Source organism: Rhipicephalus microplus, chromosome 1 (assembly GCF_043290135.1).
Source record: "Rhipicephalus microplus isolate Deutch F79 chromosome 1, USDA_Rmic, whole genome shotgun sequence".
NCBI classification, from domain to species: domain Eukaryota; kingdom Metazoa; phylum Arthropoda; class Arachnida; order Ixodida; family Ixodidae; genus Rhipicephalus; species Rhipicephalus microplus.
Window position 1 is genome coordinate 82899300 of NC_134700.1, and position 144179 is coordinate 83043478.

At 48.0% G+C, this 144179-nt stretch overlaps 2 protein-coding genes across 2 annotated transcripts; one reads left to right on the forward strand and one right to left on the reverse strand.

The window, feature by feature from the left end:
* Window positions 1–25921: 25921 nt before the first annotated feature.
* On the reverse strand, window positions 25922–79511 carry LOC142765480 (uncharacterized). Its single transcript, XM_075866528.1, has 5 exons — window positions 79430–79511; window positions 29393–30333; window positions 27787–28975; window positions 27178–27270; window positions 25922–26202 (listed from the first exon to the last, which is right to left on the reverse strand). Exons 1-5 carry the CDS (start codon window positions 79509–79511, stop codon window positions 25922–25924), a joined length of 2586 nt encoding a protein of 861 aa, XP_075722643.1.
* A 41910-nt stretch (window positions 79512–121421) lies between these two features.
* LOC142765486 (uncharacterized) lies at window positions 121422–121949 on the forward strand. Its single transcript, XM_075866537.1, has one exon. It carries the CDS (start codon window positions 121422–121424, stop codon window positions 121947–121949), a length of 528 nt encoding a protein of 175 aa, XP_075722652.1.
* The last annotated feature ends 22230 nt before the right edge of the window (window positions 121950–144179 follow it).

The following is a 144179-nucleotide window of genomic DNA, read 5'->3' on the forward strand; positions in this document are numbered from 1 at the left end:
CTATCCATAGAATATCTCAGCCATACTTTTTTATCCTCATACTCAACAGCCACATTTTCTTATAGATAAGTCTTGTTAACTTTTCACTGCATAAAATTATGATATAAGGGGGTTTATTGAATAAAACCAACTGCCTGGTTCAAGAGCCGTCAGTCACTGTCACGAGCTCAGCTCCTCGTCGTAGTCTTCTTTCAGGTGCTCCAACTAGATACTGTCTCTCTCCCTCTTTCCCACTACATTTGCCCCGGTGGTGAAGAGGAGCCATCGTGGTGACTCAACGCGAAGCAAGCACAAGGGGATCATAGTAAGGTTTTAAGCGGCTGATGTAGTCTGTCTCATGACCACGGCATCGTCTGTCCTCGGCAGGTGTGACTGGTTCGACGACGTAGTTGACCGGTGACGTGCATTGAATGATGCGGTACGGACCATTGTACTTAGGTGCAAACTTTCGGGAAAGGCCGGAGTACTGGAATGGAACCGAAAGCCATACAAATAAGCATACGGGGAAGCTGTGAGCAAGCTTGTCTTGGTCGAGTCGTTCTTTTTGGAGACCTTGTGCGACGGACGTAAATGAACGCGCTAATTAACGGCACTCTTCGGCACACTGAACAAGTTCGGAGGCTGGGCGGTATTCTGAAGCATCTGGGCGGTAAGTAAGTATCGTGTCAAGCGTAGAAGAGGGCTCACGTTCGCACAGTAGAAAAAAGGTGAAAACCCAGTAGTTGCTTGCGTGGCCGTATTATACGCATACGTCACGAAAGGGAGCACCAAGTCCTAATTATAATGGTCGGAGGATGTGTACATAGAGAGCAAATCACCGAGCGTGCGGTTAAAGCGCTCGGTCAAACCGTTTGTCTGTGGGTGATAGCTTGTAGTGGTGCGATGAATAATTTTGCACTCACTGAGAAGCTCCTGGACGACTTGCGATAGAAACGCACGCCCACGGTCGCTAAACAGCTGACATGGCACGCCATGGCGAAGGACAAAGCTACGCAAGATGAACTGAACAAGGCGACATCGCGAGCAGCAGCGGCTGGCAAAGCGGCGGTTTCAGCGTAACGGGTTAGGTGGTCAATGGCCACAATAATCCAGCAATTTCCCGCAGGAGTACAAGGTAGTGGGCCGTAGACGTCGATGCCAATTCTATCAAACGGCTGAGCTGGACACGGCAATGGTTGCGATTCGCCAGAGGCATGACAAGTTGTTTTCCATCGCTGACACTCAGTGCAGGAGCGTACGAACTTGCGAACGTACGAGTACATTCCACGCCAGAAAAATCGCTGACGAAGCCGGTCGTATGTTTTCAAAACGCCAGCGTGCGCGTTTTGACGGTCTGCGTGGAAGTACGCGCACAAGTTGAGCGCGAATGACGAGGTATAACAAGAAGCCATTTCCTACCATCCGGCTGATAGTTGCGACGGTACAACATGGAATCCCATATTGCATAATGGGGAATTTGCCGACGTAGTGCACGAGGTAGACGCTGGCGTGGTGTCACCGAAGACGAGGAGAGAACGTCGATGAGCGAGGCTATCCAAGGGTCCTTGCGTCGTTCCGAAGGCATGTCAGCGGTATCGATGTTGCCGATGGTAGCTTCGGCGAAGGAAACAGGTGCAACGGCTAAAGGAAGGGGCGAACGAGAAAGAGCATCTGCGTCGGTGTGCTTGCGAACCGAGCGGTAAATGACGTGAATATCAAATTCCTGTAAACGTAGCACCCAACGTCCAAGCCGGCCCGACGGATCCTTCAATGAAGCGAGCCAACAGAGAGAATGGTGATCTGTAACTACATCGAATCGGCGTCCATATAAGTAAGGACGAAATTTTTGTAATGCCCAAACGATGGCCAAACATTCCTTTTTGAAAACCGAGTATTTTTGCTGTGCCTTGGTTAGGGTGCGACTGGCATACGCAACTACATAGTCCGAGAAGCCAGGTTTGCGTTCAGCAAGGACAGCGCCAAGCCCTATGCCACTGGCATCCGTGTGCACCTCGGTTGGAGCAGTAAGGTCGAAGTGGCGTAAAATAGCTTGGGAAGTAAGGAGGTGGCGTAATGTTACAAAAGCATCATCGCATGCTGGCGACCAATCAGAGAGGTGTCCATCGCCAGAGATCAGCTGTGTCAGTGGTGTGATTATCGAAGCAAAGTTCTTCACAAAGCGGCAAAAGTACGAGCATAGTCCGACAAAGCTGCGATGTGCTTTCACAGTCGTAGGCTTCGGGAACTCTGTGAAAGCACGAAGCTTCTATGGGTCTGGGAGGACGCCCTGTTTTGAGACAACGTGACCAAGTATTGTGAGCTTCCACGCTCCAAAGTGGCACTTTTTGATGTTTAGTTAAAGGCCTGCGCTCGTGAAACAGCTCAAGACTTCGCTGAGATGTTGGAGATGGCTGTCGAAATCAGGGCAGAAAACAACGACATCATCCAAGTAGCATAGGCATGTCTTCCATTTTAGCCCACGCAAGACGCTATGCATCATCCTTTCGAATGTTTCTGGTGCATTACAAAGGCCGAAGGGCATTACATTAAATTTGTATAGCCCATCGGGCGTCACAAAAACAGTTTTTGGACAATCTGATGGTGCCATGGGGATCCGCCAATAACCGGACCGTAGGTCTAGTGATGAGAAGAATTCAGCGCCTTGCAAGCAGTCCAGGGCATCATCTATGCGCGGCAAAGGGTATACGTCTTTAATCGTGACTTTGTTTAAACAGCGGTAATCAATGCAAACGTGAATCGAGCCGTCTTTTTTCCTCACAAGTACCACAGGTGAAGACCAGGGACTGCTGGACGGCCGAATGACGCCACGTTGAAGCATTTCGGCCACTTTCTCGGTGAATACACGACGCTCAACAGGAGATGCACGGTAGGGACGCTGTCGCAGAGGCGCTTGGGAGCCGGTGTTAATGTGATGGACAACGGTGTGCGTTTGGCCTAAGGACGTCTGCTGGCAATCAAACGAGCCACGAAACTGTTGAAGAAGTTCTAGAAGTTTTTCGCGGGGTGGTTCTTCAAGTTCGCCATCAATTGAGGAGCCAAACAAATTTTTGTTTTCGTGGACAATTAAATGGGCAGATGGCGTCAATGCATTAAGCTGCAAATCACTTTCACCGTCAAGGTCGAAGATTGAGGAAACGTCTAAGTCTTGGAATGTTCCAATACATTCTCCGCGATGCAAGGTTGTGGGAGACGGCAAGGAATTTGTGACAAATAAATTGGTAGCGCCCGCCGTAATATGTAGAACTGCAAACGGCAACGCGAGGCTCTTGCGACTTTAGAATGTTTGGGAAGGCGTAAACAACACTACAGGCTTAGACACATCGGCACAAGATACGGGAACAAAGGATGCACTAGTCGGTGGTATGTCGATGTTGTCAGCGACAAACAGCTTGTTCAATGGAAATTCCGGAGACGAGACACACAACGCAGAGAAGGCCACTTCAGCACGAGCACAGTCGATAACCACATGATTACGAGACAGAAAATCCCAGCCGAGGATTACATCTTGAGAACACGCCTGTAGCAAAAGAAATTCAACGGTATACAAAACATCTTGGATGAGAACGCGGGCGGTAAAGGTAGCTGATGGTAGAATATAGTGAGCACTGGCAGTACGGAGAAACAACCCCTTTGGCGTCGTGGTAACCTTCCGAAGCAGGCGGCAAAGTTTTAAATCAATTACTGAAACGGCAGCACAAGTGTCCACAAGGGCAAAGCTACGGTAACCATCCACAAAAACGTCCATGAGGTTTGTCGGAGAAATGCGAGGACCTGATTCTTTCGACGACGACGCAGTTTGTGCCTCCGGGACTGCGGCATTTAGTTTTACGCGTCTCAAGGGCAGGGTCGACGGCGCATAGGTGACAGGGAGCGACGTCGGGGAGATGGAAATCGGTGACTGACTGAGGGAGGGCGGTCGGGTGAAGAGGATCTTTGTTGACGTGCCGTGTTGTTAAAGCGCCGAGAGTCGTGCGACGATCTTTGCATGTTGTCGCTCTGAGCGAGAGGGCGGCGGCGGCACAAACGAGCCACATGTCCTGCGTAACCGCAAGAATAGCAAATCGGGCGGTTGTCTGCGGTGCGCTATGGATGAGGAAACGCTGCAATCGGCCGTCTGAACGGAACAGGGATCGGTGAGGTAGCGTAAGTGGGCTGTCGAGGTGCTCTGGCTGCAACGACTTGCGCATACGTCAAGGGTGCGGCCTCCAGAGGTAATGAACGAGCGAAAGGCAAAGCTTCCGCTACCTCATCTTGTATGACGTGCCTTATGTCCGGGGCCAAAGGATGCGTTTGTGCTGGCTCGGGCACGTTCGATGAAATGGAGAGCTGCCGAGCGACCTCCTCACACACGAACTGCTTTATGCGAGCCAACATGTCGTTCTGGTTTCCGAGAGTCAAGGCCGCGATCGAATCACGTTGTTCCAGAGAGCGCCGTGTTTGGGCGCGTTGCTTGCGCAATTCGTCAAAACTCTGGCACAAGCTGACGAGTTCGGCATTGGTTTGTGGGTCCTTGGCTAACAACATTTGAAATGCGTCATCACATATGCCCTTGAGGATTTGTTTGATTTTGTCGGCTTCGAGCATCGCTGGGTTTACCCGCTTGCGCAAGTCAACAACGTCTTCAATGTAGCTGGTAAAGGTGTCTCCTGGCTGCTGAGCGCGCTCACGAAGTCATTGTTCTGTGCAGAGTTTTCGCACAGCAGCGCGGTTGAAGACTTGCGAAAAGGAGGTCTTGAATGAATCCCAGCTGGCAATGTTGGCTTCGTGATTGCGCAACCAGAGGCTAGCGACGCCGGACAAGTAAAAGCTTACATAGGTCAGCTTAGCCGCATCGTCACTACAATGATTCCCCACTACAATGATTATTGATGTAATGGACCCCTAGAAACTCTACTTAATTGCAGTTGGCACCCCAAATGAACTTACAATATGCTGTATGAAGGCCACTACTACAGCTCACGCTGTGACTGCTGTGTTTTCTAAACAAGGCTGGTGTTTTTCCTCTTGTACTCCTTTTCTCAGCACTGCAGGGGGCGCATATAACTGTCTGAAGTCATTTTTTACGTAGTGCACTCTTTTCAGTATAGCTGTTGCTGTCCTCCAAAACTAGTTTGTATTGAAAGACATATTGCTTCTCATTTAATTACACTGTTTTGTCTCCGATACTTGCGAAAGTTCCTCTTATGCAGCTCTTTTTGTAAATCCATGCAAGCATTAGTAAACAGGTGCTTTAATATCCTTCTTGTATCATTTAGAAGGGAATTGAAGGCCCAGAATTGTCTGACAACACATTCCGAAGGACCGAATGCAGACTGCAGGAAACAAAGAAGAAAGGATGTGTGGCAACCATGCACCTTAAAATGTTTGAAGATTTTCCTGATTTCAAAGCAAGTAAATATGCTTTTCTGTATTATTAGCAACCACTATTTCATCAGTACTTGATCCCCAAAAATAAATGTCACATTCCTACTCACTAGGAATTCAATTTGGAAACACCTAATTATCAATGTAAAAGAAATACAAATGCTCCTGAGGCCCGAATCTACTGAATGATACCAACAAGTAATCTTGTAAACATACTTAGTAAATACATTATTTGCTCAGAAAACACGTGCACTGTTGAAGAAAAATTCATCCAGGTTGGGTGTGAAAAGCTAGTTTCAACACTGTCAGTCTATCAGCACAGCTAGCTAAAAGACAGGCAAATTACAAGGGCAGATTGATAATTCAATGCACAGTTAAACTCAACATGGCATGAATGCAGTTATATATGTACGTAAGCAGCGAGTGGGTGCAACGTCTCATTGTGGTACACTATGAATATATATTCATTTGTAATGTGTTTTGGCTTACGTGATGCCATACATCTATTTCACAGTTCATTACCACTGAGACAACTTCTAAGCGGAAGCTGAATCAATTGAAGGCAGCTCAGCTGACGAGACTCTCCAAAGCCCTTTCTTCGAAACTACCTGTGCAGTTGGAGAAAATATTATTTTTCACCATGACCAGAATGCCCTTTCACTCGGAACATGATTTTTCAGGCATTATTAGCTTTGGCCAGACTGTTGATCTAAATGTTAGCCAAAGAATGAAGAATCTAGTGCATGAAGGCATTACATCAGTGCAAGAGGTTGAAAAATACAAGATATAATGTTCATCATGTGCTTTTTACTGGGAGAAAGCCTCCTCCCACAAGTTGTCGTGAATTTTACCCTACAAATAGAGACCTGGAGAACCACATTCAGCTCGCACATAAAGAAGAGAGGTGCAGTGATCTCGACCAAGAAAATGTCGTTCAGTTCACTGAGGAGCTTCAGAAACAGAGCCCGCGTGATCACTTCTTTGTGCATCCATACAAAGAAGGCTATAGTTCACCTTGCCGCGCCAATGAAGATGCTGAGAAATGAGTGTCTGTGCAATGTGGAAGCACCTTTATTTTCTGCAACCAGTCGTGCTTCATGAGTGAGCTTTTAGATAAATGGCTGCAGTGTAGTCCATACAAAGAAGGCTATAGTTCACCTTGCAGCGCCAATGAAGATGTTGAGAAATGAGTGTCTGTGCAATGTGGAATCACCTTTATTTTCTGCAACCAGTCGTGCTTCATGAGTGAGCTTTTAGATAAGTATGGCTGCAGTGTAGTCTGTTTAGATGCTACAAATGAAACTACCAGTTATGCCCTACCACTTTTTTTCTTGTAGTGATGACGCTAATGTCTTTCATGATAGTTGGTGCATTTTTGGTGAAATTTGAAACCACTGACTGAAAAAGTGAAGCTCGTCAAGTAATCAAGTCATGGAGCAAGAACCTGACCCCCGAATATTTCATAGTGGACTACTTTCAAGCAGAGATAGGTGCTATTAGGTGAATTTTTTTTCACGACGAAATTCAATTCTGCAACTTTCACCGTGAGCAAGCATGAGAGCGCTGGGTTCGTTACAAAGAAAATGGAGTAAAAAGTAGGAATCAGGTGCAGTCTCCTACACGGCATTTGGCCCATGCCACATGTGCTGAAGAATTCGAAGCTTCGTACAAGTCTCAGACAGTCAACAAAACCATTGATTTCCGGAATACATGATCACGCATTGGATGTTTGTATCAGATATGTAGGTGAAATTCCACCGGTAGCAATTGGCAGTTGTGCTTACCAAAAATAATGGCACAGAATCACAGAACAAGCTCCTGATGAAGTTTTACTTACATGGTGGACACGGCAGGAGGAGTTTGAATGGACTCATTACTGTTTTACTTACAGTTTTTCCCTCACCAACAGCAGAAGCTTGCCAGGATATTATTTTGTGGTGTGCATCATACAGGCGGTATCATGAACGTATCCCACAATATCTTCACAACAGGCCGCCAGCTGCGGTCAAGCACCTAAATAGCAGGCTTGAAACAGCACTCAGTTATTGCAAGGAATATGTATCCAGAACAGATAAACACAGTGCATTCAAAGTGAAGTACAGCGTCCCTGGTGTACGGCACACTGATGACTTTAACCATTCATATTGTGCGTGTCAAGACTTCGCACAGAGCAAGCTGCCGGGCAAGCATTTTTGTGCAATATTTAATCACAATGAGGACTTCAGATTTAATTCTTTCTCAAAAAGTTACAAATTGGGGCTACTTTTAACCACACATTCTAGTCAGGTGTCTACTGAAGCCGATTCTAGCAGCCAAATGCAAAGCTCAGAAATGCAAACAGACTACAGTCCTTGTGGGACCTTCCCCAAAAGAAGGTCACGTAACTTAGCCAAGCTGAAGCACTCCATTCGAGAGGCTGCAGAAAAAGTAAAAGGGCTGGTAGTATATTGCACAAATTAGAAAAAATTTGACAAGGCTCAATGGCACCTTCTTTTGTCCCAAAAGCTGCTACCAGAGTGTGCTAATACATCTGGTGGCATTGTATGGCGGGGCTTACCAACTAAAGTCTGCTCAGGAGAAAAGAGAGCTTCCGAGGTCATCATTTCGCCTTTCTGCTATTAAGAAAGCTAAACGCACTGTATTGGAACACTGGAAATCACGCGGCAGAGTGGGTGGTAAAGAGTGTAATGACGAAAACCGAAACTGGAACTCTCTCTGGCACAGACTCGCATGCTAGGAGGAAGAGGAGGAAGACGAAGCAGAATAAGAACAGCCGGCCTGCAGCAAAGGCGTTGTGTCTTATTTCTCTCGTCGTTACAATGGCGCAGTCGACGAAGAAGACGTCATACGTCCCGGCTTCGTCATCCAGGACGCCCGCCGACATGCAGATGCGGTAAGCGTCGCTTGGGGACGGCGTCAAGGCCTCCTCAGCAGCTGTTCACCTGCCGCCACTGCCACCACCGTTCGGGGATGGCGCCAAGGCCTCCTCGGCGGCTTTAGTATACCCATCACCGGTATTTCTTCATGAAAAGGGACACCGTCTACGCGTCCTTCGCCACGGATTGTGCCGTGAGCACAGGTCGACAAGTGAACCCTGCGGCACAAGCCACCTGTCCGTACCCTCGTGGATCATCGGCAGCGTGGTTCTCTCATCGTAAAAACGCTGTTCACGCTTCCTCGATCATGGAGCCGACAGCCCTCCTGCAGCCGGGAGCACCTGTGCCGCCATTCGGGGACGGCGTCCAGGCCTTCTCGATGGCTCCTGGGCAGGCTTGCCCCGGCCCCACCACGACAGTACATGGCCTGTCGTTGACCGGGAATGCCGTTCACGCTTCCCACTGCGACAACGTCCTGCTCAGTGCTTCATCGGCACCTCAGCCGCTCAGGGGTGCTGTTCAAGCTCCCTCGGCCGAGGGTACCACAGCAGTGAGTACGCTGATCGGGGAACACGTCCCCACTGGCTCCGCATGTGGGCCGCCCGAGAGTGCCACCGAGCTTTCGCGCACCATTGCGCGACTCCGCCTCGAGGTCGGCGCCCTGACAGCGTCGAGTGCTGCGATATTCCCTGCTGCCTTGCCGGGACTTCACATTATCGATGAGGCGTTGGCCGCGGCCGCCTCGCAAGACCATTCAACAACTTCCCCCGAGAGCCGCAGCAAGCTCCAGTATACTCTCGCGGCTCTTTCACACCAACTTGGCTGTGTGGCGTCGCTATTTTCTGGAGCTTCGCCTGCCGTGACACCACCACCGGCTGCCTCCGAGCTACCCGAGTTTCGCGGCTTCCAGGACGATGCCGTCGATTGGGTGGCTACCATCAATGCTCTCGGAGCTCGCAAGGGATGGAGCGACAATCAGAAGTGGTGCGTGGCCTTAGACCGCCTTCAAAATCCTGCTGCTGCGTGGCACAGGTACGAAGGCGTGCGGCAGCAGTCCTGGGCGGACTGGAGCGCCAAGCTCATTGCTGCGTTTGGAAGAATTGAGTCTGACCTCACTGCTACCTCTCATTCTACCCTCGCCACTACCGAGCAAGGGGCTATTGAGAAGCACAACGACGAGGCAGCTGCACCCTCTGCCAACCTGCCCTACCTCGGAGATCAACCTCACGAGGCGCCGCGCCCCCCTACAGCTGTGCCGCGTGCCCCCTCCCCGGACAGCTTCCCAGAGTACCCTGCGGCAATCATCGAGACAAGCTGGACGGTGTACTCCTCCGGGCAGATCTCTGACTCCGCGTCGACACCTGACACACAATTACCCTTGACCCAACTTAGGACCGCCTATAAAGCACAGAAGCCAGTGAGCCAGCCTCCAAGCTGGTCAGCCCCAAATGGCCTGGATCCATTGACCTGCTGCGTGACGACGGCGGCTCTTTCACAACCAGCCGGAGACCAAGCACACGTCACAACGGCCAGTTTGACCCATAGTAAGGAGCCGCACCATCCCCTGCCACCTTTGCCGTCATTGGCCGAGTGCGTGGACGCTCGTAACTTGCCAAATGCCGTCTCCCCTAACGAGCCACAAGTGCCTACTCCACCTGAGGAGGATGCCATCGAAGTCATTCCGGTGCAGTTCACGGTTGCTCCGGATGGCGAGGCAACTGGCCATGTCGACATGAACGCACGTGACGGATTGGCAAAAACCTCCACTTCGACCAGCAGTGCATCAGCGAAGACGCTAGAGCACGACTTGCGTCGCAAGTCTACGCGCAAAGTCTACACAGCGATGTCGCTGATATCTATCGATATAGCCCATCGTACCTTCCCTCGCTCTGAACAACGCAGGCGTCCCCGCTCAGTGTGGGCCGCAGTACTGCATACTGGTGTCCCTGCAATGTCATCCAAGCAGCGAAGGGGTAGTCATCGCGATGGTCCGCCACCAATGCGATCACTCCGCACCAGCCAGTATCACCTGCTGGGTTTACATTCTCCAGGTGACTACATTAACTTGCCGCGCGGACGCGACCTGCAACGACCACCTCGACACAGCCAGGGTCGTCCACCAGAGTACAGGACAGTTCCACAGGACAGCTCGAGGCGTGCACATGACAGACTACCACGGCACTCCCAGTGCCGCCCTCCAGAGAAAATTGCCCTTTGCGCGCTAGCAGTCATGGCCGAGTGTAATGACGAAAACCGAAACTGGAACTCTCTCTGGCACAGACTCGCATGCTAGGAGGAAGAGGAGGAAGACGAAGCAGAATAAGAACAGCCGGCCTGCAGCAAAGGCGTTGTGTCTTATTTCTCTCGTCGTTACAAAGTTGCTCCTTCATTATAAAATGGCTTTCGTGTGCACCTTCAGCTGTTTCATATTTTGTCAGAAAATACACCCACAGTGAGCAAGTAGAGGCAGATGCTGATTTCAATATTAAACTGCTGGACAAAATAACATGCTAATGGCCAAGTACTCATTACTGCGGGCTTGCAGCTCTATTCAAAGAATAATAGATGTAGGTGCAAAGGTTGGTCTTATTACACGCACCCTGTGTAGAATACATGAGCATGCATTGTATTGCAAACAATTGTACAGCCTAGCGTCTAATACTGAACTCTAAAAAAATGGAAGGAAAAGGTTAAATTTAGAAGGAGCCATAAAAAACACATTCATCCCAATCCTTAGACAACTGAAAGCATAGACATCTGAATAGCCTGAGAGTGAAGTACAGGAGGCACAGTCAGATATGATGCAGTGTAGTACTTCCATTTCACTTTAGTGGTATTTCCTTAAGACCTTGATGCCTCTGTCAGTCGATTTGCGTCACTACTACCCAGGATACATTTTTTTCTTTTTGCTTCTCTGTACATAAGTCAAAACCTTTGCTGTGTCAGTAACTTCAAGCCAGTGTCGCATTTTATTTTACATGATTGTTTGAGAAGTCCTTAAATAGTTGTGCACAAGCATATCCTTAAATAAATTACAGAAGCCAACAAGCATTTTTATGCAGAAAATGATGCGCTAGATAGAAAAAGACATCACAAAAAAGGAACAGTAAACAGATTTGTGCTCGATTTGCTTAAAGGGGCCCTGTGACACATTTGGGAGCACGTCATTTAGCACTGTAACGCGTGTAGCGTTGGTTACTGAGATGAATGCAACAAGAATTATCAATATTGGTGCACGGAAAGTAAAGTTATGAGTCCTCAAAGTTCAAAACTCGAGCAGACGACGACGAGAAGCGTTCTCTTTCGCCTTTTACTCATCTGTTCACGTGAAAGACCGCTTCCAATCACAGCGTCCGTCTCATAAAGACATACCGGAATCATCACTTCATGGGGGCCTTCACACAATACTTTGCTACTGCTCTTCTTGACGGTGTTTAGACGATGGCGTTCCAGACACTGCGATCAGACTCAACTCCGTCTTTAAGGTATAAGGCAAAATTACTTCTTTATTTAACTGCGTTCGGAAGCGCTCTGCTGTCACTTGAGCGTCCCCGCGTCCCTCGCTCGCGCTCTTCTTCTTTCTCGTTTCCTTGTCCCAGCCCAGAACGTGAAAATTATTCAACATTCCCGGCCGCGCAAAGTTAAACACATAGTTCCAGTGCGTACAGTCTCTGTATCGGCCTGATCACAAGGTGACCGCCTTGCAACTTGATCTTGCAAGAACGACTGAGACTGTCTGCACTTCGGTACACTTCCGTGACCCTAGCAAGCTTCCATAGCTGGCGTGGAGTGTTGTCCGCATGCACGAGAACGTGGCCCCTTGCTTCAATGCTGTATTTGATTTCGTGTCGGCAAAGTGTGCAGATCGTAATTGCAACAGGTATTCTTTTTGCCAACGCTTCCAAAAACTTCCAACCAGCAGCTTCCTGTAGTTGTGTCTGCGTATGGCGTCTGATCGTTTGGAATTACTGTTGACTTCGTCAGCGGTCGCATACGGTATAGAAGTCAATATTCGTCCAAGGAGAAGTTCGGCTGGCGTCAAAGTGCAAGGTTCTCCTGCATCTGCCTCGATGAAAGTCAGAGGCCTAGAGTTTACAACTGCTTCGACCTGACCTCCGCCAGCACTGTCGATATTTCTTCGTAGTTCTGACGAGCTTTGCCGATAATTTTTGGCAGCGGAAGCTTCACTGATCGTACAAGGCGCTCCCACCATCCACCCCACCAAGGAGCATTTGATGCTATAAACTTCCAGAAAATGCTGTTGGTGCTGAGTTTACCAGCGACGTCCTCTTCAGAGAACATTCGGTTTAGCCGCTTTATGTCTGCCGATGTCTTGTAAAAGCTTCGTGCGTTGTCAGAATAGATCACCCTAGGTAATCCTCTCCGAGCTGCAAATCGTCGTAGGCACAGCAGGAAAGCCTCGGATGTCATTTCCGAGACAAGCTCGAGATGCACGGCTCTAGATACGGCGCACGTAAAAAATGCAACGTAGCACTTCGTGTCCCCTTTCTCCGTGTGTGCATACAGAGGGCCCGTGAAGTCAACTCCTACAACTTCGAACGGGTTCGTTGGTGTCACTCGATGACTTGTTAACGGAGCAGTCTCAGCAGTTCCTGGGCCCGCACTGAAACGCTTGCATATATTGCAGCCATGCAGCACTCTTTTTACCAAAGAGCGAGCTCGACAAATCCAGTAGCGTTCCCGAAGCTGCGTAAGTGTATCTCTAACTCCTCCATGTAAGACTTGAAGATGGGCTCTGTTTGCCAAAAGTGTCGAAAAGTGGTGACTAGACGGCATTATGATTGGGTGCTTGACATCTTGTGTGGAATGCATGAGGGATAAACGGCCTCCAACCTGAAGAATTCCGTCTTTGTCTGTGTAAGGGCGTAGTTCAGCGATTCAAGATGTAGACTCGACTGGTTGGCTGTTGGTCAAAGTGGTGAGTTCTTCAAGAAAGCTTTGCTCTTGTGTACATCTTATCCAATACTGTTCAGCGTTCAGGATTTCTGTTGCCCCGAGATGTCCTGTATGATTACTTCTTTTTCTGCATCGGTTAGTAAATCTGAAAATCCACGCAGTGACTCTGAGTAGCTGTTGAAGCCTGTTGTACCGTTGAATATCAATTATCGGAACTGGGAAGCGTGTCATTAGTGCGACGTGGACTGTTGTAACTTCACCTTGGGTGGCTTCCGCTACGTCTAGTTCACAGAACTGTAGGGGCCATTCAGACATCGGTTTAGTTAGCCACTCGGGACCATGCCACCATTTCGAGCTGCACATCAGTCTTTCAAGCGTCGCGCCACGTGTGAGTAGGTCAGCCGGGTTGTCCGTTCCAGGACAGTATCTCCACTTTGATGGATCTGTAGTGCACCTAATTTCATTGACTCTGTTGGCTATGAACTGTTTCCACTTTTTGACGTCACCTTTTATCCATGACAACACAATGGCGGAATCTGTCCACATCGTGTAATCAACTTGAACATTCCTCAAAGCCCTTTTCACGTATGCCAACATTCTTGAGCTGATCAAGGCAGCCAGCAGCTTCAATCGCGGCAGCGTCGTCTCCTTAATGGGTGCTACACGGGACTTCGCAATCAACAGTATCGGCTTCTCAGGTCTTGATACGACGTATATCGCTGTTCCGTATGCCGCTGGACTGGCATCGCAGAAAACATGTACTTGAAGCACATTGGTCTTCCTTGCTCCGCCGCACAGATAGCGAGGAACGACGACGTCTTGCAGTTGCGGCAGCTGGATGACCCAATCATTTCATTCTTTTTGCAGGTCATTGGATAGGACTTCATCCCAGCCAATTCCTCGTATCCACAGTCTCTGAAACAATATTCGTATGGCAATAGTATATGGTCCTACAAATCCCAACGGGTCAAATATTCTTGATGCTGACTGCAAGACAAATCGTTTTGTACCCGTCTGTGCTGTCAAAAACCGGAGTAGGCTTTCAACCGTAAAGTTGAATTCATCCTTTGCAGGATTCCAAACCAAACGCAGGACCTTGACCGACGTCTCGTGAAGAAGGACCATCTCATTACTAGTAGATTCCACTGAATTTTCAAGCGTGCGCATCAAATTTGCTAAATTTGTTGTCCATTTTCGCAATGTCATGCCGGCAGATTTCATTATTGTGCGCGCTTTTCGGCATAGTTTAGCGGCTTCCTCTTCTATGTCGGCACCAGTGACTAAGTAATCCACGTAAAACTACTCGGCAAGAGTTTGCGCTGTTTGTGCCATGACAGCCGGTGTTCTTTTCACGTGGTATAGAGTAGTAGCTGTGAGCAAAAATGGGCTACATGTAGCTCCAAAAGGCACTCGTGTCATCCTCCACTCTTGCAGCTTGCTTTTGGATAAATCTCCTTCTGCAAACCAGAGAAAGCGGAAAGCATCTCTGTCGTCCTCCCGAAACGCAATTTGAAGGAATGCCTTTTCTATGTCCGCGATAACTGCCACCGGGTGCGTTCTGAAGCGTAGCAGAATTTGCACGAGGTCTTGGTATAAGTTGTCACCCTATTGAAGGCAGTCATTAAGGGACTTGCATCCTTTGGCATGTGACGAAGCGTCAAACACCACTCTCATTTTCGTCGTCAGTGCTTGTTCACGCATGACTTCCTTGTGCGGCATGTAATATAATTTCGTCATCTCTGCAGGTACGTCACTGACTACTTCGGCGTGTCCTGCCCTCAAGTACTCCTTTATGGTACGGTCATACGTTTCGAGCAGTCCTTTTCTGGAGTTGAGACGGTTGACAAGCTTGTCCAGTCGAGTAACGGCTACTTGCATGTTGCTTGCAAGCTCGAAATTATCCTTCCAAGGAAGGGTCACTTCATATCTTCCGTTTTTGAAGCTAATCGTTTGCCAAAATGCCTCATGGTGTCGCTCATTTCAGGTGGCTTGTTTATCCCGTCCGTAATTCCTATGTTTTCAAGTTCCCAAAAGGAGTGCATTATCTCGTCGGAATTGGTAGCTTGGGCTTTTAGCACGCACACCATCATTTGTGAAGTAGTTGGTCGGGACACCAAGTGCGATGTGCTTCCCTGGAAGGTCCATCCAAGCTTGGCATTCAGTGCCATCAATGATTCGCTGCCTTCGCACCGTGAAACTTCGCCGATCAACACTTTCCACATCTGATCGAACCCGATAAGTACGCTGATGCCACTCTTAGTTGTGATAGATGGATGTTGGAGCTCATCGGTAACATCGTTTCCCAGCTTCTTGAAAGACGCAACGAAGGTTACGTCCATTGCAGTCTCTGCGATGTCTTGGGCAGATGCTTGGGATCTCTATTGCAGTTAAGACTATTTCCGCGTCGGAAAACTGGCTTCGCAGTCGTAGTTCCACAAAGCGACGCCTCTTGGCCTCTTGGTTCGATGTATTTGCGAAAGTATTGAAGGCTATTCGAGTTGCTCCCACGCTTTTCAGCTTGAAGTGCTTGGACAGATCTTCAGTTACGAAAGTCCTCTGACTGCCACCATCAAAAACGCCTCGTATGTAGTGGCAGGTGTCATCATTCATGGTCCATGCTCTGAAAGTCTGAAGAAAAACGGAAGTGGTACAGTCTTCCTTGACGGTTCTTCTTCCAAGTGATGAACAGACTGTCGTAGTTTTTTCGTAGTTCTTCTTAGCATAGCCTGACTTTCGCGAACACCTATCGGGATCGCACATGCTTGTAGCGTGTCGAGCTTGGCATCTGGAGCAGGAAATCTTCTTTTTGCAGTCCCGTGCCCGATGTCCTTTGGTGGTGCAGCGGAAACACCTTTTGTAGTTGGAGAACAGTTCCTTCTTCTGTGTCAGTGACAAGTCAGCTGTGCATGCTTCCGATTCGTGATGGCTGGACGAGCAGAATACGCAGTAGTCCTTTTTTTCTCGTACCGAGTTGCTGCGAAGCACAGATGACGTCGGTTTCCCACGCCGAGAGTACGTCGGCTGACTGGCCACGGGGAGTGTTCCATGTTCTCGTCCTTTGGCATCCTTAAAATCACTCTTCTCCAGGCTTTCCGGCTCGATACACAGGAAGTTGAGCACACGGTCCAGTCCCATGGGTGTAGCTTCAGCTCTCGAGTCATATGCCAACTGGACGGCACATGATCGATGATACTGCACGACTATATCCCGTGGAAGAGCACGCAATAGGATGTCGCGGAGCATTGACGAAAATGACGACTTGTGCACACCCAAAGTCTGTAAGCCTCGGATATTCACGAGAACTTGGTCGTACAAGCTGCGTAGCGCTTTGGTGTCAGTCGATGAACGGACAAGGCTTAACATCCGTAGCTTGGCAAAATATTCTTGCTCCAGGCGCGTCTTGTGCCCAAATCGCTTCTGTAGCATTTTGATGGCGTCACTGTAGCAACTTTCCGTCGTCGGAAGGCCCGCAATTACTGATGCAGCGTCTCCTTTAAGATACAGTCGCAGGTAATGAAACTTCTCTGTGGCAGTGATGCGATTGTTACTATGAACAATTTAATAAAATTGTTCCCAAAATTCAGTCCACTTGCATAGGTCTCCAAACAAAGGAGCTATTGTCAGTTTAGGCAATTTAACTTCAGTTCTGTCTGATGGTGCTACGACTGTCTGGGCAACTGTTTCTTGAGTTCCGGTCGATGTCCTTAGCATGCGATCTTTCTTGCTGAGAACCTCAGCGAGAATGCGCGTAGCAACGTCCTCGTATTGTAAGACAGCGTTATACTCGACCTCGAACTCCTCGTCAGGTATATGCTGCTCAATCTCGTTGTTCAAGTTTTTAAGCTCTTCGTTATTAGCCTTCAGCCTCTCATATATGGAGTTGAGCTGGTCATAGGAGGCAGAGTAGTTAGCGAGGAGCTCACTTGCCTCGTTTATAATCCTCGTGTTCTGTGCTCGCCGCGACGTCCGCTTCTACTTCAGTCGCTCCATGCCGCTGCTGTTGACTGGTAGCCGCCCGTAGGGTCCTGGTTTTCAATCCCGGTTCTTCGGCACCAATGTTTAGACGACGGCGTTCCAGACACTGCGATCAGACTCAACTCCGTCTTTAAGGTATAAGGCAAAATTACTTGTTTATTTATCTGCGTTCGGAAGCGCTCTGCTGTCACTTGAGCGTCCCCGCGTCCCTCGCTCGCGCTCTTCTTCTTTCTCGTTTCCTTGTCCCAGCCCAGAACGTGAAAATTAATCAACAACGGCATTGTTAGCATGGTTACTACGAACCACGTGGATCGGGTAGCAGACTCTTCCGCAGTCCAACTGTGTAAGATTCACACATACGCTCTGGGCGGGGTCACTTCTCGGCTTGCTTCCAAAAGGCGTTCTACGACAATTCCAGCGTCCACCGCCTGTCAGATTTTTGGATTGCTGAAAGTGCGGCATGTGTTTCCATCATTAGTTGCTGCTGTACCATAGCCTGGTTCGCAGGCTAAATGTTGTGTTTTTTTGTTCGGAAAATACATCATTTAGAAAAAGAACAATTGCTTTCTGAGAAATTGTAAAAAAAGTTCTTTTTTCTGTTTTAACATTGAATCGTATGACCTAGCCACCAGCATATGAATATTGCACGCTATTTGCCGCGTCAAGCCTATAAAAAGCGAACGTGGTCTTTGTCGTCACGTCACATGACATGATGTCGCTTCCCATAGCGAAAATAGCCAATGTGTGTCACCTCAGTCGGAAATCAAAGTAGTTTGTCCCGTGAGGTAAATTTATAACTGCGTAGGTTTCGGCATTGCCATTTGAGGAACGATATTGGTGTGTTCCACAGCACCAGAAGAACCGATGAAAAATGCATGCTCCAATAGTGTTGCAGGGCCCCTTTAGGTGTTCCTTCTTTGTGGTGTCCTTTTCTAATTCAGCGCAATTTTTCCTGCATAGAATGAACCAACTAGTTCCACAGGACGTTTTGATCAGTGCCAAAATAAATATGTGCCACATCATGTTGTAACATGCAACAGTATGTTTTATAGTGCTACCAGCAGTCCAGTGAGTACACCTAAACATCGGTGTAGAACTAACCTTTCGGACATCACTATATTTGAAAAGGTTGAAGATATGATCCTTCTATTTGGATCCTTCTATTTGGCCTAGTATATGTAATTTTTGTATTGAACTGACAGGTCATTGTTGAGGGTGTGAAATCTTTGGTCTTTTGTGTATTATTTGGGTGTGCCCTGTATAGATGTTTTTATTGGTAGCATAGACTATAATGCCCCAACTGAAATACAAATTAACAATTGCAATTATTGAAATTTTATAAATTGCACCTTATAGACGACTTATCATTTCCTGCAAAAAATTTGCATAGACAAACTTTTCCTTCCTCCATGAAAATAAATTGAAGTACACAACGGCTGCGTCTTTCGTTACGACAGTTCAACATGTGGCAACAATGCCACAATGCGGTCTACCTAACTGCTCAATTTGAACACCCTTTCTTGAGATGTCTTTGTCGGAAACTTATAAGTGTGATAAGTTTTTTTAGAGTGACACGAAAAAACTAAAACTTTTCAGTGTCCTTGAACCACATGGTCTCCCCTTCTTGCATTTCACCTTGCAACAAATCTGGTGATCAGTGCTAATGCCAGGCAACTTTCGAGAGGAGCTGCCGAGATCAATCAGTACAGTGAGCACTAGGATATCAAATAGGTGTCAGCATTCATTCATCTGAAGCCATTACTTCATCGCCAAAGATACTACAACAATTGTTATTGCTTATGGTCTAAATTACCTTAATTTCTCCAAATACTTCTGAGTGTTTATTGATTATAAGTGCATTGGAAAACATTTAGGTGGCCGGTATAGGTAGCGTCGTTGTAGTGAAAGATTCAAGTATAATGTTGACAAATAGCTACAGCCCGATCAGGCACAAGTGACAGCTGCATTCTCGGTGAGATCAGGAGAAAAAGCACTGCTAAAACGCCTGTAGCATTTAGCAGTCATGATGCAAGGTGACTACCTGAATTTACGGTGCTTATTATTACATCTTGCTGCAGCAGAAATGCTATAGCACAGTTAACCATTGCAGGGACCCTTTATGTGCATCTCTTCGCAACCAACTAAGAAAACGTAATTGGTGCACTCCACTTCATTAATAGCCGAAAACGCGACACAATTATGCTATCACAAAGCAGTCACTCCATGAGCTTAGTGTACATTTGTTTGGAGGTCTTATATATAGTAACTGGCAATGCCTTATACAAACGAAGTATATATTAGCACACAAATTATGTGTGAATAGTGTTACATAAAACCATTTTACTGTTTGTGTCCACTGTGAAACTGCTTTGGTAGGTGGCCGTCCGTTGTAGATGCTGCGCAGAATGTAGTTGTACACATGTGTCAGTTTGCCCCTTCTTATTTGGTGAACATCTGAAAACACATGCTTGTAATAAAATAAAGTGTTCATGAACCACCATGTGCTTTTGTGTGAAATAAGTCTTACTGCTTTCGGCAGGGCTGTGTTCTAGTCAGGCTTAGGTTTCAGCATAATTGCTGTACTAGCCTTACCGTTGGGCCTAAGCGTGCTCACTGCACGGGAACTTAGTCTCCTATGCCCATCGTTATCTCGTTAGAGGTTGTGGCAACATCAAAAACATTGCTGTATTATAGAACATCATGAATTGCAAATGAGTACCAAGATTTTTTGTTGCTGTTGTCATAGAAATATTCGTGTTTAGCTAACGCCATTAAAGAGGCTTTATAAATGCTGTTCATATAGTCGAACTCTTATATAAGATACACTCAAATAAGAGACAAAGTGGCATAAGAGAAACCAGTGTGCCTAGTTTGAAATAAGGGTGATAAGAAAATTCGCATGATTCTTCAATCGCTTCCCAGTGCATGTCTCTTATACAGGTGCTCAACGAGTCCCATGGCCCGAATTAAGGGTGCCCTAGGGGCCTGCCCCACCCTTCTTGAAATTTGAATGGAGGGGTGTGTTCTTCCGAACATGAAAAATGAAAATACTGGTTTTAAAGGCCCTCAGCAGGCGGGCCACCCATTAAAATTTCTGGCAACGGGCCTGCATTCAATTGTACAAGCTCTTGCGTACATCATTATGAAATCTGCAGGTTGCCCCGTAATGCATGAAAGTGTCTCGACAAGCTTTTCACAGGAATGGAACTACCTCTTTACATCCGTATAGTATAAAAACACACAGGTGGGGAAAATGAACATGCGCTGCATGATGAACCATTTGTGTTCCGGCAAAAATACGTGAACTGTCGGGAACTTCTCTACAGCGAACTAGCTCGGGCTGACCTCTCTGCCTTCTAATAAATTCTCACTACTACTCTGAGGTGAAATGTTTCAGAGAACTGAGGGGTGTGGTGTTTGCGAAAGACGTAAGAAGCACCGGCAGCACCACCGTACGAAAAAGACCTTTATTGTACGCAACACATCGAATATATACATAAAAGACAGACGCGCCCCCTGGGGGTGAAAGAACACAAAGTAAAAACCGAAACTGAATATAACATACTCCCTCCCTTATATGTAGTGATTAGTTGTTAGTAAGTGTTAACAAGAACCACCTATGCATGCACTGTACATTTTACACGCTGTATACACATACATATTGTTGCGAATGTATTTACTACTTTAGAGTAGAAAAGTACTCCAGCAGTCAAGATGGCAGCCGTTGTGTATATCGAACAGCCCAAAACGTCGTCGTCTTCTTCTTCGCACCGCCCGCATAGCTGCATAGCCGCGAACCCGCAACATCGACCTCCGGCGGCGAAAAGCGCCGACCCGGCGCTTGTTAGCAGGTGTTGGACGAGATGTACGGCTTGAGGCGAGCGACGTGGACGATGTCGGAAGATGTGGAAGGTATCGAAGGGTTTAGAGGTGCTATTTCATAGGTAACATCAGTTACCTGCCGTAGCACACGATAAGGTCCGGAATACTTGGGTAGAAGCTTTTCAGCCAGACCAACATGTCGCGACGGAGTCCACAGAAGAACGAGGTCACCTGGACTAAAGTGGACGTCCCGATGGTGGCTGTCATAGCTACGTTTCTGACGGAGCTGCGAGTCCGAAAGGCGCTGGTGGGCAATCTGACGGGCTTTCTCCGCGGTGCTAATAGCGCGGCGAGCATATGCTGTGGACAGGTCGGTAGGGTTGGGTACAAGCGTGTCGAACGGCAATGTCGGGTCTCTTCCATACAAAAGGTAAAAGGGAGAATATCCAGCAGTGTCGTGGCGTGAGCTATTGTAAGCGAAAGTGACAAAGGGTAGCGCAATGTCCCAGTCACGATGATCCGTCGACACGTACATGGCGAGCATGTCAGTGAGTGTGCGATTCAGACGTTCTGTGAGGCCGTTTGTTTGAGGATGGTAGGCCGTCGTAAGCTTGTGCTTGGTTGCACAAGAACGAAGTAGATCGTCAATTACCTTAGATAAAAAGTAGCGACCGCGATCGGTGACCAGTTGACGAGGAGCACCATGATGTAAGATGACGTCTTGAATCAAAAAGTCGGCGACATCTGTAGCGCAGCTGCTTGGAAGAGGTCTCGTAATTGCGAAACGGGTCGAGTAATCTATGGCGACGGCGACCCACTTGTTACCGTCGGTAGAAAGAGGGAAAGGGCCCAGCAGGTCGAGGCCGACACGATAGAAAGGCTCGGCAGGTACGTCGATCGGTTGAAGGAGCCCGGCGGGGTGTACCGCTGGCCTTTTGCGGCGTTGGCACGACTCACAAGACCTAACATAACGTTGTACAGAACGGTAGAGGCCGGGCCAGAAAAAGCGTCGACGGACACGGTCGTACGTTCTGGCAACACCAAGGTGGCCAGCTGTTGGTACATCATGTAGTTGCTGAAGTACGGTCGAGTGCAAATGAGTGGGTATTACGAGTAGTAGTTCGTTTCCCACATGGTGCATGTTGCGGCGGTATAAAATGCCGTCTATGACAACGAACATGCGAAGCGAACTGTCTGTACAGCCTGTGTTCAGGCGGTCGATTAGCTCGCGTAGGGACGCGTCACGCCGTTGCTCACATCCCATGTTGCCGAAAGCAGAGAGCGAGGAAATACAGATGGACGCGTCGTCGGTTACTAGATCTGGAGCGTCAACGGGGTACCGAGAGAGGCAGTCGGCGTCTTGGTGTAAACGGCCAGACTTGTAAACCACTGTGTATGTGAATTCCTGGAGGCGCAGAGCCCAACGAGCAAGGCGCCCCGTTGGATCTTTGAGGGCTGAAAGCCAGCATAGAGCGTGATGGTCAGTGGTAACTGTGAAAGGCCGGCCATATAAATAGGGGCGGAATTTACCAACTGCCCATACAAGCGCCAGGCACTCGCGTTCCGTAATAGAGTAATTGCGTTCGGCAGGAGAAAGGAGCCGGCTGGCATACGCAAGAACTCGATCGTGACCGGATTGACGCTGGGCTAAAACCGCGCCAATACCGTAGCCACTAGCATCAGTGCGGACCTCGGTTGGAGCAGACGGGTCGAAGTGGGCGAGAATCGGTGGCGTGGTCAGAAGTGTTATGAGCTGGGAAAAGGCCGTGCCTTGATCAGGACCCCACTCAAATGGTACATCTTTCTTCAAAAGATCAGTGAGGGGGCGTGCGACCTCTGCGAAGTTTCTGACAAATCGTCGGAAATATGAGCATAGGCCCACAAAACTTCGAACGTCCTTGGCACAAGTCGGTACAGGAAAATCCAGGACAGCTCGGACTTTGTCGGGATCGGGGCGGATGCCGGAGGAGTCAACGAGATGCCCTAGAATAGTAACTTGGCGATGCCCAAAATGGCATTTCGAGGAATTAAGTTGGAGCCCAGCCTCTCGAAATACTGAAAGTATTGAGGAAAGGCGCTCGAGGTGAGACTTAAAGGTTGGGGCAAACACAATCACGTCGTCCAGATAACACAGGCAGATAGACCATTTAAAGCTGCGCAAAAGCGTGTCCATCATCCGCTCGAACGTTGCCGGCGCATTGCACAAGCCAAACGGCATTACCTTGAATTGGTAGAGACCGTCAGGCGTTACAAAGGCGGTCTTCTCCCGGTCGAGGTCGTCCACGGCGATCTGCCAGTAACCGGAGCGTAAGTCTATCGAAGAAAAATAGGTTGCGCCATGAAGGCAGTCCAGGGCATCATCAATACGAGGAAGCGGGTAGACATCCCTTTTGGTGACCTTGTTTAAATGCCGATAGTCCACGCAGAAACGCCAGGTATTGTCCTTCTTTTTAACTAAGACTACAGGGGACGCCCACGGACTCGATGAGGGCTCTATGATGCCTTTTGTGAGCATCTTATTCACCTCCTGTTGGATAACTTGGCGTTCTGATGGTGACACTCGATAGGGACGCCTGTGAATTGGAGCTGCATCACCGGTATTAATGCGATGTTTGACTTGCGATGTTTGACTTATGGGCCTACCGTCAAAGTCAAATATGTCCGAATAGCTCGTGAGAAGATCAGTGAGGTCTTTGACCTGAGACGGCAAGAGGTCTGAGGCAATCATCTTAGTTACATTGTTGAGCCGTGTAGATTTGGCTGCGTCGGTGCTATGCGGGTTCGGCGAGGCGACTGTGGCCAGTTCACGTGACACTGATGAGATCTGGCACTCGTGTGACGGTGAAAGAGTGGCGAGAACAATGCCTTGTGGTAGGATTTGAGGGCTGAGTCCGAAGTTCAGAAGAGGAAGGCACGTCTTGTTCGCTGTGACAGTTAATATGGTGTACGGGGAGGAAACGTTGCGGGCCAATAAAACACCGGGAGAGGGAAAGACCACGTAATCCCCATCCGGAACACTGGGATATGGTTCAACTGTGACACAAGTTAGGGCTTGGGGTGGGAGGCGAACAAACTCAGCGCACGAAAGCTTGTTCTGTACCATCTTCGACTCTTCGGTGGCCGCAGGCAAGTCAAGTTGCACGACGCCGGCTGAGCAGTCAATTACAGCGGAGTGGTCGGACAAAAAATCGAGTCCAAGGATGACGTCATGTGGACAGTGAGCGAGAACATGGAATAGAACGGACGTCTGGCGGTCGGCGAATCTCACACGCGCGGTGCACATTCCGAGCACAGCCGGGGTCGCTCCACTAGCGACACGTACAAATAGGGACTCTGGCGGCGTAAGGACCTTGTTTAATCGTGCACGGAGGTCAGAGCTCAGAATTGAAATATGTGCGCCGGTGTCAATAAGGGCAGTAACAGGAAGGCCATCCACTTCTACATCAAGCAGGTTCTTGTCCGTAGTCAAGGTCAGCAGAGGGTTTTCAGGTCGGGAGTCCAATGCAGCGTCACCTCCGGGAGCTGCATTGCTCAGTTTTCCGAAGAAGGGCGTCCACTAGGGTGGGGCGACGAATAGCGGCGGTGCTGAGGTGACCTGGAGCGACGGTCATGCGGGGACGGCGAACGGCTGGACCGGCGGACTGGTGTCGCAGGAGTGCCATTGTACGGTCCATCGTCACGAGCGCTGTACTGCAGGGGCCGGTGGTTGTCGTCACGTCGATAGCCAGGAAACGACCGAGGTGGATACGTGCGGAAACGACAGTAGCGGGAGATGTGTCCTACACCATGACAATGAAAACATATAGGCTTGTCGTCCTGTGTCCTCCACTGAGCAGGATCACGATAGCGGCGGAATCTTTCTGGTGCAGGAGAAGGCGCTATGGTACTGACCCGAGGTTCCGTCAACGAACACACAGGCTGCAGCCCAACGTTTGCCAGCTCCTCTCTCACGACCTGTTGGATCAACGAGATCGTTGGTCGATCATCAGATGGGCGGGTCAGAAAAGACGGAGACGCGGCCTCGATTTCTCTACGAACGATGCGAACCACACTTTCGTTGTTATGTGGTTGACTGCATGGCGGCTGAAGGTCCTCGCAAGATGACGTAGCGGCCGTGTTCGGAAGTCGCAAGAAATTCTTGGCGACCCGGCGACTCTTCAGCTCTTCGAATCGGCGGCACTCTTTGATGATGTCATCAATGGTGGAACAGTCTTTGGAAACCAGTATGTTAAAAGCATCATCTGCAATGCCTTTAAGTAAATGGCTTACTTTGCCTTCCTCGGACATGTTGGGGTCGGCACGATGGCAAAGGGCGAGAACGTCAAGGATGTAGGTGACATATGATTCGGTCGTAGTTTGTGCCCGACCAGAGAGTTCTTTAGAAGCGGCCCGCTGGCGTCCGACGGCCTTACCAAACAGGTCACGAAGCTTCTGTTTGCAAGTATCCCAGCTGGTTATGTCCGCTTCATGAGCCTCGAACCACGCGCCAGCTGTTCCGCAGAGATAGAAGCCAACGTTGGCGAGCATCATCGTAGGGTCCCACCGGTACACTGCTGCAAACCGCTCGAACTTCGGAATCCAGTCGTCAACGTCAACATGGTCGGTGCCGCAGAAGTTGCCAGGGTCGCGCGGTTGCGTCAATACGACCGGCTGTACAGGCTGCGCCGGAGTCGCGGCTGAAACAGGAGCGGCAGAATTGGTTTCTGTTGCCATGGTCGGGCAGTCGAGAACACGTCCGCTTCGAAGTTCCGTCTTGCGTCGTACCCAGCACCTCCACCAAAATGTTGCGAATGTATTTACTACTTTAGAGTAGAAAAGTACTCCAGCAGTCAAGATGGCAGCCGTTGTGTATATCGAACAGCCCAAAACGTCGTCGTCTTCTTCTTCGCACCGCCCGCATAGCTGCATAGCCGCGAACCCGCAACAATATTTACACTACATACACACTGTGCTATACACACAGGCAACTAGTGGGTCTGATAGTCCTTGAGCCAGACCGGTGGCCGGCGCTCTCGGGACGGCCGATGGGGATGCTGCACGGCCGGAGATGGTAATGAGCTTGTAGAGCTCTGTAGTACGCCAGGAGACCGCGATTGCGGCCCAGGAGAAGGCGGCTGCAGCATGGCAGGCTCCGGTACAGGCAGCTGCGGATCAGGAGCAGGCGACTGCGGTACGGCAGACTGCAGTACGCCAGGAGGCGGCGGCTGCGACCCGGGAGAAGGTGGCGGCGGCAGGGCAGGCTGCGGCCCTTGAACCGGAAGCTCTGACTTAGGTAGCTCCGAACGTTGGTATGGTGGACTCGTGCCCCTCTCAGGAACCCGGGAAAGCTTGGAGGCGTTTCATGTGCGGCCGTCTGCAAGTCGGAAAGAGGCAGGTCTCCTCTTCCCCAACACCTCAGTTGGCGAGGAAAAAGAGCGTTCCCCCTTGAAGCGAACGGACGACTTCTTGATACGAACGAAATCATCCACAGCTATCTTTGGCTCCTTAGCAGCTCTTTTGCGGTCTGTGTACTCCTTACTGCTTTGCTGTTGAAGCCGGACCCTTTGGCGCAGTCGCGCCAGTTCCTTTGCTGGGTCTTTTGCAAACGCTGGTGCCGAAAACCCTACAACATCCAATATGGTTGAGGGCATTCGCCCATGCAGCAGAACTGCTGGGGCAACTCCAGTGGTAGCCTGTGGAGTACAGCGGTAAATAGAGAGGTAGTCCGTAACTGCTTGTCGGATAGGTCTCCTTTCGAGGAGTGAAACCTGGATGAAGTTCTTCAGAGTTCGATTGAACCTCTCGACTTGCCCATTCGCCTGGGGGTAATATACAGACAAATGAGACAGCTTGATGGCTCGGTTTTGAAAAAAGGTTACAAATTCACGTGAAGTGAACTGCGGCCCATTGTCGCAAACAATCTCTTCCGGGTATCCTTCACGGGCAAAAACACTGGTTAAGAAGTCTTTCACGGTGCTTATGGCCACTTCGCTGCAGAAATATATCTCTGGCCATTCGGAATGGTAATCGACCAGTGTTATAGCAAATTGGCTATTGTGAGGTGCATGTTCCAATGGGCCAACAATGTCTAGGCCCAGTTTCTGCCATTGCCTTTCAGGCCAGTCAATAGGCTGCAATGGCGCTGCCGATGTTTTGGCAGACTAATCTGCCTCCAGGCAGATGTGACAGTTTTTCACGGCAGATTCAGCTTGCTTATCTATTCGTGGCCACCAGAATAGCTCACGAAGTCGCGCCTGTGTGCGCGTGATGCCCGGATGTGCCTCGTGGGCAACGGCGATGAACTGAGCCGTGAGTGAGGACGGAACAACGAGGCGTTCTGCGCGCAGTAGAAGGTCATCAACAACAGAAAGTTCTTAGCGCACAGAGTAGAAAGGTTTTGCTTCCTCTGGTATGGACTTTTGTGGTGGCCAAGAACCAAGCACGAAAGACTTGACCGTTTGCAGACAACCATCGTTGAGGACGGCTTGCTTGAATTCTTCCTTCGTCACGCAAGCCGACTAGACCAACGACACAATTTTTTCATCCTTGGCCAGCTGTGCCTGCGCGGCAGGAGCTGGCAGCCGAGAAAGAGAATCTGCCACCGTGTTTGTGGATCCCTTGCAATACTCGACAGTGAAATTGTAGCATAGGAGTCGCGCATTCCAGCGTGCGATTCGAAGTGGCCTTCTGCCACGTCCTTGCGAAGACAGCAACGATACCAACGCCTGATGGTCCGTTCGAATCTTGAAATGGCGACCCCAAAGGTAAGTGTGCCATCGTTCGCACGCCCAAATGCATGCCAACACTTCGCGTTCGCCGACCGAGTACTTTCTTTCCGCTGGTGACAAGGTACGAGACACGAAAGCCACTGTGCGGAGCTCATGGCCATTTTGCTGCTGCAGAACGGCTCCCAGCCCACAGTCAGAAGCGTCGGTCGACAGGATGACTGGAAGTGATGGATCGAACATGTGGAGAACTGTACTTGAAGAAAGCATTTCCTTGACCCTCCGGAAACTGCTGTCTGCTTCGGCTGACCAGATGAATGGCTCATTCTTGCGAAGCAGAACGCGCATAGGCTCGACCACCTGGGCCAAGCGGGGAACAAACTTGGAATAGTATTCTACAAGACCCAGGAATGAACGGAGGGCAGCAACATCTGTTGGCACTGGAGTGTTAACTACCGAGTCTACTTTCTTTGGAAGCGGCGAGATACCTTGTGCAGTGACCTTATGCCTTAGGAAAGAAAGTTCTGGAACGTCGAAGACCCATTTGTCGTTCAATTCCAGGCCTGCGAACTTGATTTTCTGCAAGACCTTTGTTAGGTTCAAAAGATGTTCTTCTGCACTTTTCCCAAAGACTATCACGTCATCAATGTAGAACAACACACCAGGGCAGCCATCCAGAATTGTGGCCATCATCTTCTGAAATGCCGCTGGGGCAGAAGCTAACCCAAAGCAAACTCTCTTGAACCGAAAAAGTCCTTCATGCGTGATGAAGGCTGTCAGGTCTCTGCTGTCAGGGTGCAAAAGAACCTGATGGTAGGCAGAAGCCAAGTCAAGTTTTGAGAAGTGTGTCGCGCCTACCAAGGCATGAAGGAGTTCCTCTGTATGAGGCAACGGGAAGCTGTCTGGTACAATAGCCTTGTTAGGCTCCCGAAGGTCAACACAAATTCTGATGGTGCCATCTTTCTTGTCAACGACAACAATTGGCGAAACCAATTCAGAAGCATCGATGCGTTCGATGATGTCAAGACTCAGCAACCTGTGAAGTTCATTTGACACTGGTTCCCGAAGTGAATATGGAAGACGGCGCAGCTTCAAAGATACCGGCTGAACGCCTTGCCGAATCTTGACACGATGCGTGAACCGCTTAGCAAGACCCAACTCGGGACTGAAAACTGAACCGAAGTCGTGTTCCAAGGCTGGCGGAAGGTTTGCTTGCCTGGGTTGCTCTATTGACTGCATCGGAATGTGACAAGGTGTCGGGTCATTAACACGCGGTGGCGGGGCAACGGACGTGTGCAGGCACTCAAGGGTGGAGCCCTGTATTCGAAGATTTAGGGCCTTAATGCCGTCAAGGCCTATCACACAAGTTCCTTGGCGAACGATGTAGAAAAGAAGTGGTGCAGAGCGCCCTTTAAACTGACCGTCTGCCTGGAAACAGCCTAGCACGGAAATTGGGCGCTTCGAATAGTCAAACAAAGTGACATGCGGAGCTGGGAGGAGCAAACCGCTTTGAAAATGTTGGTGAAATTCTTGCTCTGATAGAATTGAAACAGACGACCCTGAGTCAACAAGGAATGACAACTTGACATCCGCTACGCGTACTTGTATGTAAATTGCGCTGCGAGCGGGATGCTGCACAGTCAAAACTTTCTCAGAACTTCCCCCTGACAAAGCATCGTCATCGATGCCAACTTCACGAATCCTGCCTTGCATTTGACGCTTGCGGTTGCATACTTTCTGAAAGTTGCCTTTGATACCGCAAAACAAACACTTCTTTCCCTGCGCAGGGAACTGTGACGCTGATGCGCGGTGATTCCGCGAGCCGCATCGGAAACAGTGTGGTGAAATGGACCGGCTATCTCCGTCTCGCCGAGGGTGGCGGGGCCCCTGCGGCGCACGCGAACCGCTAGCGCTTGGAGAGTTTTGCTGAAAATGCGCTTTTGGCTGGAAATTGAATTTTCGCGAAGAATGCAAATACTGGGAACGACGCCATACAGAAACAGGCTCGACCGAAGCAGAAAATTCCTTCAGCTCTTCAGCTGCTTGCTCAAACTGAAGAGCGATCCGTACTGCGCTCTCGAACGAAAGGGAGGAACCCTCGAGCAGCAACCGTTCACGTACGCGATTGGAAACAACGCCGGCTACAAATCGGTCCCGCAGAGCATCATCTTGTGAAACAAATGAACAATGCGAAACGAGCTCCCGTAAAGCAGCAACAAAGTCATGAACGGACTCGCCTGCGTGTTGGCTGCGGCGGTGGAAACGATGATGCTCGACGACGACGTTACACGACGTGGAAAACTGCTGCCGTAAGGCGCTGAGTGCAGCCTCGTACTCGTCAGTAGCGCCCGCGGGAGGCTTCTCTTGTACTTCCGGTGCTGCGGCGCTTCCTGGTGCTGCGGCATTTGACCCTGCAGGTAAAGTCCGGTAAACACGCTGCCCTTCCGCCCCCAAACAATGCAGAAGAATGGGCTTGCGTCGCGCTGGTGGGAACTCAGCTGCTCCGGACGCTAGAAGGTAGACTGTTAAGGTCTGCTCCCACTCGTCCCATGGAAGTGACGGCCGGCCGGGCGTCGGGAGGAATGGCTGCGGCGGAGCAAGGCCGGAGAAACTCATGGCGGGGCGGACACGGACGACACTCGATGCTGAAGGTAGCTTGACGTGTTTATCCCATCCTCGTCGCCAATGTGGTGTTTGCGAAAGACGTAAGAAGCACCGGCAGCACCACCGTACAAAAAAGACCTTTATTGTACGCAACACATCGAATATATACATAAAAGACCGACGCGCCCCCTGGGGGTGAAAGAACACAAAGTAAAAACCGAAACTGAATATAACAAGGGGCTTAACTTCCTTGGTTGCAAACATGAAAGGGCACACACAACCCCACAGAATACCTGTCTCAAGTGGTGGTTTCAGTATGTGAACTAGTTTGTGACTACATGCCCATACCATTTTTAAAGATCACTGAATGCATGTAATACCTGCTGAAACTCGCTGAATGAGGGCAAGTATGTGACGTCAACTTCAGCAGCTGGCTTTTCTTTCTCAGCAGGGAATTATCCGTCCATTTGGACAGATGTTTCAGCAGCTGGCTTTTTTTAGCGGGAAAGATTCATTCATTAGAACAGGTGTTGAGCCACCGAGAGGCCTGAAACCTCTGGGAGCTGTGGCACTGAAGCAACAACGATTGAAGCTGCTACTGCAGCTCATGTGATGAAGCACCACACTGTGTCTGCGCTGCAGATTCTGTGGTGAAGGCAGCTGCTGTTTGTAAATTGGCAGAAACGAGCACCTTCAGGGTCATGTTCATCTGTGTAGCTGAGATGGTTATGAAACACTCAAATAAACAAAACTTCTTCCATTGGTGTCATGCCCAATCTTTCACCATCATGCATTGCCTCCTGCTAGTTTTCTTTGTTTAGGAGGAGCTGAGGTGTGAATCCTGTAACTGAACAGCTACTGTACAATTTACGCCTCATGCGTGCATTTTTAAATATTTAGGTCACCTTACCAACGGACCGGCATTCCACTGTCTTCCGAGTTGCCACTGTACTCGGGGTTACCTTGCGCACATTCTTTTGTGTGGTTGTCAAGATATGAGATGGTGAAAATAAACATATTATGTTACACCTGCACTTTTGATAAACTATATTTTATACATCGCACTGTCCTTGTGGTCATGTAGTATTAAAATCACTTCATATAATATAGCTTGTGTATGTTTTGTACAACAACAATACGCTTAGGAATATTATAATTCTGCTGGTTTTTATGATAACTTCCCTGGTGCCAAGTTATGTTTTAAAGAACACCAAATCTTTTCTCATCTGGGAGCTGAGAGCTCTGGAAATCAAGTTGCCTTATCCAGCATCAGCTAGTTGCACAGTGTGTGGCAGCATAAAAAGGTGTTACTGAGTTATCTTCCATAATATGCGCCAATGCTATTAAACAACTATAAATTCCACTTGAACGTTTATGGAGTGCCAATGTACACAAACAGAGCAAGACTAACTGGCTAGCAGCAGAAGGTACGAAGATTGTGCCACACTCTCCGACATTTTTCTGGGGCAGTGTTTGATGCTGAAAAGAGCAGCAATTTCTTTTACCACAGTCGGAATGGATGACAATGGTATTAAGGGTTGTCTTTGCATTTCCATTAACACATTTTAAGTGCAACAATTGCATATAGGTAGCATGAATTATTTTATGTGTGTGTACTAAAACATGTTGTCGAAAAATCTTGTGTAATACTCAAAGAGGCTGGACAGTTTATTGTATTGGTATAAAAACTACTTTGGCATTTTTTCACATCTCGGATTGAATAAGCACATTACTCTGCATGCAGTTCAACTAATTAGCAGTTCCTTTTTGGATGAGCTGCCAAGTTCTTGTTAGATGTGAAGCCAACATTTCATTGCACTGCTGTGATTTGGTATCATGCATTATGACGTAAACAGATGGAGTAGTGCAGTTATACAATTCTTTTGTTAATAGACACTGTGGTGCAAAAATTTCTCGGCTTCTTTGTTTTCCCGCATGATAAGCCACAACGTAAAGCTGCATGCTTATAATCGGCCCCGCAAGCAGCCATAAGCTTCTTGGATGAATTTTCCCAAGCACAGTCGAAGAATTAAACCACCCGTCAATCAGTACGCTTTCTATTGCAAGGCTGCTTTTACAAATACATAAAAGTGCACTCACACCAGCAAATAAATGAACAAATAAAACATATGAGCCACAGTTGAAGCCTAAGCATCAACGCACTTTAGACGCCGGCACTGCAAGACGGTTTGTTAGCGCGCCCTGCTATTGCTATTCGGCATGAATAAAACACGAGTAATCGGACCGTGGCCTATCAACGCCGTCAAACACGTGTTACACTATTGCGGGGCTTTCTTTGAGCTGATCATGTATAACATGAATGCCGCACATTTGAACCTGCATTTTACAGCTGGCCCTACGAAGTATCATCATCATCATCATCATCATCATCATCATCATCATCAGCCTGATTAAGTTCACTGCAGGACAAATGTCTCTCCCATGTTCCGCAAGTTAAGCCGGTCATGTGCTAGCTGCTGACAATTTATACCTGCAAACTTCTTCATCTCATCTGCCCACCTAACCTTCTGTCTCCCCCTAACCCGCTTCCCTTCTCTGGGAATCCAGTTAGTTACCCTTAATGACCAGCGGTTATCCTGTCTACGCGCTACATGCCCGGCCCATGTCCATTTCGTCTTCTTTATTTCAACTATGATATCCTTAACCCCCGTTTGTCCCCTAATCCCGTCTGCTCTCTTCTTATCTCTTAAGGTTACACCTACCATTTTTCTTTCCATTGCTCGCTGCGTCATCCTCAATTTAAGCTAAACCCTCTTTGTAAGTCTCCAGGTTTCTGCTCCGTAGCTAAGTACCGGCAAGATACAGATGTTATATACCTTCCTCTTGACGGATAGTGGCAATCTACCTGTCATAATTTGAGAGTGCTTGCCGAATGTGCTCCACCCCATTCTTATTCTTCTAGTTACTTCAATCTCGTGGTTAGGCTCTGCGGTTATTACCTGCCCTAAGTAGACATAGTCTTTTACAACTTCAAGTGCACTATTACCTATCTCGAAGCGCTGCTCCTTTCCGAGGTTGTTGTACATTACTTTCATTTTCTGCAGATTAATTTTAAGGCCCGCCTTTCTGCTCTCCTTGTCTAACTCCGTAATCATGAGTTGCAATTCGTCCCCTGAGTTACTCAGCAATGCAATGTCATCGGCGAAGCGCAATTTACTAAGGTATTCTCTATTAACTCTTATCCCTAACTGTTCCTATTCTAGGCTTCTAAAAACCTCCTGTAAGCACGCGGTAAATAGCATTGGGGAGATTGTGTCCCCCTGCCTTACACCCTTCTTGATTGGTATTCGGTTGCTTTCTTTATGAAGCACTATGGTAGCAGTTGATCCCCTGTAGATTTCTTCCAGAATGTTTATATATACTTCATCTACGCCCTCATTCCGCAGTGTCTGCATGATGGCTGATATTTCTACTGAATCAAACGCCTTCTCGTAATCTATGAAGGCTATGTATAGTGGTTGGTTATACTCTGAGCATTTCTCTATTACCTGATTGATAGTATGAATGTGGTCAATTGTTTAGTAGCCTGTTCGAAATCCTGCTTCTTCCTTTGGTTGATTGAATTCTAATGTTTTCTTTACTCTGTTAGCAATTACTATGAAGTATACCCTTGTACAAAAAGGCAGCCTTGCATTTTATAATCAGTTTTGGAAATCGCGAACCGGCGAAAGTCTTTCAGCGTGTATATAATTATTGTGAAGTGGGCCACATTACATTGAAGAGACACAGTCATTATAGTTAAAATTAACGTGGTTACAAAGTATTTTCTGAACGCACCCGTGCGAACCGCGCTTTCAGTGCGTGTCGCACGATCCGGATCGACCGTGAACTTACCTTTTTACCAGGAAGGAACAAAAACGGCAGTGCGTCAGATTTGAGGGGATGCCTCTTCACATCGCCGCACAAGCAAGGAATTGCGTTCGTAGTCTTTTAGCTTTAAGTGGCGACCTCATACGCGTAAATCCCGCCGCCGATCTTATAAGGGCAATCCGATGCACAGCAGCCACTCGGTGCGCCTGTTGTTCTTTCCCTGGCGCACAGTGTCGCCCCTTCACTTGTCACCAACCAACGAATTTGCAGTCCACATCGTGTCAAAGGTGATTCATGGTGTCGCCAGTGTATAGGTGTTCTGTGGTGCCACAACAACCGCGTGATGCCCACTCGTTGCGCCGCTCACATGGAGCGTGTTGGCACAAGGTGTGGGATCCAAGCAGACAACGTTCGCCCTGTGCCGGAAGTTCCGAAGCTTAGTTGTAAACTGCGATCGTCTTCTCTTTCTTTGTAAAAAAAATTAAGGAAATAAATCGTAATATGTTGTACAAATTACGAACAACGTTTGTTTCCTGTTTATTATAAAAAAATGCCTGTGCTGAATGTTCCACAGCCATTCTGATCGCCTGAAAACGATGACGTAAATAGGGCAGATCGTGTCGCTTCTTGTGTGGGTGGTTGAAAACGCGTTTGGCTGAGTCGCAGCGATCTGCAGCGATCTCTAGCGATTCGCCGCTTTAAATCTTTGCAATAAATTACACAGTTTATGCAGAGAGCTCAAATCGGTCTCTCAATTACCGTTGGGACTTGGTCTACCAGCCGAATGTGCTAGTAAAACCGCCAAAACTGTTTCAGGGTCTCTTGAACACACAACCCAATGATGCTCCCTCAAAAGCTGTTATGTCGCACCGAAATCTGCTGCCTTCAAAATATGCACCACATGTGATTTCCGACATACCACTCGGGACGATCCCTAAGCTGATCGTGCTACTTTAGATCCCAGCGTTAACAAAAAAGTTCAAAATACTCCCTGGTGGACTTAAACATTTCACTTTGTTGTATATTGACTATATGTACATACATACAGTGCACATTTTGCAGATGGCTCAGTCACGCAGAGCACCTCAGCAGAAGCTTTCACTGTGCCTCACATGGGAATCACTTAATACTTCAAAATAGCAAACCAAACATCCGATACTGTTGCTGAGCTGACCGGCGTCGGACAGGCTGCGTGCTACATTTTACTGCAGAGTCCAGCAAAATGGGCATTATTTTGCGACTCCAAGCCGGCACTTCAGCTAATTAGAAACTACATGAAGCAGGACACTGCACACAGTTCTCCGGTGTATGGCATAATGAATAAGTTGAATAAGACATATCAATCCAGACATACCATTGCATTGCAATGGATTCCCAGTCATTGTGGCATAACTGGCAATGAACAAGCTGATGTAAAAGCGAAAATGTAACACACTAACGACGAAGTGATAATTCACTTTTCCTGATATGACATCAACGCCTTGCTGTCTAAAAGTATGAAGACATCTATGCAACGACTGAGAAATGATGTGGATTATCGCCACGAGCACACTTATAGGCTTGACTCTTGTTGTTGTTTTTTTCGCCTTCCGTTACGAGTAAGGGGAAGCCAGGACACGCTGCTACGTATGCTGGGGCTGGGTGTTGCATACACGTGACGACGCTTATGCAAGACTGGGCAGGAGGAAAATCCTAAATTCAATTCTTGTCACATGCCAAATGTCACATGCCAATTCTTGCCACATGCCAATCACCTCCTGTGCGCTTAAGATATTGTCTTTCGACTGCGCAAGGAAGGCGCAGTTGAAAGACAATCTCTTAAGCGCCTCACATATTACCTAGGGTGCCAACCTTTTCCAAAAAAGAAGCCTTTGGGTGCCTGGGAACGTGTGGATCATGCCCTACGCAGCTTAAAACAGCCTGCTCACATTTCTAAGAAAGGCAGGTTTGGATTGCTATCTTTAAAACATCTACTAGAGTAGAGACCTGTGTACATGTCCTATACTCCGAACGAGATATTGAGCGTGGTGACTCGTCGTGCTATCTCATTATCACCCCTCATCATGGCCTCCTTTTTCTCTTTCTTTTCCTTACCCCCGTGAAGGGTAGCAGGCTAGAAACCCACTTTTCAAGCCAACCTTTTCTCCTTCTGCTGACTAAACACCTTCGTCTGCTTCTTCATTGTCACAAGACAATAAAAAATTGCACAAAATTCCTGGTTAGTGTGTAGCGAATGCCAGCTTATCCAAAGAATGACGAAGGATAGCGTAGTCAATGTTGAGCTACAACACAAAAATTATGATTATTTATGACGTAGTTTCATTTCTGACTGATTATGCTGTATAATAACTAAAGCCACACGAGCCCTTCTACAATGTTTAAGGGCAACATCACTGTAAACCACCTGTGAAACCTGCACTGTGTGAGCGGTGTGTGTGCTATGTGCAATGTGTATCTCCTCTTCCACGCTTTCTCTCTCTTTTTATCTCTAATTTCCCTCTCCCCCGTATAGGGCAGCTAACTGAACTTAGTCTAAGTTACCTCCCCACCTTTCTGATATTCTTTTTCTCTCTTGAGAAATGTTATTTGTTTCACATTTCTGCGAACATAACGTCAGATCTTGGAATCGATTCTGCGTCATGAATGAGAAAATTGTTAATGCGACGGAACTCAACGTTTGCTCAATATGACTTGTCTGGCTTTTTGACCAAAACAAGGAAAGAATCGTAAGGCGACTTCATCTGTTCGATTTTGCCCACCCTTAGCATATCGGCCACTTCTTTCTCGACGAATTTTTGAGGTAAAGGGATTTTGTTAAAGGGTATTGCGACGTAATCAAATCTTCAGTTGTCGTTAGTTTAAGACGACACTGTAACGAATTCGTATTTCCTGGGACATCTGAGAAAATATTCTGGTAGTTTTCAAAGAGATATTGCACTTCAACAAGTTGGTTTGAACTGAGAGCAACAGATTTCCGAATGCTCGCAATCCCGGAAGTCTCCACCGTGATACTTGGAAGGGCATTATCGGTCACGTCTTCTACCACAACGAACGATGGCACCTCTGCAGGTAAGTTCGGTAGGCGCTCCTGTTATTTTTTAGCATGTTTATATGAAGGAGTTTTTTTTTGCGCGTACGATGTCAATCTAGCAGTCAAAGTCGTTCCTCTGTGCTGTGACTTCAAAAGGTTCCTTCCAGTACATAGGAAGTTTGTTGTGGTTTGTTGGAAGAAGATCCAAGGCTCCATCACCCACCATGAGATGGCAGTGACGATTCTTTCTGTCGTAATACCTTTTTATGAAGACGCTGAACCTTTTCAAGTACTCTGAGCGCCACCTGTGAGGTTCGAGACAGGCGTTCTTTGAGTTCGAGGACGTAACCATACACAGTTAGGTATCCTCATCGATCTCGTCTTTAGTCCAGAGTTCTTTAGGTAATGTCAATGGACCCCGTACTTGCTGGCCGTATATTAGCTCGAAAGACAAAAAACCAAGACTTGGTTGTGGAACCTCTGTGTATGAAAACAGCAGAGGAGCTATGTATCAATCTCATGGCTTTGGTTTTTCCTGGCAAAGCTTACGGAGCATCTTTTTGATAGTTACGTTAAACTGTTACACCAATTCCTTGCACATGGGAAGGTACAGAGTCGAACTCAGTAGTTTGATCCGAAGTGTAGGCTGTTTACCTCTCTCGTTAACACCGAGGTAGAGCATGCCGCCTGATCACAGAAAATTTTTTTCGGAAATCCTACACGTGAGAGCATTTTTTCTCGCTCTTGGGCGACACTCGCTGAATCAACAGCCGGCAACGGTATCACGCTAAGACACCGAGTGGCAAAAGCCCCCAGAGTGACGATATACTTGTTACTTTTTTGGAAGGTTTAATAAATATAATAAAACGGCAAAATAAAAAAGAATGCGTAATTCTAGGGCTTATTTTAACGCCATAGAGAGCTAACAGTTTTTTTCTGGGTAAGCCACTCCAAAACATTACCGATAAAGTGGCGTCGAATGCAAGTTCTTGCGTTTCTTAGCTGCAGATCATCTGTAATGGTTTTCGTAAGCAGAAAAGAAAACTTAGCCTATCTTTATTGTGCCTTGATGCCCTCGCAAAGAAATTTGACAGCTCATCAGTACATCGGTTTTTTCTTTGCACAATGACAAACAGCGCTCACCAGCGAAAACACAGCAACAACTGCGGCACAGCGGCTTTTGCCTACCACGTGAAACCATACACTCGATGACAGCGCCACTGCATTTTCATGAAGTACGTCTGGAGGTATTCGTCTATGCGCTACCTTTGGGGCTTCGAAGAGAGCAAAATCGGTGAAACTCTCCAGAAACTGGCTCTTTTCGCCACCCAAGCAGCCAGGAAACCACGCTGGCCGGCGCGCAAAAATCAGTTCGAAACCGATTTTTCTGCCACGCGGAAGCGGATACGGATTCACTGCGCTAGATAAAACCACGTGATATACCTAGACGGCCACAGATTCAACATGGCGGAAAAGGCGTCGGCAGTGGCCCACATCGACTCAAGTTGCAAACTACCCATGCAGCACGACGATGCTCGACGTCTTCAACAAGGACGCCTTCATGGAGAGCTTGGTTTGGATTACTATCACTGAGAACTCTAGAATTTATAATGGAGAACTGCACTGGTAGATCCGGAGTGGCTGCCGAAATCCCGAAGTGAGCACTCATTTTGCGCCTTGCCAGATTTGCGAGTGGAATGTGAATGCCTCGCGTGATGTCACTCCGGAAGCTGTTTACGTAGAGGGTCTAACTTGCCTTAATAAAGCTAAGCTACCGCGCCTTCAAAAGAAAAAGAAAAAACACAGGGACATATTCACCCGCAAAGTATGTAAAAATGAGTAGTGATGCCTTCATCTGTTAACTACTCAGCCGCAGCCAGTAGCCGAGTGGCCACGCCGCAAGTCAAAATCAACAAGATCTGCAACACCTTCAGGCGCGAAACATTCGTTTACTTGTCGAAAAGCGTACCTACAAACTCATAACTATAAGTTACACGGAGTGCAAATGTTCCTACCCTAATTGAATGCGCTTCAACCGGGCATCTGACTGATATGTACTCCTTTTTTCTCATGAGTTCAATATAGTGTAAACAAGAGATATGCTCCTTTTTGCTGATAAGCTCAGCTTAGAGTAAACAACATTTTTTTTCATTAGGCTCCGTAGCTCAAAACTTTCCCACTAACTGACGCAGAGTGTCTGACATCTGTTTAGTAGATATAAATTGAAGGTTGACATATAGATCAAGCCTCTTGTGTACGACGGTCATATAGCTGATTATCACGTTTGTTTTCGAGTGATCTGTCGTAACGTGAACCGATTCGTATACATGGTGGTGCACCGGCCGTTATCGACTAACTTACTTCGGTTAGTTCTGTTTTTCTAGTGGCAAATTCTTACGCGCCTCATCAAACAGAGGAATTAACCACCAGCGACCCACGCCATCAACTACGAATGCTGCAAAACATTATTACGTGAAGACATCTCAGATCGATAAAATTTGTGACGGCATCGTGTCGTCATTCAGCGTGTGTCACATAATGGTGTCATTCCCTGACAGTCACTTTGCGTTACCTCCATGGACTAATCACAATGTTCGTGTAAAACCTGGTGACATGCACAAACCTTGCAGTGCCTTCGGTCATTGGGGCTGTGCAAAACCACATTAGGTACAGAAAGCTTTCGGAAGGGAGAAGAGGAGGGTCAAGGTATCGGATGAAGACAAATATGAACATGGCTTTGGACGTCCAGTCGTTTCAGGCGGATAGGATACCCTGTGTGTGTGTGTTTTTTTTCGTGTGTTTTACTTTCACGGTCATTTCTCCAAAATTTAGAGGAGTCATAAATCTTGAGAGTGGTGCTACTGATTATCAGGTTATCAAGCTCTGGTGGAGAATAATCATCAGACCACGCATCGTCAGAATTATTTCTGGCCGAACAAAGTGAACTCGTGCTCCAAACACCATATTGTCAGTACTAGTCTTCATGCCAGTCTTAAGCATGTCAATTTAGGAATGTCAATCTTACCAAGTGAACGAGACTCGAGAGTTATGCGAGTTAATTTTTACCTTTGGTACCACGACGTTCCGCTTTGCACAAAAATGCTTCAAACAGCAGACCACAGAACACTGTAATTTTAGCAAACCAATTGCATGAAGTAAAAGGAGTCACAGCTTTACCACAAAGGCGAAGCAATGAACGCAAACGCAGCACATTGGAAGGCCACGCGCAACATGGCCAGCAGATAGAAACGTGCCCCGCGTTTCTGACGCACAAATAACCTACGAAGCGTACTCTCACATGTTTGATGTCTTCAATGTAACGTCGTTGGAGACATCAAACATGTCATCTGTGAGTGTACGAAATACGCATCAGAGAGACAGCCTCTGAAGGTGGGCTTAAAATGCAATAGGACACAAATTTAGAGTTAAAAAACATTCTAAGCCCATGGCAGAACACCTCCAGTGCGTTAGACTCTACAAAAGCGCTACTGACATTCTTACGGGCCACAGGCTTGAACGGAACGTTGTAAATTGGGCAGTGCATGTGAGAGACTTTATGGGTTATGTGACTTTTATGCGTGTACGTAACTGTATGTGTTTTGTGTTTATCGCTGTCATCACATAGCAACTGGAGTAGCCTGTAAGGTGAAAAAACCAAGCAAACCTCTCCAGCTTCCCATAAATAATTCTCTCTCTCTCTCTCTCTCTCTCTCTCAGGTACAGTTGAACGCGATTAGCATCTCGGTTCTTACTTCGCTGTGTTTAAAAACGCGTTCTTTTTAGAAATGGAGTCTGTGCAATGATTTCAGTGACCTTTGTGGGCCTGGTAACTACAACATAATTGTTCCAGCGAAAGCCGAAGGCCAGCAAAGACATACGATCCTCCTCACCACGAGATAAGGGTATAGACGGTTTCGATGTTTGTAAACAAACTGGCTCACGCCAAGCGGCCTACGCCAGCAGACTTCCGGTGCAGCACTTCCGGCAATGCTTTTTCAGTAGTTCTGGCGGTGTTTTCGTGGTGTGTTTCAGTTTGCTGCTCTGTTATTTCTGGTGCATTCCTTAGAATGTGCTTGCAGCAACGTCTTGCGGCTACATGAAGGGGCTCGACGTATTCATGGCAGGTGCAGGCTACTATACTGTAGGTAACACTGCTCGCGTGGCTGATGGGTGCCGCGCAAAATATCCGTCGTGGCGTACCGATCAGCGCAGCTCCCTGCTCCGTGTTACCTCTGATTGTGGTCACGCCTACAAAAATAGTTAATGCATACACTGCAGGAGAACTTTGTCAGCGAACTTAATTTGGCTAGTTGGTTCTGTATGGGAATGATATGGATGCGCTTTGAAGATGCGGACCGGATATTGACAGCGCACACCTCCTTTTTTCCTGTCCGTGTCTTCAAAGCGCACCCACATTGTCGACATGCAGAAGAGTTGTTCGATTCATTGTGAAGTTGTTCAATTCAGCTTTTAGACTAGAACTGGAAACCTTCTTCCTGTTGAACCCCGAACATATTTGTGTTTCCATCTAAGCATACAACCTAAAAACAAAATGAACGCTTATTTCTGCGCTTGTGTCACATTAGGCACTTTTTAAAAAGATCAGCAGCGATCGGAATCGCTCGCGATCCGAAGTGTTCATGTGACTGAGAAATTATAAAATGTATTGATGTGATGACGTCAATGGCCGCTGCAGGTTCACACTAACTATTATCGTTTACTCACGAGTGAGCTATTCATTAACCAAACTTTCATGTTAAACCTACCTAAATTTACAGTCCATGTTCACATCCAAAATATACATTAGTTAGAATGCAGCGATGTTCATTAGTGACAAAAAGACAGGCGATGAGTCATTTTCTCGCACATATGAGAGACCACTCGCCAGCGTCGCTTTCAAAAAAGATCAAATGCTACGTCAATGAAACGTGAACACCGTGGCGTACGCTGTGTGGCAATTCTTGTTAAGCGCAAGTGCTTTGTGTTTTGTGTTGTTCCGAACAATGCACATAATTTATATCGCTCAATCTATAAAATAACACCTTTGCGATGCATTTTCTGCGTTAGCTTTCACGTTTTGCGGCCCATTTCATGCGTCAGTACAGTTATGCGCCACGGGTGTATAAGACAACAATGACTGCATGATGTGTTTCCAGTAACCGGGTGCCTTCGACTAGTCCAACGTCTGAGTATCGCCTCTGTGCCATCAGTCTGCGCTGATCTTTACATTGCCTTTGGTGAAGTGCAGAACAAACCTTTGCGCTCTTAGAGGGAATCCCGTTTTCTCGCGTGATCGCTACAATGCAGGCACTCTTTCTCTTGTCATCGGTCAGAAAACAGAACGTTTTGACTAGCATATAAAATAATTTAGGCACGTACACTTTATCTTCGCTTGACACAGCTGTGCTCAAGTTGCCAGCGCTTCAAGGAATAATTTCATTCGTATAAAAATTCGGAACACAACCAGCTGCGGCCTTCAACAAACACTAAAACCACGCAAACACAAGCAAAACCTGGAAGCTTCCAAGGGTGGTTTTCCGGTGAACGCACAATGTTGCTAGAGATCGGCAGGTTCCGGTGAAACCATCTATAGTGCCTTGAATATAGGCACTATAATAAGGGTGTGCGAGTGAGCGTCGACACCCTGCTCACCATGGGGCAAAGTGCGCGAGGGATATGAGAGCGCGCGCCGCCGCTTGGTGACGATGTGGCTACGCGCGCTCATTGCGCCATCTTGGTGGTAATGCTGAAAACACGATAGTCGTCCCCTCGCCCTACCGGATTGCCCGTCACCAGCAGTATGTAGTCGCTTGAACGTTGAAGAACGTGCTGCTTGGTGGCTCAGTGGTTAAAGCCTCGCACTGGTGAGACAGTCCGCTCTGGTGAGAGGGCTCGCGCAGGTGAGACAGTTTGGAACGCGTTCAGAACGGGCCGAACGGCTATCGAACATCGTACCGCATCATACGTTTTCCTGGTTATCTTTGCCATCTGCAGCTTATTCTATTTTACAGCGTGTTTACATTCGTCATTCAAAATGAAACCAAATTGGGTGCATTTGCTCATGATGGGTGCGCGCAGAATGCGTTCTTCGAATGGGCGCGTGAGTGTGCATGATTTCCATGACAAAACAGGTAAAAAATATGCAAAATTCCTGCTCCAGAGCTACCGAATGCGTTGCCTGGGTTGTGAGCCGCTACAGTATAGTGTTGAAACGATGCAATAATAAATCCTGTCCATATTACCGCAACGTTGGCTAATAGCGGCCAAAATATCGGGCGCGTAGCAGACGCCCGGCACTTCGGGGGTGTGGTTCTTTGGAAGAGACATGGCACAGTACTTTGTAGGGGTGGTGTAGGGAGTGATTATTATGCGAAGCACGAATGAGGAAAGTTGATATGTGGCTTTAAAATGAGCAAAATAATATGATCTGGACGTAAATTATGCGGCACATAACTTCCATGCCGTGATTATCATGTTTCGAAGTGTCATCTACCTTCATCGCCTACCAAATGTTTTTTATGAGAAGCTAGTGAAGTGGCCGTGAGCGCACAATCAGTGTAGCATGTAGTCATATTTACATGACACGCATACTGTTGCGAAGCGTGCCTCCGACGACGTTACAAAGGGCGCCACGAATCTCGCCGCTACAATCACTGTTTCGAAAGACGGCGACGCCAACACGGTCCCGAAGGCGCCACTGCTTCGAACTCCACCGGGAAGGTCACCAGCCGTTTGGTAGCGAAGGTTTCTCAGCTCGCGACTGCTTCTGCGCAGAGCTGATAGACGAGCGGACGAGACGACGGTGAGTTAAACAAGGTTTATGTACAGCCCATATACAGAGGCGTTACAAACTCGGCACTGGAGCCGACAGCTTAGAGACCCCAAGAGCCGAGCTCTCCTCTCTAACACATAGGTCTGCTCTCAAATAGGTCTGCTAACACATAGCTCAACTCTCTATCACATAGCTCTCTTCTCTGATACACAGCTCAACTCTCTATCACATAGCTCTCTTCTCTGACACACATGTCTGCTCTCCAACAAGTCTGCTGCTCGCGACGCACCGCAGGGCTTCTTTTATATGCACTGGTTGGATTCTTTGAATAACCAAATGTCGAACCAGAAGTGCCACTGGTCGTGAGGTCAGACTCCTCCAATGGGGTCGCCGCTGGGCCGCGTCATTCTTTTTCATCGAATCTGGAGAGGCTGCGCTGCAGGTGGCTGCACCCAAGGACGAGTGACGTCGCCAGGCATTGCGTCAGACCCGCCAGACAGGAAGGCGCCGGTTGCTTGCTCGACGGGCTCACTGGCTTAGGTGACTCACTGCACGTGCGCAGCAGAAAGGCGCCGTCACGTGATGACGCCGTTAAGTTGTTCATCGCGTCAGGCGGGCTCGCGTGCTGGCCTTGACACAGATTTCTTTTTTCCGAGGCATGGACGTTCGCTGCGGACTCGCAGGCATAACAGCACCCCCACCGCCAGACAATGCGCCGAAAAGACGAGCTGCTTCCACGTGGCTCAGATGTCAGGCGCGCTCGTTCGCCAGGTCCCTCCAGGTTTGCCTCCAGGGCCATGGGGAGAATGCAGCTCCAGACTCCATTCCGGGAACACATTCCATTCTTGAGGACGGATCCCAGCTCCACTGGCTTGTCGCCACAACTTGTCGACCAGCTTCGCTCGTCTCATCTGACGATCTTTGGTTTCAGCACTTGTCGATGGTTCTGCAACTTGTCAAGAACGGCGGTCCGACAGCAGACAACACAGGACACAAGCTAGTGCCCTCGGTCACCCGACAGAACACCAAAGAAAGTATAGTACAACATATACCTAGCTACGTGTCTATCGGAATATCGTTCCCTCTACATCAAGAGGCACATGTGGGACACAAGACTCTTAAAATGAGAACTCAAGTTTTTTACACGTACAACAACGAAACGAAATAGAATAGAGCATAAAATTGGCTCCTTGAGCTCATTCTGGACGAGAGCGCTCAGCTAAGGCCGTGATGAGGACAAAATTTTGCCCCGAATCACCAGCGAGAAACGAAAAGGTGGAGAAAGTACTAACCAAAACGCACCGCTCAATGCGTCTGCATTAGGGTTTAGCTTTTTTTTGTTAGCGAACGTCAAAATTGTGCTGTTGGAGCATCATGCTCCATCTCAGTAACCAGCCACTTTTAGGCGACGATACCTATGTGGTACTAAGGGCTGCTCGTACTTGCGACGTTGCACATCTGTGTAACTACAATAGGGGAGTCCAGATTTCTCATAAAAAGGAACATTCCTTCTCAGCTCCTTCTTCCGGACTTTACTTAACCTAGGCTCTAGGTTCAATTGCTCCCAGATTACCTCCGATCCCCTTTCGATTACATCACTAGAACTCCAAATTTCTGCTCCCTCTTCCTCTGATGCATTCAACAGCAGATTTACGGCCGCTTGACGTTGAACGTATGGTTTCCTCAAGTTACTTTGGTAAATTTTCTTCGGCCGCCTTCCTAATTTCACTTCATAATTCGTATCGGAAAGCTTCGATATTACTTTGGCGGGCCCTTCCCAATGAACCTCAAGCTTGTTCTTTTTGGACGGCTGCAGCAGCATTACCTGACTTCCTACTTCAAAAGCACGCTTCTTCGCCGATTTGTCGTAGTACTCCTTCGACAACACTTGTGCAGCTTTCATGTGGCTTTCCACTAGCGCTTTATTCGAGAGGTCCTCACGCTGCTCTCGAATGAGCGTTTCTCGATCAACCCTCGAAAGCTTACTCCTACTTTCCGCTACAGGCGAGAACGTTGCAGCCCTCTCGCTCTGATTCAATGGCGCCATGTCGTCTCCCACGGCTACGGAAACCGCGCCGGTCGCTTCGGCGACGGGCCGCTCGAGTGACTGCTCACATGACTCACGCGGAAAATTTCCTCTCTGAGGTTCCGTCGACCCGCCGACAAGGTCACTTGAGAGTTCACCGCATTGAACAAGATCAAGCTCCTGCGAAAGCTTCCGCACTTGCGATCGCGAGAGGGCCATGTACGCTAAGTTGGGGAAAAACAATTTACCTTGTTCTTTGAGAAGCTGCTCTGAGTTGTTAGAGAAAAGATAATAAAAATGATCGGGAAGCGCGGCTGACACAGCCGCTTCGTTGCGAAGCTTACCGTACGGGCCTTCACTGACAACCGTAGCGATTGGTAAGCAAGCACTCTGCTCCTCGGCGACTTGCATAATCCACGCGCATTCTCCTGTAAAGTCATCCGGAGACACCAATGAAGGATGGACAACGTCCATGGTTGCCACTGAGTCTCTAAGTGCTCGACACGTTTTCCCAATCACCCTAATTTCTTGGAGATACGGCTCTAACAACCACATGTTCTTTTCCGATTCTCAAATTGTTGCAAAAGCGAACTATTGCTTACAGTTTATCGCGATGTGCCCTTTCTTTTTGCAGTTGTAGCAGATTAGTGGCTTCCATGATTCAAACGCCCGTGTAGTATCAGTGCGTTGTTTAGGAACCTCATTCGATTTCTCCGCTTTCGTTTGCCCTTCCCCTACAGTGTCCTTCGTAAGAGACGGGTCCTTCTTGAAATTACGGTGCGGAGCGGGTTTCCGTTGATCAGGTTTCTTTGAAAAGCCGTCTTTCCTTTCATCTTTTTCAACGCACACTGCCCTGCTATGCAACTTTCGGCGAGTATGATACTCCTCAGCTAACTCTGCTGCCTTGTTTAGCTGTACTTCACCAAGTTTGTCCTGCAGCCAAAGTTTGACACCCTCCTCGATGCAGCCGTAGAATTGCTCCAATGCAACGCATTCCACCACTTTATCGCGGTCGTCATAAACACCTTCGCCCTTGAGCCATTCAATTAAATCGGCTTTAAGACGAAACTCGAACTCAACGTGTGACTCATTCCCCTTTTTAGCATACCGGAACCTTTGCCTGAAAGCCTCGGGTGACAACTTATAACATCTCAAGAGCACTTCCTTAACCACGTCATAGCTCTCAAACGCTTCCCTAGACAAGCAAGTTATCGCGTCGGACACTTCGCCGGGAAGAAGAGCTAACAGGTTCTGCGCCCAAAGAGACTGCTCCAAAGCATTTCGCTCACAGACGTGTTCAAACTTGACGAGATACTTCGCCATGTCCTCTCCTACTACGAACGGTGGCAATTAGTCCCGAATTCTATAACCGCTGACCTGAATAGTCGGAGAAGCTACGGGCGGCTGTGAACACTGTAAGATTGCCAATTCTATTCGTTTCAACTCGAGGTGCTCCTGTCTCTCGGCCTCCTCGCGCTCGCGACGTTCGCGCCTTTCAGCTTCTTCACGTTCGCGAACTTCTCACCTTTCAGCTTCTTCACGTTCGCGAGCTTCTCGCCTTTCAGCCTCCTCGTGGCGTGCTGTGATATCCTCCCAAGCCTCATCGACTTCCTTAACTGAAACTCCTTCATTCCTCATGATCTCAAGGATCACTTGCTTTCGTTTCGCACGGCCCAAAGTAATGCCGAGTTCCTCACAAATTTCGATGAGTTCCTTCACTTCAAGGTTCTCAATCGTTCACACTAGCCTCTTGCTGTTTGTGCTGTTTGCCCCTGTTAAGAATTTACTTACCGTACCCACTATAACTCAACTAGCAAGACGCGCAAGCAATTTTTAACACTCCCGTGTTTACACCCTCCGCATTACCTTTGGTTTCGAAGCGCTTCGACTTTGCTTGAAACGGTGAAAGCTCACTCTAATGCTTCACACAGCCCTTCTCTAAACTACAATAACCTGTGCTAGAGTACTCTGGGTAACTGAGGGGAAAACATCAGGCACTCACCGCATTGATGTCGGTGACGTCGGCCGATCCCGCAGCTGCCAACCACTCTTGCGAAGCGCGCCTCCGACGACGTTACGAAGGGCGCCACGAATCTCACCGCTACAACCACTGTTTCAAAAGACGGCGACGCCAACCTGGTCCCGAAGGCGCCACTGCTTCGAACTCTGACGGGAAGGTCACCAGCCGTTTGGTAGCGAAGGTTTCTCAGCTCGCGACTGCTTCTGCGCAGAGCTGATAGACGAGCGGACGAGACGACGGTGAGTTAAACAAGGCTTATGTACAGCATATATACAGACGCGTTACGAATTCGGCACTGGGACCGACAGCTTAGAGACCCGAAGAGCCGAGCTCTCCTCTCTAACACATAGGTCTGCTCTCAAATGGGTCTGCTAACACATAGCTCAACTCTCTATCACACAGCTCTCTTCTCTGACACACAGCTCAACTCTCTATCACATAGCTCTCTTCTCTGACATACATGTCTGCTCTCCAACAGATCTGCTGCTCGCGACGCGCCGCAGGGCTTCTTTTATATGCACCGGGTGGATTCTTTGAATAACCAAATGTCCAACCAGAAGCGCCGCTGGTCGTGAGGTCAGACTCCTCCAATGTGGTCACCGCGGGACCGCGTCATTCTTTCTCATCAAATCTGGAGAGGCTGCGCTGCAGGTGGCTGCACCCAAGGACGAGTGACGTCGCCAGGCATTGCAACAGACCCGCCAGACAGGAAGGCACCGGTTGCTTGCTCGACGGGCTCACTGGCTTAGGTGACTCACTGCACGTGCGCAGCAAAAAGGCGCCGTCACGGGATGACGCCGTTAAGTTGTTCATCGCGTCATGCGGGCTCGCGTGCTGGCCTTGACAGAGATTTCCTTTTTCCGAGGCACGGACGTTCGCTGCGGACTCGCAGGCATAACAATACCATGAATGTCATATTTTAACGTGTCATTTACCTTCATCGTTTATTCAAGTCACCTGGTGCCAAATTTAGTACATGTGGAGCTAGCAAAACAGCCGCGAGCACGCTATGAGCATAGCATGTAATCATGTATCACATGACACGCATATCATGATTATCATGCGTGGACGTGTCGTTTACTTTTGTCGTCCATTCACGTCAACTGATACCAAACTTGGTATATATGAAGCTAGCGAAACGACCGCGAGCGCACCATGAGCGAGGCTTGTAGCCACGACTAGTCATAACAAGAAAACCATGACATGCAAGTCATGATCTCTGTGACCTATGTTCGTTATACAGTCAAGTCATATCATAGCAGTTTTACAAAATGTCACATGAACGAAACCACCTCAAGAGTAGCAAGACCAGGAAATGTAAATCATGACGTTCAGGACACACATGTCGTGATTTTGATGCTATTACTAGCCAATTATTCTCGTCATACAGTCATGTTGTGCCATACCAGATTTGGTAATATTGCTACGTAGCTGACGTATCAGCGGGGAGAAGACGACAACGAGGAAGTGGTCTGTCGGTTGTGCGTGCTGCTTCCATCCTAATCGACGCCATACGCATCATTTTGAATACAGATTTTAAATAGACACACCTCGCGTCATTTTTACGTAACATCTTTGTGGTGGACGTGCTGGGTACTTCCCCGTCTTCATCACGAAGCTCCGCAACGGCCGCATCATCATAGGTCCAACCATGTCACAGGTTGAACAACCATCGTCTTCGCCACCTGCCCCTACCGTGACTTCTACATACGTCGTTCTACCTCCTGCTCGTGGTCCCGGTGTATTTTCCGGTCAGGATGACGTTGACGTCGACAAATGGATAAATTGGTACGAACGGGTGAGCGCAAGCTATAGGTGGGACCCGACTCTTATGGTTGCCAATGTGCTTTTTTACCTCGATGGCCCACCGCGAGTGTGGTTCGAGACGCACGAAGCGGAGATTACGAGCTGGCACTCCTTTAAAGAAAAAATCCGCGACCTTTTTGGCGACACCGTTGGGTGGCAGATCGCAGCGCGGAATCAACTGGCGGCCCGTGCACAGACGTCGACGGAGTCGTACGTCGCGTACATTCACGACGTCATCGCCCTATGCCGCCAGATTGACGAGCACATGAGTGAGTCGGAGAAAGTGGCCCATGTGCTGAAAGGCATAGCAGACGACGCATTTAATCTACTAGTTTACAACAACGTTGCCACCGTCGACGCCATCATTAAAGAGTGCCGGCGGTTCGAAGAAGCCAAGAGCCGCCGTATTACTCAGCGATTCACCCGGCTGCCCAACACGGCTGCGACCTCATCGTGTGAAGCCGCCCGCCAGTCCCCCACGTATGAAAACGTCACACACATTGTTCGTCGGGAAATCGAAGCCGCCTGTCCGGCTCCTCTTCGGCCACCCGTTTTCGCAACGCCCGCCTCTGACCAACAACAGCCGTCAGTGGCGTTAATACAAGCTGTGGTGAGGCAGGAGTTTGCGAACCTCGGACTTCCATCAGCATGTCCCCTGACTCGCCCTGAAGTCCCATCCTACTCCCGAGGACACGCTCGCCGTTCACCTCCAACAATGCCCTTCCGTAACCCTTCGGAATGGCGAACACCCGACGACCGGCCTATTTGTTTTTTCTGCCACCAGCCTGGGCACGTTTCTTGCTATTGCCGCCGACGTTGGTCAAACCAACCACGTCAGACTTTCTCTACCTCGGCGCTCATGCATCCGACGACCCCTCGACGTTCAGTCACCACACCCTTCAATTTCTATTCGTCGTCATCTTACGAGCCTTCCAATGACGCCCCTTTGCCCGGTCGCCGCTACCCTGACGCCCCTTCGTTCGGTCGCCGCAGCTGACGCTCCCCGTCGCCGCTACGTCGCCAATCCCGCTCGCCGCCACCTCGGCGCTTTTCCTCGGCAAGCTTCTCTGGACGACCGCAGCAAGAAAACTAGATATTGCAGCTTATAGAGGTAAAGCTGCAATACCAATGACGGCCGCAAATCCTCTACTGACGCTTCCCACGCACCATAGCCTGCTTGAAGTACAAGTCGACCATGTTCCTGTGACCACCCTCATTGACACAGGTGCGCACTTGTCTATTATGAGCGCTTCTCTACGCTGCCGCTTACAAAAGATTATGAAGCCATCTACGACGCAGGCAATACGTGTTGCCGATGGCGGTACTGTACCAGTAATCGGAATGTGCACTGCTCGTGTCAGCATTGCCGGTCGTCACGCCGTGGTCCTTTTTGCCGTGCTAGCCTGCTGCCCTCATGACCTCATACTTGGCCTTGATTTCCTTTCGGCACACTCGGCCTTAATTGACTGTTCGTCTGGCACCCTCAGCCTTGATCTACCAATCTTTGCCGACTACTCTGCAAAGCCCACCAGCTGCTTGAGGCCAACCACTTTCGTTCGCCTGCCAACTTGAGCCGTCACGTACGTTTCTTTGTCATCAACCCCTCCCGTTCCTGACGGTGATATCGTTACGCCAATTACTGACGTTCAGCTGACGCGCAGTGTTACTGTGCCCTATACCATCGCGACCATAGCGGGTAGCTGTGTGTTACTTCCACTCCTTAACTTTGGTTTCACCCCTCAAGTGTTGCTCTGCCAGATGTCTCTAGCCCAGCTAACTGCCATAACAGAGGACGATGTCAGTGTTGTCGCTGTATCTGCTCTTGATCGAAGCGCAGTCTCACGGTCACCCAGCTCAGACGATGGTATTTTTCGAAACATGATTGGATCGGAGCTGTCGCCTCACCAGGCCGACGCTCTCTGCCAAGTTTTGGCCTCATACAGTGACATTTGCGACACCGACGATCGTCCCTTGGCCATACTAAAATTGTCACTCACCGAATCAACACTGGTGACTCTGCGCCCATTCACCGTCGGCCGTACCGCGTGTCAGCGTCCGAGCGAGAAGTGATTCAGAAAGAAGTGGCCAAAATGCTGACGAAAAACGTAATCGAACCATCAACGAGCCCTTGGGCATCTCCCGTGGTATTAGTAAAAAAGAAAGACGGCTCATGGGGTTTCTGAGTTGATTATCGCCACCTCAACAAAATTACAAAAAAGACGTGTACCCCTACCACGCATTGACAATGCCCTCGATTGCCTCTATGGCGCCACCTTCTTTTCATCTCTCGACCTCCGATCTGGCTACTGGCAAATTGCTGTAGATGACATGGACCGAGAAAAGACCGCCTTCGTTACCCCTGACGGTCTTTACCAATTCAAGGTCATGCCATTCGGGCTCTGCAACGCTCCAGCGACCTTCGAGAGAATGATGGACACGCTCCTACAAGGATTTATATGCTCGACATGTTTGTGTTACCTGGACGACGTGATCATTTTCTCACCTACCTTTGCAACCCACCTTGAACGCCTTTCGACCATACTATCCATATTTCGACGGGCCGGCCTGCAGCCCAATTCCTCCAAGTGCCACTTTGGTCTTCGTCAGATTACCGAATTGGGTCACTGCCGGCGTACGGCCAGACCCGCCGAAAGTACGCGCTGTAACAAACTTCCCAGTCCCACGCTATGTCCAAGATGTTCGCAGTTTTGTGGGCCTCTGCTCCTACTTTCGCCGGTTCGTGAAAAACTTCGCAGCACTCGCACGGCCACTCACCGACCTTCTCAAACAAGACGTCCCATTTTGTTGGGGCCCTCCTCAAGCTGACGCCTTCTCTCAGCTGACCACCGCTCTAACGACACCTCTTATTCTTGCACATTTCGACCCCGATGCTCCTACAGAAGTGCGAACAGACGCGAGTGGTCACGGAATTGGTGCAGTTTTGACGCAAATTCAGTGGGGCAACGACCGTGTAATCGCGTACGCAAGCCGTCTGCTTTCTAAGTCTGAACGCAATTATTCTATAACAGAACGGGAATGTCTCGCTCTTGTTTGGGCGGTTTCGAAATTCCGTACTTACTTGTATGGCCACCCTTTCCGTGTCATCACAGATCATCACGCGCTGTGTTGGCTTTCTTCTCTGAAGGACCCCACTGGACGGCTTGGTCGTTGGGCATTACGCCTACAGAAGTATTCCTACTCGGTTGCTTATAAGTCTGGACGTCTCCATCTGGACGCCGATTGCCTATCTCGCTACCCTGTTGATCAGCCCGACGAACCAGACATCGAGCCAAGCCTCAGCGTCATGTCAATGTCCCAGTTTCTTCGGCTTGGTGATGAACAACGTCGTGATGCTTCTCTGCGACAACTTATTGACCGTCTCGAATCTGCTCCGAACGACACGTCACTTCGCATGTACGTCCTCCTGAATGGCATGCTGCACCGTCGTAGCCTCCAGCCAGATGGCCCTGAGCTCCTTCTTGTCGTGCCGAAAACTTTGCATTCAACCGTGCTGCACGAGTTTCGCCATGAACCAACTGCTGGTCATCTGGGTGTATCTCGGACGTACGACCGCGTGCGTCGCCGCTTCATTTGGCGCGGTCTCGCCCGGTCCGCTTGCCGTTAGGTGTCCTCCTGCGATAAACGTAGGAAGCGACCTACTGCGCCCCCGGCTGGACTTCTTAAACCGATCTCCATCCCAACCTAACCTTTCTTCCGTGTTGGTATAGATATTCTCGGTCCTTTTCCCGAGTCGAAATCGGGCAACAAGTGGGTCGCCGTTGCTATAGACTACGCGACTAGGTATGCCATCACTCGAGTGCTCCCCACCAGCACCGCTACTAACGTTACGGACTTTTTGCTCCACGACGTCATCCTACACCATGGCGCTCCTCGCCAATTACTCACCGATCGCGGCCGCGCATTTTTGTCCCGTGTAATCGACAATCTTCTGCGCTCTTCCTCAACGCACCACAAGCTGACCACTTCCTACCATCCCTAAACAAATGGCCTTACCAAATGGCTAAATCGGACCCTCACGGACATGCTCGCGATGTATGTGTCCTCCAACCACTATGACTGGGACCTGGCGCTGCCTCACGTGACCTTTGCGTACAATTCTTCGCGCCACGACACTACTAATTATTCACCCTTTTATTTGCTTTATGGCCGTGATCCGACGTTACCACTCGACACCCTACTTCCAACCACTACAACGCCGTCAACCGAATATGCACGCGACGCTATTGCTCGTGCCAACCACGCACGTCAGATCGCCCGCTCTAGACTTTCGGCTTCGCAAGCCACCCAGAAAGCCATCTACGACAGCCGGCATGCTGACGTTCACTTTTCACCTGGTTCTCTTGTTCTCCTGTGGTGCCCAGTTCGTCGAGTTGGCTTATCAGAGGAGTTATTGTCTCGCTACACGGGTCCTTACCGTATCATCCGCCAGGTAACCGACGTCACCTATGAGATCATTCCTGTATCTGAGACCATAAGCCTGCCTGCAACCACACCCAGTGATGTTGTGCACGTCAGCAGGCTGAAACCTTACCACCTGCCTACTGAAGACCGTAGTTAATGTGCACCGAGACGGCGCTTTTACCGCCGGGGGGGGGGGGGGTAATGTTACGTAGCTGACGTATCAGCGGGGAGAAGACGACAACGAGGAAGTGGTCTGTCGGTTGTGCGTGCTGCTTTCATCTTAATCGACGCCATACGCATCATTTTGAATATAGATTTTAAGTAGACGCATCTCGTGTCATTTTTACGTAACAATATTATTATTATTGAGAGGGGCAGGAGAGCTAAAAGTCGTCGGCGGATATATAGATAGGATAGATGAATCATACACATACATACACACATACATACATACATACATACATACATACATACATACATACATACATACATACATACATACATACATACATACATACATACATACATACATACATACATACATACATACATACATACATACATACATACATACATGCATACATACATACATACATACATACATACATACATACATACATACATACATACATACATACATACATACATACATACATACATACATACATACATACATACATACATACATACATACATACATACATACATACATACATACATACGCTCTAAATCGCCGAAGTTCGCTAGGAAATGTTTCGCATTTAAAAGAAGGAGATAGGAAAGTTGGGAGCCGGTCGAGAAAGTCCACTGGTCCCGAACTTCAGCACTTCCGCGCAGGAGTTCACTGCGAAAGGCCCTCACTCCTCCCATGTATCCGCGAATAACGCGGCATTTTGGGCACTCCCCTATTCTAGGTCACTCTACCAAAACTCTACTGACACCTCTCCTTCAGATTAGAGGTGTGCGCCGAGACGTCGGTTCACCGCCGCCATTAATGTGTTTTCTCGGCATGCCATTTATGTACGATTAAATTTTTCTAGTAAAGCTGCCTTTCTTCGGCAGTCTATTCTGTCACCAGTAAATCGGTGGTCCTTCCTTAACATTGCCCTCTAGCAAATGCATGGCAATAGGTTCGCCTGCTGGTTACAGTGAAATAAATGGACCAGAAAAACTTGTTCAGTGCTCCTACGACCCGCCGCGGTGGTCTAGTAGCTAGGGTACTCGGCTTCTGACCCGCAGGTCGCGGGATCGAATCCCGGCTCCGGCGGCTGCATTTCTGATGAAGGCGGAAATGTGGTAGGCCCGTGTGCTCAGATTCGGGTTCATGTTAAAGAACTCCAGGTGGTCGAAATTATCGGAGCCCTCCACTACAGCGTCTCTCATAATCATATGGTGGTTTTGGGACGTTAAATCCCACATATCAATCAATCAGTGCCCCTACACTGCAAAAAAATTACTCCGAGGTCGGAGTAAAACACTTGTCCTTTAGCGCCACCCCTCCCCCATTCGAAGGAATTTTCGCTAAAGACATCCAAAGAAAAATGTTTGCTGCGGCTCGCCGGAGGAATTGCGTGCTGAACCCGAAGTACTTTTAACATATATTTCACTGCGGCTTACCACAGCTATTGCATAGTTCCACCGGTCGGTTATTACTCGCGTTTTCCTCCGACTAGCCGGAGTAGATACGTGGCACCTCTGGAGAATTTTTCGTGGGTTTTTCACTTCGACTATCAGGAGCTTTTGTGGAGTATTTTACGAATGTTCTTACTTCGTCCGGACAGAATTTCAGTGAGGTGGATGAGTACTTCTTAAAGTGTATGCTCCGCTGTTTATTGTATGCCGATCGTTTGAGGCTTTGGTTAGAACAAGGAAGTCCCAATTCCCATGCAAGCACGGCAGAGTTACTGTCTATTCTTCTCCACAGAGCTCTAGCAGAGAAGATTCAAGAAAACACTTGAGTTCTTATTCTTTGATTTATTCAAAACCAGCTGCCATTTCTGGATTACCCAGCATTTGGGAAAAAGGGTCAAGAAAAAACAAGCATGCTAAAAGCGACCAAAACCAAAACCCAATAAAACATATCCCATGAAATCAACAGTGCTCAAGTTCGAAGCGCAGCGCTTCAAAATGAAGCTCGTAATGCTGCAAAACGATGCACAACAAACGAAGAGAGCGCGGCCACCGAGAACAACTCTTCAACTCTTCAACAGGCTTGCGCTACATGCTTCCTGCGTAATTTAGCAAAAAAAGTCATTATACAATTAGAACAGCAAATCATGTGAGAGGAACGAAAACTGAGAACACTGAAGTCATGGACGTTCAATAAATCTTACACAGTCTGTGAGTCTATGAGAAGAAACAACATTTAAAACTGACACACAATAAATATATATATATATATATATATATATATATATATATATATATATATATATATATATATATATATATATATTATAAGGGCGTTTATTGAATAAAACCAACTGCCTGGTTCAAGAGGCCTCAGTTACTATCACGAGCTCAGCTCTTCGTCGTAGTCGTCTTTCAGGTGCTCTAACTAGATACTGTCTCTCTCCCTCTTTCCCACTACATTTGCCCCGGTGGTGAAGAGGAGCCATCCTGGCGACTCAAGGCGAAGCAAGCACAAGGGGATCATAGTAAGGTTTTAAGCGGCTGATGTAGTCTGTCTCATGACCACGGCATCGTCTGTCCTCGGCAGGTATCACTGGTTCGACGACGTAGTTGACCGATGACGTGCATTGAATGATGCGGTACGAACCATTGTACTTGGGTGCAAACTTTCGGGAGAGGCCGGGGTACTGGAATTGAACCTAAAGCAAAACAAATAAGCCTACGGGGAAGCTGTGAGCAAGCTTGTCTTGGTCGAGTCGTTCTTTTTGGAGACCTTGTGCGACGGACGTAAATGAACGCGCTAATTGGCGGCACTCTTCGGCACACTGAACAAGTTCGGAGGCTGGGCGGTATTCTGAAGCATCTGGGTGGTAAGTAAGTATCGTGTCAAGCGTAGAAGAGGGCTCACGTTCGTACAGTAGAAAAAAGGTGAAAACCCAGTAGTTGCTTGCGTAGCCGTATTATACGCATACGTCACGAAAGGGAGCACCAAGTCCCAATTAGAATGGTCGGAGGATATGTACATAGAAAGCATATCACCGAGCGTGCAGTTAAAGCGTTCTGTCAAACCGTTTGTCTGTGGGTGATAGCTTGCAGTGGTGCGATGAATATTATTGCACTCACTGAGAAGCTCCTGGACGACTTGCGATAGAAACGCACGCCCACGGTCGCTAAGCAGCTCACGTGGCGCGCCATGGCGAAGGACAAAGCTACGCAAGATGAACAAGGCAACATCACGAGCAGCAGCGGCTGGCAAAGCAGCGGTTTCAGCGTAACGGGTTAGGTGGTCAACGGCCACAATAATCCAGAGATTTCCCGCACGGGTACAAGGTAGTGGGCCGAAAAGGTCGATGCCGATTCTATCAAACAGCCGAGCTGCAGACGGCAATGGTTGTAATTCGCCAGAGGCATTGTTTTCCGTCGCTGACACTCAGTGCAGGAGCGTATGTACTTGCGAACGTACGAGTACATTCCACGCCAGAAAAATTGCTGACGAAGCCGGTCGTATGTTTTCAAAACGCCAGCGTGCGCGTTTTGAGGCTCTGCGTGGAAGTACGCGCAAATGTTGGAGCGCAAATGGCGAGGTATAAAAAAAGCCATTTCCTCCCATACAGCTGATAGTTGCGACGGTACAACATGGCATCCCGTATTGCATAATGGGGAATTGGCCGACGTTGTGCACGAGGTAGACGCTGGCGTGGTGTCACCGAAGACGAGGAGAGAACGTCGACGAGCGAGGCTATCCAAAGGTCCTAGCGTTGTTCCGAAGGCATGTCGGCGGTATCGATGCTGCCGATGGTAGCTTCAGCGAAGGAAACAGGTGAAACGGCTGAAGAAAGGGGCGAACGAGAAAGAGCATCTGCGTCGGTGTGCTTGCGGCCTGAGCGGTAAATGACGTGAATATCAAATTCCTGTAAACGTAGTGCTCAACGTCCAAGCCGGCCCGAAGGATCCTTCAATGAAGCGAGCCAACAGAGTGAATGCTGATCTGTAACTACATCGAATGGGCGTCAAAGTAAGTAAGGACGAAATTTTTTTTAATGCCAAACAATGGCCAAATATTCCTTTCCAGAAACCGTGTATTTGTGCTCTGCCTTGGTTATGGTGCGACTGGCATACGCAACTACATACTCCGAGAAGCCAGGTTTGCGTTAAGCAAGGACACCGCCAAGCCCTATGCCACTGGCATCCGTGTGCACCTCGGTTGGAGCAGTAAGGTCGAAGTGGCGTAAAATGGGTGGTGAAGTAAGGAGATGGCGTAATGTTGCAAAAGCATCATCGCATGCTGGCGACCAATCATAGAGGTGTCCATCGCCAGAGATCAGCTGTGTCAGTGGTGCGATTATCGAAGCAAAGTTCTTCACAAAGCGGCGAAAGTAAGAGCATAGTCTGACAAAGCTGCGAAGTGCTTTCACAGTCGTAGGCTTCGGCAACTTAGAGGCAGCACGAAGCTTCTCTGGGTCTGGGAGGACGCCCTGTTTTGAGACAACGTGACCAAGTATTGTGAGCATCCACGCTCCAAAGTGGCACTTTTTGATGTTTAGTTGAAGGCCTGCGCTCGTGAAACAGCTCAAGACTTCGCTGAGATGTTGGAGATGGCTGTCGAAATCAGGGCAGAAAACAACGACATCATCCAAGTAGCATAGGCATGTCTTCCATTTTAGCCCACGCAAGACGCTATGCATCATCCTTTCGAATGTGTCTGGTGCATTACAAAGGCCGAAGGGCATTACATTAAATTTGTATAGCCCATCGGGCGTCACAAAAACAGTTTTTGGACAATCTGATGGTGCCATGGGGACCTGCCAATAACCGGACCGTAGGTCTAGTAATGAGAAGAATTCAGCGCCTTGAAAGCAGTCCAGGGCATCATCGATGCGCGGCAAAGGGTATACGTCTATAATCGTGACTTTGTTTAAACGGCGGTAATCGACGCAAAAGCGAATCAAGCCATCTTTTTTCCTCACGTGTACCACAGGTGAAGACCAGGGACTACTGGACGGCCGAATGACGCCACGTTGAAGCATTTCGGCCACTTGCTCGGTGATTACACGCCGCTCCACAGGAGATGCACGGTAGGGACGCTGTCGCAGAGGTGCTTGGGAGCCGGTGTTAATTTGATGCACAACGGTGTGCGTTCGGCTTAAGGACATCTGCTGGCAATTGAACGAGCCGCGAAACTGGTGGAGAAGTTCTAGAAGCTTTTCGCGGTGTGGTTTTTCAAGTTCGCCATCAATTGAGGGGCCGAACAATTCATTATTTTCGTGGACAATTAAATGGGCAGATGGCGTCAATGCATTAAGCTGCAAATCACTTTCACCATCAAGGGCGAAGATGGAGGAAACGTCTAAGTCTTGGAATGTTCCAATACATTCTCCGCGACGCAAGGTTGCGGGAGACGCCAAGGGATTTGTGACAAACAAAGTGGTAGCGCCCGCTGAATTATCTAGAACTGCAAACGGCGACACGAGGCTCTTGCGACTTTGAAATGTTTGGGAAGGCGTCAACAACACTGCAGGCTTAGACACATCGGCACAAGATACAGGAATAAAGGCTGCGCTAGTCGGTGGTATGTCGATGTCGTCAGCGACAAACAGCTTGTTCAACGGAAATTCCGGAGACGAGGCACACAACGCAGAGAAGGCCACTTCAGCACGAGCACAGTCGATAATCGCATGATTACGAGACAAAAAAATCCTAGCCGAGGATGACATTATGAGAACACGCCTGTAGCACAAGAAATTCAATGGTATACAAAACATTTTGGATGAGAACGCGGGCGGTACAAGCTGATGGTCGAATATGGTGAGCATTGGCAGTATGGAGGGACAACCCCTTTGGCGTCGTGGTAACCTTCCGAAGCAGGCGGCAAAGTTTTAAATCAATTACTGAAACGGCAGCACAAGTGTCCACAAGGGCAAAGCTACGGTAACCATCCACAAAAACGTCCATGAGGTTTGTCGGAGAAATGCGAGGACCTGATTCTTTCGACAACGACGCAGTTTGTGCCTCCGGGACTGCGGCATTTAGTTTTACGCGTCTCAAGGGCAGGGTCGACGGCGCATAGGTGACAGGGAGCGACGTCGGGGAGATGGAAATCGGTGACTGACTGAGGGAGGGCGGTCGGGTGAAGAGGATCTTTGTTGACGTGCCGTGTTGTTAAAGCGCCGAGAGTCGTGCGACGATCTTTGCATGTTGTCGCTCTGAGCGAGAGGGCGGCGGCGGCACAAACGAGCCACATGTCCTGCGTAACCGCAAGAATAGCAAATCGGGCGGTTGTCTGCGGTGCGCTATGGATGAGGAAACGCTGCAATCGGCCGTCTGAACGGAACAGGGATCGGTGAGGTAGCGTAAGTGGGCTGTCGAGGTGCTCTGGCTGCAACGACTTGCGCATACGTCAAGGGTGCGGCCTCCAGAGGTAATGAACGAGCGAAAGGCAAAGCTTCCGCTACCTCATCTTGTATGATGTGCCTTATGGCCGGGGCCAGATTATCTGGGGCCAAAGGATGCGTTTGTGCTGGCTCGGGCACGTTCGATGAAATGGAGAGCTGCCGAGCGACCTCCTCACACACTAACTGCTTTATGCGAGCCAACATGTCGTTCTGGTCTCCGAGAGTCAAGGCCGCGATGGAATCACGTTGTTCCAGAGAGCGCCGTGTTTGGGCGCGTTGCTTGCGCAATTCGTCAAAACTCTGGCACAAGCTGTAGAGTTCGGCAATGGTTTGTGGGTCCTTGGCTAACAACATTTGAAATGCGTCATCGCATATGTCCTTGAGGATTTGTTTGATTTCGTCGGCTTCGAGCATCGCTTGGTTTACCCGCTTGCACAAGTTAACAACGTCTTCAATGTAGCTGGTAAAGGTCTCTCCTAGCTGTTGAGCGCACTCACGAAGTCGTTGTTCTGCGCGGAGTTTTCGCACAGCAGGGCGGTCGAAGACTTGCGAAAAGGAGGCCTTGAATGAATTCCAGCTGGCAATGTCGGCTTCGTGATTGCGCAACCAGAGACTAGCGACGCCGGATAAGTGAAAGCTTACAAAGGTCAGCTTAGCCTCATCGTCCCACTCGTTCGCTGCGCTCGCCTTGTGGTAAGTAGCAAGCCACTCCTCACCGTCTTGGCCGTCAGTGCCGCTGAAGATCGGTGGGTCTCGCAGTGGCCACACGCCGGGACATGTAGATGCGGGAACTTGCGAGGTACCTTGGGTGGAAGGTTCTTCCGGCATTGCTGGCACTGCAGGTAAGGTGCGACTTCGTAGTTCCAGCTTCGAAGACTAGCCAGCACATCCACCAGATTATAAGGGGGTTTATTGAACAAAACCAACTGCCTGGTTCAAGAGGCGTCAGTCACTGTCACGAGCTCAGAACTTCGTCGTAGTCGTCTTTCAGGTGCTCCAACTAGATAATGTCTCTCTCCCTCTTCCCCACTACAATATATATATATATATATATATATATATATATATATATATATATATATATATATATATATATATATATATATATATATATATATATATATATATATGCTATAATGCCAAGGAAAGTATAGGGAAAGTTATTAGGCCAATTGTAATGTAAATGAGAAGAAAGAAAAGTGGGTGAAAAGATAACTTGCCATGGGCAGGATCCGAACCTGCAACCTTTGAATAACGAGTTCGATGCTCTACCACTAAGCTACCACGACAGCCATCCCCACAGCCACTTTATTGGGTATCGATGTCAATTTAAACGTGGGAGTGTCAATCAGCGCCACTAGTAGCCATGGCGGCGAGTGTGGTACACTCTTTATGAGCCTGTTTGGCGTCACGTAGCACATGAACTTATTACTCATTGGCAGCTTTTAAATTGACATAGATATCCAATAAAGTGGCTGGGGGATGGCTATCGTGGTAGCTCAGTGGTAGAGCATCAAACGCGTTTTTCGAAAGTCGCAGGTTTGAATCCTGCCCACGGAAAGTTATCTTTTCACCCACTTTTCTTTCTTCTCATTTACATTACAATTGGCCTAATAACTTGCCCTATACGTTCCTTGGCATTATTGTCTGTTAGATCTCATTATTATTGTGTGAAACACGAAAAACGAGCCCTTATGATACACTTGTTTACTTGTTTTCCTTAAATATATATATATATATTGTCACGGGGTCGTGACGCGGCCGAAGACAGGAAACTTCGTGTTGGTATTTAACTGTTTATTTGGGCGAACCTGTTCCCGGTAAAGGGAAAGTTTAATTACAGCAGCAGTCTTGCGCAGATAGCAGTCTCGGACTGATAGCGGCGAGCGCAGCGTCGGCCTTCGATCAACAACTGACAAGCGGCGAAGCGCGTCGGCATTTATACTCTTGCCGTCGAATGTTCTAGCGTTATCGCTGGCGGTGGCGTAGCTTCCAGAACAATCTGTACCGTTCGCACAGTGGGCGTGATCTTATCGAAATCATCTACTACAGTCCGGAACCTTCTAGAAAACTGCAGGCGCGGTTTGCGCTGAGAATCGTGTGGTGTTTTAGGACGATAACAAAAACTTGGGAAATGGAACGTGGCATTGCCCCCCTTTGAAAAAAAGGCATCGTCCCGATGCTTTAACTAAAGATGAAAGTACAATAATAATGCAAGAAAGTACAATGAATAAATTCCGATACAACAATAATACAAAAAAACACTGGTTCAGTTTGTTAACGCGCATGAAACGGCTTGAGGCGCGCGACATGTACGACTTCAGGTCGCGATCGGCGTCGTTGAGAGTTCGTGATGCCGTCGGGGACAACCTCGTAATCAAGTGGGCCGAGACGTCGAACCACCCTGTAAGGTCCGAAGTACCGTCGCAGAAGCTTTTCACTTAGACCACGTCGGCGTATCGGCGTCCACACCCAAACACGTTCACCGGGCTGGTATTCCACGAAGCGTCGTCGAAGGTTGTAACGGTGGCTGTCGGTCGTCTGTTGATTTTTGATACGGAGACGCGCAAGTTGTCGGGCTTCTTCGGCGCGTTGAAGGTACTCGCTCACATCGAGGTTTTCTTCGTCGGTGACGTTGGGTAACATGGCATCGAGCGTCGTTGCCGGGCTCCTTCCGTAGACCAATTTGTATGGAGATATCTGCGTCGTCTCCTGCACCGCCGTGTTGTATGCGAAGGTCACATACGGAAGAATGGCGTCCCACGTCTTGTGTTCGACATCGACGTACATTGACAGCATGTCGGCGATCGTCTTGTTAAGCCGCTCGGTGAGGCCGTTGGTCTGTGGGTGGTACGCTGTCGTCCGGCGGTGGTTTGTTTGGCTGTATGCCAAGATCGCTTGAGTTAAGTCGGCAGTGAATGCCGTTCCTCTGTCGGTGATAAGGACTTCCGGGGCGCCGTGACGTAGGACGATATTTTCGACGAAGAACTTAGCTACCTCAGATGCACTGCTTTTTGGCAGGGCTTTTGTCTCGGCGTAGCGGGTGAGGTAGTCGGTAGCTACCACGATCCACTTGTTTCCGAAAGCCGACGTCGGGAACGGCCCCAGTAGGTCCATACCAATCTGCTGGAAAGGTCGGCAAGCTGGATCAATTGGCTGCAGAAGTCCCGCTGTCCTTCTCGGCGGTGTCTTGCGTCGCTGACAGTCCCGGCATGTTCTCACATAACGAGTGACGTCGGTGGTAAGACGTGGCCAGTAGTACCTTTCTTGTATCCTCGCGAGCGTGCGAGAAACACCGAGGTGCCCTGCCGTCGGATCGTCGTGCAGGGCCTGCAGGAGTTCTGGTCGCAGAGCTGAAGGCACCACAAGGAGGTACTTAGCTCGAAGGGGTGAAAAGTTTTTCTTTTGTAGAAGACCGTTTCGTAGAAAGAACGACGCAAGTGCGCGCTTGAATACCTTCGGGACTTCGGCGGTCCGGCCTTCGAGGTATTCTATTAGGGCCTTAAGTTCCGGGTCGGCCCTCTGTCGCTCAGCGAAGTCGTCGGTAGTTATCGTTCCTAAGAAGTAGTCGTCATCCGGGTCGTCGGGTAGCGGTTGGTCTACAGGCGCACGAGAGAGACAGTCGGCGTCGGAGTGTTTTTTGCCGGACTTGTAAATGACAGTAATGTCATATTCTTGAAGTCTCAGGCTCCATCGTGCGAGGCGACCTGAAGGGTCCTTCAAGGTGGCTAGCCAACACAATGCGTGGTGATCGCTCACAACTTTGAAGGGCCTGCCGTAGAGGTAGGGGCGAAATTTTGACGTAGCCCAGATGATGGCGAGGCACTCCTTTTCTGTTGTGGAATAATTTGCTTCTGCTTTGGATAGCGATCGGCTGGCGTAACTAATAACCCTTTCAAGTCCGCCAGCCTTCTGCACAAGAACGGCGCCAAGACCTACGCTGCTTGCGTCAGTATGTATTTCTGTCTCGGCGAATTCGTCGAAATGGGCAAGTAACGGAGGCGTCTGGAGGTGATGTTTAAGCTCCTGGAAAGCGTGTTCCTGCGGCGTTTCCCACTTAAACTCCACGTCGGCCTTGGTAAGGTTAGTGAGAGGATCGGCGATGCGGGCGAAGTTTTTCACGAACCGCCTATAATAGGCACACAGGCCCAGAAATCGGCGCACGGCTTTCTTGTCAGTGGGCGGCGGGAAGTCGGCGATGGCGGCTGTTTTCCGTGGATCGGGATGAACTCCAGACTTGCTGATAACGTGCCCCAGAAACAAGAGCTCCTCATACGCGAATCTGCACTTTTCTGGCTTTGGTGTGAGTCCGGAAGTCTTGATGGCTTGAAGTACAGCTTCAAGGCGCCGAAGATGCTCGTCGAAACTCGAGGAAAACACGACGACGTCGTCCAAGTACACAAGGCAAGTCTGCCACTTCAATCCTGCCAGTACTGTATCCATAGCGCGTTGAAAGGTTGCAGGCGCTGAGCAAAGGCCGAAGGGCATCACCTTAAACTCGAAAAGGCCGTCCGGTGTTATAAACGCCGTCTTCTCTCGGTCTCTTTCGTCGACTTCAATTTGCCAATAGCCAGTCTTGAGGTCCATTGACGAAAAGTACTTGGCGTTATGGAGCCGATCAAGTGCGTCATCTATTCGTGGGAGAGGATACACGTCCTTTATTGTGATTTTGTTCAGGCGGCGATAATCGACGCAGAAACGTAGGGTCCCATCCTTTTTCTTCACTAACACCACGGGGGATGCCCATGGACTCTTGGACGGCTGGATAATGTCATCCCGCAGCATTTCATCAACTTGTCTCTTCATGGCCTCACGTTCTCGCGTCGAAACCCTGTACGGACTCTGACGGAGTGGTCTGGCATTTTCTTCGGTTAAGATGCGATGTTTCGTGATTGGGGTCTGCCGAATTTTCGATGACGACGAAAAGCAATCTTCGTATTGCAGGAGCAGGGCCTTGAGCTGTTCTTGCTTATCGTTCGGAAGTCTGGGATTGACGTCGAAAGCTATGGGAGGAGCTTGGTTCCTCTGAGCAAGTTCCGCAGAATCGGCGAGGGCGAAAGCACTAGTGGCTTCGACAATTTCCTCGATGTATGCGACCGTTGTTCCTTTGTTCACATGTTTGTACTCATTGCTGAAATTCGTGAGCATAACCGTTGCTTTGCCTCCCCGCAGCTCTGCAATTCCTCTTGCGACGCAAATATTTCGGGTGACCAACAGATGCTGACTGCCTTCAACGACGCCTTCCAAGTCAGGTGATTTAGGAGCGCCGACTGAAATAATGACGTTTGAGCGAGGTGGAATGGTGACTTGTTCTTCCAGCACATTCAAGACATGGCGTCCTGACGGCGTGCGCGGCGGTAGTGCTTCTTCTGTGGATAACGTTATCGACTTTGTTTTTAGGTTGATGACAGCACCATGGAGGCATAAGAAGTCCATGCCAAGGATGACATCTCTCGAGCAACGCTGTAGGACTACGAAGTCTGTAGGATAAATACGGCCGTTAATGGTGACTCTCGCTGTGCAAATTCCTGCAGGCGTTACGAGATGACCTCCGGCTGTGCGGATTTCAGGGCCTTTCCAAGCTGTCCTAACTTTCTTTAACTTCGCGGTGAACGACCCACTGATGACAGAATAGTCGGCTCCAGTATCGACGAGAGCGGTCACACTGTGGCCGTCGATAAGAACGTCGAGGTCGCTAGTTCGCCGTCTCGCATTACAGTTAGGGCGTGGCGTCGGGTCACGGCTGCGTCGGCTTGTTCCGCTGCTTCCCTGTTGCGTCGTCAGGCCACCTTCGGTAAGTGAGCTTTCGCCGTCAGGGGTTCGCCTGTTTGGCGTTGTGTTCGGAAAGCTCCGTCGCGGCGTCGTCGTCGTCGGAGGATCTTCGGTAGTTCGTCGCACGGCAACCGCACCTCCATCGGTTGCTGCCCTTAGTTTCCCGGATACGGGCTAGGAGACCGGCCCCGCGTTGGGCCAGAGTACTGCCGGAGGTGCGGTGACATGCGGCGGCTGGGCGACGGCGAACGGGAAGGACTTCGTGGTGTCCATTGAGTTCCTGCCAGGTAGTCGGCGATGTCACGTGGCCGATCTCCTGGCTGCGGACGCGGTGCATTGACGGCGAAGCCACGCAGTCCCATCTGTCGGTACTGGCAACGGCGGTATGTGTGCCCGGCCTCGCCGCAGTGGTAGCAGAGCGGGCGGTTGTCAGGTGCACGCCAAACGTCCGTTTTCCTCGGTGCACTGCGCTGGCCTGCTGGGGAACCGTAGGACGTCGGTGGTGGTGGTGGCGGCGGTGGCGTCTGGCGACGGAAGTGCGACGGGGCGGCGTTTTGGCGTGGACGGGGAGGAGCGTTGTGGCGCACTGCAGCGGCGTAGCTCATAGTTGCTGGCTCGGGCGGCGGTGTTTCGGGAATTCGAAGCGATTGCCGGACTTCTTCTCGCACGATGTCGGCGATCGAATCCACTTGAGGCTGCGCCGAAGGCAACAGTTTGCGCAGCTCTTTCCGCACGATCGCTCGGATCGTTTCCCGCAGGTCGTCGGAGTCACTGGCTTGAGCCGCAGCGCATTCTGGAGTCAGGCGACGATTATACTGTCTGGTGCGCATTTCCAGCGTTTTTTCGATGGTGGTCGCCTCGGATACAAATTCTTGGACGGTGTTCGGTGGATTCCTCATTAGTCCCGCGAAGAGCTCCTGTTTGACCCCTCGCATGAGGAAACGAACTTTCTTTTCCTCAGGCATTTCTGGGTCAGCGTGACGGAATAGGCGGGTCATCTCCTCTGTGAAAATTCCAACCTTTTCATTTGGTAGCTGAACCCGGGTCTCGAGTAGAGCAGCGGCCCTCTCTTTGCGAGCGACGCTCGCGAACGTTTGCAGAAATGCGCCGCAGAAGACATCCCACGTTCGGAGCGTGGACTCCCGATTCTCTAGCCAGGTCCTTGCGGTGTCTTCCAGGTAAAAGTACACACGTCGGAGCTTTTCTTCGTTGTCCCAGTGGTTGAGGGCGGCCACACGGTCGTATGTTTCTAGCCAGGTTTCCGGGTCTTCAAACGGTGAGCCATGGAACGTTGGCGGTTCCCTGGGTTGATAAATGACGATCGCGGGCTGGGACGCTCCGGTTGTCATTGTCGCTGCCGTCGAGGTCATGGTCTTGGTCTTCCGCACCTTGTCTGGTAGAAGGCCGTACTCCGGTGGGAGACCTTGCTGTCGGCGGCTCGTTCGCTGCTCTTGGTTGGCGTCGGTATCTTCTTCCCGACGGGGGCTGGGTTCACGGCTTGACGGGGGCGTCCGGTACATGAACGAAGCAGCACCTCCACCAGATGTCACGGGGTCGTGACGCGGCCGAAGACAGGAAACTTCGTGTTGGTATTTAACTGTTTATTTGGGCGAACCTGTTCCCGGTAAAGGGAAAGTCTAATTACAGCAGCAGTCTTGCGCAGATAGCAGTCTCGGACTGATAGCGGCGAGCGCAGTGTCGGCCTTCGATCAACAACTGACAAGCGGCGAAGCGCGTCGGCATTTATACTCTTGCCGTCGAATGTTCTAGCGTTATCGCTGGCGGTGGCGTAGCTTCCAGAACAATCTGTACCGTTCGCACAGTGGGCGTGATCTTATCGAAATGATCTACTACAGTCCGGAACCTTCTAGAAAACTGCAGGCGCGGTTTGCGCTGAGAATCGTGTGGTGTTTTGGGACGATAACAAAAACTTGGGAAATGGAACGTGGCAATATATATATGTATATATATATATATATATGGGATATGGCACAACGGGAGCGTTGTCATCAAGGATAAATATATTTATTTCCCAACAGTTTCGGGAGGGGACCTCCCTTCATCAGGGGAACTCATCCCCTGATGAAGGGAGGTCCCCTCCCGAAACTGTTGGGAAATTAATATATTTATCCTTGTTGACAACGCTCCCGTTGTGCCATATTCCATACCTTCACGAAGACTAACTGGCCCATTGAATTATTACTCCCACTATATATATATATATATATATATATATATATATATATATATATATATATATATATATATATATATATATATATATATATATATATATATATATATATATATATATTATATTTATATTTATATATATATATATATATATATATATATATATATATATATATGTATATATATATATATATATTATGGTTGCATGACGATCGAATCTATCTATATACTCCGTTTCAAATGGTATGCTTGAATAAATGGTGTGAAAAGTCGGTATTGAAAAAAAATGGGAGATCCCACATATCGTGGGAACCGATAATATGCGAAGCACGAATGAGAAATGTTGATATGTCACTTTAAAATCGGCAGAACGTTACCAGGTGGAGGCAAACTATGCTATACATGACTTCCGTGTCATCATTATCGTGTTTGCATGTGTCTTTAACCTTTGTCATCTATTCACGTCACGTGATACCAAACTTAGTATATGTGGAGCTAGCGAAACGGTCGCGAGCACGCTATGAGCGTGGTATGTTATCATGTTCTTACATGAGACGCGTGTCCATATTATCATGTTTGCATCAGTCATATATTTTGTCATGCATTGACGTCACGTAACACCAAATTTGGTATATGTGGAGCTAGCAAAACGGCCGCGAGCGCATCATGAATGACCCAATATCCTCCAATGTAGCGTTGACGCGCGCGCACGCTGGGCACAGCGACGCTTCGTAAGCAAAACGCGAGCACTCTATAGTCTGACGCCAGGCGTGACCAGCATCCGTCGGCACGGCCCGATGGCAACCAGCGTGAAATGTGACATGCAGCATTTCGCGCCGATGCGTCACCAAGACAACACTGCGTCTCCCTCTTTTCGTGACGAAACGACGCCGGACGCGCTGAAACGCGCCTGCGTCAAAGCAACGCAGCGCGGCGCGCGCATGCCAGTATAGCGGCGCCTGGCATGGCAACGCTGGTGTGACGCGACGAAATGAACGCCGGTGAGCACGCGCACCGCGTCACGTCAAAATATATTGGTGGCTTGACTGTGGCATGTAGTCATGTTCTCACATGACACGCATCTCACGATTATGATGTTGATACCAGTCACATACCTTCATCATTAATTGACGTCTCGTAATACACAATTTGGCATATGTGAACCTAGCAAAACGGCTGTGAGCGCATCATTAGTGTGGCCTGTAGTCATGTTGTTACATGAGACGCATGTCATGATTTTCATTTCGCTTGTGTTCGCCATGCAATATTTTCATACCATGCCAGTTTTGCAACGTGATATGTGAGCGAAACTTCCGCAAGAGGTGCAGGACCATGAAATGTAAATCATGGCATTCTTGGTATACATGTCATGACTTTCATGTTATCACTAGTCAAATATGTTTGACTAGTGATATGGTATGGCATACAGTCATGTTATGCCATACCAAGTTTGGTATTGATACCATTATTGAAACGGCTAGGAGAGCTAAATGACGTAGGCGGCTAGATAGATAGATAGATAGATAGATAGATAGATAGATAGATAGATAGATAGATAGATAGATAGATAGATAGATAGATAGATAGATAGATAGATAGATAGATAGATAGATAGATAGATAGATAGATAGATAGATAGATAGATAGATAGATAGATAGATAGATAGATAGATAGATAGATAGATAGATAGATAGATAGATAGATAGATAGATAGATAGATAGATAGATAGATAGATAGATACGCGCAAAGTAGCTGAAGTTCGCCAAGAAATGCTACGCATTCAAATATCGCCAGGCCTGCGCGAACGGCGCAGCACAGTCACAGGGAAAGCTAGAAGAGTGGTATTTAAGAGCTTTTCAAAACACTCATTGGGTAACTACTGCAAGCACACTTGCTTGATACCCACTAGGGATTATTTATAAAATTTTCGGTTAGTAAGCCGGCATTCGCTATGCTATTTTTCGTCATTCTTCTCAGAAGTGTGGTATCCGCTACACACTTACGAAGTATTTCGTGCCAATTGTTCATGCAGTGGCTGATGACAATGAGGAATTATGCCAAAAGTGGGTATGTGCCACTGGTAATATGTGATCAAAAACAAGCTTTTGTAATGATTTGGAGCATTGGATGACCCACTTGTTATGTTATTCGCATTGTGTGATGACTGGTCGTTTTTTCGCCGTTTTAAAATGCTTTATAATTATGTCGTATTACCACGATTGCTTTCCTGACATCGTCTGCCTTGGGCAAGTTTGCCAACAAGTCACAAGCATCGGCGTAGCTCATTGCACTTCTGGCGCTCGACTAGACCAGACGAGGGGTGGCTCGCTCCTTGCTTGGTGAACAAACGGCCGACGCTAACCGGGATGTAAGTGTTTCGTTTCCTCCACGGGACTACCGCTTTTTACTGGTGACTTTATCGACTGGAAAAGGCATGAATTTTTCTATTTTATCCACGGATACCCTTCGAAGAGGCTTTATCGCATCGGAGATTTTCGGAAACCTCTTCAAGAAGACGGCATGCTCAAGGCTGTCACAGAGAAAAAAGCGGGAGATCAACAGAAATGCGGTGGCCACCGTGGCTGTGACCTGCCGGAGGATAGCGCAGCGCCGACAAAGCATCCAAGGACGGAAGCTACCTTGTCAAACGAGAGGGCATCGACTGCAAGCACCAACGCCACGAGCGTCCGTTGCCCAATGCCGGTAGTCACAAAGGCAATGTCTCTGCAATGCAATCTGCAATGTCTCGATTGGCGTCCTCGTCGCCTGCGCGCGGCGAACGGCGCAGAAAGTGAGCGTTCTGGCCCTGAGCCTGGATGCTCACTGATGGTGTTAAGCTAATCGTGTAAGTCTGTTCACACTTGTTGAAAACGATGTGTCTAACTAAACTGATTCGCGTAGGCATGCTTAAGGTGGTGGTTCCCCTCCCTTCTTCTCGCAATAGTTCGAAAGATGACACCAAACGCACCATACAAGACACGCGCCAGGTAACGCACTTTTCTCACTTTTTGCTAGCGTGGATGAGTGCTCAACGTTGCCTAGCGCGTGTCTTGTATATCGCGCGAGGCGGCGGAAATCGGCCGATGAAAACCAAGCAGCACAAACGCAGACGGCACTTTCACCTACAATCCACCAACTGTGGCCGTCGTTTCAACGACACGACGAAAGGTGCCCCAGTGACAGCTGGCGTCGTTCACGAACCGGTGTCTATCACGAAAGTGTAAACAAACACACACGTACGCACGTACATACGCAAACGCACACTCTCTCTGTCTCTCTGACTCACTCATGTCCATGTAATAACGATTGAACATGACATCAACCAAACGTTTTGAAGCGTTTGAGTGCACTGGCATCACCGCTAACCTTCTTTTAAATTCGAAGCATTTCTTAGCGAACGTCAGCGACTTTGAGCGAATCTATCTATCTATCTATCTATCTATCTATGTATATATCTATCTATCTAACCAGCCGCCGACGACATTTAGCTCTCCGGACCGTTTCGATAATGGTATCGATACGAAACTTGGCAAGGCATAACATAACTGTACGAAGAAAATATTTCACTAGTCATAAACATGAAAATTAGGATATGTATGTCGTGAATGTCATGATTTACATTTCATGGTTCTGCAGCTCTTGCGGTGGTTTTGTTCACATGACTTGTTGCAAAACTGGTATGGTATGACATGATTGCATGGCGAACACAAGTGACAGACCGTAACGTGAAAATTATGACATGAATATCAAGTAAGTCATGACTACATGCCACGCTCATGATGTGCTCGCGGCCGTTTCACTAGCTTGGTATATACCGAATATGGTATTACGTGACGTTATTAGATGACGAAGGTATGTGACTCCTGAAAACATGATAATCATGAAATGCGTGTCATGTAACGACATGACTACATGTCACGCTCTAGACGCGCTTGCGGCCGTTTCGCTAGCGTCACATATACCAATTTCGGTACTACGGTAGGTGAATGAATGGAGAAGGTATGTGACTGGTGCAAACATGACAAATATGAGATGCGTGTCATGTAACAACATGATTACATGTCACGCTCATGATGCGCTGGCAGCCGTATTGCTAGCTTCCCTTATACCAAATTTGGTATTACGGAATGTGAATGGATAACGAAGGTATTAGACGTGGGCAAACACGATAAACATGAGATGCGTGTCATGTAACAATGGGACTACATGCTGCGCTCATGATGCGCTCGCGGCCATTTCACTAGCTTCACATGTACCAAATTCGGTATAACGTGACGAGAATGGCCAACATGGGTAAATGATATCCAAACATGATAATCACGACATGTGTGTCATGTAACAACATGACTACATGCCACACTCATTGATGCGCTCACGGCCGTTTCGCTATCTTCACATATGCCAAATTTGGTAATACGTGAAGTCAATGGATGACGAAGATATGTGACTGGTGCAAACATGATAATCATGAGATGCGTGTCATGTGAGAACATGTCTGGTGACATTGCCAGATGTTGACAGCGGAGGCACGGCTGTATCAGCGGTACGCTCGGAGGAGGCTGGGCTTACCGACAGGGCATCAGCTGTCGTTGGTGTCGAGTGCTGGGCGGGACGCTGCGTCGCGGAGGTGCAGGCGCGGCACCGCGCCGCTTTGTACTTTTGAAGGGGCCTGGAGGGCCAACCAGGGGTCAGACCGGGGCCCGGATGGCGTTGGCGTGTCCCGGAAGTCTTCTAGAAGGAATAGTGAGCTTGTCCAGACATGGGTATGGCCCGGTCACGGGCCAAGAACACGTGAAAGCGGAGCACTGTATGCAGCGAGCCAAACGAAATGGCGCCACTTGGTGGTCCCTCTTGTGTATGTACACACTCAGCATGGTACACTCGCTCTAGTGCATATTGCTTGCTCAAGTGCCCAGCTGTGCAAACAAATATTTCCTTCTAGTTGACTTTCCAAGCATATCGTAAGCTTTGCTGTTGAGATCAACACAATTAAGATTTCGGAAACACTTACTCAAAGAGCCGCCAAGTCACCTGTATGCAGTTGCGTCTTGATGAATCGACATCTTGTTGGTAGAAGCGCAAACCACGGGTCACTTGTTGACCCAACACTTGGTAGGCGTAGGGGACGCGCATCTTCTCCAAGTTGTTGGGATTGAGGTGTGCCTGGCGTATGCCATCTATCACGCGAAGTGTCACAATATTTCCATCCATCGCGTAAACGTCTTTGACAGCGTCCAAGGAGACCCGAAACATAAATCATAGGTAATTGAAACTCCTTCTATTGAAGTGACGGGGACGCTCCAATCATTTGGTAAAACCCAGAACCTTTTAAACATTATGAGGAAGTAATTTTATGGCTCTTCAATTTAATGAGGCGACAAATAAATACTATCAGGTCATCGTTATTGACAACAATCTAATCCTGCGTATGTGAAAATTTGCTAAGGGCTCTGACATGAAGCCTCCTCTAATGTCGCCCGGACATAAATAACCGTGTCCGCGCGAGGTAGCAATGACGGCGTAATTCACTATGCAAGCACGCGGTAACGAATGAAGTAACTGTGTGAGCAGGGACTGATCCAGCCACTCATAATACGGGAAGGGGGGGTCACATAAAGCAACACAAGAAAGGGGGGCATGGACATGAGTGTTTTTGTAATTGCTAGCAGAAAAACCTCTTCATTGCACAAATTCTGCCAATGTGTGCTCACAGTGCTTTCACTCATATGTCCTAATTGATGACATGAGGTGGGCTATTAGCACTAAATTGAGAGGGGGGAGGGCCGACAGAGATTTTTTTTGGGGGGGGGGGGCAATTGCTTCTACTTTCCCCAGCTCTGGATCCGCCTCTGAAGCAGATGCACAAGGTTGGAAGGAGATGGTTATTGCCATGACATCATGAAACCGACCATCGCCGCACGCTTCATACGGTACGTAAAAGCTCCAATACCGAGTCTAATACTCAATGCCTGTAGGTGGCGCACGGCTTCGTAAAATGAAAGCTAACGTGGTAAGAAGTGTAGACTTTTTCACTGATGGTTGCCTGGGCATTTTCATAGTCCCCTTTGTGGGCTGTTGTAACCTGTTGACTCCCCCCCCCCCCCCAAAAAAAGAAAAAAAGTGACTGCTGAGCTTGCGACGTCGGATTTCGTGCTCCCATGCAACAGCCCAGAAAAGACGGGATCCTCCTCTCCGTTAAAAATAAAAAAGTATGTATACGTTACAGTGTCGTAGCGTTAGCACGCATGCTCAAACAACTGACTGCCTCTACAAAAAAATCCTCTGGTAAATTAAATTCGTTAGTTGATTCTAGAACTTAAGAAGCGTTGAAAATCTTGTTTTGTGTATGTTCCGATCACGTTTCCCCGTTTATTTTCCCTAGCAGTAGTGTATGGGTTCTATCTTAAATTGACATTTACTCAATCAACCAACCGAACACGAGGTATACATTTCACGAAGAATTGTATCCCCATAACATCAACGCAAAAATGGTAGGAAAGCATTCGTGCCAATTCTATAACAAATACACAACAATAAAACAACAGACAAAAAAGAATAAAGGGGAGCTGCAATACCTACCAGATCGTCAGGAGTGTTGAAGTCGTGGAGGAACAAGTTGTTGCGAAGACACTTTATGAAATGCAGAAAGTCGGAAAGGAAGTGTACGTAGCGACAGCTGTCTTTAGGATGCCTTATTCTACACTGAATGTTTTGAGACCTTGCTTCAATTCCCAGTACCTTTCACATCTTCTGGTTCCTTGTTGTACCATCGCAAGTGACAAAGTCCACAAAAAGACCTGCATCTTCTGCAAGCAATACAGCCTCCACCAGAATTTTCGCAAGAAGCTCTCTTTTAACGTTTCCGTGTGTTGCGAACACTGCTAGGACTTGGGTCCACTTGCCTGTGAAAGGTGTAAACATAATCACAATGCCATGGTCCCATGGCTCACATCTATCTTTTAGTTTTAAATTGGTCTAGATCAAAGAAACCTTCAATAGTGGTGGCGGATTTGGCTGACAAAAGTTCGAATAGTTTCAATTCGTCAATTAGCAGCCCCCTGTGTCACTTAAAGACGGCTATCAACCTCATCTTTTTTTAGAGCACTCAGAACCCTTGTGCAGAAACCAGACCTGGTCTTGTACGAGTTCAGATATTTTCTCAACGTGTCTTCACTTAGTAGGACCACGGCCGGGCTAGAGAGGGAGCGGCGCACGCTTTCATACGGCCTCCGCTGCGGCGGCGAAAACAAAGGGCAGGAGTCTCGACGCACAGTTCCACCACTCTCCGCACGGGGGCTACGCGAACCAACCCTTGCCTGGCACTTGCGCGCTTGCATTTGCAGGCTGCTTTCGATGCGCGTGCGGGCTGTTTTCGCAGCGTTTGTGATTCTGTAATTTAACAGCAATCACATTGTCTTACTTTTTTTCGGTCTGAGGGAGGCTGTAGGCGTGAGTTTTCAGAAATGCATCGCAGTGCGCTGCATCTTGTTCAACATAGTAAAGTGAATTCAGTGTATATGCCTTGACCGGTACCGTGATGGTGTTCTGTTGTGTCCCGTACTGCAAATCACGTGCCGGGAAAACGCTGAAGGTTTCGTTCCACCAGTTCCCTGTGGATCAAGAACTGTGGCCAAAGTAGCAGCGGAACATTTCAAGGCAGAACCTCGTAATAAACGACAAGTCGCCATCGACTGTCGTATGCAGCAGGCACTTCCGTCAGGTCGATTACGCTCCTGACTGCAGGATAAGAAAGCTGCTTCCCGGAGCCGTGCCAACTGTCTTTGAAGATTATCCCGCATACTTTGCGCCAAGTGCGAAGAAGTCCCGGAAAGAACCAGCGTACGACAATCTTTGCCCCCTCGCAAACCAACTAAGCGGAAACGGGATGATCACATTATTCGACAAAATAGCAAACACCTGTTACGCACGCATGTTCTCGAAGTTCTACAGCTGCTCGTAGAACCGCGTCCGGACGTACCTCTGCTGAATTGCCCCGAAAGTGTTGACAATAGTTACCGAAGAGGGTCAGCAAGTTTGATTGCTGACAAATTATTCAGGATACTTTTAGTGAATCACTCCACTCGTGTCACCGACGACAATGAAAAGCGCATGAACTATACACAAAAGCCGTCGAAGAAGCACTTCTGACTGTGAAGCTTCTCCAGCTCGAACAACGTTTCTTTTGTGCAAGACTGTTTTGTCACGCTGAAGATGATTTTTTTCTGGGGCTCGAACTGGGAAACACCATTATTTATGTGTTCAAATGGTGCAATTCTTCTTTTTCCTGTTTACTTCAATGTATTGCAAACTATTTAGGGGTCCCCGCCGCGGTGGTCTAGTGGCTAAGGTACTCGGCTGCTGACCCGCAGGTCGCGGGTTCGATTCCCGGCTGTGGCGGCTGCATTTCCGATGGAGGCGGAGATATTGTAGGCCCGTGGGCTAAAATTTGGTTGCACGTTAAAGAAACCCAGGCGGTCGAAATTTCCGGAGCCCTCCACTACGGCGTCTCTCATAATCATACGGTGGTTTCGGGACGTTAAACCCCACATATCAATCAATCAACTCTTTAGGGGTAATTACCGAATGTTTACTTGCTAGCTTCTGACAAGCTCCTGTGCTGTTGTTCATATTACTGTAATATCTCTCTCCAAATAAACTCGTTTCCAGTTTGCGTGGTGCCTTTGATGACATTTGATAGGTTGATGACAACCTATGACAATTAGAGTACGCCGCTAAGTACTTCAACCTGCATATGAAACCGAAACATTGGAACTATCCAAGGCGAATCAATCGCGCTGCGCTGAGAGCAAAATTTTGCAGCAATTCTGTTTGTTGCACCCGATGGCGGGCACCCACGACAGCGGTGTACTTATTATTTCAGTTAAGAAAAGAGGGAAGGGGCAGGAAGGGCAGCATTAAAGACCAAAAAGTAGACAAAAATGTAACCACACAATAAAAAACGCCAAGGCTTGTAATTTATTCGCGATACACTAATAATTTAGGACGATTCCACGTTCTGTCAACTTTCGTAATTATTTCATAAATCTTTTAGAGAAATTGCAAAATGGCTCATGGTCACTTTGGGACTATATATCAAAGTCGCGTTTGGCTGGTGCGTGTAGTGATCGACACAAATAATCAGCCGAAGATCAGAAACCATTATTCGGTGATGGGCATGGAGTCTTCGTTTGGCTCTTCCTAGCTGGCCCCTTTTAACTTCCTTCTGCGTGCACCAGTAGTGGTGATTGTAGTGAAAAATAAAGAAAAGGAGAGCAGAACCCGCGCGTGGAGTGAAAGACTAGCGCGTTCGCATGGTTGGCCCGCAGCGTCAGCTCCTAGCAGCGGCCGCAGGCAGGAACTAGGCCTCTTGCGAAGGCCGTATGACAGCAGGCGCAGCTCTCTCTATAGCCTGGCCGTGGTAGTACTAAGCTTCTCGTGTATTTGTAAAGCTTTAGACTTTTCATCTTCATGAGTAGACCCTCTATTATCCAATTCTGAGTGAATTTTCATCCCCTGGTACTCGCTCGCTTGGGAGCACAGAGGAAATGTAGTGCTGCTTCTCTTTGCTTTGGAGGCATGTAACCAATACTTTCTTCAAAAGTGCCTTTTTTTACAGCCTTTTTCTGCTTCACCACATCTCTTAGTTTTGATTTCAAGTTTGACATCTGTACAAGCAGTCGACAATTTTGCTGTCTCCTGTTTTTTGTTTGGCGACAACTGGCTCACTTCGCAGAAGTGGCACCAGTAGCAGGAGTGGCACCAGTAGCAGCAGTTGTACGCATCACCTTGCATTTTTTTCTAATCAAGGACAGGCTTGCCTTGGCGCATGGTCGGCATTTTACACCTGCACAGTTAAAAAAAAGGTCTGACTGCATGTTAACGCACCACAGACAGACACATGCACATGCGTGCACACACAGATGCCTACCCACAAACACTTGCATTAACGCACGCGCACATATGCACACACACACTCTCATTCATCAAGCTTTCTCGATTTGAGAGGACTAATAGGAAGAACATTAACACACAGTAATGTTAACTTGTGATACATTTTCGTGATATCAATTATATACATGAAATGTAAACTTCTGCGATCTTTTTTTATACTTCTCTAAGGGAAACATCCCTGCCCGTTAGCAATTAAAACATGCAAATGAAAATAAGATGTACATAATAATGCAGTTTCGCTACTTATATTTTGGCAGCTCGTTCAAAATTATCATACATTTCATCAAACCACCCTTCTCCTATACGCTTTAGTTTAAGCTCAGTCCGTATCGGTGAAGTATATAGACCTTACTTACCTACGTCAGGTACCACACCTTCACAGCATCTGCTGTAAAATGCTTCTCTATCGCATCTGAAGTTCCGTCCACAGGCAAATGTCTTTAGTGGGCCATCATTAGGTTCATTTTTCCTTATGGCACCAGGGCATATAGAAGCTACGTTGATTTTGTTCATGTGTGCCTCTGCTTGAGATAGACCCCGCTTTTCGTCGTAAGGACTGCTGTTTAGATTTGTTCGGCAGAAGGGGCCGTCTCCTTCTTGTTTCAGACATATAACTTCGTCATGGGATATTTCTGAAGTCGGTATTAGTGTGGAGGTGACATAGAAGACACCATCAAAATACGAGAACATAAGGGCTGTCCATCTGGAGGTTGATGGCATCGTCAGAGTAAGAAGGGCTCATCTTCCTTCATTTGTGTTACCGCCTTGTGTCTCCGAATTGCAGTTCATCACGGCATGCGCTGCCGACTTCACTCACTTTTCATGCCTCTCTGTGAAGGCTCGCAGCGCTGGTGGACCTTTTTTCTCTTCGCACTTGGCCGTTGATGGCCTGGGGGCATCTCGTTTGGCCTGTTGAGGATTTGTCGTATCATGCGTCTCCTGGTCACCCCCGTCGGGACGATGTTGTCCGCTGAGTATAGCAGGCACTGCTCCAACTCAAGCTTTGACCGGTCACGGGGCAACCTGACTTCTCTGCCGCCTATAATGTGCACGAACTCTCGAAGCACATGTCGCGGCTCAAAATGTGCCTCGCAGACCACACTTGAACTTTTTATGTGCCTTCTTGGCAAGCGTAAGTTGTATTCCCATTTCTCTTTCTGGATCAGACATGTTGGAACGGCAAATAGTGAACACTTCGTGCCTTCAGTCAATCCTCTGTAGGGAACCCCGCAGCCGGGCCCACAGCAGTTGCCCTGCCGCGTTGGTTTCATTTGCCAAAAGGTGTAACAGGACGTGAGACCCTCAATTGTACAGAGAGGTCCACATTTCAAGTGGAACACGCGTGTCGTCTGCTCGGCTCCACCGCTGGCCCACTGCAGCAGCTAGGAAGTTTCGAGCACGAGCACTGTGGACGGCGCTTTTTTATCATCTGCCACAAAAATTAAAACACGTTCACCTGACTATTTCCGCACAAATCGTGATCGCCTTAATTAATGTTACACGCCAATAGCTTTCGTTTTCAGTGTCAGGAGGAACACGGAAAGCTCAGTCAGAACATCGCTGCTTTACCAGTATTCAAACCTCCCGATTTCCTGCTGGCCGAAGATCGTTTACTGCCAGTTTTGTTTTTTAATTCGAGCCAGCGGGCGGCGATCGCAGGCGAGTGAAAGCACGCAGTCTCTCTCTTATTCACTAAAATCTCGGAAGCCATTCTAAGTTTTTGTTGAATTTCGTGTGGCGGCGCTGCAAATAAATGCACTCTGTCAAGTTTTTTTCTTGTTTACTTTATGTTTCGCGTAATTTTTGTAGCAATGTGTACCAACTGAAGCCAGAATTTTAAAAAAGCCAATGAATACACCTGTGCAAGTAAAATTAAGAAAAAAATCCAACGTCGACAGTTGCGAATCGAACCTGCATCCTTTGAGAAGGAAGCAAGCATTCTATCCCTCGACTACTTCGGTGGAGCTGCACGCGCTTCTTAAAAAGATGAAATGTTGCAGAATACCGATCGTAGCGCCACACGTGGATTGACTCTATTTGAGCTTCACTTTTAAAGGGACACTAAAGCCAACCATTAAGTCGACGTTGATTGTTTAAATGCGGTTCAGAAACCTTGTAGTGTTACTTCCGTGCCAAAGAGGGGCCTATTTTGAAATAAAATCACGTTTCAATGATCCGCATTGACTTAACGCGCTTCAAATTACCCGCCTCAAGAAGTGGAGCGACCGGACCATCTCACGTCCCTGTTGCCGTGCACAACGTTGCCCGGCTTTACTGCGCTAGTAGCAGCAGACCGAAAGCAGTGGGAGCCACAGCAGCAACAATGGCAATTGATCAATTTCCCGCCATTGACTTCGAGATGGCAGACGCTTTTGTTTCAACTGCGTCCCGCTAGATGGTACTACCTGTCCCGTGTAACCACGCGAAAATGGCATTTTGGAGCTACTCGCACCATTTCCCATAGTAACGTCCGGCGGTTCTTTTTTCCATGAATCAAATAGAAACGAACGAGCAGCATTTTATTCCGTCTATAGATGCACGAAAGGTTCTTTATTTAGTGCAGCTAAATCAATTACTAGTGAATAAATGTAGGTGGTTCGTCTCATGTCACCGGGATCATTCTGAAATGTCCTACTGTGGCGCTTGTTTTGTTGTGCATTTACTTTAATTTCTTGATAAGTAGGGCATTGTTGTTTATTATAATGCCGTTTTAGATGTTGTCATACATTAATTGAGCTTTCCCTCTGACATAAATTGTTATTTGACTTTAGTGTCCTTTTAATGCATTGGTGTTGTGGCCGTTCCAGGCACTCCCCTTGTTCTAGTACACTCTACCCAACTTTTACCCACAGAGGAGGGGTACAGGCAAAAAACAAAAGAAAGACAAAATTATTGCGAACAAGGTTCAGTAAGCAGCTGAAAAGGAAGCGTAATACATCAGGGCTGTATTAATGGGTCTTTTTAAAATATATTGAGGCTTCTCGGAATTTCATTTACCAGATAATGGAGCAGAACATATTATTAGAAAATCGGGTGGTAGTTTTCTAAACATTGCTTTCTTGGATATCCAGGAGCTTCTCAAACGAGTGCGTGAACAGGCGAATACCCCCCCCCCCCCCAATAAAGAAAGTCTGCACACACGCTACACTCTTACTGGCCAATGTGTTATGCTTGTGTGCGAGTAAAACTTTTATTTACGCAGCATGTCCTCACTGGTTACTTCTGCTGTGGGGCAACTGTGTAAATATAATAAGAATTGATATTCCTGAGTAACTTTTTTTTTAGAGCGAAAGGTATTATCAGATCAGGACACAAACACACGCGACGCCATAGTTGCTCGCCACCGCCGCCACCCGTAACCAGTATCGAACGAAACAAAAAACCCTCGGTAAAAAAACATTATTGACATAATAAGATTTTAACCCGGTTCCACTACGTGCCAGACCAGTATCATACCATTGAGCCACACCACTGTTTTTTTTTTCTCTCGTGGTGTCTAATATAGTACTTCCGTAATAAATACAAAATCAAGGAAACAAAAGTACAACCAAGTGGCGACAATGAGCGCTCAAGTGTTGCTTATAAACACTCAATGGCTAACACAGTGTGAGTTTTCACATCAAAAGTTTTTGCGGTCCTGCATTCGTGTCTTCCACAAGCTATGCATACCCATCAGAAAAAACATAATATATGGCACTTTATCAGGCACTGCTGGTAAAAGATAGCGTATTGTGTGAAAAATTAATGAATGAACGTTTTCTGAGTGCTTGCTGAACGACATCCTAAAACAGTATCTTTGCAGCTGACAAAGCGATGTTCAATTGTTTCTGGCACATCACATAGACGGCGGTTAACAGACGTTTTCTTTTTAACCATGTGTTTACCGCCAATGTATCAGAGTGGAGTTTATATAGAAGAACGTTCTTGAATTCGGTGAAATATACAATTTGCGCACTCGCATCAACACATCGTGGCCTAGAAGATAGGAGTACAATGAGTGGTATGACGGAGGTATGACGGTATGAGTGGTATGACGGAGGTGCGAAGATCATACTTAGTCAATCCTCCCTCTCTAAGTGATTATGTAAAGGGAAGGAAAAGTGCCGCTCGTAACTGTACGTCTATCACTGGGATGACACCTTAACAGGTCGGCACAAGGGGAGTGGGGTGGGAATACAAGTGGATTGGAAGGGAAAAAAAGTAGAGTTTAAAAAAAGTTCGCATTTGATTCGTTTTCACCAGCGCGCGTCCGATTGATCACAACACACAACCATCCAGGAAGGCCACCACGAAGACCGGGAGCAGTAGATCCGCCGAGTTGGGAAAGGTGTGACGAGCCATGAGATGGGCTGCGGTCGCCAATGGGAGCAGACACGTCTCACATCGGCTCCGTCTTTTACGTTGTTCCACTGGGCATTTTCTCATGGTGCGACCATTTCCATCACACCATTCGATTCGTGATGTTGCCGAAAATTGACTTATAAGAAGTGACAAGGTGGGCGACGTTTTTTGACGTTATTGCCGGACCTCCCCGTTTACGTGCGGAGCGATCCATACCGAGGAGTAGGGCCCGTTAAGCGTAGCCGGCCCACGTTCCCCTCGGACATGACGGACTCCCGTATGGACGATGAGGCTTCCGAGGTATCCGAGAACGACGAGGAGGATTTCGGCGGGCAAGTTGCTGCCGTCCGACGATCCCGTGCTAAGAAGAGCAGCACAGCGGCCAACGCGATGCCATGCAACTCACAAGCGTCCAGTGGAGACGCCGCCACCAGCGGTGGCAGGAGAGCCGCAAACGCCACCGGCGCGTTCAAGAATCGTGTTGTCAAAGCCTCGAGGATGCCCCAGCTGCCCGAGGAGCATCCCAAGATTATAATCCGACCACGGGGAGGACTGAATTTGAGCAAAGTGAGCACCACGGTGATCGGAACTGCAGTGATTGAAACTTCCGGCCTGACAGCACAGCAAGCAAATGAAGACTTAGTGTGCCCCAACTTCACGCAAAATATCATCGTGGTTAGTACGTCTGAACCAGATAATGCAGCAAGGTATGTCAGAATCAAGTCCTTCAAGATCGTGGAAGCGGAATATGAAGTCAATGCGTACGAAACGGCTCCACACGCCACTTGCAAAGGTGTGATTAGACGAGTCGACATCAGGGACTCCCAGTCCGCCATAACGACAAATATCGTGCATGAGCGCAATACGCTAGCTTTGGCTGCAAAGCGTATCAAGACCGGGCTCAGTCACCGTCCTCTTCAGCGGACGGCGTGTGCCAAAGTTTGTGCATCACGGACCGACCTTGCTAAGATGCTACCTCTACAGGAAACAATTTGATGTGTGTTTCACTTGTGGTAGGGTAGGACACCACTCAGATGTGTGCCCAACGCTGGACTCTGTTCAGTGTCGAGCGTGTGGAGCCCTCAACCCGCCAGAGAACCACATCTGCACACCCACGTGCAAGGTTTGCGCCACCCCACCGGAGACAAAGCGGTTTCAAGTACCCTATGTGGTACGGGCCGCCGAAAGGAACGTGACCTAGTCGCGATCGGCCATGAAGGCGCCCATGGAGACGCCAAGCCTACACAAGAGCCCCAGAAACAGCTCACGCTCTCGGAGTTGCTCGTTATCCCGACGCCGCTCGCTACCCAGGAAGAACAGCCGCTCCAAGTCGAGAGGAGTGCTGGAGAGCTTAGAATTCGGAGTGCCTGGTGCCACGCCGGCTGCTGGGACCACTTGGGCCGATAAAGCAAAAAGTACCGTGACAGTCGCTGTTAGCATTGCTGCGCCAGCGGTGACTGACAGCAATGATGCCAGAATAGATCAATTAATTAGGGAGGTAAACTCTTTACGAAAGGCTAATGGAGAATCGACCTCAAAAATAAGACGCAGCCAGGCCCTGCAAGCATAGTTATAGTCAGGCCAGTAAGTAAAAATATTGAATCATGTGAGGGGAACTGCTCTCCTGCTCCTAAACAGAAAGCAGTTAGCCCCGAAAGTCATTCAGTTTTCTCAGTACTTACTGAACTGAAAGAGGTAATTAAAGAAATCAAAGAGACGACAGAAAGGACTAACTTTAGAGTGGACAAACTATGAAAATGGAGGTTGACGGCAGCAAAGAGATTCAAGAAACTTGAAATAAAAAATGACGACGACAAATTGTTGCCGTCAGACTCGGAAAGTCTAAATTCACTCTCTGTACCGTCAGGGAGTACTCCAAAAAGAACGATGGCGGTTAACAGCAAACTAAACTCATCGAATAATTATGGCTAGCACGCACAGCTTTCGTGTGTGGCAGTGGAATCGTCACGGATTTCTCAACAAAAAGGCATTGCTGCGCCAATTATTCAGGTGAATAGGGGACAAACCAAAAGTAATAATGATGCAGGAAACTTTATCGGACGAGGTCAAACTAACCGGCTACAAATCGGTATGTAGAAAAAACATTGCAGCAGAGGATTAGCAACGCTCGTTGACAGAAAGCTACCTTTTATCGAAAACGATACACCGCTAGGATCGACAAAAATTGAGTATACCTTAGTAGAAGTCGTACTTAAAGGCAGGGGGCAAGGGGCGCAGCCTCTTCTGCTTAAACATTTACAGCAGTTGCAGCGCCAGAACACAGAACTTCAGTACACTTTTCACCAAGGCACTCGCCATCGCCAAGAGCTCCTTGCTTATATTAGAAGGTGACTTGAATGCCCACTACCAGGCGTGGGGATATACTTAAAATTCAAAGAAAGGAATAGGGCTATGGGACCTCACCACAGATCTCGGACTGAGCCTGATCACCAATCCGGCTTTTCCCACCCGTTGTGGTACGTCCACGTGCGAGACTCTACACCAGACATCACTTTTGTGAAGAACTTAAACCAAGCTAGCTGGGAAAATTCAGGCACAGATCTAGGTAGCTACCACTATATCATACACATTAGTATAGGAATGCCGAAACAACAGACTAGAACCTTTCGGTGCACCGACTGGAACCTTTTTAGGAAAGCTAGAACAAAACAACTAGAGTTGGAACCCATAGAAACTGGCAGACAGTCCTTCCAGACCTGGATCAACCAGCTCGCAGAGGACCTGCAGGAGGCCACTAGAAATATTACGACGGAAGACAGCATTGAGACCATAAATAGTAAGCTCGCACATCTGATCGAGGCCAAGCAATCGATCCTGCAAAAATAGAAAACACAATGACTTAACCGAAAGCTCAGAAAAAAAGATAGCGTTGCTGAATAGACATATTGAGAGGCACTCAAAAACCCTCACAAAACAACAGTGGGATGAAGCTTGCAACTTGGCAGACGGTAGAGTCAAACGTGGGGGCAGTTGGAACCTCCTCAAATACCTATTGAACGAGAACGGAGCTAAGTCCAACGAGCGAACGGCCATTGCGAAACTACTACATCAGGCGAGCCAGTCCAGGACTCAAGAAGTAATCATGCAGGAGCTTGCGGAAAAATATCTCCCGCTGAAACAACCGGGGGATAGCGATGAACACATAGAGAACTCTGGGCCATCGTGCAAAGAAATGGGCCATGATTTCACTGAGGGTGAAGTGTTAGTTGCCCTCCATAGTTTTTTTAGCATATCGGCAGCCAGGCCCGACAGCATTACTCACAAATTGTTAATAAATCTGGACGATAACTCTATCATTTACTTGACGGATCACTTCACCGACTTATGGGAAAAAGGAGAATATCCGGAGGAACGGAAGCAAGCCAATACTATTCTCATACCCAAACCAGGTAAACCACTCAGCCTAGATAACATCTGTCCTATCTCACTTACGTCATGCCTAGGTAAAGCTATGGAACACATCATTCTCAACAGTCTCACGCGCTACGTCGAACAACATGACATACTCCCGTATAACATGATCGGTTTCCATCCCGGGCTGTCGACTCAGGACATCATGCCCCTGATCAAGCACCAGTTCATACAGGTTAGCGCAGTGCATACAAGAGCGCTCTTAGGTCTCGACGTCGAAAAAGCTTTTGACCGCATAGAGCATAAGGCCATCTTCGAGGTCCTATCCACGCTGGGTCTGGGCGAGAGGCTTTTCCGCATAGTCAAGTCGTTTCTTAGTGGTAGACAAGCAAGCCTCACACTAGGAGAACTAAAATCTAAGTTGGGGGCACTGGGCAACAGAGGCACCCCACGAGGAGCTGTGCTCTCACCCATGTTAAATAACTTAGCAATGACCAGAGTAGCGAGGGATTTGGAGCGGATAGAAGGTATACACTTCGCAATATATGCCGACGATATAACCATATGGAACCCAACAGAAACATAAGCCAAACGAAGACTAGACTTCAGGAGATTGTAGACATCGTGGAAAGCACTCTCGGCGAATCGGGGCTAAATTGTTCGGCGGCGAAGTCAGAACTTTTGGTTATAAAAAATCGAGGTAGGGGTCGAAGACCCAAGGGCTATCTATGTCCCAGGTGAGGAACCCAACATTATCTTGCGCTGTCAGGATGGAGTCGCGATCAAGCAGATCGAAAAAATTAAAGTTCTAGGTTTCTACATTAAAGCGGGAGGTAGCAACTTCACTGCCATTCAGCATATTTCCAAAAAAAACTGGCCAAGTACTCAGGCTTCTAAAGAGAATCACCAACCGACACAGGGGCCTTGGTGAGGACAGCGCTCTATGGCTACTACACGCCTTCGCTCTCTGTCACTTCACCTACGTGGCAGCTCTCCTCCAGTGGTCGCAGGCCGAGCTGAACAAGCTCAACACCATTCTCAGAAAGCTTGTCAAGGCTGCCTTAGGTATACCCAACAGTGCGTCGAACGAGAAACTCATAAGCTTAGGCGTGCACAATACTATGCAAAAAATGACTGAAGCGCAACAGATGGCACAGAAGAAAAGACTAACGAGGACACGTGTGGGTAGGCTGATACTCAGGGCAATCGGGTCAGTCCCCAATATATCGAAAAACCCGAAGGAGGTCGAGGTCAAACTGAATGCGAAGCTTAGAGACCTGATTACAACCACTCCCCTGCTGAGAAACATTCATCCGGAACACAATGTCAGCAGGCGAAGAGTGAGAGTGAAAGCTTTATTGAAAGAAATCGAACAGGTAGGACAAAAGGCGGCCGTCATGGACACAGCCTGGGTGAAAGGCCAAGAGGCCTACACGGCTGTGGTGTTCGTCAGCCAGGAAGAGGTATGGGATGCCCTGACTATACTCACTAATGATTCCAGGGTTGCAGAACAAGCCGCGATTGCTTTAGCTATCAAGAACAGAAAATGGTCACACGTCTATAGCGACTCCAAAGCAGCAATTACGAGCTTCGACAAGGGCTATGTCACTGGAACGGTGGTTAAACTTTCGAACAAAGTCGATTCTATCGATACGAAAATTCGATGGTTTTCTGCGCATATGGGACAAGTGGACGAAACTTGGGTCAACCTCAATGAGGTGACGAACGATCTGGCTCGAGGACTCGCTTGCCGAGCCGGCCAGACCCGATCCGACGCCCACTACCATTCCGGGGGCTATAACGATAATTTATTCACTTACAACAACACCACAAAAATTTTTTACTTGGGGCGTAGATAATTCCCACTGCCACACGCAACATTGAACAGGGCTCAGGCAGTCTTTCTACGTTTACTGCAAACCGGAACTTACCCACTCCGTATTTTCTACATAAAATTCTCCCTGACAGTGAAATTCAAGACAAGTGTGACGTGTGCGATGGCATCATTGGGATCAGACACATGCTAGCGGGCTGTCCCGTGACTCTCGCCAACCCCGAAGAACAATGGCTTTACTGGCAGACGATGGTGCAAAGTGCGTCTTATCAAAACCAACTACGGGCAGTTCAGATGGTCCACGATCACGCCACAAGGCTTAGCCTGACGGTACCGGCATGGACGCGGCCCACCTCGGTCTGAAAGGACCGGGCTTCAGGACACAAATAAAGTTTTGTGAATAAATGAATGACGAGCCGTGTAGGCGCGTTTGGTGACGGGAGAGTGCGAAGCGCTCACCATGGCTGGTAGCCGCTTCTCAGTAGAAATCAAGGCCCGTTGAACTAAAGGGGTCGATTTCGCTGGACCACGGTGCAATGAAAAAAAAACATAGACACACACGTCCGCGAAGTCAGAGGAGCTGGACGATCGCCGTGTCCACAAAGGAAGAAAAAAAAGGATGAAGACACAAACGTCCACGATGTCACAGGGCGTTCCACGAAGAACGCGATGAGCGCTCCAAGCTCGCGTTTGTAAACACTGGCATTCGTCCTTGGGAACAACAGTTCCTACTCGGTGAAAGTGGCAAGCCCCTGACGACGATACGCAGCGATGAGATGGCGGCGCTTATCGGTATAGGCACCGCACCGCAGAAGAACGTGCTCTAATGTCTCTGGCTGCGGGCAGCGGGAGCAGGACGGGCTTTTCTTACCCGATGGCCGATGCATTTTTTCCGCTGTCCTCGGCTGACCGATGCAGGAGCGGAGGAAGAAAGCATGCTCTCTCCTTCTCAATCTGATCGTCATACAGTACATTGCGCGATACTGTATACAGGTATTCTACACAAAAGCGAGCTTTAAGGAACTGAACTGCGAGGTAAACTTCCTGCTCGAATCCCCACAAACATGAGCATTCGGAGAAGTTTGATGAAACAGTTAGGTCTGGTAAGCAATCAACAAGTGTAACCTGTAAAAAGGAACAGAGAACAGGATAGGAATATGCCCGAAAAAATAAGAATCGTGACACTAATTGCCATAGATAAATGTGTTTTAATTTGAAACCACCCTCACTAAATGGCTTGAATATGCTGTCAAGATGCATGGGCTCAAAAGTCGAAGACCATATATGAAAGTAGCGAATATCCGATGAAAGCTTTGTAAATGAAGTCTTGCGCAATGGATAAGTTGCAATACATTGTAAAGCTTTGTTGTTAAGAAAATATTGCAAGCTTCAGCTCTCCCAAAGATTGAAAAAATACTTTAAAAGTATTTGCTCTTAAAATGTTTGTGCACTTAAAAATATTTGCAACATGTAGAACAATAGTATTGACCATGTACAAAGCTTTTCACATAGTTTGGTGCTTCGTCTGTACTTGTTTTCTTGAATATTTGTAATCTGTTTACATTTCTGTACGTTGTATCAAGCATTTACGTCACCTTAAATCCCAATGAAATCTCTTGTGTAGTTTTGTTCCTTTTCTTGAAAAATGTTTTTTGGATTTTGTGATTGCTTTATACAAATTGTATTCTGCTTGTATACTTTCTCCCGTTAGACCCCCTACTAGCCTGTGGCTATGGGTCTAATCAGTGTTGTGCATTTCATCAAATGTAATGAAAACAACCTCAATAAACTCTAAAAAAAAGCTGAGGGGGAACAAATGTCTGGGAGCAAATGCCCGAGCCTGTCGTTCAAGCTTAGGGACGCACTCCTTCCAATAATGCGCACTGAATCTACATGCATGCAATGGTACACCAAGGTATGTTGGAGGAGTTCTGTCCGATTAATCCCTGCAAAGTGTCGAAAATGTAGTGTCTACCATTGAAAAGTTTGGTAGTATCAGGAGCTCGTTTAAACGACTCTAAGAGTTTAGGACTGTGGTTTGGCTTGTAGAGTTGTCACACCAGTGCTTGGAACTCGTTTCTAAACTGGCCTTAGGCAGGCTTGATGTCGGGAGGGGGGGGAGGTATATTAAATAAACATAAGAGAAAAGTGAGCCCCGTAACTTTCTCTTAGGGGGAGGACACCTCAACAGTAGGTCAGGAGGAGTGAAGCAAAGGAAGGATTAAAAGAATAGCATTAAAAAGTAAAGAGATAGAGAGAGAGGAAGGAGAGAGCGAGGTGCAGGGATGGCGAACGACGGAAGTAAGAAGACAGGAAAGATTGACACGGTTGCAGGAGTCCAAGGACGAGACACCACTGGCGAGAGCTCTTGTCGGCGTCAGGATATTGCGTAGGGCAAGTCGAGTAGGTCAGAGCTACGCTGTCATCGGCGATCGGCGCCAGGAGATGACGTAGGGTCAGCCCAGTCCGCCAGAGCTACGCTGACGTCGGAGATCGCGAGGGCACAACCAGTCGGCATGAAATCCAATGAGCGAGTCCCTGATGTCGGGAAAGTAATCACGTTAATATCAGTAATAAAGTGTTTTATAACAAAGGAACAGCGAGGCGTCACACAATGTGAATTTTGTAACGACTGAGTCGTCCAATCCTCCAAGCCATCAGAAAACTTGGTCTCGATTACCTATTAACTGTGGCGCATACCCACTTCACGCATATTTCTTCATCCTCGTCAGCCACTGCATTAAACAATTGCACAAAATTTCCAACGAGTGTGTCGCAAATACCGCGTACGCTTCTTCAAAGAATGATGAAGGATAGCATAGTGAATGCTTGACTACTACACGAAATTTGTGATTAATTATGGCGCAATGAATACCGAGCAGCGCGCTTGTAGAATTCTAAAGTGTGTTTAGAGAAGATGCTGAAAGGCCGCTCTTGTAGTTTTCGCTGCGACTGTGCTGCGCGTTCCGTGCAGGCCTTGCGTTTTTTAACACGTTTAAAGCGCTAAGTGTCAAAGAAAAAATTAAAGCAGACGCCCAATAAAGTCGCTCCCACGTTCCCTCGCCTCCTAAGAATAATAAACACTTGCTTTAGTAGTTTTAACAAAACACACGGTCGCAAGTGCTCAGAGCATCATGACGCTACAAGGCAGGCACCGCCTCCTTCTGCCCTGAGCAATATGGCAGCCATGGCTTCGCTTATATGCAACGCGCCAACAGAAATAAAAAGTCAATAACAGGGCCGAACGACCATCCTGCCACCTGAATCAACAAGTTCACTTCAACACAGCATACTCTTTTTACGCACAGCAGCATCTCTTCTTAATGTGCAGACAGAAATATTACCGTGAAACACCCGAGGCTTCGAAACCTCCATGACCTACACGAACTCCTCCATGAATACAATCCAAGAGTGCTGTGTGTACACATTTAAAATGAACACACACAAACTTTCTACGTAACTATGTAGTCTTCCGAAAAGATAGCGATGATGTCATGCTATAACCCGGTGGTGTAGCTGTTATAGTTAGTCAATAGCATGGACGTAATTATCCCTTTAAACTTCACTCGAGGTGGAGGCTGTCCGAGCAGTTCTTCTAAACAAACTCGTCACCATCTGCTCTATGGACAATTGTTACGCCTGCGAGTCCACACCGTGTGTCAATGCCACTGCAAAGGCAATCTGTGTGAAGGCCAGCGGTCGAACCCGCCCTGACTTGATCAACTCAACGACGTCATCAAGCGGCGGTGCCGATCTGTCACGCAACGCGCAGTGAGCTCTCTCAGCCCATGAGCCCGTCGAAGCAGTCGGCGCCTTCCAGTCTGGTGAGTCTTACGCAATGCGTTGCGGCGTCACTCGTCCTTGGGTGCAACCACGCGCAGCGGCTCCGGATTTGATGAGCATGACGCGGCCCAGCGGCGGGCCCCATTGGAGGATTCTGACATCATGGCCAGCGGCGCTTCTGGTTGGACGTTGGTGACTCAAAGGATCCACCCGGTGCCCTGCGGCGCGTCGCCGGCAGTATACCTATGTGCCAGAAAAGCCTCCCGGTTGCTTCGAGCCTTTTTCGCTGCCGGCGTGGCCAGTGTTCGTGGCAACGGCGAGTTTCGTGGCGCCCTTCGTTACCTCATCGTCGGCGCGCTTCGTAACAGAGAGAGAAGCCGACGGATGCCTGCGGCAGAAGACATCTCGGCTCTTCGAGTCCCTAAGCTGTCGGCCCCAGTGCCGAATTTGTAACGCCTCTATTTCTATGCTGTAGAGAAACATTGCCTTAACTCGCCGTCGTATCGTCCGCTCGTCTATCAGCTCTGCGCAGAAACAGTCGCAAGCTGAGTAACACACGCTACCAAACAGTTGGTGACCTTGGTGGCGGAGTTCGGAGCAGTGGCGCCTTTGGGACCATGTTGGCGTCTCGCCTTCGTAACAGTGGTGGCAGCGGTGGAATCGGCCGGCGTCATTGACATCGATGCGGTGAGTGCCTGATGTTTTCCCCTCAGTTCACCAGACTACTCTAGCACAGGTAATAGTAGTTTAGAGAAGGGCTGTGTGAAGCACTGGTGAATGAGCTTTGATTGTTTCAAGCCAATTGAGAGCGCTTTGAAAGCAAAGTTAATGCGGAGGGTGTAAACACGGCAGTGTAAAAAATTGTTTGCGCGTCTTGCTAGCGGACTTATAGTGGGTACGGCAAGCAGACTCTTAACAGGGGCAAACAGCAAGAGGCTAGTGTGAACGATGGGTAACCTTAAACTGAAGGAACTCATCGAAATTTGTGAGGAACTCGGCATTACTAGGGCCGTGCGAAACGAAAGCAAGCGATCTTTGAGATCATGAAGCATGAAGGAGTGTCCGCTGAGGAAGTCGATGAGGCCTGGGTGGATATCAAAGCACACCGTGAGGAGGCTAAAAGGCGAGAAGTTCGCGAACACGAGCAAGCTGAAAGGCGAGAATGTCGCGAGCGTGAGGAGGCCCAGAGACAGGAGCACCTCGTGTTGAAACGAATAGAATTGGCAATACTACAGTGTTTGCAGGTGCCTAGCGTAGCTTCTGCGACAGTTCAGGTCAGCGGTTATAGAATTAGGGACCAACTGCCACCGTTCGTAGTAGGCGACGGCATGTCGAAGTATCTCGTCAAGTTTGAACACGTCTGTGAGCGAAATGCTTTGGAGCGGTCTCTTTGGGCGCAGAACCTGTTAGCTCTTCTTCCCGGTGAAGTTTCCGACGTGATAACGTGCTTGTCGAAGAAAGCGTTTGAGAGCTATGACGATGTTAAGGAAGTGCTTTCGAGACATTATAAGTTATCACCCGAGGCTTTCAGGCAAAGGTTCTAGTATGCTAATAAGGAAAATAAGTCACACATTGACTTCAAGTTTCGTCTTAAAGCCGATTTAATTGAATGGCTCAAGAGAGAAGGTGTTTATGACGATCGCTATTAAGTGGTAGAATGCATTGCATTGAATGCATTCTACCGCTGCATCGAGGAGGATGTCAAGCTTTGGCTGCAGGACAAGCTTGGCGAAGTACAGCTAAACAAGACAGCAGAGTTTGCTGAGACTATTACACTCACCGAAAGTTACATAGCAGGGCAGTGCGCGCTGAAAAGGATGAAAGAAAAAATTGACGGCAGATCCATGAGGTGAATGATGATGAGATTAGGCGAAGCTCCTGGAAGTAATCATCGGTTAAACCGTGACATTTCTTCCATTAATTCGCCCGAAATGAAAGGATTGATAAAATGTTTTATCAAACTTTCATTGTTGGTTTCCGTTGTCCTTTCATTATGACCACTTTGTGGTCGGTGAAATGTAAGCTAAGCGGTTCTTGCACCGGTTGCAGATGAAAGTTGGCAAACACGATGTCGATGCAGGTGCCTCTGATAGTGGTTAGGTTGGGGTTTTCGATGTCTTCAATGTTTGATGTCTTTAGTTTGATGTCTTCAATGGAAAGATTTGATTTTCGATGTCTTCAATGTTTGATGTCTCCAGTTTGATGTCTTCAATGGAAAGATTTGTTCAATGTTTCAAGGCGGGCGCGCAGAGATCTGCCCTGCGCGCCCGCCTTTCGGCCCTTATCCATACGAGCACACACCGAAGGCAACGAGCACCGTCAACTGCAAACCTGTATCGCGATATGGTTTTGATTATAAAACAATTGCTTTAGAAAACACCTGGCGTCTTTCGTTAAGCAGCTGGCGTCTTTTCGTTTTGCTTTAGAGACATCTGGCGTCTTTTCGTTTTGCTTTTAGAAAACGTCTGGCGTCTTTCGTTGGTTTTTTTCATCAATCAACGGCGTTTTCAACATTGATCACGGAGGTAAACAATGGTCCAACAACGCACAGAAGAAATTTCCCACCGGCACCACCTTGCAGGTCAAAGCGTAAGACTGGTTACATACGACGACGGGACGCGGGATGAACGGGTGCCGCTATAAGGAGCTTCGCCCCTAAAAGAGGGCTTTTCAAAGAAACCTGATCAACGGAAATCCACTGCGCACCGTAATTTCAGGAAGGAACCGTCTCTTACGAAGGACACTGTAGGGGAAGGGCCAACGGAAGTGGAGAAATCGAGTGAGGTTCCTAAACAACACACTGATACCACATGGGCGTTTGAATCACGGAAGCCGCTAATCTTCTACAACTGCAAAAAGGAAGGGGACATCGCGATAAACTGTAAGCAAAAGTTTGCTTTTGCAAGTATCTGAGAATAGGAAAAGAACATGCGGTTGTTAGAGCCGTATCTTCAAGAAATTAGTGTGAATGGGAAAACGTGTCGAGCACTTCGAAACTCAGCGGCAACTATAGACGTTGTCCATCCTTTGTTGGTGTCTCCGGATCACTTTACAGGAGAATGCGTGTGGATCAGACAAGTCGCCGAGCAGCGAGTGCTTGCTTACCAATCGATACGGTTGCAATTGAAGGCCCGTTCGGTAAGCTTCGCACCGAAGCGGATGTGTCTGCCACGCTTCCCGATCGTTTTCCTTACCTTTTTTCTAATAACTCAGAGCAGCTTCTCAAAGAGCAGGGTAAATCGTTCTTTTCCAACTTAGCGTACATGGCCCTCACGCGATCGCAAGTTCGGAAGCTTTCGCAGGAACTTGATCTTGTTCAATGTGGTAAAGCACCAAGTGCAAAAGCTGCTGATCTGTGTGACCTTGGCTGCGAGTCGACGGAACCTTAGACAGAAAATTCTCCGTGTGAGTCATTTGAGCAGTCACTCGAGCGGCCCATTGCCGAAGCTACTGGCGCCGTCTGTGTCAGTGGAGGAGACGATATGGCGCCATTGCGCCAGAGCGAGAGGGGTGCAAAGCTCTCGCCTGCAGCGGTAAGTTGGAGTGAGCTGTTGAGGGTTGATCGAGAAACACTCATTCGAGAGCAGTGTGAGGACCTCTCGATTAAACCGCTAATGGAAAGCGTAAACTTAGGAAAAAAGAAAAAGAATGTTTCCTTTTTTGAGAAGGCATGGCTCCTGTATCGGAACTGATAGGCTATCAGTTTATTGACAGCTATACCAGTCTATAGGTGTACCAGTCTATAGGTGTACCAGTCTATATGCGTACCCATGTATAGGTTTACCAGTGTGTAGGTGCACCAGTCTATAGGGGTACCAGTCAATAGGTGTACCAGCCTATAGGTGCACCAGTCTATTGGTGCACCACTATATAGGTGCCCCAATCTATTTAGCAGAAGCTCATAAGTGCATTGGTGCATGCTTAACCGACTGGTGGGTTGGCCACTGCATTAGAGCGAGCAGGACGGACAATAAAAGTGAACACAACAATCAGACAAATTTCTTTTATTTTATGCTTTATGAACTAATTCTTGGATTTCATGAGGTCGGTAATTTTGTTCGCAAGCGCCTTGTTCAAAATCTTCATGTTTCCGTTCACTTCTCCTATAGGCACCGAGTTCTTCAAATAATGGCTGAAGAAACCTGCATGATCAAAAACGAAGCATAGTATGGACACTTGTTTGGTGACAATTTCGTCGAACCAGAAGAGTAAATATGACAAAAAAATAAATACAAGTGCTATCACTGTCTTTCTTTCAAGTTTAATCATTTTGTTGATTCTTGCATAAAACTGCCCAACTCCAATAGGCAAAAATACGAGGCTTGAAGCCTTAGTAGTTACAACACAAGTTGGCAGTGAAACCTCGACTGAATTTACCGATATGCACAAGCATGTAGCCAATCAAATTCATAAATTTTGGGCAAACTGGAAAATTTTAGCTACCAGAAAGCACAGTGTAGTTTTCCTTGTCCAAGGGAGGTTTTGCTTCTCCTTTAGTGCGGTTGGAGGTTACACTAGTGACGGAGTACCCGACTAGGCCTGCCGTTGAAAAAATGGCCACAGCCGCCTCACGCACAAACCGAGTTTCACTTTTTGTGCTCATGCGATGGCTATAATCGCCCTCGGATACGGCGATTCTTCTGCCCCGTTGCACCTATAAAACAAATTGAAGATGATGTGTACGCTACATATTGTCAATACACATTCCCTCATTTCTGCAGACACACTTACACGCAGAGTTTTACAATACCTCTCCATTAGTGAGCACATAATTGACAATTTGCCCTGACATCTGTTCATTGTTCTCCCTCAAACTTGTGGAGACCACTCGTTGATCAAGAACTTCATTGCTGCCCCTGGTCATAGTGGCGGTGCGTGGCGGCTGCACGGTGGGAGTATGTGGCGGCCGCACGGCCACAGTTTATGGTGGCCGGACGGCGGCAGTACATAGTGGTTGCACGGTAGCAGTGCACGGTAGTGCCAAAGGCGCAGCTTCTTTTAAAGATGCCGGCCTGTGGCTGGAGCACTCGGAAAGCACCAGCTTTTTTTCTGTAATAAAAAAGCAGAGCATGCAGAAAAAAGAACGGTATCGCACCATCATTACAGTTGCATCCTAGGTCTGACTAAAAAGACTAGAGGGCGCAACCTAGTAAGGCCAAATAACATGACAAATATTGCCTGCAGAAGAGATACCATGTGAAAATACAATAATAGGCTGGGTGTTACGTTTCTAAGTCATGATGTGATTATCAGGACACCATAATTGAGGGCTTCGGAAACTTTGACCATGTGTTCTTTAACGTACACCATGCTGCAGCAGTATGGAAAAGCATACTTGCAAGTGATTAGAATGATGTGTACATCACTGGGAAGTTTGAGATATAAGCTTAGGTTCCAATCTGCTTTACAGCAAGACTACATGATTGATATAAGAAAACTGCAACGTAGTGATGTATACAACTGTAGCAACAGTGCATGACAATAATTTATAAGGAAATAACCAAACCTGTTTCGAAAACTTTGTTGCAAAGAGCCTTTTCAAGTATCCTAATGCGCTTCAATAGCTTGCCATTTTCAGCCCCGAGCAAACTGACATCTTCTTTGAGACGTTCTGCCTCCGTCTTTTCTTTGCCAGCATCACCAAACAGGAGGTCTCGATTCTTTTTTTTTTTTTAAGTGTTTGTCAGCAGCCTTCTTTTCCGTTGAACAGTAGCTTGATGTCGTGTTTCCTGCAAATGCATAGCCAACCCAAAATGCAGTAAAACATCGTTAATTGGAAGTCACTGGGACTGCGAAAAATCTTCGAATTAAGTGGGTTTTGGATTAACAGAACATACAATCAATGGGGTGCAAGGAACTTGCAATGCTTCAAAGCAATCAGGGCTGATCCTTTACTGAGCCGGCTAGCTTGCGGCTCCAAAGATTATTATTTTCCTGCAATGCCTGGTCCTAAACACGAAGGAATGGTGGGCTTTGTTGCTGCCACCAAAAAGAAGAAAAAAACGCCGGCGTGGTATAGAAAACTGCGTGCCTGCAGAAAACAATATGTGCTTCACTGCAATATAGAAATGGCAAGCGGGCAACAAGTCACCTAGTCCTCGCTGCGTCAGCAAGTCATAGATCCGACTATTCACCAATACTTCCTGGTAAAATAAATAATTGAGTGATGGCCAGTGTGTCGAAATTGGCGATATGTTTTGGCTGAAAAGCATGACCATTGAAGCTTTTGCGCTAGTTTTCGAAATAGGCATTGCAAGCGAAAACTCTGCCAGCAGTTGAAGTGGACAAATTGCTGGAGCAACCGGAATTTGTAGGCTCGTATACATCGCGAATTCCACCAAACTGCCCTTCATTAAATTTTTTTACATTCCCAGAAAGAATGGCTAACTGATAATGCGCTGAGGTTGCGAGAAACGTGCGACATGCTGCCCACGCGTCACTGCCACTGCTTTATTCCAGTGAAACACGTTTTTTTTTTCCCGCAGGTGCACGTTTTGGTTGACCACGAGACTGTTTTTTTTTTTCGCTGGAAGTAGCGATCGAGGCTGGAGTGCTGAATTCAGCTGTCACTCATTAGTATCGCTACGTGGCATTGCTTTTTGGCTCTTGAGAGCAGTTGTTTTCACCTGTTTGCGGCGAAATCAGGAATGGGCACGTACATGGCACCCAAAGTTATCCCAAAAACCGGAATAGGGCTGACTGCCCCTTCTAGTTATCCGTTCAGACTTACATTGTAAAATACAGGATCGCGGAAATATTTCAATTAAACGGGATTTCAAAATAACTTAGTTCAAATTAATTTTCACAGTTTATGGCTTGTTTTTATGTAAAAAAAAGGCGCACGCATTGTCGTGCATACCATCCTCACTAGCCAATGTTGTCTAAACCAGTCAATTGTTTGAAAAAAGTGGCAAAGCGGCACTCATACTTCGCTATAAGAATAACATAAGTAGCTTTTCGACATATTGCAAGTTTATCACCACCTGCAAGAGTAAATATGGCTGCATTGGTGCACGTGCGTATACATTAGAGCATCACTGCTTCGTGTGCGACACGGCAGGTCCGTATCAAAGCTGGCTCTCGGTAATAATCATGCTCCTAGGTATCCCATCGGCTGCACGTGAACGATTGAACCTACTTCTTCAAACGACAGATCCTCAACTTCATCTGAACTGCAGCTTTCAGACGAGTCACTGTCTGGTCTCTGAGGAATAGATGTTCGTTTTTCTGTAGTTTTTCGAGCATCGTCCTCGGTTTCTAAAAAAGAAAGATAAGTGGATAACTTCAGACTGACTGCTTCCTCCTCCTCTTTTTGAATGTAGAAAAGAAGAGGCACACTCACCGTAAAGCCTGATCACTTGAGCATGATAGTGGCCACAGTGCGTGTCATCTTCCCAGAAAACTTAGTACTACTTACGAGAATTGAAATCGCTTGTATCTTTAGGTTCTAGGTGCTTAAAAGAAGCGATTGGAACTATCCGCTCTTGATTATCGTCTCAGAAACGAACGAATGCAAACATGTCGTCGGCGTACACATGCGCTACAAAACAACACAAAACACAAACACACACACAAAACGTGCACTGCGATCACAATGACGATGGTGGTGTCCTCAGTGAGCCTTTTTAACTTCATTTAAACAAACTCTATGATCAAAACAAAGTTATCTTGAGTTAAAATAACTCAATTTACCTTTTAAAATTTAACACACGCCAGGAAATTGATTATTAATAATATACCTTATATTTTTATAATCACAGTAAATACTAATGTAAAACAAACAAGTAGTGTCGCCAGGTGTCGCTCGCATTGGCCCACGCCGCTAATGCGTTGTTTCATCGACATCACGGCCTTATGGCAGTCTCACCACAGAACACCTGGTCTCGCTGCATGTTTTATACGAGTTGACGGCACCGCGCGCACCGTCTTCAAGCCAAGGTAAGCAAGGTGTGAATGTGGAGCTTCTTTTAACGGTGTACCCTACCTCTGTCAATGCATCTTAGGCCCACCTAGATTGTTCATCGTGGCCTCAGTTTGCGTGGACACTATGATGCGCATTATTTGAAGTTCGCGTACAGCTTGACGAAAGATGGATTCAAGTCAACCCCAGCCTCCATCAAAAAAGAGGAAGCGCTATTTGGAGCCTGGATCACATTATGCCAGAAACCCCACAGTATGCATTTGTCGCCTCGCTCTAAAGCATCACTGTGTAAAAATGCTTACACCATAGTCTCACAATGCTTTTTCTTTTTCTCTTTTTCTCCTTTTTTTTTCTTCCCTTTCCTACGGTTTTATTATGCGAGCCTGTTTTCTTTATATTATTGTGCCACTAATCGCTCTTGTGTTGCACTTTTTATAATTAGTTGGTGTTTCCATTGTATCACAATTTGTGTTATGTTGTATTCAACTATTGTATATGCCCTCCTGCTATGATCCCTTTGGGATTGGCAGCATTTACAAATAAAATAAATAAATAAATATAGTACCGCGGACAACGAGCCCATATCAAAAAGCGGCCGAGGCGCTATCTGCCAGCGAGCCATGCTCTAGCAATAATGCTCCTCAAACTTCAGCTGGTAACTGGGGCTCTGGTGTAGCGACGCCCGACACACGAAGTCTCATTGATGCACATGGTGACAGCAATTAAAATACTGATCCCGACGACACCTACGGCTTCGAGGAAAGCTCGCTCTCATGTGATTCCGACAAAACCACAAATTCGGCTTGTGACGATGCAGGCATGAGCGACCGCCATGTCGATAGCGATCGTGAGCAGGATTAAGATGAGTTTTGCCGCTTTTTTTTTTTTGATGATCGCTTGCCGAACTCGGACGTAAACGTCAGAGAAGCAATGATTATCCTAATGGTGAACGCTACATTTGCGGGACTGAACAGGACCAATATGGAAAAACTAGTGGGGGTGATAAACCTTTTTTTTTGGGGGAAATCAAATTCTGCCAACGTCCAAGCACCTGCTCAGAAAAACATGGAAATTGTGGCTGGCTGGTACAGTCAAACGCCATTACTACTGTAAAGAATGTGGATCGATCGTACCCAATCCTAGTGAGAGGGACTTCGTGTGTCCACAGTACACAGCCTTTAATCCCTCAGAAAATCACTTTGCCAAGATTGATGCGAAAAAACAAATAGAGGTGCTCCTTTCTAGCAGCAGTGTTGCAAAAGGGCTGTTAGCTGCTCTACAAAAAAACAGTCACGTGATCATGAAACAGACCTCACCAACATAACTGATGACAAGTTGTACAAAAACCAGATGAAGGAAGCGTCATGGTCCGATTTGACAGTGACTTTCAACGTTGATGAAGCAAGGGCATTCAAGTGCAGCAAATCATCGTTAAGGCCCTTCCAGTGTGTTGTAAATGAACTCTCAGTAACACTGCGCTGGAGCAACATGCTACTTTGTGGCCTCTACTTTGGGAAGGTGCATCGGAAAATGGCACAATTTTTGGAGCTATTCATTGAAAACATCAGCAAAGTTGTGGCTATAAAGTGGGACTGCAATGGTCTCAAGTTATCATCCAAAGTCAGTGTTGTTTGCTGCTGCGTCAATGCGCCTGCATGGGCTGAAGTACTCAACATGAAGCAATTCAATGGGTATTACGACTGCAGCTTTTGTCACCACAAGGGTGTTTATATATCTGGTGAGTAACACATCTGTTCAAGCAAAAGTCCAGTTTAGTGTGCCAGAGCAAAAGTTTTCTAAGTTTCTCACATGCATATATTTCAATGCGTACAGTGAGTTCTCGCCTTTTGCTAATGATGAGCAACAGTGGTAAACTTTATGAAATCTACTAACAATCATTTTAGCACAGTAAGCATTCGAAACAAAGCATACTTTAACTACGCTTGTAATCTTATGTAAATATATAATCGTTTGATGAGCAATTGGACTAAAACATAAATGTAAATATACAGTCAAGCCCACATATATCGGCCCCACTTAAAACGAACTTTCGCTTAAAACTAACAATATCTGCGTGACCGTCAAAGTATACATTGGTTCAATGGCACACAATCGCACTTACAACGAACGCCTCCGAGCACCGCTGATCGGTTACAGCGAACAGAGTCGACGGTCTGCCGACTTCCCGGAAAACGAATTTCGACCACCCATCAGGCATCGGCGAGGTGCCCATACATTCTTTTTGTTAAACGCCGATTCTGCCTCCGCGCCCCTCTAGTTGCTGTTCTCCCCGACCACTTTTTGCTACGCACCCCTCTGTCCTTTGTCCCCCCGCTACTTTGAGCACCCCGCATCGCCAGACGAGGCCCGTGTTTTCACACTGCCACCAATCTTTCGAAGACAGGTCGGCCACATACCCTGTTTTTGAACGCTGGTACTGTAGTTGGAGTCACCGGCCTGGGGTGACCAGACCATTTGCCAACATCGTCGGCCACCGACTGTATCTGATAGTCTGTGTCTAGTGCACGCGCGTACGCTACCCCACCGACTCTGATAATATGCGATTCGTTGCGTATTTAGGACTTGTTCTCGCTCACTTCGCACTCGGCTCAGCATGCCTTCCGCGCGCGTGCGGTAGCGCGAAAACGGCTGTTAATTTGTGCGGAATGAATCGTGAAATATCGAAGTTCGTGAGGCCACGCAAACCCGCCGGCGCAACAAAACGATTTTTGACCACGGCCACCGATTCTTCGAACGCCGCTGCGCGCACCGAACGAGGCGGCCATGCTTTGGCTTCTGCGCGCGCTGGAACTCTTTTTCAAGTTTTTATACGCGCGAGTTTCGCGGATCTTTCAAGCAAGCTACCCAACCTGCCTCCTTCCCGTGTGCTTTGGTTTTCAAGGTCGCCCTCCCGCCACATCCTCCCCTCTCTTTATCGCATGGAGGAAGGAATCTTTCATTCCTCCGTGCTTTATCGCAACTCCTTGCCCTTCTCTCGCAAGTCTGCTCTCCGCTCTTGATCACAACCCCTTCGCCCGTCTTTACCGCTCCGCGACGCCCGCCTCGCTGGCTCGAATTAGTTTCGTTTTCCGCCTGCAAACGCGCCCAGAGCTGTTCCACGCATGTGCGCCTCTTGCTCGCTCTTGGTGTGCGTGTGTGGTCATCGTGGCCGACGGGAGGACTAGCACGCTTTTGGGGCCCCCCCACCAAAACGTCCAAAGTGTCACCGATTCGCTTGAGCGTAATCCGCGTGTTAGGTTCCGCGTTGGGGAGCGCTTGCTCATAGCTGTTGACCACCTGGCAGCCAACTTGCCGCTTCGGGTGTCCCGGTATTCAGCTGTGGAGAGGGTGATTATTTCGTGGGCGGCGGTGACGGCTACATGTGCGTGAAACTATTTTTGTGAGGCCGACTTCGTCGATCGTCGGGCCTGATGCCGAGGCTGAAGCTTCCAAACAAGACCACTGCGGTGGCGATTTGTGGCAGCGTGTCGTCGACTCCGACCTGGGAGAGCCGGTGGGACATCTGTTGCGATGATTTAATTACGGCCGATGATGATGCCGACACTGCGGAACCATGCACGGATTGGGGCATTTTGAATGAAGTACGTGGCGAGAGTGATTTGGAGGAATCAGATTGCGAGAACGACGAAGCTTTGCAGCCAACGCCTCATGCTGATTATGCCACGGGCCTCGGTTAACGAGCAGCCTGCCGTTTTAAATGAACTCGAGACCGCCCTTATCATTTCTGCTCTGAGTATCGTGGACTGTGTGTATCGCGATACAAACACGTGTATCGCGGACTTTTCGGGGCAAAAAAGTTTGTGTTTTCACTCGCAGCTTTTTTTAAACGCTGTGTTTCTTTACTACGAACTTCGGGATACACCGAACGGATGCCGCGTCACGCTCAGGTTCGTTCTAAGCGGCCTCGACTGTATATATTTTGTATGCTCACTATTGGGCAGCGCTTCTGACTTCTTGTACACTTTTGGCAAACAGTGTCATGTTACTACTTTCTTGAAAGGCGCATTTTATGTTTTCTTTATTTACAGGGTCACTGAAATATCCACTTTTGAAAGATGGCCACGAGCCAGAACCATGGACGGATGCTACCTTTCAAAGGGACATGGAGGTATCCCTGGAGTCGGGTGAACCATCGCATGGCATGAAAGGGTTTTCACCACTTGCCCGGCTGCCAGGGTTTGATTTGGTGTGGTCTGTGTGCCCCGATTCTATGCACAATGTGCTATAAGGCGTGGCCAAGCAACTTGCTGACATATGTTTTGGCTCGCCGGGCTCTTCATCCTATATCGGGCAGCCAGAAAATATACGCAAGTTGGACCACAGGCTCACTAATGTAAAGCCATCGCGGTGGTTCACGAGACTACCACGAAGCATTAAAGAAAGAGGCTTGCGGAAGGTAAGGAAATGGAGGTGGTGGGCTCTTTTCAATGCTGCCCCATGCCTGCATTGCATCTTGCCACGCCCATATCACAGTCACATGTTCCTGCTAGCATCATCGCTCAACCTTCTTCTGAAGGATAAAATCAGCAGAGATGAAGTCGGGGCAGCGATAGACAGACTGTCCGATTTCGCTCTGAATATGGAGCCTTTTTATGGCGCAGGTGCCATGTCGTTTATGGTGCATTCAGACGACAGACCGAATCTGGATTTGTCATGGACGTGGACGGCTAATCCGCCGAGAATCCGCCTGCAGGCGCATCCACACGGCGGACGGTGTCCTAGGAGAAAACAGCCAGATTACCCTCGGCAGCAGATTCGGCGCTCACTTGCGCCCACTGGCAGCAGACCGGTTTGAGAGTATTGAACATGGATGCCCGCAAGAAGCGACGCTTGGCTGCGATGTCTGTCGCGTTGTGACAAATGAACGAGGAGTGTTATCCTTTCAGGAGAAAAGGTAGTTGCTGGCAGAATGTTCTTTCAACACCATTGTTCCCTACTTGTAGAACTTCTGAACGCGTCTCCCATCCGTTCTTAGAAGCGGCACATCGCCGGTTGCAGGAGTTAGAATATTTGCCCACCATGACGGCTAAGAATCTCGCATGTCAAAACAACGGCGGCGACATTTCCCGAACCACCAAAGATCTGCGTATCTAATCACCTGAGAACAAAGTCCCCGGAAACTAAGTAAACCATGCTTAAGCGTAGATGATGCCGACCAGTCATGCAGCTAGCTGTCCGCGAGCCATGGAGGACATGCCGCGAGCAGACGAAAAGAGTACTGGTTGCCACCAATTTCGAGCTATTCCGCTGAAGTACCCACTTTCTTCCGCCAAAATCCCGATGTAAGAAATAGGTTGGGGTCATCCATCCGCGAGCCGCGCGGACGAGTCACGGACGAGGGGAATCGCTGCTGTGAGGTCACGTGACGCGCCGTCCGTCCCGCCACATCCGGATTCAGTCCGTCGTCTGAATGCACCATTAACGTGCACCAGCTACTCCACCTTTCGAAAAGTGTAGCAGAGCTGGGCCCACTGTGGTCCCACTCTGCATTTGTCTTTGAATCTGGCAATGACACCCTTCTGAAGCTAATTAGCAATGCTAATCATGTGCCATCACAAATTTTTGAACTCTTTGTGATGAAACTTCAGCTGAAGAAACTTGTAAACACCCTTCATCTTTCCACAGGGGTCAGAACAACCTGCCATCGCTTGATGACCACATCACCTTCAAGAATTGTGGACAAACGCCCCATGGGAAAGTGTGTTGTGTGTAACAAGGTGAAGGAGAGTGAAAGGAGTGCCTTTTTAGAAATATTATGCTATGTCCCGACACAACTGGTGAGGTTCCAGCGCATCATGGTGCATTGGGAACATCTAGAAACAAGTGACTATAGGTGCACAAAAAAACGAGAAATTGTTTTTTTTTTTCAAATGCAAAAATGGCATGTATTGCACACTGCTGCATGTCTATGAACTGCGAGACTCTATGTGTGTACTCATGTGTGTGTGACTTGCATCTGAACAATACAAAAACACTTCTCACATCAGTCTTTACACACAAACTGAAGAAAAGTTCTTCTTTCACCAGAATATCTGGTCAGAGTGTGCGTACAGATGAAAGTTGGTCGTGCTTGCTATGTTGGTGATGTACGAAACTTGTTCGAAAGAGATTGATTACCGTGGGTCAGTGACAAATGTAGTCAAACTTCAGTTCATTATGGTAGTGCAATGAAGAGCTGACTTTTCATAACCTTTGCCAATACAGTCGTACCCTGCTACAACGAACGTCACTTCAACAAAATTTCCGCTACAACGAAAAATTTATGGTTCCCCATCAGCAGTCCATAGGAGTCAATGCATATGTGTTGTCTCCAAAATGAACACTTTTCTTCCGTCCCGCTTCAACAAAATTTCACGACCCAGGTTCAGATATTTATTTCTATACAGGAAACCCAATCTTTAACATGTTGATGCATTTTAATAACCTGAAAATAGGTCGACGAAGTCTAAAACGCGTGTTTGCACCACAAAAACCGCCACTGTTAAGCAAGCATGAGCGTTGCCATTGCTCAATAGTGATGGCAATGCGACTGCCCTGCCATGTCCTGCTTTTGCCACTGGCTTGCTTTAGAGCTGCAGACAATCAGAAGCTGAAGCTCAGTCGCTCAGTTCATGGTTTCTTTCACGCACCTACTGGGTGCAAACGCGGAGTGCTGCCTTTTCCGATTCCAATGCTTATCATATTTTTCGCACTTTGCCAGTGTGGTACCTAGTCAGAGGGGCTGTTCATTCGTATTATCAACCAAATCAGCTAGCCACGAGTGATGTATGACAAGAATGGCATAGAATAAGGCAAAAGTCACCGCTCCATGATACCCTACCTCCATCTCAGTGTTGTCGGATACACTTCGACGGCGGACAGTTGCCGGTGTTAACGTGTTAATGCAACTGTTTGGTACGTTCACGAAAGCGGTTGTAAGCGTTGTTTCAGCATGGTTTTCACCATGGCCCCGCTATGCATTACTGTGAATCGCGTGATTGTGACACTGCTGGGATCGAATAGGAAACAGCGGACACTTTTTTTTTAATTTTAGGAATAAATGTTCCTTTGTTTTGCTAGCTCAGATCAGCTACATTTTTTTCCGTTTCAATAAAACTGAATCCTCACTTCAATGAAATATTTTCTGCACCCTATGAGTTGAGTTGCAGCAGGGTTCAACTGTAATATTCTCTTAATAACAACTTCTTTGTGTGGTTTGCAGCCAAATGTTATAACATTTATTAGTACATGCTTTTTTATGTTCATAACTTTTTGTATGGTTATATCCAAGTATTAAACAGGTCAAAAACACTCCTTAGGCATAGTGAAAAGACATCCTGTGGATAACAGATGCTCCTATAAACCCCTCGGTCAAACCTTGCAGCAGTGTGCAGCAAGGAGAGTTTAGAAGTTATGTACAAAGTTGTGAATTACTCAAGTGCCCTCTTTTCATAGAGATGTCTCTGCTCACTTTCTATGAACTTTCAGACCCCTGCTGTGTGTTGTAAAACAACAGATAACATAAATCAAAAGGGGTGTTTCAATCAGACGTGCTTCTTGCCATAGGGTGCTGCCATATGCTGACACCACTCTCCTTAATGTGCTAACATTGTGTAGTGAGTCGCACTCATGCATACGGGAACTGCAACAGGTAAAAGTGATCACATGCGCTCTAGGTCATGATGTGTACTTACTTAGCTATTTCTTATGTGCCATCCCTCCCTATTTAACTGCCAAGGCACATTGGAATGAGAGAAGAGACCACTTAAAATGCGCAGCAATCCCATGCAACTCGGGTCGCTTTGAAATTTTTGTGGCAGTTGATTAGTGAGGCGATGAACTTTGATATTAGGGTCATTTGATGATTACTTGGAAAAGTGGTTCATTTCCCTTTAAAGGATTTGATCCAGTATGGCTTAATGGCACTGGCATAGTGACTTGTCATTAAAGGCAAAGCACCATGTGGGGCAGTGAGGGATGGCTTGAGTTGTGAAAGTAAAAAAACTGCAGCTCCCAGACACTGGGGCTTTAACCTTCATACAGTTTTAAATAATTGTTGTGTCAGCATGCTCATTTCACACTAGCAAGCAATTGTGCCCTAATCATGAAGTTCGGTGTCTTGGCATGTTTACTGAACTTATAAGCTACAAATAAGAAAGTCATGTTTGTGTATTGTTGTGTAATAAGTTTTGTTTGTATTGCTGTGTGAGTTATGTTTTACAGAGTATATTTGTATGGCTGTGTGATAAGTTATGGTTTAATGTTCCTAAGACGCGTTCATTCATTGACTGACAGTATAAACTGTTGGTATCTGGCACTTGTCACGTACCCCTATTGTTTATTTGTACATGTAGAACAAGAAATGATCATCCAGCCTGAAACCTGCTTTGCATGACTAGGCCTCCTTGTGCTCATCTAGAGGAGGAGGAAACAAAAAAAAGGAGGAGGCAGGGAGGTTAACCATAAACACTTATGGCTGGCTACCCTATATGAGGAGTCAGGGGGAAATAGAACAACCAGAAATAGAATAGGAAAGAGAAAAAATCAAGAAAAGAGAAGAGATGCAATGAAATGATATGCTGTTTAACACCGCCATGGAGTATTAAACATCATTGTATGCATCCTAAACCTACCAGTGGCACTCTGGATGATGCATCATACAAGGGTCGCCAAGTTTTCAAAACAGCAAAAAAAACTAATAAGCAGCATGCGCAAAATGACCAATTGATTATATATATATATATATATATATATATATATATATATATATATATATATATATATATATATATATATATATATATATATATATATATATATATATATATATATAGTGGCAGTAATAAATCAATGGGCCAGTTAGTGTTCGTGAAGGTATGGGATATGGCACAACGGGAGCGTTGTCAACAAGGATAAATATATTTATTTCCCAACAGTTTCGGGAGGGGTCCTCCCTTCATCAGGGGATGAGTTATACTGGTTTCTCAAACAGACGCGAGCGCGAACAGCGTGAGGCATATTTTATTTTCAACTTTAGAACATTAGTAGCCGGCATCAACGAGGACCCCGGAAAACTCAACTGCCTCCGAGAAGTAAGCCAGGAGGAAATTGGTGACGAAGATTGATAGCTGGAGACCATGCTTTTCTCTGACTGACTCGTACGTGTACACTGTCCTTTCTTGTTTTTTGTTTTCCTTTTTTTCTTTGTTTTTTTTTCTTCCTTTTTTCCTTTTTCCACATGCACATACAAAGTGTTTACGTTCGCCTACCACTTGATGACCATTGAAGGGAAACGGACGAAGATTAAAGTTAAAGAGCCGACCGACCCAATGAGGGGAAACCCTTCCTTTACGCACGCCGCACGCCGACAGACCCATTACGGGGAACGCACGCCGTCACGACCCATTCTTTACGCACGCCGTCACGGACCCTCCCGGCCCCGCTGCGACAATCTTGGGTGGCCCGACACACGTCCAGAACTGAACAGCACGTGATAAGAACCGTATGGAGACGTACACGGACAGTTGGTTTCGTTTTCGGTGTTGACAGTGGTTCTTCCTCTTTTTTACTTTCTTTCTTTTCCTTCTTTTTCTTTTTCGTCTTTTTTCTCCCCCCTTTTTTGTTTTTTGTGTTTTTTATTTTTTTGTTTTTTTAGTTCCCTCTCACTCTCGCAAACATCTTTCAAGGTGAGAGGGACGCGGCAGCAACGACGTTTGGAAGTTCATGTCAGTATAACTCATCCCCTGATGAAGGGAGGACCCCTCCCGAAACTGTTGGGAAATAAATATATTTATCCTTGTTGACAATGCTCCCGTTGTGCCATATCCCATATATATATATATATATATATATATATATATATATATATATATATATATATATATATATATATATATATTGTAGGCATCTATTATGCGCTTCATCCTCATCTGAACAGCAGTCAATCATCATCATATGTTCTGGCTGACAATCGTCACCTTCTTGGCACGAGTGCTTCTTTGTCGGGTCCGTTGCGCTTGTTCGTTCCCGAGTTCACGACGAATAAACCTCGTTACAACCGAGTCGTCATACGTGGTGGAGGTGGATTGACGTTCCCAGTACCTCTCCTTACAACGCCTTTTCGCTGGAGCTCCGTTCAGACCACCGCTTGGACCCTCAGTCCGCCAACATGTCTCAGAGTGAGTGGGTGGATGCCCTTTCTGCTCCCGTCTCTGCGCCGCAAGCCCCTCTCTTTACATCGTAAACCACCAGCGTGACCCTCCGATCTTCGCTGGTCTCCGCGGCGAAGATGTGGAGGACTGGCTCGAAAACTACGAGCGAGTAAGCGCAACTAATCACTGGGACGACTCTAACAAGCTCCGCCGAGTATCGCTTTATCTCATGGGCGTTGCCAAGACATGGCTCTTGAACCATGAGATCGACCTCACCGACTGGCCTGCCTTCAAGCAGCAGCTTCGCCAAGTATTCGGCACGCCAGCCGTTCGATCCGCTCTAGCGAGGAGGGCCCTAGATACTCGCCAACAACATCCCGGCAAGTCATACACATCTTATATCGAGGATGTCCTTGCGCTTTGCCGGTGCGTCAATTCTTCGATGTCCGAGTCGGACAAACTGCGCCACATCCTGAAGGGCATCGGAAGCATTGCCTACAATGCCCTTGTTGCCCAGAATCCTTCTACTGTCACTGGCGTCGTCTCTACGTGTCAGCGTCTCGATGAACTTGATTCTGTTCGCCTTCAGTCGGGCAATAGTGAACACCGTACAACAGACCGGGACCTGCGTGACATGATACGGGAGATCATACGAGAAGAACTTCAATCAATGGGCATCTCACAACCTTCTCCATCTGTCACACTGCCTTCAAGCATGGCCCTCCGTGACATCGTAAGGGAGGAACTAACATCATTCACCGGTCCTGCCTACATCCAGCCACCTCCGTCTAGCCCCCCATCGTACGCGCAAGTTGCGGCCGTGCCTCTACGCAACGTAAACTCTACTTCACCGCTGCCATCATTCACGCTGGTTGCTGCTGCACCACCGGTCCACCTCCGGCCAATCACACCCGACCCTCCGTCAGTCCACTTGAGTGCGCTATCTCCCGGTGCGCCGAACGCCCTCTACTACCCGCCTTGGCGCCCGTCTCGCCCAACATGCTTTTACTGTGGATATTGTGGCCATATATCGCGCTTCTGCCGCAAGCGCCAGCAGGACGAGCGCCGCGGGTACGACATGCGCGAACGGGACTTTTCCAGAGGGGATTCTTACGCTCGGCGTTATTCATCTAGACAGCAGCGGTCTCCATCTCCGCCCGCGTCGACTGAGACGCTGAACACTTACCGTTCAAGCCGACGCCGATCACCTTCGCCCTTCCGTCGCTCCTCCTCTCCTCTTCGGCCAGCCTCGTTTACTACTGACAACCGGTCGGAAAACTAAACGATGCAGTTTTCGGAGGAGAAACTGCATGTAACAGTAGGACTCATATTCCTCCAGCACGCCCGTTCAACATGGTTTCTGTTACGGTGGAAGGAGTTCTCGTGGACGCTTCGGTGGACACCGGTGCTACAGTTTCTGTGATTAGGTATGATTTGTGCAAACGCCTGAAAAAAGTAATGACACCTTATAATGGACCCAATCTAGTCGAAGCCCAGGGGAACGCTATCCGCCCTTTTGCTCTTTGTACTGCTCGTGTGTTTATTGATGACATTTTGCATTACATCGAGTTCACTGTGCTTACCCGGTGCTCTCACCAGCTAATTCTAGGGTGGGACTTCCTATCTTCTTCTTCAGCCGCTATATGTTGTGGTGAACGGATTCTGCACCTAACTAATACGGACTCCATGTTCGACGAAGGCGTCTACAAGCCTCCACGCCTGTTCGCTCGCGAAGATCTCGAACTACCGCCACATCAAGAACGAATTGTGACCCCGATCTCTAAGGACATCGACCACGGTGACGTCTTGGTGTCCCCTTCGTCGACTTGCGTCGCAAAAGGCATAGCCCTTGCATCAGGTGTCGTACGCTTTCACCATGGCTGCGCGCTCGTCATTGCCACGAATGAAACGCCAGAGAAATTTCTCCTGCCAGAGGGCACTGCAGTAGCCAGTGTTGTGGATGCTGAGCCTGTCAGCGTCACGCCACTTAACCCTGCCTCTACCAACGACCGTTCTATGAGTAAGCCTGCCTCATCCTCTCCCTTCACAGCTCTTATCAGTGATGACTTAACAGCTATGCAGGCGCACAAGTTGCTTGCGTTATTAACGAAACACGCCGATTCTTTCGACACCTGCTCCTCAACGTTGGGCCGAACTACCACTGCAGCGCATCGCATTCAGACGGAGGGAACATCAATTGTACATCGCCACTCGTACCGCGTGTCTCTCGCTGAGCGAAAAATCATCGAGGAAAACGTCGCTGACATGCTCCAACGAGAAATCAACTTCCATCAACTAGCCCTTGGTCATCCCCAGTTGTTTTGGTACGAAAAAAAGATGGCTCCGTGCGCTTTTGCGTTGATTACCGGGCACTTAACAACATCACACACAAGAACGTATACCCCATGCCACGCATCGACGACGCCCTTGATTCACTGCAAGGCGCCGAATACTTTTCAAGCCTTGATTTGCGTTCGGGATATTGGCAAATTCCCATGCACGATGACGACAAAAAAACGGCATTTGCAACCCCTGATGGCCTATACGAATTTGACGTGATGCCTTTCGGGCTCTGCAATGCGCCCGCGACGTTTGAACGCATGATCGACAGCGTCCTGCGTGGTCTGAAATGGAAGACATGTCTCTGCTACCTTGATGACATTATCATCTTTTCATCAACGTTTTCTCAGCACCTGAGCCGCTTGGATGACGTCCTAACATGCCTCGCCGGTGCGGGTCTGCAGCTCAACACTAAGAAGTGCCGTTTCGCCACCAAATCCATCAAGGTTCTGGGTCATGTCGTCAGCAAAGACGGTATTTGCCCTGACCCCGAAAAGATTGCTGCCGTCCTTCGATTTCCGTGCCCCACAAGACTTAAGGATTTGCAAAGTTTTCTTGGCCTCGCATCATATTTTCGTCGCTTCATACGAAATTTCGCTTCAATAGCTGCGCCACTTCACAAACTACTTGCATCTAATGCACCCTTTGTGTGGTCCGAGGAATGTCAGTCGGCGTTTCACCTATTGAAGAAAGCTTTGACGTCAGAGCCTGTACTCTGCCATTTTGATGACACCGCCCCAACACTCCTGCATACCGACGCCAGCGGCTGTGGTATAGGTGCTGTTCTCATCCAACGCGACAACTCTGGACAGGAAAGGGTCATCGCATATGCTAGCCTAGTGCTAACTTCTACCGAAAAAAACTATACCATCACTGAGCAGGAGTGCCTCGCTGTGGTTTGGTACAAACAAGAGTTCCGTCCTTATCTGTCGGCCGTCAATTCACCATCGTAACGGACCACCACGCCTTATGCTGGCTTTCTACAATGAAGAACTTCTTCAGGACGCTGAGTGAATTCTTCGGCGTCTACATGGATGTCGTCACACTCATGCAGCAACATGGCGTCCACTGTTGTCGTGACTTTGCGACCATAGATCAGACTGAACGGTGTCATTCCAGTGATTTTTTGTCGAGCGGTGTTATAAGCAAAGGTCGCGTACGGCAATATCTGATCCCAGTTTTTATGTTCCGTGTCAACTAGCATGCTGTTCATGTCCGTGAGGGTCCTATTGAGGTGCTGCGTAAGTCCGTTTGTCTGCGGATGGTATGCAGTTGTTCTCCGGTGAGCTGTCCCGCTGAGTCTGAGAACCGACTCCAAAAGCTCTGCGGTGAAGGCAGGTCCTCTGTCTGTGATCACTGTTGTCGGAGCGCCATGCCGAAGGATGATATTTTTGATGAAGAATTAAGCGGCTTCTGGTGCTGTGCTGCGCTGCTTAGCTTTAGTCTCCGCATAACGGGACAGGTAATCAGTGACCACAATAATCCATCTTTTCCCCGTTGTGGAAGTTGAAAAGGGACCCAGGAAATCGATTCCAATCTGGGTGAACGGCTTTTCTGGTCCTTCGAATGAATGTAAAAGACCGGCTGGCTTGCTGGGAGGCGCTTTGCGTCTTTGGCAGTCAGTGCAAATTTGCACGTGAAGGTTAACAGCAGCAGGTAACTTTGGCCAGTAGTACTTGCGTCGTAGTCGGCACAATGTTCGGGTGTAGCCTAGATGACCAGAAGTTGCTTCATCATGGCACGCTTCCATAATTTCTTTTCGAAGAGAGGCAGGCACGATGAGCAAGCGCGGGTTACCGGTTGGTGAGAAGTTTTTCTTATAGAGAACATCGTTTTGCAAGCAAAAAGATGGCAGTCCTCTAGCAAATAACCGTGGCAGATCTTCAAAGTTTCAAAGTTTATTTGCAGGAAAATACAAAAAACTTCCCTGCGGGAGGCAAAGACTAAAGGCTAAATAGCCTGACGAGGTCTTGACCTCCTGATACAGTCTGCATCAGTGCCATATTACACATATTCACACATCAGTAACATACATATACAAATAAGTGACATTATACATATCTTATTTAGTTACATAGCTTATTTCTACATGATATACATTCAGAATATGTTTTACATAAACAGTAAACAATTTTGGTATCAAACGATTCTGTTTAAGTATCATTGTTCATAGTAAGAAAAAAAATCAACTCAGTATACAAGTATTCCTAAATATAAAAGCCTATGGATCTACTATGTCTTTAGTCAAAAGAAGAAAGGATTTATGATGACATTTAAATTGTTTAGTTTTCAGAGTAAAGTCTATATTCGATTCGTGAAGGTTTAGCAATTGTATGATCTTATAATCAACTGCCTGCTTGCCATAGTTCGTGCGTGTTTTCTTAGTTTTGCGGGTAGAATTTCTGAAGCCATATGTTGTTGATACAGTGCGTGGAAAGGAATCCTGTAGTTTATGTTTGTGGATGTGTTGCATCAGTTTAAGATTATATACTTTCCTAGCAGATAGAATTCCATGTTTAAGAAAAAGCGGCTGAGTGTCTAAGTCCTTGGGGTGACCTTTATATTTTTCTATTACACGGAGCGCGCGCTTTTGCAAGATTAATATTCGATCGTAATTGGTCTTAGTTGTTGTTCCCCATACAAGCATTCCGTATAGAAGCTTGGAGTAAAACATGCTATAATATAATGATTTACATAACCATGAAGGGAGGAGGAAAGCAATTTTACTCAAGCACCCTACAGAACGAGCTAGATCTACCAAGAGACTATTTACGTGCGGTGTCCATGTTAAGTGCTCATGAAACCAGACTCCAAGGAATTTTTGTGTGCTGACTTGTTCGAGTCGCTGATTGTCAAACAAGACTACTATATTATCACTGATGTGCTTGTTAATGGGCCTGAACATAATAAATTTTGTTTTTTGTGTGTTTAATTTTAGTTTGTTTTTTGTTAGCCAGCCTGAAAGTTTCGAGAGATATACATTTGTCGAAGCTTCTACTTCCTGAATGGTGGAGCCTGTGAAGAATATACTTGTGTCGTCAGCGAACATTTTAATTTCGGGTGTATACTGAACCTCTGTAATATCATTTATATATAAAAGGAAAAGCACGGGGCCTAAAATGGACCCCTGCGGAACTCCTTTCTTTACGCTTAAATAGTCTGACTTTTTACTGTCTATGCTAACAAATTGTTGTCTGGATGATAAATAGCTTTTAAATAAATCAGAGACTATTCCACGAATTCCATAGCGGCTTAATTTCAACAGTAAGATATTATGGTCAACAGAATCGAACGCTTTACGCAAGTCAAGGAAGACACCTAACGTGAACATTTTATTTTCAATATTTTCTATTATGCGGCTCACGTCGTCCTTCTAAATATTCAATGAGTAGTAATAGCTCAGGGTCACTGCGCTGCTCTCGTGCAATAGTGGCCGTGTTGACAACTCCAAAGACTGCCGCATCGATGTTTTCGTCATCAGGAGTGACAGTTTCCACTGGCGACCGTGAGAGACAGTCGGCGTCGGTGTGCCTCTTCCCAGATTTATAGACGACAGTCATGTCAAACTCTTGAAGCCTTAGGCTCCAGCGTACCAAACGACCATATGGATCTTTAAGGTTGGTGAGCCAGCACAAAGAGTGATGGTCGCTAACAACCTTGAAGGAGCGGCCGTACAAATACGGAAGAAATTTGATGACTGCCCACACCACGGCGAGACACTCCTTGTCGGTGGTCGAGTAGTTCTTCTCCGTGTTAGAGAGAGTTCTGCTGGCGTAGGCTATCACTCTTTCACAGCTGTCTTGCCACTGCACCAGAATGGCACCTAGACCTACATTGCTGGCGTCAGTGTGAAGTACTGTAGGGGCGTCCTGGTCGAAGTGCGCCAGGACTGGTGGTGTTCGCAGGCGTTGTCGTAGTTCATTGAATGCCATTTGCTCCTGTTCACCTCAAAAAAGGGGACGTCCTCACGTGTGAGTCGTGTCAATGGCGCCGCAATAGACGAAAAGTCTTCGATAAATCGCCGGTAATAGGCGCACAACCCTAAGAAGCGTCTCACTGCCTTTTCCTCACGGGGGACAGGAAATTGCGCTACGGCGTCTATTTTGGCCGGGTCAGGTCGAACACCCTCGTGACTGACGACGTGGCCTAGGAAGCTGAGTTCGTTGAAACCAAAATGACATTTTTCTGGTTTTAAAGTAAGGCCAGCCGAGCGTATTGGAATAAGGTGAATAGACGGTTGAGACGTTCCTCGAATGATGCTGAGAATACAGCATCATCGTCCAGATAGACCAAGCATGTTTGCCACTTCAGGCCCAATAGTACTATGTCCGTGAGACGCTGAAAAGTGGCTGGCACCGAGCACAACCCAAAAGGAAGCACCTTAAGTTCGTAAAGGCCATCACGCGTCACAAAGACCGTTTTTTCACGATCTCTCTCGTCGAATTCTATCTGCCAGTAGCCGCTGCGGAGGTCCATTGAAAAGAAGTAGCGCGCATGACGCAGCCGATCGAGTGAATTGCCTATGCGGGGCAGTGTATAGACGTCTTTCTTCATGACTTCATTCAACTTGCGATAATCAATACAGAAACGCAAGCTGCCGTTTTTCTTCTTGACCAAAACCATGAGGGACGCCCAAGGACTTTTCGAAGGTTGTATGACGTCATCCACGAACATCTTCTGTACTTGCTTCTGAATCTCCTCGCATTCTTTCGGAGCCACACGGTAGGGGTTCTGCCAAATCGGTCGCGTGTTGTCTTCCAAAATGATGCGGTGCTTGGTCAATGGTGTCCGCTGGACCTTTGACGTACGTGAAAAGCAGTCTTCGAATTGGTGTATAAGTCGAACCAGGCGCTTCCTATCTGAGGGTGGTAGCGTGGAGCACATGTCCACCGTCAACGTTCCCCGGCTTGGTCTATATCGTCGAAATAGGCAATTGCGGTACCCTTCTGGATTTGACGGCGCTCGTTGCTGAAGTTTGTGAGGAGCACTTCTGCCTGTCCACCAGTAAGCATTAGGATACCTCTCGCGATGGAAATGCCTTGCGTGACCAAAAGAGCGACTATGTGCTTCACTATCACATCTTTCGAGGAAGGGCACCCACTGGACACAGACACAAAGCAGCAGGATCTCAGTGGGAGCGTCACATCGTCGGCTATCCGCAAACGGCCACGTAGTTCGTCGCTGCTGTCGTCGACATACGGAGGTGCGCAAAACGTCACCATACGTTGAGGTATGTTGATAACAGCGCCATGATCTTGAAGAAAATCCATGCCCAAAATTAGCTCTCTACAGCAATCTGGCAACAGGACGAAAGTGGCCACGAAGCTAAAATCCCCACTGCGAAGTCGAGTGGTGCATTTACCCGTGGGAGTCATCAGCTGACCACCAGCACTCCGTATGTGCGGCCCTGTCCACGGTGTCTTGACCTTTCTAAGGCGGTCGGCGAGTTCTTGTCGCATGATTGAGAAGTCGGCGCCAGTGTCGACCAGTGCTGTAACGTGATGTCCGTCAATGAAAACGCCAAGATCAGCATGTAAACTTCACCGGCATTAGTATTCGTCGTCGTATTCGTCGTGGTTGTCGTCATATCTTTTTGCGATGATAGGGGGAACTTGTCGGTGTCTCGACGATTGGCAACCTTGCCCCCGGACGTCGCAGCAGTTTGTTTCCCCGGCGCGGGCTTGGCGAACGGCCTCTGGTGACGTGCGCGTAGCTCTGAGGGAAGTCATGGTGACGCGCAGGAGATGGAGATCGCCAGCGACGCGGTGTAGTTACTTGGCCAGTCGACAGTTGATCGGCATCGTGGGCACGACGGTCTTCAGAGCGGAAAGAAGCGGGACGAGAAAAGTTCCCGAACCCGGAATCGCTATGACGGCAATGGCGGGCAATGTGACCTGGTTTTCCGCAGCGTAAGCAAATAGGTCGACGGTCGGCCATGCGCCACAAGTCAGTTCGGCGAGCTGGTGGTCGTCTCATGGAATCCCGTCGCCACCAAGGTACGGCAGCGGGTCGTGGCTGGAAAGGTGTCGCCACAAATGACGGTGGAGGACGACGGACCGCATCAGCGTAGGTCGCTGGATGTGGCTCAGGATTTGGCGCGGGTGGTGTAACGGCTTGCCTCAACTCCTGGCGGATGATTTCGGCAACAGATGCGACGGGCGGTTGGGTAGGAGGAATGAAGAGGGCCCGAAGTTCCACACGCAGTATTTCCCTAGTCATTTGTCGCAGGGAACTTTCACATACGGCAGTGTTCTCAGCTGCAGCGCTTTCTACCGTGTGGTTCGGCAGGCGGTCAAAGTGTCGGTATCGTTGTCGCAGTGCGCGCTCGATGACAGTCGCCTCTCTTATAAATTCATCTACTGTTGTAGGTGTATTTTGTACGAGGCCCTCAAATACTGCTTCTTTGACACCCTGGATTAGGTGACGCACCTTCTTCGCCTCAGGCATGTCAGGGTCAGCTCGTCGAAACAGACGGATCATACCCTCTGCATACATGGCGGCTGTTTCGTTGGGATTTTGTACGCGAGCCTCAATGAGTTGCTGTGCGCTATCCCGTCGGTCCATGTTCGAAAATGTGGCGAGGAGCTTTCGACGGAAATCTTCAAAAGATTGGAAAGTAGCCTCGTGGTTCTCGTACCACGTGCGAGCGCTATTTTCCAGGGCGAAATATACACGGCCAAGTTTGTGCTGTTCGTTCCAGTGGTTAGATACAGCGACCCGTTTGAACTGTTCGAGCCAGTCCTCGACATCCTCGTACTCTTGTCCATGGAAAACTTCAGGAACGCGAGGATGTTCAAGAGTCACCTGGGAGGGAATAGTGGTCTGCGATGGAAGGGTAGCCATGGATGTGGTAGGAGCTGCCATGCTGGTTAGAGGTGGAACAGGTGCGGACTCCGAACTTAGGCCTAGTAGGCGCCAACTGAATCGGTGCACCGGAGTCGTGACGAGGGGCTCGGTCTCTGGACTAGGTGAACGGGTCCGAGCAAGACTGTCCTGCATCCGGTTGTAGACTCCAGCACCTCCACCAGTGTCATGACGTCAAAACAGAGGTCATGCCAGAGAGATTGTCACACCAGAAGCAGGTCGATCTTTTTCATTTGAACGCGCAAGCGAGTTCTTTTTCGTCCGTTTCGTAGTCCTTCGTGGCACATGCGCAACTATATATATATATATATATATATATATATATATATATATATATATATATATATATATATACATATATATATATATATATAAATATAAATATATATATATATATATATATATATATATATATATATATATATATATATATATATATATATATATATATTTATATATAATCAGCCTGATACAAGACTGGTGATACTGGTAAGCAACTGTACCAGACTGATACGAGTGCGTACCAGAACTGGTAAGACTTTATATCAGTCTGATACAACACTGGTACAACTGATAGGAAATTGTATCAGACTGATACAGACCTCTGTCAGGATCTAGCAGCTCTTGGTGCTACAAAAGTATCATCGCCAACTATTGGAAATGGCGCATGAAAACGCGTGGGCAGGGCATCTCGGCATAAAAAAGACCAAGGCTAGAGTTTCCCTTGAGGATTCTGACATCACGGCCAGCGGTGCTTCTGGTTGGACGTTGGTGACTCAAAGAATCCACCTGGTGCCTATGAAAAAGGCCCTGCGGCGCGTCCTCGGCAGTAGACCTGTGTGTCAGAGAAGCCTCTCGAATGTTTCCAGCCCCTTTCGCTGTCGGCCCGACCGGTGTCCTTGGCAGCGCCGAGTTTCGTGGCGCCCTTCGTAACCTCGTTGTCGGCGCGCTTCGTAGAGAAGCCGACGGATGCGTGCGAGAGAAGACATCTCGGCTCTTCGAGTCCCTAAGCTGTCTGCCGCAGTGCCGAATTCGGAACGCCTCTATTTCTATGCCGCACATAAACCTCACCCTAACTCACCGTCGTCTTGATCATCCTCTCGTCTATCAGCTCTGCGCAGAAGCAGTCGCAAGCTCAGTAACACATGCTACCAAACGGCTGGTGACCTTGGCGGTGGAGTTTGGAGCATTGGCGCCTTCGGCACCGTGTTGGCGTCTCGTCTTCGTAACAATACCTCAACGCCACCGACTTGCAAAACATGAATTTCATTCTGTAATAGACAAACTACTTGAACCTTATCTGGTCCTTTGAGACCTGTACACACTTAGCTGTCTGTGGGGAGATTCTCGCTTTAATGCACGGTGTCCTCTTACTGAATAGTTTCTCTTCTCTACCGGTGCCTGTCTCTTAAATAGGAAGGAACCAACGTACTATAACTTCACCAACAAAACATATCTCTTTCGCTTTTACCCCTACTGAAATAGAAAGTCATAAATAATCCATATGGAAGTTTTAGTTTAGTTTTAGCACACCAGCATTATATGAATGTCCTCCACATGTTCCCAAATGGCTGATAAGCAAAGCCTACTAGATAATTCATATGGGAGTGACCAGAGCTGGGGGAGCCTCTGCTCGTCACTAGATGACCCTCAAAACCACGCCCAAGCTTCTCGCATCTTCGCTTCCGTTCTTCGAACCAGAGAGCCTCACTCTCAGCTTCTCTGTGTCTGTTGCAATGAAGATCACCACACAGGAGTTGGCTGAGCTGCTGGCTGACAAGTTTGCCCCTCTTGCTTGCCCACAGTCACCACAGGGACTACCATCTGTGCTGGCACTCAATATGCCTGAGGTGTTCGCTCCCGAGTGGTACTTCACCGCCGTGGCATTATGATGGAGATCCGCGCATTGTGCACGGAGGAATTTAATCGCAGAGAAGTGACCCGCAGCAGTGCTGAACAACCACACAAAGCTCTCTGCCCCAGGAGTGGACGGCGTCACCTACCAGGTGCTGCGCGGTATTGACCCCTCCATGACTGCCCTTTTTCCGGATGCCTACAACAAAGTGTGGCGCACAAGTCAGGTGCCTCCTGGCTGGAAAGCGGTGCTCGTGGTTCCCATCCTGAAGCCACGGAAGCCGGCCACGGAGATATCATCTTACCGGTCAGTATCACTTACCTCGGCCGCATGAAAAGTCTGGAAGCCATGGCATTGCGACGCCTTCGCTGGATTGCCACCACAACCAACGCATTCCCTCCAGAACATAGCGGATTTTGCCCAAGGTGCTGCACGTTGGACTCACTGGCTGACGAGGTCACCACCTCCGAGGAGGCCAAGTACCGCGGCCATTACTGCATCCTCGTGCTGCTCGACGTGAGAAGTGTGTTTGACTGTTTGCCCCACGCATCGATTTTGGACGCACTTCGTGACCTTGGTGTGTGCGGGCTCATGTTTGACTACCTAGAGAGCATCTTGAGTGGCCGCACTCTTTGTGTTCGCTCCACAATGAGTGGTCCCGACCCCGTCACCGCGGGCGTACCCCAGGACAGAATATTGTGCCCTTTTCTGTTCAATCTGGCTCTGGCAAAGCTGCCCGACTACATCATGGCGTGTGAAGTGCATGTGGCTATTTACGTTGATAACTTCACGCTTTTTGCCTGCGGCCCCGGTCACCACCGGGCAGCCCTTCTGGAGTTCTCCAGGGGGTCATCGACGCGGTTGACGCATTCCTGAACGGGATTGGACTGGCGCTTGCCGCCTATAAGACGGAGGCACTGCTCGTTCACCCACGAGCGTCGACACGACGCTCCACACCTCGGCTCTCACTCTGGGGCCTCCCCATCGAGTGGAGCACGAAGGTGCGCTACTTGGGGGTGACCATGGACCACTGGCTCAGCTGGCGGCCGGCCGTCAACGATCTGCTGATGAGCAACCGCAAGGTACTCGGCGCCGCACGCAATCTCCTCGCACGAGGTCGCGGCTGCGCCCCTGCCCTTGCCCTGCGAGTCTACAACGCAGTCGCATCGGCAGGTGCGATCTACACGGCAGCAGTAGCTTTGTTAAGTGCTTGTCAGCTAGCTGCCTTGGACACGGAGCATCGCAATGTCGTTCGGGAGTACGTATACGGACTTCCCCACTCCTCCCTGTGAGGGAAGGGAGGAGTGGGCAAGCGTGGGAGTTTCCCCGCGCTCACTGAAGCTGGGGAAACTCCCTTCTCCCTGTGGGTGACCGAGTGGACACTGAATCGTGTACTGCTGCTGAAAACCACAAGGCAACTGCAGCTCCTTGTGAACACGCTATATGCTCCTCGCTCATCCATAAGGCAGCGGGTGAGTGAGCTCTGGTTGTGCCAGACATGCAGTAGCCCAGCTGGCCGGCTATCCCACCGTACCGCCACATCCCTCTCATGATCACCAAGACTATTGGCGGCATCAAAGCGAAGGCGTGCACCCCACTGGCAGTGATGCGGCAGGAGTGCTCCGCCATCCTTCACGAACAGCTGCACGGCCGGCTGCTTGTTTACGTCGATGGTTTAGTGCTTCGCGACGGCTCCGCGGCCGCCGCCCGCGTTGTGCCATCAGTCGGTGCGGTTCTCAAGTGCCGCCTCCCCTCCCTCACCTCCTCCACTGTGGCGGAACTCGCTGCTACAAATTCGGCAGCCAATTTCCTGAGTGATCAGGCACCCATGAGTGCTGCAGCCATCATCTGCGACACTCAGGTGGCCTTGGCCGCGATCTTGCGCGAGGAAGACGGCAGCCTCCTTGCGCAGAAAGTTGCCCGGAAGCTACACCCTGTGCAGCAAACGGGCTGCGACCTTTCGCTGCGCTGGGCGCCTTCACACACCAGAATACCCGGCAACGAGGCAGCCGACTGTGCCGCGAGCAACGCGCATGACCCCGACACTGGTGTCACCAACTTTATTTGCTGCGCGGATGCCGGCCGTCTCTCCACTTCAAGCTACGTGCGCGAGCGTCAACCCGACCTTCGTGTAGCAGTTGGAAAGCCGGAAAGCAGCTGGAACATTGAATGTCAAAATGCGCAAAAGGAGCACAACAGGGCATGGAGGTTGCCGTGAAACTCGCCCACAGTGGAAAACCTTGGCGGCTTTAAGAAAATAAAATCTCAAGGCAGGAGCACGTAGAGGCAGTTCAGAAGAGAAGGTTGGCACAAGTTTTTAACAGGGATCAGCTCCTATACACAGAAGGCTGAAGTCTGTAACATGACTAGTAGGGTAGCAAGAAGACAAGTACACTCACTTCAACTCGTGAAAACACGTGGTGACAGCTTGGAAGATTCGACGAACTTCCTTGGCGCACACTTCAAACGGGTTTCCAGCTCGTCAAACTATACTGACGCTTTACAAATACCAAACAAGAATTGAAAAGCAGAAACTAGAACAGAAATGTACAAAACACGAAGCATACAACCAAGCTTTCAGCTTAGCTGAGTTTCAAAGATCCCTAAACTTCTGCAGTGATTTCGCCCAGGTTCTGATCGAGTGGTGTAAGATATGTTCAAAAACCTACCAATCGAAACGCAAAAAAAAATGTCTTTGCTTGTACAATGCTATCTGGTTTTTTGGCGCTATCCCTCCTTTTTGGAAAGAGGCTATTAGTCTCATATTGAAAGAGGGCAAAGAGCCTTCTTCAGTTTCAAGTTATAGACCTATTGCACTTGCAAGCTGCTTGTGCAAACTTTTTGAAAAAATGATAAACTTCCAACTTGTACTTGTGCTTGAAACAAACAATTTGCTCGATCCATTTCAGTGTGGGTTTCGAGAAGGTAGATCCACCACCGACCACCTTGTTCGTATCGAGGCTCAGATCAGAGACGCTTTCGTACACAAGATTTAATTTCTCTCTGTGTTCCTCGATACCAAAAAGGCTTGCGATACAACGCGGTGCTTTGGAATATTAAGAGACTTATCCCACCTTGGCGTGCGTGGCAGAATGTTTACCATAATTGAAAGTTACTTGTCAAATCGGACATTCCATGTTCGAGTGGGCAGCGTTCTTTCCCAAACATCTGTCCAAGAAACAGGAGTGTTGCCAGGTGGTGTACTTAGCTGCACACTTTTTATTACCAAAATGAATTCTTTGCGCTTGTTCATCCCTTGAAATATGTTTTACTGCACATGTGTAGACGATGTCTAGCTTGGTTTTAGGTCTTGTAATCTGGCCATGTGTAAGCGGCAGGTTCAACTTGGTTTGAAAAAGTCTCCAATTGTGCAGAAGAAAACGGGTTCCGACTGAATGCACAGTAAAGCAAGTGTGTTTTGTACTCCAGGAAGAGAGGCATTCATTCTGGACCCAATATTCAACTGCATTGGCAAGATCTTTCTGTTAATACTGACCACAAATTCCTAGGCCTGATCTAGGGCACCAAGCTAACCTTCATACCACTTATCAGGTATCTAAAAAACAAGTGCATAAAAACCATGAATGTTCTAAAAGTGTTGTCACGCACTACGCGGGGAAGTGACAAGAAGTGTCTGATCGATTTGTATACAAGACACATACATACTCACCTATAATATGGGGCAATAGCACAGAAGTCTGCGACACCTATTGCTCTTAAAATGCTTGACCCTGTTCATCATCTAGGCATCCGCCTCTCTACAGGTGCTTTTCGCACAAGCCCCATGTAAAGCCTGTACGTGGGATCGAACGAATGATCGCTCCACCAAGAGAGGTGTTACATGTCCTAAATACTATCTTAAAGTGAACGCAGACAATGAACATCCTTCACATTCTACAATTAATGATATGTTACACCTTGCTGTGTTTCAGAAACGGCATTCTATGAGGCAGCCCTACTCGCTGCTTGTGAGGGGCATAGCGAAGGAACCCAGTGTGCCACTTGAACACAGTTTGATTACTTCTGCAGTAGGCCTGCCACCGTGGCAGTGGCAAATGAATGAATGCGACGTGTCTTTTTTGGAGATTACGAAGCACGTGCTAATTGCACATATACAGACAGACTTCCTAGAACTACAACAGAAATACACATGTCCTGAGTTCTTTACGGATGTCTCGAAATTCAACACTTCTTTCTGTATTGTAGGCAGCCTTCGACCCTACCTTTTCGGAAGCCGTTGTTCTGGATTCTGATACAAGCATTTTCACCGGCGAAGCTTATGCGATACTTGCGGCCGTTCAACACACCAAACAAATAAAACTACAGAATGCATTATTATACACAGATTCCCCAAGCGTAGTAAAAGCTCTGAAAACTCTTAAAAAGCACAAAAACCTTGTCCTTGTCATGCTTTATTTGCTTTTATGCACACTATACGCATCCAAACAGCATGTTGTAGCAACACCACCTAAATGAGTTCAGGCCTCTTCACTCCGGCGCGCCTTCGTGTGACGTCATTCAACTTTGCCCGAGCCTCTCACGCCAACACCACCTAGCTCACGCCGTACCAGCAGCGTTTCGGCGTGTCCGGGCATGTTGACAGGCAAGGAGGAGGGCGACCTCTCTCGAGAGAGCGAGCACCGTGGTAGCCCGTAGCTTTGCGGCAGAGCCGTAAGTTGTCCGAGTCTCCGACAGGTGGCGGCAGCCGTGACAATTATTTCACTCTGTCGTTGAACGAGACCACGCGGCCACGCCGTGCGCGCTGTTCCGTGTTGCAGTTACCGCTTCCGCCGAATTTATTTTGTTGACGAATGTATCCTGAGACATGGGGCAGTGTTGTGTACCCAACTGTCGAGGGAACTATGACAATGGTCCGAAAGTCCGCTTGTTTTTTTTTTCCGAGAGACGCTAAGCGAAGAGCGGAATGGCAGCGGGCGGTGCGATGGAGCGACGTCGACGTGAGGCTGTTGAAGGACCCCAAGGTAAGCTGCATCGAGCGTACCCCTTCAGAATTAACGAGATTTCTCGTAATTATCCCAGGAGATTCTAATTGGTGTTTTTTTTTGTTCCGGTCACGCGCAGGTTTGCGAGCGTCACTTCAAGTCGGAACACCTGCGCACAACGTCAACGTATACGGACTGCGATGGACGAACCATTGAAGCTCCTATGAAGTTGACACGGCTGACTCCAGACGCCTTCCCAGCCATTTTTCCAGACTGCCCTTCGTATATCTCGGATTCGCGCACGTCGCGAGAAGAGCCTGAACTGAAAAGGAAGCGGACTGAAAATGAGCTACTCCAGAAAGCCATACACGAGTCCCAAGCAGCGTTTGAAAAAGAAGAAAAACAGTACAAATTTGTAATCTGGGTGAACTGATTTCTCGGGTTAACGAGCGTCCAAATAAGAAGTTTTGGTGTACAACAGCCTGCGAGACGTGCCTCATTGTCGCCCACATCGAACCGGCGTTGCAAGCTCCGGAGATGCTTGTATCTGTGGTGGTTACAGAGGATCTGTCCGTTTCCGTGTATTTTAAGTGCGCTCCGTTGGTGTCGGATGATGTGTGCATTCCTGACGAAGTCCGTGATGTCCATGTGCTGGACAACCTTCTAGACAGCGTGGAGCGATATTGTGAAAAGAAGGCCCGTCAACAGGAGGAAAAGGTGGGAGGAGTGCTTAGGCTTGTTTTATCCTTGCTGGATGACATTTGTGATGATAAGCTGCATGATGATGAGAGGGCTGACGCACTAATCTTCCTGAAGGAGCAGTGCAAGCTGCTGACAAAGAAGAGTAATGGCGTGCGGTATTCTGCAGAGCTTTTAGTTTTTAGCAATATATTGCACACAATTTCTCCACATGCTTACAAGTTTTTTCGCCACAGCAACAAGCTTGTCTTGCCGCATGACACTACCATCAAGCGAGTTTGTGCTGCACATGATGTGAGCCCATCGAAAGAGCAGTGCGAAGAAGGTTTTCTGAGGTACATTAAGCGCAGAGCAACCATTCTGAAGCCTCATGAAAAAAATGTGACTGTCATGCTTGATGAAATACACCTGCAACAGTTTTTTTAATATAAAGGTGGCTGCCTAACAGGGTTTGCTGCGCATTGTGCGGAACCAGCAAAGACAGCGCACGTGTTCAGGGTACAGTCTTTGCTTTTATCTTATAAAGATGTTGCTCATATCCTTCCGGTAACTCGTATCACAGCAACGGAGCTGCATGATGTTCTAAAGACACTAATCGTGAGGCTTGAAAGTGCTGGTCTGCTTGTTGTTGCGGTCGTAACAGACAACAATGCCATAAACAGGAAAATGATGTCTCTGTTTAGCGAGCAAAATGAGCCAGGGATTGTTTTTCCTCATCCTGCCAACCCGCAGCAGCCATTGTTTCATGTTGTGGACACTGTTCACTTGCTCAAGTGTATACGCAACAATTGGCTCAAAGAAGGATGATGACAAGTCGTTTTTGTATCCTCCTTTTGAAAGCTGTGGAAGTGGTGAGGACCAAAAAGCTTCGTTTACTTTTTTGAGGAAGCTGTACCAGAGTGAACAAAGCGAGCTTGCAAAGGTTGGCTATGGTCTGAGCTATAAAGCACTTTATCCAAGCCACCTAGAGCGTCAAAATGTGAAATTGGTGTTGAAAGTTTTTAACAGCTTTGTGTCATCAGCTTTGTCACTTGAAGCGCAGAAATTGCATTTGGCTTCACTGCAGGAAACGGCCACCTTTATTGATTTAATTGTCAGGTGGTGGAGCATTGTAAATGTTAAGACTCCAGAAAAGGGGCACAGACTACGTGATGTTTATCAGCAGCCTGTGAAGGATATGTCTTGTTTGCAAGTTCAGTATCTTGATCAGTTCATTACCTGGCTTGACAGGTGGAGCCGGAGGGGAACCACGGCTGGAGGTTTGACAAAGGAGACCCACTTTGCTCTCCGGCTAAGCACGTATTCATTGATTGAGCTGTCACGGTATTGCCTTGATGAGCTGGGCTTTAGGTACGTCCTTTTGGGGAAGTTTCAAACAGATTGCCTTGAGGCCAGGTTCGGGAAGTACCACCAAATGTGTGGATCTCACTACAATGTGTCAATCACAGGAGTATTCGAAGCGGAGACAAAGATTCGCTTGCAGGACACTTTAAAGCTGGATGACATGCCGCTGTCATTGGCACCTAAGGAACAGGAGCTTGATGCCGAGATGCTAATAGCAAAGTATGCCATCAAACTCACCCAAAGTGACCTGAAGGCATCACAAACTGACGTGCCTGCGTTGGCATACATTGCAGGCTATTGTGCGCATGCTGCAATTAAACGTCAGCCATGTGAGGATTGTCAGTCACAGCTCATGATCACTGACCGAGAACTGCAGCAAAGTGAGCACGTACGCATTGACAGCATGAGCAGAGGCGGCTTGAAGTTTCCGCAGCCTTTTGTTGTTAATGTTGTTCTTGGCACTAAGATAGTATTAGAGCACCTTGTCAGTAAGGAACAGGAGCAGCGGTTTCATGCAGAAGCCAACCAAAGGATGGTCCTCTTGAGCATCATGCAGTTCCTACTAAGCGACGGCGAGGAGTTGGACATGTGTGCAAGTGGCCACCATCCAGATACCGTACTCAAGAACATTCTAAAACCAGCTGTCAACACGCTTCTAAAAAACTATGTCGCTTGCAGGAATGACAGTGTCATGAAAGAAAAAGCCTGTACAAAGCAAAGAAAGTTGCTAACGCTACAGTGAACTTTGCTAGTGGCCCCTTCGCTAAAATATGAAGCAAGCTTTACTAATGGCTAGTTTTTTTTTAAGCTGGCCGGTTCGTATTTTCTTTTTGTCCCACAATGTGAATATGGCTTTGAATATGACTGTTCCAATTGCTAAATGTTTGTTCCTTGTGATACACTTTATACATTGTAATAAATACTACAGTAGCTAGTTTCTTTCGTTCTAAGAGCAGTTGTGTTTTTCTGTTTGCCCCATAATGTGATTATGGCTGTGAATATGACTGTACCAGATGCTAAAAGTTTTTCACTGTGATAAATTTTGAAACATTATAACGAATAATCTAGCGCCTTGTTTTTTTTTTTTGCTTAATCTTGTCAGTTTCGGTTTTTGTGTTGCACAATGTAGTCATAGATGTCAATATGACTGCTAAAAGCTGGAAGTTCGTATGTTCCTTGTGATACATGGTACTTACATTGTAATAAATATTTTGCCAGGTGCCCGGGACATGCGTACGTTTCTTTTAAGTGCAATCTGAAGCAGTTACGTCCGCCAAGATGGAGCGGAACAACACTATTTTATCTTGATGTGAAATAACGTTCGTTCAGAAATTTTATATTCTATGCCTATATCGCGGCAATGCAGAAATTAATGTTTTACTCATCTGTAGTGGCCGCCGCACGGGAAGCGTCCGCGCCGCAGCGGCTCGCGCGCGCGCGCGTCGACGGGCCTGGTGCGTGACGTCACGGCGGCAGTGAAGAGGCCTGCCTGAACTTATCTGGGTGGTGTTGGTTGTAGTCTGCTGGATGCAGGGCACGCCGAAATACTAGGCAACAAACGTTCTGGGGGACCAGCTAGCTGAATCCGCGTACAAAAGCACTACCAATACATCGATACAAATTCCTACCTTCGTCTTGAAACCTTTTCTAAAACGAACGCTCAGGGGTTATTGGCAGAGCACATGGACACACAGGGGTAATAAATTGCATGTCATAAAGGCGCAGCTTAGTCATTGGGCGCCAGTATGGAAATCACGCCACACAGAAGTAATACTTACAAGGTTAAGAACATGACATACAAACACTACACATTCATTTCTTTTGTCTGGTGGGGATCCACCTTTGTGTGATAAATATAGAGGAGCACTCACCGTACTTCACATTTTATTTCAGTGTGAACAATTAGACACGCTGAGAAGACAACACTTTCCATTACCCTACCGACAACAGATACCACTTCATCCTGCAATGTTTGTCGGTAGGGGACCACTTTGCACACATAAATTGTTGTTAGCTTTTTTGAGAGAAGTTCATACATTTCATATTGTCACGGGTATAAAAAGGTACCTCAGGAACGGGTGCAGAAATGACGCAGAATAAATGAAGACAACGATGTTGTTGTGGGGCCGTGTCTAAACTGCCCTCTTGTCCTGCATCCTTGCATACTGTGTGCAGTGTTAGCCCACCCGGCGTTCACTTATTAAATACTCCTCGTTTCATATTTTCGATGGAAGTGCTGGGTATCATTCCGACTCAGGATCTCCGTAGCAGACGTCAGCTTCGTCCAGCCACGATGCTTGTAGGCAGTGCGCCGTCCGTTCAGCCTACGCCTGCTCCGTCATATGTGATCCCTTCCCATCTTCTCGATCCAAGTAATTTTGCGCCATGGACCGACACAACTGATGTTGACGAGTGGTTCGCCTTATACGAGCGCGTCGGCAAGCAATACAGGTGGGATGAGACGCTTATGCTGGCCAACATCATCTTCTACCTGTGAGGTACTGCACGCGCCTGGTACGATACGCACGAAGAAGACCTCACGAGTTGGGACTGTGCAAGCAGAAGCTCTGTGACTTGTTCGGCCGGTCAGTTGCTCGACAAATGGCAGCCAGGTAGGAACTCACATCACAAGTTCAATCTTCCACCGAGTCGTACGTCACCTATATTCAAGACGTGCTCGCCTTGTGTCGGAAGGCCGACAAAGACATGACCGAACTAGACAAGGTCAGCAACGTGTTCAAAGGCATAGCTGACGATGCCTTCAACATATTGATATGCAAGAACTGTACCACCATTGACTCAATTGTCAGTGAATTTCGGCAGTTCGAACAAGTTAAAAGCAGGAGAATCACTCAACGTTTTTCCCGACTCGCGAAAACTGCTGCGACTTCTAACTGTGAGGATCCTGTGACGTCACGTCCATTCGTGAATCCTCCAAACATCACAAGAATTGTCGACCGGGAGCTGGAAGCTATGGCTCCTTCCGCTTAACATTCCCCTGTGCCTGACAACTCAGCCCCCATATCTCTTATTCAGGCTGTTGTGTGACAAGAGTTCGCCAACATGGGCGTCTTAGTTCCCCAAAACTCCAGCCACACGCCGCAGCCCATAAATCCTAAACCTCACCACCGCGCCACCCCACTTGTTGCTGATTCCGCGTCGGTCCTGCGGTTCTCATCGCGCTACCGAAATTCATCTTAGTGGCGCACACAAGATGATCAACCGATATGCTTCTCTTGCCATCGCGTTGGCCACATTTCGCGCTGCTGCCGCAACAGATGGCTTTTCCGACAACGTTTTCTAGACGACCACCGACAGGATCGTGGGCAGTAATCGCCACCTCGTTTTGCCGATGAGCACCGTCAGGACCTGCCACCTAGCCGTTTTACGCTACGCTCCGAACCATCCTAAGCCGATGTCGTCGTCCAGGGAACCCGGTCCAGCCACTCGCTGTCGCCTCAGGGTCGCCAGCCCCGCTCATATCAACGCCGTCGCTCCCCGTCACCGGCGTATTCTGGCCAGTTCTCGGGAAACTAACAGATGCAGCTCCTGGGGGTGGCGCTGCATTGACAACTTGGACCGAAAAACCTCTACCAACCACTAATTCCAGGCGAAATTTACTTGGTGTTATTATTGATGGCCTGACCGTTACAGCTCTAATACACACTGGTGCCCACATATCCGTTACGAGTTCACGTCTTCGATGCCGCCTGAAAAAAGTTCTTACCCCTGCCATGTCTTCGACTGTGCGAGTAGCCGACAGCAGCCGAACATCAGTTCTTGGTATGTGCACTGCCCGCATCACTGTTGCCGGCCTTCACACTTCAGTCCTCTTCGCTGTTCTAGACGCTTGCCCACACGACGTGATTCTCGGCATTGACTTTTTGACCACGCATTCAGCCCTCATCGATTGTTCAACCGGCACTTTACAGCTAGAGTTGCTCTTGCACTCTGATGTCCCTCCTGCAGCTCGCACACGGGAACAGTCCGTGGAGTGTCTACGATTACCGCCTTAGGCCGCTGTGTACCTTTCTATGTCACCGTTCCCACCTGTTCCTGATGGCGACTACTTGGCAGCTCCACTCATTGACCTGAACTTTTCCCGGAACATCATACTTCCTCATACTCACGACCTACTGTATTTTACTGACCTGCTCAGCGAGCAAAGCGCCAGCACGCCCTTTTTGGTACTGGCGCCTGCCGCTATGCGCTCTGTGGCGCTACAACTTACTCCGTCCGCACCGGGTGCTGACGGCCAAAACATAGGCCGCCGCGGCTTTTTTTTTTTTTGTGGTCTGCTTGCGCGACACTGGGAGAAAAGCAGCAATGTTTACGCTTGCATACATTCCGGACGATTGAAAAAAAAATGAATAAAAGCCTCTTTTTGAATAAACTTAAAAGTATAATGACGGTCTTTTGCTACCGTCTCCTCGTGCCGGGCTGCGATAGAAGCGTGCAGGTAGGTGCAGTTTGTAGACCAGCAAAGCGAGGTTTCTTGGTGCAAATAAACCATAGCGATGGTGGTGTGCTGCGTGCCTTTCTGCGAATCAAGGCAAGGGAAGACTTCCGATGTCACTTTTCATGAGTTTCCAGTGACTGAAGTTGGTGAAAAATGGATCAAGCTAATTTCTAATAGGGTAAGTCTGCTCGATTAGGCGTTGTGTGGCATGCTGAAAATGTAATTGGTTGTAAATGCCTACGTGTCTTTAAAAGAGTGAGTTGGTAGGCTGGTTGGTGGTGCATGACAGACTGAGACGCAGAGTAGTGAAAAAAATAAATAAACCAACAACCTCAAGAAAGTAAATGACGACGTGCTATACTCACAACCTTTTATTAGCAAGAAAAGATGAAGAGTGCACATATGGAAGCCATGTCACTACATGTGGTTATGCAACTGGGTTTTCAAACACACCCCTGTGGGAAGAAGCAGCTTCTTCGAGATTGCTCTGGTAGTTTAATTACGTTACCAAAAAGAGCAGAGATCGTTTCACAAGTGAATATTTATTCTCTATCGCTTAATTAGTTCGACATCGAACTTGAATTTATGTGCTACCGCGTCTGATATAAACGTGTTAGTTTACCCGTGTACGTGCATGCATGACAAATGAACATGTATATACGTGAAAACTTTTCTCTTAATGAAAAGTTGTGAGTAGCGTTTGTCCTTGTTTTCTTCCTAGTTGTCAAACGTTTTATTTAGTGCTAATGTATCTCAGACAGTTACGCGTGTCACATGGTTAACGAGGTGAAGTCATACGCTCACTTCATAACTGTGTTTTATTCACTTCGCCACCATGGTATAAAATTCTAGTTGCATAATATATTCCTTAGAAAAGAACAAGAACTTTTGTATTTTATTCACAATATTTCACTGAATGTTCATCTTCTTCCTTTCAAGGTGCTGGCAATGAAGTTTGGCTCCCAAATGACAGGTCGAAGGTGTGCAGTCTGCACTTTGCTCCAACCGACTATAAGCCGGGACTAAAGATAAAAAGACTGAAAGCGGATGCTGTGCCGTCAGTGTTTTCCCACTACCCAAAGTACATGGTGCCGCCCGTGGCAAAAGTCCGCCGCACCTTGAAACGTTGAAATGTTCAGGAACATGGACCCTGCCCAAAGAAAAAAGTGACTAACAATGTTTAATGCTTGACGTCTCCCCACGGCTCTTGCATACGAATTAGACCAATGAAAACGAACTTCAATGAAAGGCGTATAACAGAACGATATTTTTAATGCAGGAAGAAAACAGGTTCAGCTCCGGCACAGCAGAGCTTGACATCGAGCGACATCTCATCAGTACCATTCATAAACACAACTGCGGGACCATCCTCGGACTTTATGCACACTTTCACCGAATTTGAACGCACAAAACCACCTGAAACTGCACCTGGCCACAAGGTAAAAAAAAAATACCGACGCTCCTTGACCACGTAAACAACTATAACCAGACAGAAGATGCGCCATGTGATGTCTTCCACAAAATCATCGCGCCGGAAATGCCAAACTATGGCAAGGAATAATACTGAATTAAAAGCGCAAATATCCAAGCCGAACCGTGAAGTTACAGCGATTATTTCTTGGATGTTGTGATGTGCCCGCGGCTCGTTGCGCTGCCGCGTTTAGCAATGCTGATCATGTCGGCACTCTGAACATGATGCGCACGTTTACTCGAAATTGTCAAAAATTTATCGCAGGTAGCTTGGGGTTCTTTAGGCGCCAGATGACCACCCACTGCTGTCGCGCAGCATCGACGACGGGTGAAGACTATACTTTGCCGGAGCTTTCGTTGAACCTTTCCTTCTGAAGCGGAGTACTCCTTTTTCACCCTGAAGAGCTGAGCTTCCGAGCGCGGCAGCTACTGTTGTTAAATCTCGTTCTAAGGTGACACCGGCACCCTGAAAACGAGGCAGGTACGCGTGGCGGAGATGACAGGGCAGCTTTTTGTTGTTTGCATGAGAGCAAGACTACAGCGTTTACTCTCCAAAAGAGCAAACGCTGCAGTCTTGCAGGTAAAGTTGTTTGCTCTTGTTGTTTGTTGTTGGTGCTGTTTCGTTTCAAAACTGTTGCAGAGTGTTTTTATTGATTATTTACGTATCTGCGATCTACATTTGCTGTTTGAGACGAAGGTATTTACGCGCGAAATTGTCTGTATTGAATTGTTTACTATGCGCGCTAGATGCCGCGGCCACTGTCAAATGTCATAGTCTTTGCCCTTTTTTGTTCAGACAGTAAATTCAATCCAGCTTATTGTGCGACAAGTCTACCATTGTATACACGTATAGCCGGTATCATGAGCTAAGTAAACATTTGGTGGGCCAGCACTTTTTACAAACTGTCTCTGTCATCATTCTTTCTTGTTTTGCACGCTGATACATGTGTTTGTATCTGATTTTCGGTTCTATTCCAAAAATAATGCACTGAAATGTCAACTAAAATACAAAAAAGATTCTCAAAGTCACATGAAATAAAATGATTCAAGATACCCGCCATATTTACTCAATAAGTGATGAAACTCTTCTCGAGCCAGCGGTAAGCATTTCCATGCATCCACCAGCGCTCAGCTGGGTAACTCGAGTGTCCCCTAGGCGGTGAAGTTCGGCATCCGAGCCGGCGCAGGCAGCTCCGTAGACCGCCGCCAGCTGGGCAGGTCAGGGAAGCAGTAGGTCCTGCTCATATTATAGTGAGGATTAGCGACAGCAAGACGCTTCTCCATGTCTTCAACTTCTCCGTGTCGACCCAGATCATTCCTCAAGGTACTGTCTTAGCAGAACTCTCCACTCTGGAGGAATGTACAATTTCATCTCTCACTCCTGACATCAAGACCGTAGCCGAACCTGTCGCAGACGCACAGAATATAGTTTTCCTAGACAAAATGATATCAAAAGACCTGTCACCGTCCCAAGTTGAAGCGCTCCGTGGTCTTCTCTTTTCTTACCTCGACATTTTTTATATCGACGACCATTCCTTGGGCCGCACGAGCGTCGTAGGCCACCGTATCGACTCTGGCGACGAGAGTCCCCTTCATAAGCGTCCTTACCGTCTGTCTCATTCAGAGCGCCAAATAATCCAGAAGGAGGTGGAGAAAATGCTCGACAAAGACGCCATAGAGCTTTCAACCAGTCCCTGGGCATCACGTGTTGTGCTTGTTAAAAATAAGGACAACCCCTGGTGGTTCTACGTCGACTATCGCCATCTCAATCAAATAACCAAGAAGGATGTCTATCCTCTACCTCGAATTGATGATGCGCTTGACTGCCTTTATGGCGCCAAGTGTTCCTCTTCCCTGGACCTACGATCTGGATATTGGCAAATTTCAGTCGATGACTGCGACTGCGAGAATACGGCAATAATAACACCCGACGGGCTTTATCAATTTAAAATCATGACTTTTGGGTTGTGCCATGCTCCAGCAATTTTTGAACGCCTGATGGACTCCCTCCTTCGCGGTTTTAAATGGTCGACGTGCCTGTGCTATCTAGACGATGTCATCGTTTTCTCGCCAGCCTTCGAAAGCCTTCTTCCACGTCTGTCGGCCATTCTTGACATTTTTCGCTGTGCTGGCCTCCAGCTTAATGCGTCTAGGTGCACCTTTGGGCACTGTCAGATAAAGCTACTTGGCCACCTTGTTGACGCTGCTGGTGTATGACCCGACCCTGATAAAGTCTGCGTGGTGTGCGAGTTTTCGGTCCCACGTTCCACACAAGAAGTCCGCAGCTTTTTTGGGACTCTGTTCATATTTCCGCGGTTTTGTCAGCAACTTGTCAGCAAATTGCTCGGCCCCTCATGGATCTCCTCAAAAATCACGTGACTTTTTTCTGGCGTGAAGACCAAGAACATTCCTTTGCATCGTTGATTTCTGCGCCAACCTGTGTTAGCTCATTTTCACCCAGCCGCTCGAACGGAGCTATGCACTGACGCAAGCGGCCATGGCATATGGGCAATACTCGCACAAATGCAGAACGGCACTAACCGTGTCATAGCGTACGCTAGCCGCCTACTTTCTGAGTCGGAAAGGAAGTATTCAATCACTGAGCGAGAGTGCCTGGCTCTAATCTGGGCTATCGGAAAATTTCGTCCGTTCGCACGTTCGCAGTCATCACAGACCACCATGCGCTCTGCTGGCTGTCAACCCTCAAAGGTCCTACAGGAAGACTCAGCCGATGGGCATTGCGATTACAGGAGTACACGTTTTCTGTAGTGTACAAGTCTGGCAAGCTTCACAACGATGCCGACTGCTTATCTCGACACCCTGTTGATCCACCTGACTACTCTGAGTTGGAGCTGATGCCAACATTCTAGCCATAACAGATTTTCTGCAAACAGTCGATGAACAACACCGAGATCCATCGCTGCTATCAATGATTGACCGTCTTCAAGCCAGCCATAAAGACCCTTCACCGAGCCTATTTTTTCTTCAAGACAACGTTTTTACCGCCGCAACTTACAGCCTGATGGCGCGGAACTCCTGCTCGTCATCCCACGTCATCTGCTCAAGGACATCTTGCAAGAACTTCACAACGCCCCAACTGCCGGACATTTAGGTGTCTACAGAACCTATGACCACGTCCGCCGACGGGTATTCTGGAAGAGTCTTTATCGTTCCGTTCACCTCTACGTTGCAGCATGTGACCTGTGCCAGCGTCGGAAGAAGCCTACGTCTTTCCCTGCTAGTCACCTTCAACCAATTGAAGTCCCACCGAGCCGTTTCATCGTGTGTGTTTGGATTTGTTACGTGCCTTCCCAACATCGGCAACGGGAAACAAATGAATAGCAGTAGCTACGGATTATGCCACTCGGTATGCAATTACTCGAGCACTACCGACCAGCTGCGCAACGAACGTCGCAGATTCTCTACTCTATGACATCATCCTTTAGCATGGCGCTCCTTCTCATCTACTCACGAACCGTGGCCGCTGCTTCCTGTCTCGTGTGGTTGACGACCTCCTTAGATCCTATGCTACGCGGCACAACTTTACAGCTCCTTACCATCGTCAGACTAACGGACTTACTGAACGCCTCAACCGCTCACTGACGGACATGCTTGTTATGTATGTTTGTGACAACACCAATTGGGACACTGCCCTTCCGTTCGTAACCTTCGCCTACTACTCGTCCCGTCATGAAACTGCCGGCTACTCCACATTTTATCTTCTCTTTGGCCATGATTCCTTACTACCTTTCGATACCCTGCTTGCGCATGACCTTCCGTCCACCACTTCGTACGCGGGAGATGCCATCTCCCGTGCTCCGATCGCACGTACAGTAGCCCGCGCCAGGTTCTCCTCGTCCCAGAGAGCACAAATGTCGCTCTATAACGGCCGACATAGGGATGTCAATTTTCCTTCGGCCATCTCGTGCTACTGTGGCTGCCATCCCGTCGTGTCGGCCTGAGCGAGAAACTTTTATCGCAATATGTTGGGCCTTACCGAGTTCTACACCAAGTCACACCTGTCACGTCTGAAATTTCTCCTACTGCGAACCCCACTGTTACATCCGGAAGTGACATTGTACATGTGTCTCGCCTGAAGCCCTATCACTGTGACCCTTCCGTCTAACAGCAGCAGGCACCAGGACCGTGCTTTGCCGCCCGGGGTAATGTCATGGGTATAGAAAGGTACCTCAGGCACGGGTGCAGAAATGACGCAGACGGGATGAAGACGATGATGTTGAATGTTGTTGTGGGGCCGTGTCTGATCTGCCCTCTTGTCCTGCATCCTTGCATAGTGTGTGCAGTGTCAGTCCACCCGGCGTTCACTTATTAAATACTTCCCGTTACAATATCATATACCCGGGCATTCCGTAGCACGTCCTCTCCAGAGAGGTGTCCGCTGCGGAGGATACACTCAACAAAGCACTTGCGTCACGGTTTTGGACGTAAGGGTGTGAACGATCGAGGCACTTAAGCTAATGCCATATATGTCCACCATCGTTTTCTTTATCACAAACTTTCGTCATCCATTAGTACCACACACGTTTCATGGCATGGTCATGATTTTAGCACTTCTATGTTTTTACCCATTTTAGGGCGAGGAATTTTAAGACCCTTATACAGCCGCCAATCGCAATACAGTCGACTCCTCTTGAACGGAACTCGAAAGGGATCTATAAAAATGTTCTATTTATCAGAAGTTTCATTTAAGCAAAGTACATTTCTTTAGTGAACCAAGACCTTTATTCAAATTGCACAAACCTCACCGTACTCATGAGGATGAGTAGGGAAAAAAGGAGAGAAGAGTGGTTTGTTTGGCAAGCTTGAGTTCTTTTTTCACAAGGTACGCACCCATGCCTGACAACCTAGCTAAACATTCTGGACAAGCCTCATGCTCAAAATAGCGCTGCAAAAGTTCAACAGCATCTTTAGCCGATCAGTCTGGTGGCACCACTGCACTGGCAGTGTTGTCATCACATTCATCACTGAAAGGTTGATCCTCATCTTGCACATCGGCAATCATTTCCTCGACAGTCTCTTCAGGACAGGTACGGACATTTTCATCAATTGATTCGTAGTCCTGCAGCACGAAAGGGGCAGAGGGTCCGAACTGACTGAATACTGTCTCAATGCCGGCATCAGCAGGGCTTTCTACTTCATCAGGTACTGCTTTCTTGCGCTTGAAAGCCAGCATTGTGACAGCATCAGTGTATTGTCGTTGCCTTCACTTGATCCCAGGCACAAGCCAAAATGGGGACGGCTGCCAATAAACCTATGCTGTAGCATTTCCCGCTGCCTGCTCTACGCAGAATTTGGTGAAGCGATTGTCTGCGGTAATGAGCTTTAATGTTCTGATTAACCCCTTCATCGATTGCCTAGATCACTACCGTTGCATTGGCTGGCAAGAACTTCATAGTGATTGCTTGGAGTACTTGAACCTAACCGTAGGCTGGGCAGTTATTCACGATGAAGACAACCTTCCTGCCTTGCCTTGTAAATCTTACATCTTCTTCCTGAAGCCAGTTTTCAAAAATGACCGTGGCCATCTTCGCTTTTCCTTTCCCATGGTACGCAACGGGAAGGTGTCGAACGTCTTTGAAACAACGTGAGTGCCTTGTTTTTCCTATTACCAACAGCTTCAATTTCTCATCTCCTGCCATGTTTGCACCCACTAGCACAGTCATGCGATCTTTACTGCGTTTTCCTCCACTTCAGGCTTTGCCTTTGAAGGTGAGAGTCTTTGATGGAAGCGCCTTATAAATAAGTCCAATCTCGTCGACGGTGAAGACGTCTCATGACCGAAAGCTCGTCGAAATTTCCTTAAACCGCCCCTGTTGCCAGTCGGTGCAAATGTCCCTGTTAACTGCACTACTCTCATCTGAGATTGCTTTGAATACTAGGCCATGGCGTGTTTTGAAGTGGCTGAGCCATCTGTCGCTTAGGACAAAGTTCTTATCCCAATTTGCATGGCGATCTTTCGATCTTTATGATCGAGAATCGGTCCGCTTATGGGCAAATTGGAACTTTGTGCATGCTTAAACTACAGAAAAAGAACTTTTCTAGTTGTTCATAAGGCGCCGTCCGCATCCGCATCTGTTTATATGTAAAGGTACCGTCCTTAACAGTGCCTTTAATCTTATTTCTGTCTTTCTAGATCCGTGACAGCGTCGATTTCCGGATGTATTTTTTCGCCACCTCCATCTTTGGCATCTTCGATCAAGCTCCTGAAGAATTTGCTGCTTTTTTTCAAGCGAGAGTATATGGTGCGGCCGCTTCCTTTCCATTAGGCTGAAATAACAACGCGATCCAACGCATTTCGCCGCACAAATAGGCCTAACGCACAATAGGCTCTCACAGTCACTAGAGTGTACTAGAATGGGGGAGTGGGTCCACTGTGGCCGGCGGCAAGCGGTGCGGGTGAAGCAAAAACGGCGGAAAATTTGGTGGCGCTGCAGTAGCCTTCTCCTGAAGTGACGTCAGTTTCGGCGGGAGCGTGCGAGTCGTGCGGCGGTTCGGGCCGCACGACGCGCTGGCGGGGACGCTGAGCGCTCGATGTTGTCGTCTGCTCGACGCGCCGTCGTCTGTTCGATGCACCGTCGTTCGTGCGCTGTTTTCACAATTTGTCTCCTGGTTCTTTTTTTACACATTATTAGAGACAAAAACAAGTGACATGAAATAAAATGTATGCTTTTTTTCGTGAACGCGTAGGTTTGTATTTCCCTTTGAGCAAAGCCGTCTGGACAAAGAATACGCGGCAGACGGCACGTTTGCGTGCGCAGATATGTGTCTGCTGGTTGCATAACGGAGCGTTCCAAGCTGCTTCAAAAGATTAGAGGATGAGCACGTCTAGGCGTAGAAATTACTGTTGTGTCGTAGGCTGCCAAACCGGATACAGCAGAGTTAAAAACCAGCCCAAGCTCTCACTCTTTGGAGTACCTCAAGACGAAGAAAGACGCCGGCTATGGGACCAGAATCTCAACCGCGCTGATCGGCCCTTGCAAGTCACCGATGCCATTTGCGAGCTGCACTTCGAGCAAAAATACATACTAAGGCAATATGTACATATTATCGAAGGCCGAGAAGTATATATAGAGCGGGGAAAGCCGGAACTTCGCAGTGATGCTGTACCCATAATTATACCTCATCTCCTGAAGTGTCCTGACGAGCAGCCCACACCGGAGCAGTCAACGAAGAAGAGAGCGGCTTCACCACCAACCTGTGAAGACCAGCCGTCAAAAAGAACTGCGCTGCAATCAGTTGAGCCGCAACTGAGATTTGAAGATTGCGAAAGTGCGAGGCAAAGCGACAACGCATTTGAACTTGAAGACGTTGTCCGGCCAAACGACCACTGGGCAATGCACAAGTTTCGTCATTATGACGGAATTGCTTATGTTTCGGCCTCCCTAAGTCGTGAACTCGTAAGCATCGAAAAGACTGTGCTCATGAATTACGGTACCGACCGGAGTGAAGTGATTTGTCGGACATATGTTCGGAAGACGCTGATCTCCGAAAAGGTCGCCTATAACCTTGAAGATGCCAAACAAGTCCTGGACTGCGCAGAATCTCTTCACCCTTGCAGAGGAGCAGGTAGGGCGAAGGACTTCACCTATGACGTTCTTACGAAGAAACTGGAGCAGCAAATCTCTCATTCCGACGGCCTTGTCTTCAGTGTCACGTGCAAAGGAGCGGTTAAACAACAAGGTGAGTGCGGCAAACGTTTATTGAGACGTCACTTGTAATTGTACAATTAATCAATCAGTAACCTGTTTAATGCTAGAACATTTGTGTGGCCCCTAATTTTTGTAGTACTCATTAACATTTACGAAAGAATAGTTTGCCTACAGAAAGTGAAAGTGCATAAATTGCGTTTCAAACATGCATGGTAAAAAACTGGAAGCTCTTCATAATTTTTTTCTCGTATACTTCCAGGTTCTTCATGCATTTCATGCAAGTACGTGAGGAAAGTAATACTCACCAGAAAAAGCTACCTAAAACGAAAAGAGCGAAGAAACTCAGTCTCCACCAAACTGCGGGTCCTGAGTCAGAGAAACAAGCGGATGGCGACAAGGCTGTTGGACATTGCTGGTCGTCTCGAAGAGATGAGGGCAAACAATGCGAATGTCGCGGATAAAATACTAGAGGATAAAATATCGTCACTACCGCGAAAGCAGCAGGCAAGTGTTCGCGCTTGCTTTCAAGCTGCCAAACAAACCAGCAAGCAGGGCATGCGCTACAATCAGGAGTGGATCCTCGAGTGTTTACTCATGAAACTAAAGAGTCCCCGGCTTTATCAGCACATCAGAAAGAACGAAATTCTCATGATGCCCAGCAACACTACTTTGAAAAGATACTTGAGGTCATACGAGTCGGCCTTCGGTTTTAATCAAGCAGTAATGAACACTCTAAAGAAAAAAACCGCGAGCATGTCAGACCTCGAAAGACACGGCGGACTATTGGTGGACGAAATGAAATTGTCAGAACATTTCAATGTGACGGCGTCTGGCCAGATTCAAGGCTTCGTGGACCTTGGAGAATTTACGAAGCCCGAAGACAAGTACCAGCAATGTGATCACGGCATGGTCATCATGTTTGTGCCTTTCGCTGGAAAATGGAGCCAAATTGTGGGCGTTTTTGCGACAAAAGGAAATGTGAGAGGAGACATTTTATTGAAAATTCTCATGGAAGCTACCATCCTCGTGGAACAGGCGGGCTTGTTCGTCGACCACATCACTTGTGACGGAGCCCCCTGGAATCGAAAAATGTGGAAGCTAGCGGGGGTGTCGGCGTCATCGAAGAAAATAAATGGCGCCATACAGCATCCTGTCGACGAGATGAGGAAATTGCACTTTATCTCCGATTTCCCGCATCTGCTAAAATGCCTCAGGAATGGTCTTCTCCAGAAAGGCTTTGCAACACCAGACGGATTGGTACGTATAGATTCATGGTTGACATTTTACAAAGATTGTGTTTTTTGCATACATTGCATTACCTCAACCTATATTTCTAGGTGTCTGTGCATCCGGTTCGGGAGGCGTACCTTCTAGACAGAAGTGTTAGGACACTGAAAGTTATGCCCAATTTGACCGAGACGCATCTGGAACCAAACTCATTTGAGAAGATGAGAACCCCTTTCGCCTTCCAACTATTCGGTCCATATGTCCTACGGGGCCTGGCCTTCTACAAGGAGGACATCGAGAGAAGGTGTGGCAGCATCGAGGCAACTCAGCTGTTCTTCTCGTGAGTTGCGCCTACGTTCCAAATGAATTAAGTGTAATCGTAAACATCTCAAACGCATGATGAGCGCTCTTCTGACATACATTCTTTTTGTTTATTTTGCAGGAAGATCCAACGACTGATCACCGTGATGACTTCCAGGTTTCGGGCCGAAGCGCTGAGACCAGCTTCTACAGACGTGGCATTCCTGTCCAATTTTCTGGACTTCCTGAATGACTGGGAATCATTCAGTGACAACAAGCGGCACTTTCTCAGCGAGTCCACTGCCATAGGTTTTAGGGTCACTATAGCAAATACCCTTTCATTGCTGAAGTACCTGACAGAGAGCGTTGGATTCAAATATCTCATGACATCTCGACTTAGCACCGATCCCGTGGAACATTTCTTCGGCATCGTTCGCCAGTCAAGTGGCTGCAACGCGCACCCCTCTCCGGATGAGTTTCTAATAACCGTCAACTGCTTGTCCTTTTATAACTTGGCGCACAGTGTGGACAGCGCAAACGCAAACCCTGACATGATAAACGCTCTTGTCACTGTGCATGACAGACAGGGTCTAAAGGTCACGCACAAAAAAATTGATGATCTTATATCACAGGGAAAACTTGGCGAGGTCGAAAGCACGATTGCCACGATGCCAGAAAAGTTTGCTGACCACATCGATGTGACTTTGGAGAAGAGTGACTCGAGACTCATTTACTACACAGCAGGGTACGTGGCCAGAAAGTGTGTATTGAAGTTGGCATGCGTACAATGCAAAGAAGTGCTTCTGTTTGAGAAAGCTGTCGCGGTTGCTGAACAGCTCCCTTCGCAATTCACGGAGCAATGCGACTGGGGTGGACTTCTGTACCCCTCACGACAGCTGTATGATTTCATTGCCTCACTTGAAAACTTGTTTACTGAATGTTTCAGTGTTTCCATGTTGCACACAGATAGCATCTCTGACATCCTTTCATTGGT

What these genes read in the sequence shown, in the direction of transcription:
- LOC142765486 (XM_075866537.1), top strand. Translation starts at nt 121,422, where the DNA reads ATGGCATTGCGACGCCTTCGCTGGATTGCCACCACAACCAACGCATTC.
- LOC142765480 (XM_075866528.1), bottom strand. Translation starts at nt 79,511, where the DNA reads ATGCCCCCAGGCCATCAACGGCCAAGTGCGAAGAGAAAAAAGGTCCAC. An exon ending in TCAAAGGCAACTTTCAGAAA is followed by an intron (nt 28,976 to 29,392) that starts GTATGCAACCGC and finishes CTTCGAATACAG; the next exon opens with GGCTCCACCCTTGAGTGCCT. An exon ending in GCGCACACAGGCGCGACTTC is followed by an intron (nt 26,203 to 27,177) that starts GTGAGCTATTCT and finishes TTCCGGTTCAAG; the next exon opens with GGCCGCAGCCTGCCCTGCCG.